General features: G+C 41.9%; 1 protein-coding gene, 1 long non-coding RNA gene and 1 other non-coding gene across 6 annotated transcripts; all 3 read left to right on the top strand.

The window, feature by feature from the left end:
- The first annotated feature begins 5,638 nt into the window (after positions 1-5,638).
- Positions 5,639-73,589, top strand: CHD7 (chromodomain helicase DNA binding protein 7). 4 transcript variants are annotated; one of them, XM_060200960.1, is made up of 32 exons: positions 5,642-6,149; positions 14,603-14,717; positions 18,068-18,151; positions 19,978-20,115; positions 20,218-20,339; positions 20,983-21,226; positions 23,130-23,306; positions 31,835-31,978; positions 34,366-34,621; positions 38,285-38,495; positions 39,066-39,261; positions 39,535-39,702; positions 40,051-40,230; positions 43,324-43,434; positions 43,524-43,729; positions 48,541-48,740; positions 48,932-49,091; positions 54,505-54,594; positions 55,056-55,159; positions 56,466-56,595; positions 56,966-57,038; positions 57,197-57,251; positions 58,505-58,733; positions 58,902-59,110; positions 59,242-59,910; positions 61,429-61,586; positions 64,143-64,370; positions 64,604-65,047; positions 68,167-68,388; positions 69,492-69,632; positions 69,932-70,036; positions 71,641-73,589. In XM_060200960.1, the coding sequence occupies exons 3-32, from the start codon at positions 18,116-18,118 to the stop codon at positions 72,547-72,549; spliced, it is 6,315 nt and encodes a 2,104-aa protein (XP_060056943.1). In that variant the 5' UTR covers positions 5,642-6,149; positions 14,603-14,717; positions 18,068-18,115; the 3' UTR covers positions 72,550-73,589. The 4 variants fall into 4 exon arrangements, with proteins under 4 accessions (XP_060056946.1, XP_060056943.1, XP_060056944.1 ...); XM_060200959.1 differs by having other exon boundaries at positions 5,643-6,149; positions 61,426-61,586; XM_060200961.1 differs by lacking the exon at positions 68,167-68,388 and having other exon boundaries at positions 61,426-61,586.
- Positions 73,590-84,078: 10,489 nt separating this feature from the next.
- Positions 84,079-87,306, top strand: LOC132542071 (uncharacterized). Its single transcript, XR_009553216.1, has 3 exons — positions 84,079-84,184; positions 85,444-85,538; positions 86,999-87,306. It is a non-coding gene; the product is annotated as an uncharacterized LOC132542071 (long non-coding RNA).
- Positions 87,307-121,635: 34,329 nt separating this feature from the next.
- Positions 121,636-121,743, top strand: LOC132542764 (U6 spliceosomal RNA). The gene has a single exon (XR_009553740.1). It is a non-coding gene; the product is annotated as a U6 spliceosomal RNA (small nuclear RNA).
- The last annotated feature ends 737 nt before the right edge of the window (positions 121,744-122,480 follow it).

Genomic DNA, 122,480 nt, shown 5'->3' with positions numbered 1-122,480 from the left:
CTTCAGCAGGCGTGCTCAGCAGGTTTGGGGGTTGGAAATTATAATTAGCGCTATTATTCAGAGCTACTTAGACTGTGTATTATGTAGGACATTCTTTTCCCCCACTATTGTGCTCACTTAAGGGCTTTTTTATTTTCCTTTACTTCACTACTCTTTAAATTTAGATAACTTTCCCACTGCAAAATAATAATAATAATAATAAAAAAGGCTACCATAGTTTACTAATAGACACTGTTATCATTTGTAGAGAACATGTCTTCTCATGGAGATTTAAAGTCACTGTAACTGTAGATGAGGGTGGAATGTTTGTTGAATTGAATGTTTTTAGGATAAGGAAAATGAATGGAAAATTCTCTGAAAGGAGAGTTGTACCTTGAGTAATTAGTTAAAATAAAGAAGGAATGTAGAGCTTATTAATTTATCGATGATTGGCACTTTGTATAGGTAATAAAAAATAGAATGTCATAAACATTAGCAGACACTAACTTTTTAAACTGCCAATAGAGTTCCCTAAATAGTTACTTTAGTTACCAGATTTAATAACATTGGAGAAAAGTGCAGCAAATAGAAACAAAAGGAAATTTGAGAATTTCTTGTGGATTCTAGCTGTGCCTGCTGTTCTGTTTTCTATTACAATGAATAATTGACAGCGTGACTGTGAGGAGGTACCTTTATCTCCTCCTGGAAGTATAATGGACACAGCTGTGAACTCTTGAAGTCTACCCTGCACATAGTGGGGATTCAATGAATAATTTCAGTGTCACCATAACCTCACAGTCGCCCTAGAAGATGGTACATTTTGATGGAGTTGTGTAAACTCAGAGCCTTCACACTTCAACACCTTATTTTAAGTAGGAATAGATGGTTTGGCCAGCAAAATGGATATAGTGTGCTGTTTTGTAAGGTGGAGCCTGGCCCCCACTATAATAATGAAGAACGTTTCTGTGGTCTCTCTCATTCTCCCTCCTCTTTGCCCCTGTCTCTACCAAATTATAATAAGGGTGGCTCAGGTGTTTGTCTTAATTCTTTCTATCTGAACTTAGTAAAAAAAAAAAAAAAAAAGTAGTATGTCCCATTCTCTTTGTTTAGTTAACTCTTGGTGTCTATCTCTTAGTAATTCTGTGATGCCGACACTGTGTTAGTGGTTGATTCTCCTCCCCTGACCTGTCTACTCTAAGTCTTGTTAGAGTAATAAGCTTACTCCCCCACTGAAGAGATAAAAAAGGAAGGAAGGAAAGAAAGGAAGAGAAAATGTATAAAGAAGGTGATAGACTTACCCCTTTTATAATGTCGCTGGGTAGTGGCGCACCTGGTTGAGCTCACATGTTACAATGAGCAAGGACCCAGATTCGAGTCCCCGGTCCACACCTGCAGGGGGAAAACTTCACGAGTGGAGAAGCAGGGCTGCAGGTGTCTCTCCCCCTCTCTATCCCACCCTACCCTCTCAATTTCTGACTGTTGCTATCCAATAAATAAATAAATAAATAAATAAATAAATAAATAAATATGATTTAAAAAATCTAAAAATATATAATTGTGTTACTTTCTACCTAAGTAAATTATAACTTGGTATCTGTGATACAGTGTGCAGTAGGTTGGACCAGATGTAAAAGCAATTCACAGCAACTGAACTGAGTAGCTGAATTTTCACTCCTTTATGCTCTGTCTAGACATAGCTATCTAGATGCTTTTCTGCTTTGGAAGAAAGTTTGTTCATTTTATTCAGGTGACGGGATTAGTAATTGGTGGATGACTGTTTTAGAATTCAGGTAACTGGAAGAGTTGATTTATTACCTGATCAAAGTCTCATTCATTTGAACAGTGGAATAATAGAACTTTACAAATTTGGAACTTGTGGTCCGGGAGGTGGCGCAGTGGATAAAGTATTGGATTCTCAAGCATGAGGTCCCGAGTTCGATCCCCGGCAGCACATGTACCGCAGTGATGTCTGGTTCTTTCTCTCCTTCTATCTTCATGAATAAATAAATAAATAAAATCTTGAAAAAAATTTTTTGGAACTTTATGTCAATCATATGAATATTAAGAATTTTGATAAGTTATTGTTGTAGCCTAATAAAAAGATAACTATGGGTCAGGTGGTACCGCACCTGGTTGAGTACACATCTTACCATGCTCAAAGACATGGGGTCAAGCCCTGGTCGTCACATGTAGGGGGAAAGCTTGAGGAGGTTAAGCAGTTCTCTCTTCCCCTCTCCCCTTTTCTCCTTTTTTTTCCTTCTCCTCCTTCCATATCCCCCTCCCCTCTCAATTTTTCCATCTAGCCAATAAATAATAAAAATGAAAATATTTTTAAAAGGGGGCCGGGCAGTTATGTAGCAGGCTAAGTGCACACGGTGTAAAACGCAAGGACTGGTGTAAGGATCCTGGTTCGACCCCCCGGCTCCCCACCTGTGGGGGAGGAGGTCACTTCATGGGCAGTGAAGCAGGTCTGCAGGTGTCTTTCTCGCCCTCTCTCTGTTTTCCCTTTTCTCTGGATTTCTCTCTGTCCTATCCAACATCAACAGCAATAACAACAACAACAGTGTTAAACTAGGGCAACAAAAGGGGAAATATATCCTCTAGGAGCAGGGGAATTGTAGTGCAGGCACCAAGCCCCAGCAATAGCCCAGGAGGCAAATATGTATGTAAAAGATGCATGTGTTTCTCAGAGTATTCTGTAGAATATATAAAATCAATTTAGAGAGCTCTCAAATCCAGTGCTAACCATCCAGTAAACTCTGCATGGATATTTTTCTATGCATAAACAGAGCACTCACTTTCATATTCGTTAGATATGCCCATTATGCAATAACTTCTGCAAATCCCAGTGAGTAGGAGGTGGGCTATTTTCTAACTATCAGTGGACGCTGGTCAAACTGACCTGCCGCTTAGTAGTTAGATGATGCTCCCAGGCATTTATGAATTCACACATCTATGTTACTTTTTCCTTAATAGAGGAGAGAGAGAGGCTTGTGTTATCATGCTTATAGGAGATGAAGGGAACAGAGCAGCTCTACTCTAGTTCTACCCAGATGTCCAGTATGTGTGGCAAGTTTAGCAGGGCACAGGCTTGAATTCGGACATCTAAGGAGATTTGTCATAGAATAGCATCGTGCTGGCTCCAGGTGCTTCAAAATAAATCTTGGAATCTAGTCACTTCCTCCCTGACAGCTCTAGACCTTGTTAGTTATCTCTACAGCAGGTCCCCAGTGGAATAACTGATGACAACCAGAAAATAGGCATTAATGAGAGTCAGGAACAGAGTAGTAATTGTACGAGTCCAAGTTTTCTGAAAATAGAAGTGAGGCCAAATGAAGAATGTCTTTCCTGTTCAAGAGTTCTCTGGGCCTGGGGTACTCGGTTAGATGCTATGGGATGGCGAGAACCTGTCGAATGAGATGGAAGGGTCAGCACAGCAGGAAATAGCAGCAATAAGGAAATAACAGAGCATCAAAACAATACAACTTGTCTTGTGATTAGAGAGCACAGTGTGCATTTCTTCCATGTGTGAGAATAAAGACTTGGTTCCTGTCACTGCCCATACTGGAATGGAACATCACTCTTTCCTCCCTCTCTCTCTCTCTCTCTCTCTCTCTCTAAATAACTCAACTTGAAAGAAAGATACTTGATTTTGAGAAAGTCTTTCAGAATTAGAACTAATATAGTATTATCAAAATTGAGTAAAATACAGTAAACTAGATATTTGAATTCCTTTCTAGGTTTGGCTTTCATGGTATTGCTATGAAAAACGTCAGCAGACACATACTCATCTTTGTGTCTGTTTTTGTTGATTATTTGCTATGTTAACTTTGGATTCTTGGAATCAAGAGATATTTTAATTTAATATATATATATATGTATATATGTGTGTGTATATATATATATATATATATATATATATTTGGTGATTTCTGTTCTAACATCCATATCTTTGATCCATCTGGAATTGACTTTTGGGCATGGTGATATGTGACCATCCTGTTTTATTCTTCTGCACACTTCCACCCAATTTTCCCAACACCACTTGTTGGAAAGGCTTGCTCCATTTAATGTTTTGGACCTCCTTATCAAAAATTAGTTATCCTTAGATGTGGGGAAAAAACAAAGCTATTGTATCTTGATATTACACTTGCTCTTCATTAAAAGACCAAGCAGAGGGGGTTGGGCGGTGGCGCAGTGGGTTAAGCGCACGTGGCGCAAAGCTCAAGGACCGGCCCTAAGGATCCCAGTTCAAGCCCCCGGCTCCCCACCTGCAGGGGAGTCGCTTCACAGGCGGTGAAGCAGGTCTGCCGGTGTCTATCTTTCTCTCCCCTCTCTGTCTTCCCCTCCTCTCTCCATTTCTCTCTGTCCTATCCAACAACGAACAGCATCAACAATGCTAATAATAATAACCACAACGAGGCTACAACAAGGGCAACAAAGGGGGGGGGATGGCCTCCAGGAGCAATGGATTCATGGTACAGGCACCGAGCCCAGCAATAACCCCAGAGGAAGAAGAATAAATAAATAAAGACCAAGCAGCAGTGGAACAGTGTATCTTGAAATGGCTGCTAATCTGTGGGAGCCCAAAGGAAGTAATATTGGGTCTAGAAGATCTGAGGTGGTTAGGTTCTGATTGAATCGTCACTGGGATTTATAATGTGTTTCAGGTCTGTGTTGCTGATTCCTGGAGTACTTGGCAAATACCTATTCTCATTTTGCACAACTGAAAGTGTAGACATAGTTTTCTGAATACAGTCTTTAAAAAAACCAAAAAACCCAAAACCGCATGATAGGGCCATTTGTAGATTGACTGGGAGCAGAGCCTGATAACAATGGGTTTGGCCAATGTCTTGAATACCCACCCCATCTACTAATTGGTGATGTCTAGGAAAAACTGCTTAAATTTTTAGGCTTAAATGATAGTGTTTCAAAGAAAGCCTAAGTTCATTGACCTTGATAACAGTTTGAAATGTAGGGACTGAGGAGAATAGCGGTCTCTTGGCACAGATCCCTTGCCAGCCTGCCATCCAGTAGAGGCTTTTGCTTCTTTGTCCTCTGCCATGTTCCTACTTGCTTCATTTTCTTTGCAGTCTCTCTTGAGTCCTCTTAGTACTTAAATCTGACCTGCAAGGCAGACTTGGGTGCTCTTTTAATAGTGTGAAAGCAATCTCAAACACCTGTGAGTGGTGTTTACATTTTACTTCCCTGATTTATCTGATCAAATGTTTCAGAAGAAAATCACATATTACAGCTTGTGTAACAGCCTGAAACCAAAAGAAAAAATATTGAAAGAGCTGCTTAAAATAGTCATTAGTGGTATCTTCTGCTAAAGTAGGTAGGGTCAAGGGAAATGGGATATGTTACCAGTGAATGTTACCAGTGAATCCTTGATTTGGCTAACATGTAACACCATGCTAACCTAACCTAAAGATAGTATTGGGAGTGTGGATTCTACTTGGTTGCTGTATGTGTGAGACATCTTGTCTCGAGAGGTTTCAATTGTACCATTGAGTAAAACTAAAACGGAGCAGTGAGGCACTGAAGTTGCAGCCCAAGACCAAATTTAGCTTTATATGGCTTCTTGTTTAGAGTTATTAACTCAATGGATGAATAAATGTCTCTTAAATATTTTAAAACATTACAAAACCCACAATGTAAAGTTGCCATGAGGCAGCCAAAAATAATACATATGGCATTCAGGAGAGCAGTTGCTAATTGGCTGCTGCCTGAGAAAATGGTGCACTTGGCGGCGGCTACTTAACACTGTGGGTTTGGCAGGAAGCCAGATTTGGGGTCAGGTTGTTGTGAATGAAGCTGCATGTGGTTAGGGAGGAGTTCAGATGATTCATGTCTCAGGAGCTGTGTCACTTCAAGTAACCTGTGTGGACCTAACCTTATTAGACTCTTATCTCCACGACCTCCCGGCTCAAAGGTGCTCCTCTTACAACAACATCCTACACTGCTTTTTAAAAATTTTTATTGTTTTTAATTATTTACTTCTTTTTTTTTTTAATTTCTATTTTGTGTTCATAGGGAAGTAAAACTTTTTTTTTTTTTTTCCTGGAAGTAGCTGGTTTTAAACTTTTTATCTGAAATTTTCTTTTATTGCAGAAGGAATCTGGAGAGGAGGTAGAAGTTGAAGAGTTCTATGTGAAATACAAAAACTTGTAAGTAGATTATTATTTTTTTAAAGGGGATTATGTGTTTACAATACTAAGCAGATCATTATAAACAATGGGGGAAACCTGGATATTGGGAATTGGTGAGGTGGATGGTGGTGGCTGGCTTTACTCAGTGCTGTGGAAAGTCATCGTTGTCATCCTCTGGTGTCTCTTCTATCTCATACATTTTTTCCCCTTGGAAAATATGTGACTGTGATTGTTGTGCCAATAACCAGTATTTTTTTTAAAAGAACAACAAAACCTCTACACCTCAAACAATAACAGACAAGTGACTATTTGCCCGTCCTCTGAGAATAGACTGTACTTTTTGTAGGGTCACTCTCTTCCTCTGAGTGAGATGCCAAGCACTACTGAGTAGAAGGTCGTAGAAAAAATCATGACATTGCTCTGGTTTTTAAATGTCATCACTGGCACTTTATCTGTTTTGTCTATGATTTTGTTCAGTGAATTAGAATTGCAAAGCTTAAGAGACTAAATTAAAAAAAATCACAGTCGCTGTTCTGCCTTGTTGATATAAGCAGCAGACTAGGTCCAAATGCACATTTTGATGAGCCAGCAGGGTTTTAAGACTCCATCGTTCATCCTGCAAAAAAGCTAGTGGACACTTTCTAACCTAAATGTAACAATCTGGTTAAGTGCATGTGGTGCAAAGTGCAAGGACCTCTGATTTGAGCCCTTGGCTCCCCACCTGCAGGGGAGTCGCTTAGCAAGCAGTGGAGCAGGTCTGCAGGTGTCTGTCTTTCTCTCCTCCTCTCTGTCTTCCTCTCCTCTCTCCATTTCTCTCTGTCCTATCCAACAATGAATGGCATCAACAATAACAATAATAATCACAACAAGGCTACAATCACAAGGGCAACAAAATAAATAAATAATAAAAAATTAACGTAGCAATGAGAGAATCAGGACAAACAACACTAATCGATAAGGTAAAATTTAAATTTACTCTTGACATTTTAAGTTCAAAGAACTTGTGTCGTGTTCATAAATTGTAGGGTTTAAAGAAGTTTTTGTGAAAGGTTGTCAAAACAGTCTAAGGAAAAATAGCCTATTCTAGAAAGCAAGCATCAGGCCCTTTGATTTGTATCACTGCCCCAGGTAATTGGCACCACACTGATAAAGTGGTAAACTTCTGAAGTTTTGTGAGGGGAAATGGGTAAAGTCTCTTATCTGTTGTTGTGGGAGTTAAATCAGATACAGAGTCTTTCAGTAAAAGTGCTCAGTATGTATTGCCATTGTCGTTTGAGACTCAAAGAATTTTTATGTTTATAGAGTTTATGCATGAGGAACTTGTGTTTGTTGGTGTTGTTATATGGCAGGTGGGAAGGACAGGTAAATAGAAGATAACCAAGCCAAGGGAGAAAGCTGTCTGTTGGCTTTATTAAATCAGATTCATAATAAAGGCGGAGTATCATTCTCTAAAGTGGCACCGTTAGATAGGTTCAACCCAAATCTGTGTGCTTTAGATTCCCGATTCATAGAAATCTTCCAAGCTGCCCTGTGCATGACCTTGGAAGAGAGCAGTGTTCATGACCTTGTACTGCTTTACCCACAACTTACGAAATCAGGCAAATAGGGTTCTACCAAAAAAAAAAAAAAAAGTCTTCTAGTCTGACATTAATGGAAATCTAAAGGAAATAAAGATTTCCACAAACAAATTTTGTTGACATTTTATTTGCAGAATTAGTACAAAGAGTCCGTGTTTCTCTTTTTGACAGTTAGAAAAATCTCACAGAAAGATACTGTGAGACTACTGAATATGGTGATGGTGTTAAATGGTAATTTAGCGACTCCATCATTTCTTCTATATTCATTGAATGGGTCTCTGCTGAGAGGAAGAGCTACACATGTGATGTCAAACGACATAGGATGTCACACATGTCTTCTTTCCTAGTAGCCAGGCGCCTTTACTCCCTTGAAGATGTGTGCAGCCCGGGTTTGAGCCCACCCCCACTGCGCTGACAGAAGCTTTGGTGCTGTGATCTCTTTCACCGTCTAACTGTCTCTGTCTCCATCTGTAAAAGAAAAGGGGGAGAGAAAGCCAGTGTTTTGCTATTGATTCTTCTCCAGGCTGCAGGTTTGAGCCTGTTCTTTTCCCAGTAATAATAAGTCCCTTCGTTCACCACGCGGAACCTTGCTTTTACTATTCTTGATCCATCTGCTTATTTGTCAGCCCAAGAATATGTAATGTAGCTTCAGAATTAATATACCATGTTTCTGAGGAAAAGTCTAATACTTTCTTTCTTGTATATATTTTCATCTTTATTTGTTTGAGATAGACAGCCAGAAATGGAGAGGAAGGGGAGAGGGAGAGGGAGAGAGACAGAGAGACACCTGCAGCCTTGCTTCACCACTTGTGAAGCTTCCTGCCATCAGGTAGGGATCTGGGGTTTGAACCCAGGTCCTTGCTCATGTCCGCTCAACCAGCTGTGCCACCACCGGCCCATAATTCATTTTTTTAAATTGAGGGGTTAATGCTTTACAGTGCAGTCATTGACGTAATACATACAATTTCATTATGTACCAGGCCCCCAAAGTTTGCTTCTTCTCCCCCCTCCCCGTCTCTTCCGAGAGTCCTTTGCTTTAATGCACCGCACCAGCTCCAGCCCATGTTTCACTTTGTGCTCTCCCTCCCTGCCCTACTTACTTACTTGCTTGCTTACCTTCCCTCCCCCCACTGCGGCTGTGCTAGTTATCTGAGACTCTGTTTGTTTGACCAGCTTGTTTGTACAATACTCCCCACCACCTCCGTGGTTTCATTTTTGCAGTTTCAGCTACCCCTGGTGAACCACAGTCCAGAAATAATACCTATAGGAAGATAATGTCGAGAGACAGATCCTGTTCACAGAACTCTTATTACAGTATATCGTTATAATTGTATTTCTAAATTAAACTTTATCATAGGCAAATATAGAGAGAGGATAACGCGGTGTATATATAGGGTTGTCATCGGTTTCGGATAATCTCTGGGAGTCTTAGAATTATGTGATTGATTTATTTTTTTTTAGTTGCCCCTCATTCTTAGTTTTATTTTTTGTGTGGCAGAAATATTCATATACTTAAGACCTTCCTTTCTATCCCACTCATAACCCTTTTATGAGTTTTAGACGTTTTCTTTCATGGAAGCACGGCCATTTGTATATGTGTTTGATTTCCCTTTCCTGTGCACAGAGGATGTCGTAGTGTCGTGTCAGTATGTCTGCACTTGGCTTTTTCATAGCACATATTCAGAGAATCACTTAACATCAGCTGATAGCTTCTTTCTCATTCTTATTAGAGCTGCACAGTGCTCCGTTTCCTAACTGTATAGCTTCTCCAGCCAGTTGCCTTTGTTTTTGTATATGGCCGTGTAAGTGGCTTCTGGTATCTTACAAATAACGCCCTATTTCTTGTGCATATGTAGTTGTGAATGTCGGAGACCGACCTAGCTTCAGGATGAAAAGGCACGCAAAAATGTACTTATGTTGGGTGCTGCCAGATTCCTTTCCATGAGGGTTGTGTCGATTGACGTTCTCACCAAAAATTCACAAGAGCACTTAATTCCCTACAACTTTACCAAGTTAGTGTAGTGTTTTACTTTTGCTTTTTGTGAGAAATCGTAGTTTAGTGTAGTTTTAATTTACATCTCTCTTTAAAAAATCTTTTTATTTGTTACCAATAGTTTGTTATAAGATCACAGTGTTGCGTTCTATATCCCCACCCTCCACCCTCCCCTCCTTTGCTTGCTTCTGTTTTGTTTGGATTTTTTTTTTTTTTTTTGGGTGGGCCAAGCTTGTGTAAATTAGATCTCTAGATTCCACGTATGATTGAAACCATCTGATAGTTGTCTGTCATCTCTTACTTCACTAAGCATTATCACCTCCACGTCCATCCATTTTTTTCCCAAAGGACACAGTATCTTTTTTTTTAAATATTTATTTATTATTTATTTCTTTTTGTTTCCCTTGTTTTTTATAGTTGTAGTTATGATTGATGTTGTTGTTGTTGGATAGGACAGAGAGAAATGGAGAGAGGAGGGGAAGACAGAGAGGGGGAGAGAAAGACAGACACCTGCAGACCTGCTTCACCGCCTGTGAAGTGACTCCCCTGCAGGTGGGGAGCCGGGGGCTTGAACCGGGATCGTTACGCCGGTCCTTGCGCTTTGCACCACCTGTGCTTAACCCGCTGCGCTACCGCCCGACTCGCAGGACACAGTATCTTTTTTGATTGCAGAGTATTACTCCATGGAATATATATCCCATTACTTCTTTAGCTCGTTGTCTGTTGATGGGCATTTAGGCTGCTTCCACTGTTTGGCTTGTTGTGAATAATGCAGCTATGAGCATATGTCTCTTCTAATTAGTATTTGAGTGTCCACTGGGTAAATGCCTAAGAGTGTTATTGCTGGATCATAAAGGTAATTCCATCTCTGTTTGTTTATGGGCTGTCTGTAGGGTCTTCCAAAGGGGCTGTATCAGTTTGCATTCTCACCAGCAGTGACACTGAATTAGTTCCCTTTTCTCTACCACCACTCCAACACCTGACACTGTCAGTCTCTTAGGTGTGAGATGGCATCACAGTGTAGTTTTAATTTGCATTTCTCTAATGCTAAGTGGAGCATTTCTTCATTTGTCTGTGGGCCACGTGTATCTCTTCTTTAGAAAACTGTCTGTGTCGGTCTTTGGCCCACTTTTTCATGAGGTTATTTTTCTTCCCTTATAGATCTGTACCAATTCTGTATAGATGTCTGATATCAGTCGTTTGTCTGATGTGTGATGTACAAATATCTCCTCCCGCTTAACTCGGTTGTCTGGTTACCCTTGTGTGGTTTGTTTTTGATGTGGAGATTTTTAATTTCACTTATTCCCATTTATTCTTGTTTTCATTTCCCATGCTCAGGTGCTTAATTAAGTCTCCAAATACATCTTTGATGTGAAGATCCTGCAAAGTTTCACCAACATTTTCTTCTATAAATTTTTGATTTGCTGGTGTAATATCTAGATCTTTAATGTATTTTGGTTTGACCGTGGTGTATGGTGTTAGGTGGTGGTCTAGATGTGGCTGTCCAATTTTCCCAGCACCATCTGCTGAAGAGACTTTCTGTACTCCATTGAGTGGCTTTTGGCCCCACTGTCATATATTTTGTGATTATAGATGTGTGGGCTCATTTCTGGGTTTTCAGTTCTGCTCCATTGATCCAAGTGTCCATTGTTATTCCATTATTATGATGTTTTAATTACTATTGCTTCATAGTATAAACTGAAGTTGGGGAGCATGATACCTCCATATTTTCCCTCTTTTCTCAGAAGTGCTTTGGCAATTCATGGCCTTTTGTGATTCCACACAACTTTTGGACAAGATGTTCAATTTGCTTAAAAAAAAAATGCCATTGGAATTTTGATAGGGATTGCATTGAAAATGTAGATTGCTTTTGGTAGAATGGACATTTTAATATTGTTTATTTTTCCAATCCAAGAACAAAGAATGTTCTTCCACTTCTGTATGTCCTTCTCTATTTCTTTTAGTAATGTCCTATAGTTTTCATTATAAAGGTTCTTCACCTCCTTTGTGAGATTCACCCCAAGGCATTTTGTCTTTTTTTTTTTTTTTTGCCTCCAGGGTTATTGCTGGGGCTCAGTGCCTGCACCACGAATACGATGCTCCTGGGGGCCATTTTTTTTCCTCCCCTTTTGTTGCCCTTGTTGTAGCCTTTTTGTGGTTATTGTTGTTATGGCATTCCTTGTTGGATAGGACAGAGAGAAATGGAGAAAGGAGGGGAAGAGAAAAATAGACACCTGCAGACCTGCTTCACCGCCTGTGAAGTGACTCCCCTGCAGGTGGGGAGCCGGGGGCTCGAACTGGGATCCTTACACGGGTCCTTGCTCTTTGTATCACATGCGCTTAACCCGCTGCGCTACCACCCGATCCCCAAATTTTATTTTTTTGTGCTCAATTGTAAATGGGATTGAGTCTTTTATTTCCTTTTCCTCTGATTGCTTATTTGTATAAGAAATGCCACTTATGTGTGTTGAATTTACATCTCTCTTATTGTGAATGAAACAAAGCGGCTTTTCATAAGCCCATTCATTAACCATTTTTACATCTTGTGTCATTTGTGTGTTCGCATCTTTTGTTGATTTTGTTATATTTTTTCAGTTTATTTTTATTTTTTTTATTATTACCTTTATTGGATAGAGACAGCCAAAATCAAGAGGGAAGGGAGTGGTAGAGAGGGAGAGAGACAAAGAGACCGCTATAACACTGCCTCGCCACTTGCAAAACTTTCTCCCTGCATGTAGGGACTGGGTCCTTGCACATCATAACATGCACTCAGAGCCTTTTAACTTCGGTGTAATAATACACCAGAGATTTTAGTACTTTTATTCATATGGTAAGAGAGATTTTTGTCTGACATATCATCTACATGATCATCGTGGGAATGAAGGCTTTTGAGATGTGTGTTCACTTTATACCCCATAATATCACTGAATAGTCTTTACTATTTGAATTTATTTTCCATTTGCATCGCTAGGGTTTTTCTGTTGTATAATTATATCACCTGAAAGTAGTGGCATTTATCTTCTTGTTGCTTAATGTTCCTAGTTTTCTCTTTACTGTTTAGCATTTATTAATATGAAAGACATGACACTATACTATAATGGACATACTGGGAATTCTTGATTTGCTTCTTAGTGAAAAATATCTGGGTTTTTAAAATGTTTTTATTTATTTATTTATTGTATAGAGAGTCAGGAATTGAGAGGCAAGGGAGAGATAGAGAGGAAGAGAGAAAAAGAGACACCTGCAGTCCTGCTTCACCACTTGCAAAGCTTTCCCCCTGCAGGTGGGAGCCAGGGGCTTGAACCTGGATCCTTGCAGTTTGTAACATGTGCGCTCAACCAGGTGCGCCACCACCTGACCTCCCAATATCTGTGGTTTTTCTCCACTTATTAGTGACTGATTGAAAATCCCACTCTAGTTAACATACAGCAGGAGTAGCGGAAGGTGAGATCTGCTGGACCCTGTAACTGTGTTCACTCGCGGCCGCCCCGTGGTGCTTTTAAGGGATGGGTGCACCTCTGCCAAAGCAGGGATTCTGTGCACACCCACGCTGATCTATCCGCCACGAAGGAAGCTAGAATTGGTTTTATATAACACATGCTCCTGGGATTAATATTATCATCATATATTTCAAGATACTAAAATTTGGAAAATAAGGTTGAAAATGGAAAATAAAATACTTGCTATCTTACTACCCGTAAGTCATCACTGCTGACATTTATGTGAACTTTCATACATTTTCATCTATTTCCTTTGTTTACAGGATTTATATTGGCTTACATTTCCTTAAGACATGTGTTTTAAAGTCTCCTTATCTCCTCAGTCAATTATGGAGGGCTCCAGGGGTGGGGTGGTAGCGCAGTGGGTTGAGCGGACATGGCGCAAAAGCGCAAGGACCTGAGTAAGGATCCCATTTCCAGCCCCCGGCTCCCCACCTGCAGGAGAGTCGCTTCACAGGCGGTGAAGCAGGTCTGCAGGTGTCTGTCTTTCTCTCCCCCTCTCTGTCTTCCCCTCCTCTCTCCATTTCTCTCTGTCCTGTCCAACCACAACAATAACCACAACAATGATAAAGAAAAAACTAGGGCAACAAAGGGGTGGGGGGAGCCTCCAGCAGCAGTGGATTAGTGGTGTGGCTGCATAATTTCTAAGAGTAGCAATGGTAGTAGAACCACCTCGGTTTTTAAAGAGGTAAGAGATTCAGGTAACTCATTTGTTTTTTATGTCATCAGGAAGAGAAATAAAAGATAATTGAGATTTTGGGGATGGAGTGACAGGGAGATGATGATTGTATAAAAAAAAAAACAACAACATCAACACTGAAATATCAAAGGCACCAGAAAGCATTAACTACATGTGCTTGTGAATCTCAGGCAAGATAAAGGGAGGTAGAGAATATTCAGTTTGGGTTTGATGAAGACCCAGCAAGTGTTCAGAGCAGGCAGACATGACTTTGAAGGGGACTGACCTTAACCAGTGAAATGGCTTGTAGATACTAGAGATTGAGAACCTCACAAGGGTCAAGGTACATTTACTTTTGTTATTTTAAGTCGGAATTCTTATAATTTTACTAAAATAAATCTTCTCAATGATAAAAGTCTCAAAACATAAAATCATAATGAAGGCCAACCTACAGTGCTAATTGTTTTCTATTAAAAGGTAATCCATTCACTACTGAAAATAACTTATTAGATTCTATATAATAGGAAGCCAATAGGAACTTGGGATAGAGATGAACTGTAGTCACTCATGTTGATTTTTCTCAAAATTGATTTTATTGGATGTTGTTCATAACAGTTTATGTGTAAATATGTTGTTAATTACCTGTTTAAGACTTGTTGAATAAAAGACATAAATTAAGTGTTAATTTCTACATGTTTCAAGTATATTTTATTCTCTTTTAGCTCTTATCTTCACTGTCAGTGGGCATCTGTAGAAGATCTGGAGAAAGATAAGAGAATCCAACAAAAGATTAAACGATTTAAAGCAAAGCAGGGCCAGAACAAATTTCTTTCCGAGGTATGAAATAGCTGACTAGCCTCCTTAACATATTTACTTTATTAAAATTTTCTGAACTTTGAATTGTGGTAAATTATTAAAAAAAATTAGTTTTCCCCATTGTATGCTATAACTTACATATTGGTAACTGGCTATTGCTTAAAAGTTTGTAAACAGGAAATTTCTCATTTTTCCTGTTGCTTAGTCTAGAAAATACTGAGTGCTTATGATATTATGTGGAAATAAGACGGTGTGATTAAAATCTTGTGATGAAAGTACAGTTAGTAAGCAGAAAAATGTAATTAGACAAAAATTCTATTGTGATTTCACAGGTTAAAAACTCTACAGAACATATTAAGTACAAGTTCTAGGATATAAAAGTTTAACTTCTATTGGGGAAGGTATGTGGCAAATTTCTTTTGTTCAAGTAAGTGCCTGATCACAGAGGGGTCACTCAACCCACTTTCACATTGATGTACTGTGGTATAGGTTTTGGTCTATCTTTCTCCCATTGTATTCTCCATTGCCAAGTAATGGTGGTAACCTAGAGCAGGAAAGAAATCTTGATTTTTAAAAATATTTCTGTTCATTTTATCAGCATTTATTATTATTATTATTATTATTATTATTATTACCACCACCACCAGGGCACTACTCAGATCTGGCTTATGACCGATTGTACTGGAGATTTATCCTGGGACATAGGGGCTTTAGGAATGGAAGGTTTTTTTTGTTTGTTTCTTTTTTTCCCATAACTGCTATGTTATCCCCCCAACCCAGAAGTCTGTATTTTTAATGAAATGTGGATTTCTGCTCCACCATAGTCAGTTATATGAAAAGCAAAACAAAATCACTTTTAGAAATCGCTTACTGGGTCCTCAACTCTTAACCAATTTGGTTTTAGTTAGTTGTACCCTTAAATTGAAGAGAAACCATCACATTGAAGAGTTAAACTTGTTGGTAGATTATTAATTTTCTTCACTATAAGAGACTTGCCAGATGTAAATTGTGAAGTGCGAAATAATGCCTGTGTCACTGTCTACTTGACCGCGTCCTTTCATCTTTTGGAGTTGAGGTGGGGTGAGAATAGAGATCAGCGTATTACCTTCCTGTGACAGAATTCTCAGTCTCGGCTCATAGGTGTGTGCTCTTCTGGAGTCTGATTTTTTCATATGCCCAACAGGGAAGTTGTAAAGTGTGTCAGACAGGAGATTGGGTTGTTGCTGTTTATCTGTATCAGCATCTCTGTTTTTGCTAGTATTTATAAGCTTTGTAGTGCAACAGTTAAAAATGAGGGGAATGAAAGCACTTAGACATGACTCACTCCTAATCTCTTACAGAATCTGTAGTTGATTTTTTTTTTAAAGGGTTGTTTGTAAGAATTCTGTGGTACTTATGCCTCTAATTTAAGTCTCTAATGACACTAATTCAAATATTTATGACATTGGCCAAGTTGAAATCAATAGCTTCTTTTCGCATAAAGAGTCTATATAGTCTACTGATCTTCTTTGGATTAGTAGTAGAGCAAAAAAGAGAGCACAGTGGAAACTCCTCACTCCTTACCTTCTGTCCTCAAATTTTGAACTCTTTGCAGGAGTCAGATTTACCTCAGGGACTTGTGTCTGACCTTATCTGTGTAGCCTATCTATTTAGACCTAGTCATTGGGATCTGTATTGGAAAACACCATCTTTCAGTCACTTGGCAACTCCAAATGCTATGTTCTGCTCTGAATGGAAGTAACATAACTTGAGTCTGAAAAGAATCTTAAGTGTTAGCAAAGGAAGTTCCTGTTTTCTCTTTCATGCGCTCCTGTTTGCTTTATCTGATAGATGGCCATGGCTTCAGATGCTCTGTGTTACTGCTACTTTGGCACCCTGCTCCCTTGTCTTATATTTTATGCTTCCCTATAAGTCTGTTGCCGCTAAGATCTCCATTGAAAAACATCAAGACTAGAAATCACATCACATACACGACAGCATAGCGTGTTCAAAGATTGAATGTTTTGAGGAATTTAGTTTAGCAATGAAAACTGCAATTTATTTTAAAAAGTTTTTGCCATTAAAGTGTAGTTCAGAAAAAGTTTTAGCACTCATGGTTAACAATATACATATCTTATGTCAACACCTATAGTCTTCACTTAGCCAGTGTGCCACTAATGCTAAAATTTTAAGTTAACTGGAAGTTGTTTCGCCTTAGTAGAATGCGGTCTATGTAAACGGTAGAGGCAGTTGAAATGGATTTTCGTATTTCTGAATTTTGTTTCACAGTTCAAAGCATTCATACTAGAAATTTGAAATGGGTACGGTAGCCTAGAGAATGTTTATCTGTGAGCCAACTGCACTCAAATAGCTCATCACTCTCTCCTGTAATTCAGTGGATAGGCTGATAAGCTGGGAGAGGAGATGATGTACTGACACCCATAGTCATGGGGAGATTAAAAAGCTAGAGACGTGTGATTACTGTCTTGGAAATCACCCCCACCCCCATAAAGTGATTTAATTTAAAAATATTTGTAGCATGTCTTTAAGAAACATTTTTGTACAGTTGTAATACTGATAATGTCATCTTTAAATGAATACTAATGTGTCTTTTGTTTTCTAACTTCTTATCCTGATTTTTTTTTTTTAAGTATAGTTTGACCTGTAACTTCCCTTGAGTCAGATTCTACTTTTTTTTATAGGTCATAGAGGTTTGCAAGCAAAACATTCCTTCTTACAAACATCTCTCTCACACTGACTAAACCATCTAGTCATTTAAACCTTGTTTCCTTATGCTTTAATATTTTCAGCTCAGGCTGTAGTACAAATGAATTTTATGTTAAGACAGCACTGTATTCAATTGAGGTATTAATGTTGATTGGCCAAAACCACCAAAATCATGCTAAAATATGGTTTTCAGTGTTTATCGCTTTTGTGTAACATTCTGTAAATGAAGCTAGATGACATCAAGCGACTCCAGTGGTGAGAAGACTCCGATAGCACTTGCTATGTGTGCATGGCTCTGATTCTTGATTGCGAGCTTTAGTTTCAAGAATGCTAAATGCATTGCGTGCCATAAGCCGTTTGGATTGCTCATTAGTGAATTGTAATTTCACACTTCATTTAAAATATTCTTAAACATTCTCTCACAGTAAAAAGGTTTCATACAGTAATTAAAAGACCCAGTTAACAAAGTCTGCGAAGTCTGATTTCCTCATGGGGAATGATTTTGCTAAATTGTAGCATTTCAGTTAATATAAGAGAATTTGCCAAATATAAACTTTGTATTGCTGTGACCCAAAATATTATTGCCTAGTGGAAAGGGAAATAGTGTTTACTCATAGGAATTAAACAGACATTTAAAGTTTCCCCCCCCCCCTCCTTTGGTACAGATTGAAGATGAGCTTTTTAATCCAGATTATGTGGAGGTTGACCGGATAATGGACTTTGCACATAGCACAGATGACCGGGGAGAGGTAATGGATCATTTGTATTAGGAACAGTGACCCAGACTGCTTATCTATGTGTGTGCGTAAGGACGCTAGTGGTAGAATCTTAGGCCCGTCTCTGGTCAGAGACTGGCATCAGGACCCCCTTGTTCTAAAATTAACTGAAAGTCATTGCCTTATTGTCAGTTTTATGACTTGCTGCTAGAACTGAGTCGGATGTTTAGTTGGAGAGCTTTTAACAGAAGTCAGTTTTCAGTAGCTAACAAATAATTGGCATTTTGACAATTCCAAAATATCACCCAGCATTTTAAGATAACTCTATTTATTATAGGGCATAAATTTTTTCCTTCTATAATTAAGAGTGCTCTAATAGCAGAATAGTGTTAAATGGATGTTATTTGACTTTTTTTTTTTTTTTAAGGCACTGGGTCATCCCACATTTACAGTTCTACCACTCCAGTGCCTGAGTTTTTACCATTCTTTCGATTTCAAACATAGAGAAAGAGAGGAAGAGAAAATGGAAGCCATGACAGCACTGCTACCCCATGCAGTGTTTGACCATCCTCAGTATTCCCTGGTGTTCTGGTATTCCCATGTGCTGCCTAGGTTCAAACCCAGGACCTTACACGTGGTAATGCACACACACCCTACTGTGTAAACTATCATCTGGTCCCAAATACTTAACATTGGACATCCTTAGTGAAGATGGTAAATTTTGTTTAGTAAAATATAATATAAAACATCTCTTTATGAGACCCCATTCTTGGAATTCTCGTGTTGCTTTGCAAAGTCTAGAGGCTACAAAGGACATCTGTTAGGGCAGGAAGAGCTTAGGCTAGGCTAGTGACTTGTTAGCACTGTCTCGGTAACAGGCGTTCCATTACTCCTGACTTCATGCAGATTATGCTTTATATATAAAATGTTTGAGTCGTGTTTGTTGAGTGGGACTCTGTAAAGAACCTTTCATTTTTCTCCAACCCCTATATCACAAAGTCATGATGATGTCTCAAAAGCCGTATCTACTGCAGTAAATCTTTTTAACATCACAAAAGTACCGTAGTTCCTAAATGAAAATCAAGGAACCCAAATATTTTCTGGGGGTGACAAAGGAAAGCCCATTGATCTGAATTACCCAAAATAATGTCCCTCCAGTCTTCTGCATTCTCTAGTGTGATTGAAGAGTGTGTCTCTCTTAAAGTAAAGGTCAGAGATTGTAATAAAATCAAGCCTGCTTCTAAGTTTTTCAAAGAAACCCGTGAACTATGTAAATATGCCGAGATGGTTTATTGTGTAACATTGAATCAAGCAACTGATGATTGATTTGTGTAGATAAAAATGAGACTCAAACCCAGTTCTGTTTTTTACTAGATACTTACTAGTGCTTTTTGGCTTTTGATCATTATTTACCAACAATATAACTTATTCTGATACTACTCAGTACACTTTCCAGTTGAGGTTTGAGAATTCTTTTAACTAGGAACTACTATTTGTCTTTATGGGGCTGCCGTCTTCTGCTTCTATGACTTTACTGCTACCAGGCTGAGTTTTTCATTGTTAGAGAAAGAGACACAGAGAGCACAGCACTAGAATTTTCCCCCTGTTGCTATGGCCGTCTCGTCTGGTGCTGGGCCTCAAACCTGGCTGCGCACGTAGCAAGCCACATGCCCCACCTGGTGAGCTCTCTCTTTGGCAGTGGAACTATTTTAATTTGAAAATGCAGACCAGTTCAGTTTTACTGTTGTGACAGTGTTTATTGATACCTGAAATAGAGTACGTTGTTTCTCTATGTAGATGCGTATGTATGTATTTTGGTCAAATTAATACAATTTTTGATTTATTTAAATCTGACCCAGCCTGTAACTCACTATCTGGTGAAGTGGTGCTCACTGCCTTATGAAGATAGCACTTGGGAGCTAAGGCAGGACATAGATCAAGCAAAAATTGAAGAGTTTGAAAGACTTATGTCCAGGGAGCCGGAAACAGAACGTGTGGTAAGAACTGGCTAATGGTAGAGAATTTATTTTGAAAGTAGCATGGTAGTATGGTCTTTGAGAGTCTCTCAACTATAATGGGACTTCCTATATTTGGAATAGGAGCGACCTCCTGCTGACGACTGGAAGAAATCGGAGAGTTCCAGGGAGTATAAAAACAATAACAAACTCAGGGAATACCAGTTGGAAGGAGTAAACTGGCTGCTTTTCAACTGGTACAACACGTATGTAAAGCATGCTTGTTTTCACTTTTAAAACCAGTTCACAGTTCTTTTCTTTGTTTTTTATTAAATACAGTAATGCCCCCCCCCCCTTATTTGACAGGGAATTGAGAGGGGAACATAGAGTGAGGAAGAGAGACACCTGTAGTACTTGCTCCCCACTCCCCCCTCCCCGGCGCCACCATGTAGGTGGGGAGCAGGGGCCCAAACCCAGGTCCTGGCAGCATGGTAACGTGCACCACTCACTGCCCAGCCCCCTTAATAGTGATGTAAATAAGGGGTTTCTTTGTTTTGTTTTGTTTTGTTTTTTACTGTGATAGAAATTACATAAGAAGGGAAACATTGGAAGTATGTTTAATCTTCATTTACTTATTTGACAAAATGAATACAGATTTGACAGCATGTAGAAATAATTTTATTTTGGGGAGTCGGGCGGTAGCGCAGCAGGTTAAGCGCACGCGGCGCAAAGCGCGAGGACCAACATAAGAAATAATTTTATTTTCTAGAGGACTTTGTTCGAAAATGTTTTTCATCGAATCTGACAGACCGTCTAAGATGTGTTTAGGGGTACAGTGTGGAAAGGAAGCAACGTCTAATATATCTATCTACTCATTAAATTTTCTTTTATTTGTTTTCCTTCCCAAAGGCGAAACTGCATTTTAGCAGATGAGATGGGTTTGGGAAAAACTATCCAGTCCATTACATTTCTCTATGAGATATATTTGAAAGGAATCCATGGCCCTTTTTTAGTCATTGCTCCATTGTCCACAATCCCCAACTGGGAAAGGGAATTCCGAACCTGGACAGAGTTGAATGTGGTTGTGTATCATGGGAGTCAAGCAAGTCGGCGAACCATTCAGTTGTATGAAATGTACTTCAAAGATCCTCAGGTAAGGCATCACAGGTGCTTGTCCCCTGTACATTTTAAGGAGTCTGGTTTAGGTAAAAAGTCTGGATTTTGCAAAATTGAGAAGCTTCCTTTAGCCTTTTTTTTTTTTAGAAATAATTTTATATTCATGAATTATTGTGCTTACACCTCTTTATTTCTACAGCTTTGTTCTTTTCTTTCTTTCTTTTTTTTAATTCCCTTTTGTTGCCCTTGTTGTTTTATTGTTGTAGTTATTATTGTTGATGTCATCATTGTTGGATAGGACAGAGAGAAATGGAGAGAGGAGGAGAAGACAGAGAGGAGGAGAGAAAGATACATCTGCAGACCTGCTTCACTGCCTGTGAAGTGACTCCCCTGCAGGTGGGGACTCGGGGGCTGGAACTGGGATCCTTAAGCTGGTCCTTGGCACTTTGTGCCACCTGTGCTTAACCCGCTGCACTACCACCCGACTCCCTGCTTTGTTCTTATAATTGGAATATAACAGTGTTTTGTTTTTTTTACTTTGGTCACTGAAAATGATTTAATAAACCCATATACTGCTAATTATTTTTACATCTCTTAAGAGAAAGTTTAAAAATGCTACCACTAATTGTGAATAGAATAGTTATCTAGACTGTTACTAGAAGTGAAAAATACAGGACCGGTAATTTTTTTTCTTTTTTTAATTTCTTTATTCGGGGACTAATGGTTTACAGTCAATAGTAAAATACAGTAGTTTGTACATGTGTAGCATTTCTCAGTTTTTCTGCATAATAATTCAATCCCCACTAGATCCTCCTCTGCCATCATGTTCCAGGACCTGAGCCCTCCCCGTCCTCCTCCCCGTAGAGTCTTTTACTTTGGTTCCGGTTCACCAGCTTCAGTCCAACTTCTGCTTTGTTATTTTCCCTTCCGTTCCTATTTTTCAACTTCTGTCTCGGAGTGAGATCATCCTGTATTAATCCTTCTCTTTCTGGCTGATCTCACTTAACATGATTCCTTCAAGCTCCATCCAAGATGGGGTGAAGAAGGTGAATTTACCATTTTTGATAGCTGAGTAGTATTCCATTGTGTACATACACCATAACTTACTCAGTCACTCATCTGCTGTTGGACACCTGAGTTGCTTCCAGCTTTTGGCTATTGGATAGGTAACGTTAAAAGATATGTTGAATGAACTAAGAAGAGCGAAATTTATATTTGCCTACTAGTAGAAATTGCTGGGGTTTTTCCCCCTCCACTTCTGGCTATATGCTTTGTTCTTTGATATTGACAATGAGTGTTCATTATAAATGACATGGTAAGGAAAAATATGTGTAACAGAAATATGCTAAAATAGCTTTAAGGCAAATTGTAAATAGAAATCATAACGGGCGATAGAAAGGTCCGTTTTACAGGCTTATGTTTATGTACTTTATGTGTAAGTTTGAGTACAACTAGATAATTGCAGGGAAAAGACATTGGCACCTTTTTTCTACTTTCAGAATCTGGAAATTATTGTATGCTTTATCTTAGGTAGTTTTTTAAAATCTAATTTATCATTTGAAAAGGAAAATCACAAGTTACGAAATTTCAAAGGCTTTAACAGTGAGCTTACTGTACCTTTGACCTCACAGACTTTGAGAGTTTATAGGATGTAAGTAGAACAGGCGCACCTTGTGCAGCTTGAGTGTGTGCCCCTGTAAGGAAGCTGGATTGAATGCTTACTGACAGTTTTCTAGCTTCCTTTCTAAAAAGAAAGACTTCAAAGTTGCTTTATATCATCATAATTTAGAATTTCCAAAATGCCATTCTTCTACCTATAAGTGTCACGTAAAAGAAAGCTGTCCCCAAAGGGATAAATATGCATGTTTTACTATTTCTTCATCCTCAAAATTACCGATGTGATTTTACTGTTAAATAATAACTCAGAATTATTCCTGTAGGGTCGAGTGATAAAGGGGTCCTACAAGTTTCATGCCATCATCACTACATTTGAGATGATTTTGACTGACTGTCCTGAGCTGCGAAATATCCCATGGCGCTGTGTAGTCATCGATGAAGCCCACAGGCTGAAGAATAGGAACTGCAAGCTATTGGAAGGACTCAAGATGATGGATTTGGTCAGTGATTATGTTGGTGACTCTATTAGACCTGAATAGAATCGTTACTGATTCAGTATTCCCACTGTTCAGAATTTGACTGATAATTCTGAAGGCTGTGTGTTGAAAAGCCTGTCAAATATTATCATAGACCCTCCTGAGCTTTCAGCAATTGAAAGTTGCTGCTGTTTTCCTGATTCTGACATCACTTTGCATTGTAATAACACAACACAGTACTGTCATTATATACTTTTTCTGCACTGCAAAAAGTTTCAATTACTTGCTTTCATCCTTTTGTTTAAAAAATCCTGCCATTTCATAAGTTATAAATTTGGGGACATGGGGCCTAATTGGACTTGTAGATGTTGTTCTCAGGAAACTGATTTGAGATCTGGAATTGGTCTAGTTTGCACCAGGACTTGGAAATTTGGGGGCATTTCGGGACCTTGAATTTGGTTTTGAGTTTCATACCATACTCTGCCAGCTGGTCAAGAAATGCCCAGGTCTTCCTGATTAGACGTGTCTCACTGCTTTTGTTTGTTTGCTTTGTAGGAAAGTCATAGGACATAGCTTATCATAGAAGCATTAGATTGATTTTTCCCTTCCATAGTGCTGTGTATATGATTTTCTAGTAAAACTTGCTTTATGACCCCAGTCATCCTTAGGCTTTTTTCTTTAAAAAAAAAAAAAAAAAAAAGAAAATTAAACATTGACTTGTATGGATTAATTTGATCTCTTGCTATTGAGAGTATGAGAAAAGAAGGAATAGTCCATATATTTGTGACTATAAAGATTTTGTTGAAGGCCGGGACTACCAAAAGTATATTAAAATCATTCTGTTGAAGCAGATTCTTTGACGTTATGTGCTCCTGGAGGCCATTTTCCCCCTTTTGTTACCCTTGTTGTTGTAGCCTTGTCATGGTTATTATTGTTTTATTATTGTTGTTGTTGATGTCGTTGTTGTTGGATGGGTCAGAGAGAAATGGAGAGAGGAGGGGAAGACAGAGGGGGGGAGAGAAAGATAGACACCTGCAGACCTGCTTCACCGCCTGTGAAGCGACTCCCCTGCAGGTGGGGAGCCAGGGACTTGAACCGGGATCCCTACGTAGGTCCTTGTGCTTTTGCACCACATGCGCTTAACCCGCTGCGCTACTGCCCGACCCCCTGAAGTAATGCTTTTATTGCTAAATTAAGGGATCTGAATTAGTCATCTATCCTTTTAATTATGAACAAGCAGATTCTAGTTTTGTTTGATATAAAAATGTCTTGCTGGATTATACTATTTAGGGTGGGAGTTCCCAGTTTCTTTCCCTAATGAATTACTGCTAAATCTATGCTAGGATTTTCTTTCAGTGCAATTTAAATCAAATGATGGTTAATTCACAAGTTAGAATTTTTAGAGACAGTGAGTATTACTGAAGACATGGTTAAGCCTATATGAAAGAAACCCTCTGTTTGTAGGTGAACACTACTGCTTGTGAAATAACTATCTTGTAAGAAGAGATTATCTTCACAGTAGTCCACACTATAGACAGTTACAACACTATCTCTAAAGATCCAAGTAGTCCATCTGACATATATTTAAATTGTTTTCTATTGTTGCTTCATGTATTCCCAAGTAGTAGATTGTTACCGAAAAACAGCTTTTCATTAGTGAGCACAGATCAGTTTGACTTGAAAACATCAAGCCATCTTACTGTAACTGGGAGACTTCAAAGGATTTTTGAGTACTTTTAGCAGTATTTAGTTGATTGCAGTCTGCTGTCCAGATAAGTTTTCTGTTATATGTTGCAGTTCTCCCTAACTTTTTTTTTTTTTAATAATGGCACATGGAGAAGAGGGTATTTAATATTTATTCCCTTTTGTTACACTTGTTTTTTTAAAAAAAATTTATTTATTAATGAGAATGATAGGAGGATTGAGAGAAAGAACCAGACATCACACTGGTACATGTGCTGCCGGGGCTTGAACTCGGGACCTCATGCTTGAGAGTTCAGTGCTTTATCCATTGTGCCACCTCCCAGATCACCACTTGTTGTTTTTTATTGTTGTAGTTATTATTGTTGATGTCATCATTGTTGGATAGGACAGAGAGAAATGGAGAGAGGAGGGGAAGACAGAGAGGGGGAGAGAAAGACACCTGCAGACCTGCTTCACCACTTGTGAAGCAACTCTGTGTAGGTGGGAAGCTGGGGCCTCGAACCAGGATCCTTACACCGGTCTTGAGAAGGTGGTATTTATATGCAGGTCATCCTGGGTTAAAACAGGAGTCCAGCACTGTATAAGAACAAAAGGGAAAAAATGATATTGGTGCTAAGAGTGATGGAGTTGTTGAGCAGGCAGTGAGCTCCAGTAGCAATCATGGTGGCAATTAATTTTTGTTTAATAAAAATATAAGGATTTACACACTTGCCAGTTTTCATCTTTCCTGTAATAAGTCATGGTGGAAATAGCATAGAGTAACTATCTCCAGCTAAGAGCAGGTCAGAAGGAATTACCATTTGCACTAGACTCGATTATGATGAAATGTCTTGTGAGGATTATGTCCTTCTTGATGCTCAGAAAGGAAGGAGCAGTGTCTCCAGCACTGCCATCACAAAGGAAATGCTTGTGAAGATGGTAGTGAGGGTCATTTACGACATTCACTGTCGCCCACTGGAACTGCGGAAAGCAAACCAAACTCCTTATAGTTTCCTGGCTGACAGGAGGGGATGCCTTGAGAATGGCAATAGCTCTTCACTGGATCTACTCTATCATCTTTCACTGTCAGGAGGCCTCACCCAGTCCAGTGACCTGAGAGGAAATTAGATGAACAGCTCTCCATCGGTGTTAATAAGAGCGGCGGTGTTGTCAAGCTAAAAGGATTGGCTTGTCAGAGAAGTCACGACACTCTTTTTGCACAGAACACTATGTGGTGATCTTTCCAAAACCCACTGTTACCTGCTGATGCAGTTGGGCTTGGAGGTTATGACTTTGATAGCCCGATTTTTTTTTTTTCACTCAAAGATTTATTTTTATGAGTCAGACAGACACCACTCGACTTGATCCTACTTCTCAGGCAGCTTTCCAAAAGGGTCATATTTAATAGCATACTAGACTTTGATGCCTGAAGCCACAGAGATCTTAGGTTCAATCCTCCCCTATACCACCACAAGCTCTGACAAGTGTTCCGGTGTTTCTCATGAAAATAATCGTAAAAGAGATGAAATAAAAGGGCCATATGTGTGACCATTTGGTATCATCCCCTCTGGGGAGTAGCTCAAAAAGGCACTTCTCTCCTATTTTCAAATAAATTTATGTGTAATCCATAATTTTTTTTCCTGAAGTATTATTTGGTTAGATGTTCAAGATCTAGGGTTGGTACTAAAAGACGGAATAAGCTAGGAAGCATTCTTTTGTAGCGGTAGAGCTCTTCCGTTGCAATAACTTCCTGGTAGCGATAATGTCTTTAAACATCACCAGATTGAAATCAGGACTTGAGTATGTCAGAGGTTGTGGCCCTGTCACTCACTAGTATAGTCACACATTTGAAAAATCTCAGTTTGAGGGCCCGGGTGGTGGTGCACCTGGTTGAGCGTGCATGTTGCCGTCCACAAAGACCCGGGTTTGAGCCCCCGGTCCCCACCTGCAGGGGGAAAGCTTTGTGAGTGATAAAACAGTGCTGCAGGTGTCTCTCTGTCTCTCTTCCTCTGTCTCCTCCTACTCTCTCAGTAGTTTCTGGCTGTCTCTGTCCAATAAATAAATATAATAAAATTAAAAAATATATTTATTTATTCCTCTTTGTTGCCCTTGTTGTTTTATTGTTATAGTTATCGTTGTTGTTATTGATGTCGTTGTTGTTGAATAGGACAGAGAGAAATGGAGAGAGGAGGGAAAGGCAGAGAGGGGGAAAGAAAGATAGACACCTGCAGACCTGCTTCACCGCTTGGGAAGTGACTCCCCTGCAGGTGGGGAGCCGGGGGGCTTGAACCGGGATCCTTGAGCCGCTCCTTGTACTTTACGCCACATGCGCTTAATCCGCTGTGCTACCGTCCAACTCCCTGATAATAAAAAATTACAAAAAAAGAACGTCTCAACTTGATTTCCAAAGTCCTTTTTTTTTTTTTTTAATTAATTGGAGGGTTAATGGTTTGCAGTGCCATTGTGGACATGTGAGGATTTACTCATCTCCCCGTGTATCATGCCTCAAGCCGCCCCCCCCCCTCCTGCCCCCTCCTCTCCCAGAGTTCTTTGCTTTGGTGCAATAAACCACACCCAGTCCAGCTTGCACTTTGTGATTTCCCTCTCTGTCCTCATTTCTAAAGTTCCACCTACAAGTGAGATAATTTGCTATGCGTTGTTCTCTTGTTGGCTTGTTTCACGTAACATGATGCGGAAGATAAAAAAAAAGAACATATGGAAGTCATCTTGGATAAAGAAATTCCAGTGTTTTGCTTGTCCTTCAGTCTTTAAAGGCATGAAGTGGAAGAGATTCATGTCAGGGTTGCTGCCCTTGCTCTAGAATTGCAGGAAAGCTTGGCCCTCACCCTGTGCCTGTAGCTCTCGAAGTCCCTTTGCCTTTATTGGCTGATCTTTCAGGTCAGAGCTGGGAGGTGGATACGGAGGAGGAAAATCTTCCTCATCGAACTCCCCTCTTGTAGGTGGAGCAGATGGTATTTTTAGGCGTTGCTCTTTAGGTGAGGGCATTTCTAGACTATGTTGATAAAGGAGCAAGTACAGTTCTTTTAAGGCCTTATTATGAGGAGCACTGAGGCTTTTCCTGGCTCTCCTATCATATGATTATTTTTTATTTTTATTAGTAATGTAATATTGATTTACAGAATTATAATGGGTATAGTTCCACACCCTTCCCACCACCAGAGTTCTGTGTCCCCATTCTCTTTATTGGAAACTGCGGTCATTTTCCCAAGGTCACAGATATGGGTTAACTAGTATTCCTATAAATGTGTATCCTTTTTGCTTTGCTCTCACCTTCTCTGCCTGAGTCACACCTACACCTATTACAATATCCAAGTGTCTTCTCTTTTTTTCCTCTTCTCTCTCAGGGTCCTGCTGGAGTAGGAGCTCTGTGCCCTCTGATCATCTTCCTCTAACATCTCCCCCTCTGGGAGTATGGACCAAAAATTCTAAACCATACCTTTATTTTTTAATGTATACCCCCACTCAGTTCCCAACCACTCTCACTAGAGTTCCACACTCAGGAAACCTGGGCAGTGTGTGTTCTTACTGTTTGCAGAGTGATTCAAAGAACTGTTTTTCTTTTTATTCTGTATGAAGCTGCTCTGAGCAGACTCTTGAATATGTTGACATATACACGCTGCCCTTAGTTAAAAATTGACCCATTGTGGGTCACAAGAAAATTCCCCTTGTTCAGCATCTGAAGGCGTTGGTAGTTAGGTCAAGCAGCTGCTGTGTTTCCACTGCCTTTAAAGCAGATCGTAGAGAATCAGTCCAGACAGCCCCACTCTAGGCTTGCTGATTTCTTGTCGATGTTAGTTTCAGTCTTGACTCACGTCATGGATCTTCACATGAGGTCACCACTTGTCTTGCTGGGTTCTGGCCAGCAGAAGTCATGCTGGTGGTGAAATGATTCCCTGAGACGGATAGAGAATGGGAAAAGCAGGGAGGTGAACGGTGGAGAGAGAAACAAGCACTCGGACCTTAGTTGTTGACCCATACTTATTTGAGTCAAAATCTTAAGAGTCAACATTTTTTTACAGTTACTATTACATTATTCCAAGATGTGTTTTGCGATTACACTTGTTATATCTAAGAGATGTTCTGTACTACTATTACTTGTTAAACAATATTCTCTCTAGCTAGCTGTTTCCTAGCAGTTACTATTTAAGCAAAGAAAACTGTTTTTCTGCTGTCTGCCGCAGAGGAAAGCAATTTTTTTTTCTATTTAGGTAGTCTTCTGCCCGACAATAGCTAAACAAATACTATGATTTCTTTATCCAAGAGGATTTCCTTATGTTTGTACTTATCATACATGACGTCTTCAAGTTCCTTCAAGATGAGGCAAAGTGCATGGTTTCATCATTTTTAACAGATGAGTAGTATTCCACTGCACAGTTTTCTTACCTACTCATCTGTCATTGGACATCCAGGTTGCTTCCAACTATTAAAAATCATGTGAACATAGCTATACATAGTCTCTAACAGGAGTTTTGTTTCCTTTGAGTTAAGTACCAGAAGCGAAAGTATCGGGTCAGAGGCTAGGTCTTTGTATTCTGAGAAATCTCCAGACTACTTTCCACAAGGGTTGGACCAAATTACATTTCCACCAACAGTGCAGAAGTGTCTCTCCCCCTTCCCCCTCATTCACCTTCTCCAGTCTCTGCTGTTTCTGCCCTTTCTGATGTATGACAGTCTCAGAAGTGTAAAGTTGTATCTCATTCTGGCCTTTATTTGCCTTTCTCCGATAAGCAGTACTGAGCACATGTCCTCGCCTCATTTTCTGTGTGTGTGTGTGTGTGTGTGTGTGTGTGTGTGTGTGTCTTTTACCAAGTTATTTCTGTATTTTGGTTATTAGTCCTTTTTCTGAAGTATGTTGTATAAAGATCTGTTCTTTAGAACCCATTTCTGTTTGGATGATGGTAGCATTTGCTGTGCAGAAGCTTTTCAGTTTGATGGAATCCCATTGGTTTACTTTTATTTTTGTTTTCTTTGCTGTTAGACTTGAGTCTTCCAAGACATTTCTGAAGCAGTGATTGTGAAGTGTTCTGCCAGTGCCAAACTCCTCCTTACTCTTATGTTACGAATAAAATGAGTCTGAACCTGATGGTGTTCCATTCACCTTCCTGTATCCGGGACCTCTAATAAAAGCGAATTGAATTGTTTCACCGACTTTCTTTTTACTTCGTTTTCCTTTCCTTTTCTTTTCTTTTCTTTTGTCTCACTTTCAAAATGCTTAAATGACAGATTAACACATAAGATAGTGAAAAAAATTAGCATGGCCTTAGTATCATCATTCACCTGGCATTTTCTAAGCATATACTCTCTCCTTAGCAAAGAGTTTTCTCAGAGTTCAGATAAAGTCTGAATAGCATTTGAAAACCTGGTCAATTTTTTTTCTAAATAATTTTATGAGTTACACTATGTCAAATGGCCACAGTAGAAAGTAATCAGACCCTTAAGAGTAATAAACTTATTGTTATTAAGACTGGTTATTGCCAAAAAAAAAAAAGCTTCTTTGTACTGGATATATAAAAATTGGAAGGCAAGCTTTTAAATATAAAAGGGAAATTGGAGAATTTATAAGCAGGAACTGTTTTAAAGAAACAGTTTACCTGGTTTAAAGGGAAAAAACTAGAAATAGCACCTTATTTATTTTTTTTTAAATTATTGTGGCATTTAAAACCAAACTGACCTCTTTGCTAGTTTGAAGTTTTTGCAGAACAAATAGTTTTTCATATGCTATTGCTCGTTGAGCTTCTTTTGCCTCTGAGGTGAGTCATCCAGCAAGCAGAAGGGGAGACCAGAGCACTGTTGATACAGAGAATAGGAAGAAGTATTTCAGCTTTATTTGAGTCTTAAGAATTTCAGGAAACGGGCTGGGTGGCGGTGTACGTGGTTGATGAGGACCTGGGATCAAGCCATCAGTCCACACCTACAAGGGGGAAGCTCTGTAAGTGGTGAAGCAGTGTTGTAGGTCTCTCTCTCTCTCTCCCCTTCCCTCTCCTTCTTCCTCTCTCTTCTCTTTCTCTCCCCTTTTTTTTTTAATATTTATTTTATTTATTTATTCCCTTTTGTTGCCCTTGTTGTTTTATTGTTGTAGTTATTATTGTTGGATAGGATAGAGAGAAATGGAGAGAGAAGGGGAAGACAGAGAGGAGGAGAGAAAGATAGACACCTGAAGACCTGCTTTCACCGCCTGTGAAGCGACTCCCCTGCAGGTGGGGAGCCGGGATTCGAACCGGGATCCTTATGCCGGTCCTTGTGCTTTGCGCCACCTGTGCTTAACCTGCTGTGCTACAGCCCGACTCCCTTTCTCTCCCTTTCTATGTCTACCTTCCCTCTCAACTTTTCTTGGTCTCTATCTAAAATAAAAGTTGTTCCTCTCTCCATTTCTCTCTGTCCTATCCAACAATGACATCAACAACAATAAGAACTACAACAATAAAACAATAAGGGTAACAAAAGGAAATAAATAAATATTTAAAAAATTTTTTTAAAAAGTTGTGTCTGAGAGAGAGAGTCAGAGAGAGAGAGAGAGAGAGAAATTTAGAAAAAGTTTGACGTGAGGGGAGCATTGTGCTTTAGAGAACATACACAGCATAACACTAAAATGTTGACCATTGAATCTAGCAAGAACACAAAGCAAGCACAGCTGCGTGGTCTGCTGAGTCCTGAAGGGCCCCCTCCATGTGCCTTCCTGAAGCAAGAAAAATGCTTTTCTCTCACATGCCTCCCTCTGTGCTCCATTCTTATACTGGAGTGGAGTAACGTTATCAAGAAGTAGAAACGTTGGTATTGAGGTAGAGACGTCGGTTTTAATAAGTTGGTTTTGTTACAGTGCGATCAGCTGCATTTCTTGAATCCCCTAGGAACACAAAGTGCTGCTGACAGGGACCCCACTGCAGAACACTGTGGAGGAGCTCTTTAGCTTGCTTCATTTCTTGGAACCGAGTCGCTTCCCTTCAGAAACCACCTTTATGCAAGAATTTGGTGATCTGAAAACAGAGGAACAGGTACTTGCCACATCTAGTTTGTATCTTAGTGATTTGGTAGAAAACTAACCCACAAAACGGCAAAGCATTCAGTCTTAAGATGTAAGTCTCCTGTGTTTTCCGTACTTAACACAAGCATTGACCTGGATACTGTTTCCGGGCCATTGTTACAGCGGTTCCCCTCTCCCCGCCCCACTCACGTTCACCTACATGAAGACCTACTGAGGTTTAAAGAGAGCTTGTATGCCTGTTCGTGTAATTTTCACACGCTGCCGTGCTGTTCCAGGTGGTGGCTTTGCTAGATACACTTTTGCAGGTAATGTCAGATTATAGAATGATTTGCCTTCTGGAGTTTTGATATTCAAATTTTATTTCTTCTCTCTCCCTCTCTCTCTTCCTTTATTGGGGGAGGATTAAGGGTTTATAGCCAACAGTAAAATTCAGTAGTTTGTTCATGCACAACATGTCTCAGTTTTCCACATAACAATTCTTGGTCCTCCTCCACCATCATGTCCTAGGACCTGAACCCTCCTCCCCCCAGCACCAGAGTCTCACTTTGGTCTAATACACCAGTCCCAGTCCAAGTTCTGCTTTGTGTTTTCTTATTCTTCAATCAAGTTTTATTTCTTACTCTATTCTTGATTGTATTGTTGACTTTCCTGAGTCTACATACTTCATTTGGAAATACAGTTGGACTATTCCACAACATTTCTGTGAGAGGTAAATGGAATATTGCCTGTGAAATATGGCTGATTATTCTGCACACCACAAGAGCACACATCGTGAGAACTATGTGTGTCCTCATGATTAATACTTTATTTTATAGGACAGAGAAAAATGGAAAGGGGGAGGGGTGATGGGCGAAAGAGAGACACTGGAAGCACTGCTTCACCCCTTGGCTCATGACACTTCACTCTTGCTGTTGGGGGTTGGGGGATTGAACCCAATCCTTGCACATGGTAACAGGCGTGCTCAGCTGGGTGTGCCACTGCCAGCCAAGAGTGTGTCGTTATTCTGCTGTATCTGAAATGTATGTGAGGTTTGCTAGAAATCTTGCTTTTTAACTATCCCTTTCCCTAACTCAGTCTTCAGCTTCTTAAATTTAGCTCAGAGTGAAATCTCTTTTGTTTGGATTTTCTTTACTTTTCTTTTAACCTTTATTAATTTATTTATTGGGGGATTAATAGTTTACTGTCAACAGTTAAATACAATAATACATGCATAGCATTTCCCAGTTTTCCACATAACAATTCAACCCCCACTAGGTCCCCCTCTGCCATCATGTTCCAGGACCTGAACCCTCCCTACCCCACCCCCACCCTCACCCCCACCCCCCGAGTCTTTTACTTTGGTGCAATACACCAACTCCAGCGCAAGTTATGCTTAGTGACTTCCCTTCTGATCTTGTTTTTCAACTTCTGCCTATGAATGAGATCATCCCATATTTATCCTTTAAAGAAAAAATATGAACAAAAGGCTTTCTGGCGTGGGGTATCCTATTAACTATCAACCGAAAAGAGAACCAGAGTGAGCTCTGCTTTTTCACTGATGTAAGAATTAGCTCATTTTATGCTTTCTAGAAAGAGAAAACTGCATCATTGTACTTCTATGACATTGCCACTTTTCTTTCCTCGTCAATCACGTGACTTAAGATAAACAGAAGAGAAAGTTGAATGAGTAGATTGTGTTCACTTATTATACAGTTATTTATTGCCACCAGCATTATTGCTAGGTCTCGGTGCTGGCACTGTGAATCCACTACTTCTGGAGATCATTTGTCCTCTTTTCTATTTTAATTCATAGGATAGAGAAAAATTGAGAAGGGAGGAAGCGAGAAAGATAAATACTTGCAGACCTGCTTCACTACTCCTGAAGTGTCTTACTGCAGGTGGGGAGCAGGGGCTCGAATCCAGGTCCCTGCATATAGTAATGTATGTGTTCAACCAGGTGCATTACCACCCCCATCCCCTTTCTCCCCCTAAGATTTTATTTTAATGAGAGAGATACCAGAATACTCAGGTATGGCTTTCTGGTGGTGCTGGGGCTTGAACCTGGAACCTCAGAGCCTCAGGCATACTAACCCTATGCTTAAACACACAGGGATGTTTCCCCAGGAATTCATTTTTGCTGTGTACTTTCCAAGCCTTTTTGCCTGTTCAAGACTCCTGGATAAGTGAAATAGGCCATTTGGAATGTAGTCGTTCAAATATCATGCACTTGTGTGTTGGGAAAACTGAATGATGAGTGGTTTGTTTTTGTTTGTTTGTTTGTTTTTTTACCTTTACTGGGCTTTGACAAATGAGAATGGATGACAAATAAGAAAGAGCAATCTTGACTTTATATTAGAGTGCATTTTAGCCTGCAAGCAAATCTTGATGCCAACATTTATTGAAGGTAAACTTTTTTAGGTGCAAAAACTCCAGGCTATTCTAAAGCCAATGATGTTGAGACGTCTCAAGGAGGATGTAGAAAAGAACTTGGCCCCAAAGGAAGAAACTATTATTGAAGTTGAGCTAACAAACATTCAGAAGAAATATTACCGAGCCATCCTTGAGAAGAATTTTACATTTCTTTCCAAAGGTGGTGGTCAAGCTAACGTACCTAACCTTTTAAACACCATGATGGAATTACGGAAGTGCTGCAATCATCCGTACCTTATCAACGGTAAGCCTGCCCTCTAGTAAGTCTGTTTCCGTGACTGTCAAAGTGTGAGAATTCCTTTACTTCCTCCAGACTGAGGCGCTTATGGCTCACGGTCATCACCGTATCGTGTCATCTCCCTATGAATCTTAACCCCCTTCCTGTTTATGGTAACGCCTCCTTTTGTGGGGACCAAAGACGAAGCACCAAGCCTCTCTGGTGCAAGCCTCTACTTCACCTTCTCCTGCTTTCCAACTTCCTTGTCTTATTCTGGAAGACCAGCTAAAGTGCATCTAAAACTTCATAATTACACTGGCTGGCAAGGCAACTGGGAGGGGTGGATAACAAAGTCTGGTTTTTGCTTTTATCATAACACAAAATTCCAAGGACAGTTAACTTAATTAAACCAAAATTCAGTTCACCGTTCTGTAATTAGAAGAAATAAGAAATAACTTGCATAAGTTGAGAGTAATGTAAGCAAGACATGTTAGAATTGATTATAGAATACAAACTGTATGAAAGAAGGTGAATCACACATTTGGAATATTTATTTATTTATTTATTTACTTATTTATTCTTGAGCCGAGTGCTACTCAACCCGGTCTGCTGGTGCTGCTGGGCATGGAGCCTGGGATCTGTCACATCCAAATCCTATGTGCTACCACTGTGTAGTTTTCCCCAGCCAGAGAGCTTTTCTGCTAAAGCTTAGCGATTATTTTGTTCTTCATCATTTAAAAACCCCAACTTTATTATTTTATTTTTTTCCCACTTAAAAACCCCAAGTATTAGTCTTTCATTTCAATGAGAATTGAATAAGAGACCAGCTCCACAGAGTTGACATCTTCTGCCAGTCCCCCCCCCCCCCCCGTTCTTTGCAGAAGGCCTTGTTGCTTGCTAGAGATATTATGTGACTTTACAGTGATCTCAGTCAGACTCTTTGTTGATTGATAAGTTATAAGCGGGGGGGAGGGGGTCAGGCGGTGACACTCCTGGCTAAACGCACATGTTAACATGCCCAAGGACCTAGGTGAAGAAAGGACTATAGGTGTCTTTCTGTCTCTCTTCCTCTCTGTCTCCCTCTCCCCTCTCAGTTTCTGTCTGTCCTATCAAATAAAGGAGGAAAAGAAAGAAAGAGAGAAAGAAAGAAAGAGAAATCATAAGCTGTATTTCTCCTTATTACTGTGTCCTGGCTTAATTTCCACAAGTGTACTTTAAACATAACACTTTTTTGTTACATCTTTTACTGCTTGCAGATGAACTCTCCAAGTGGCTGTCTTAACTTGTTTATTAACATATTTAAGCCATTTTGAGGCATAAATATCTTGAGGCTGTGTATCTTCATCTTGTGTCTGGCTAGTTCACATTATTAAAACCATGGTAGAAATGATAGAAAGGTATCATGGGAGGGGATGGGATACAGAGATCTGGTGGTGGGAATTGTGTGGAGTTGTATCCCTCTTATCCTATGGTTTTGTTAATGTCTCCTTTTTTAAATAAATTTTTTAAAAAATGATAGAAGCTTTTGGTATGGTTTAAGGCTGAGGACTGATTCCATTAAATGAATTTGTTGTTTTTTACTTTCTGAAAAACAGGTGACTATTACCACCCCCAATCCTTCGAGAGAGGTGCTGAGCACAGCAGCCATGTCCTGACTGACCTAAGAGACTGAGGGAGGTCAGACCCACGTTGCGTAATTCTAGTTAAGCCACCTAAGCTGTTGAAGGAAGCTTAGTCTGCTGCTTCCTGAATAAGTTTGGATCTGGGGGAAGGGAAGGAAGGAGAAAGGACCTCACATTCATTAGGAAAGAGGCCTTTCTCTCAATTTCTCTCTAATGTCCTCAAATATTTAAATAAGCAGAAATTTATGTGGACATATAAGGAAAAATATTTAGGCATAAATGTCTTATGGAGATCACTTACTTAGTGGTGGTAGTGGTGATCTCTTTCTTTCTTCCTTTTTTTATTTTGTAAAATGGAGATATTGACAAGACCATAGGAGAAGAGGGGTACAACTCCACACAGTTCCCACCACCAGAACTCCCTATCCCATCTCCTGTCCCCCCGAAAGCGTTACTATTCTTTATCCCTCTGGCAGTATGGACCCAGGGTCATTATGGGATGCAGAAGGTGGAAGGTCTGGCTTCTGTAATTGCGTCCCCGCAGAACATGAGTGTTGGCAGGTGGACCCATACTCCCAGCCTGTCTCTCTTTCCCTATTGGGACAAGGATCTGGGGAGGCGGGGCTCCAGGACACATTGGTGGGGTCACCTGCTCAGGGAAGTCAGGTTGGCATCATGGTAGTATATGGAATCTGGTGGCTGAAAGAGAGTTAAGATATAAAGCAGAACAAATTGTTTTCTAATCATGAACCTGAAGGCTGTTTTCTAATCATGAACCTGTTGCAGATGAAGATTTGGGGTCTCTGTTTTGGAAAAATCTAGTAGGCTGTTTTAGATATATTCCAAGGGGCCCATGACTTTACTAGTCTTTGCTAAGTCTGACAGCTAACATGCAGGTGGACCAAAGTTATGTGGGGAGGTGGTGTCTTAGTTGGAAAAAGGACTAGAAAGCTGGATCAGGCAAGAGAGTAGCTCCCAAATATAGGAAAAGTGTATAAATAGTGTCGACTGTAAACCCCATCGATTTGATCTGGGTCCCAGATGGTGGTGGTCTTTTTTTTTTTTTTTTTTTTTTTTTAAGCTTTTAAAGCTCGAGATAGATTTTTTTTTTTAATTTTATTTTATCGTATTTATTGGATATAGAAATAGAAATTGAGAGAGAAGGAGGAGATAAGAGGAGGACAGAGAGACACCTGCAGACTTGCTTTACCTTTTAGGATTTTTTCCTGCCAGTGGGGGCTGAGGATTTAAACCGTGGTTCTTATGCATTGTATAGCATGTGAGCTCAACCAGGTGCGCCACTCCCCAGGCCGTCAAGATAGATTTTCTCCTATCCAATTACTAACCAGGCCCGACCCTGCTTAGTTTCCGAGATCAGGCGTGTTCAAGGTGGTACGGCCATAGACAAGATAGATTTTCTTTCTTTTTTTTTTAAGACGTTGTCAGATTGGCCTGAATGTGGAAGAAGATTCAGAGATTTTGATGTGCTCATGTATCCTGTAAAAATAAAGATTGTCCTGAGACGTGAAATGTCTTTCATTGCCTACCTCTTGGCTGTATTAACATGCCGCTTCATATGTCAAGTACTGCTTTTACACTCTGATTGTTAGAACTGTCTCCCATGTTTCTTAGTCTCAAAACATATTTTGTTGTTTGTTTTGATATTGTATTAGTAAACAGTTCATTTCTTCAGCGATTTAGGCTCCAAATTTTCTGTAGGTGTCTGGCCCTTGGCTTATTTTTACCACTTCTGGCTTGACAGTCTGTTGCTGAAATTCAATTTTTACAAACAGCAAACATTTGTTTTGTTGGAAAACGTGCGCCCTCCCCCCCAAAAAAACAGCCAAACTGTGCTGTGTTTAAAACTTTGCTCCCTTTTATATCTCATGTTTTTGTGTAGACTTGACTTAAAATATGTGGATGGATTTATGCTCACAAGCATGATCGTGGCATTCCGGTTTGTACACTTTACAGTGAGTTTCCGAAAGCAGACACATTGTTTTTAGTAATTAAAAAAAAAAAAAAAAACCTTTTACAGCGCTCACATTATGCTATCCAATCTCTGCAGGTGCTGAAGAGAAAATTTTGGAAGAGTTTAAAGAGACACACAATGCAGACTCTCCAGATTTTCAGCTCCAGGCGATGATCCAGGCTGCTGGCAAGCTAGTGCTGATTGACAAGCTGCTGCCAAAACTGAAGGCTGGCGGCCACAGGGTGCTTATCTTTTCCCAGATGGTGCGCTGCTTGGACATCCTGGAAGACTACCTCATCCAGAGACGGTGAGGGCCTGTGCCGGGAGACTAGAAAGGAAGTTTAACCAACGACCTTTCCCCAAGCCCTGAGAGGGTTTTTTCCCTTCATGTGACATTCACGATAAAGGAGGGCCGGAGTGGGAAAAGCATGCCCTCTGCTTTAGAGGCTATTGACGAACACGGTAGTTGGGTTTACGTGGTGGCTGCAGGAAGACTCTTCATACTTAGGAGCAACTTGTTGCCCAGTTGACTAGGGGGAGATAGTTCTCACCTCAAGTTGTTATTTTACTAGTAGAGAGAGGTCAGCTAGTCTTGGAGTTGTAGAACTTCACTGAAGAGGACGCCAAATAAAATGTAGTCTTTCGGTATTCAAGCAGTGTGTGTGTGTGTGTGTGTGTGTGTGTGTGTGTGTGTGTGTGTGTGTGTGTGTGTAAAAACTGCAGCCAAATCTGTATGTTCTGGAGTCATTTCTGACGAGTGGTATCATGCTGTCAATGTGCATCTCAGATTGTGTTATTTTCATGAAAATCAAAGCAGGCACGGGTGTGCCACACGAGTCCTTGGTCAGCGCTCCTCAACACCTCTGCCGTTCTATAGGTACCCATATGAAAGGATCGATGGCCGAGTGAGAGGCAACCTTCGTCAGGCAGCTATCGACAGATTCTCCAAACCTGATTCTGATAGGTTTGTTTTCCTCCTGTGTACGAGGGCAGGAGGGCTAGGCATTAATCTTACTGCTGCTGATACCTGCATCATCTTTGATTCTGACTGGAATCCCCAAAATGATCTCCAGGTAAACACGCAAAAGAAACCTTTCTGATGCCTTGTAGTCATTCAGCTGTAATGGAGAACTTCCTAGTCAAGCCGTGTAGTTGCTTAGGCGCTCTCTGGCCGTTGGGGCTGATGAAGTGACCAGTAATCAACTTAGTAATAATAGAGAAGTAACTTGCTATGCTGGCCCTCTTCTAAACGGCACCTCGGCGCACTGGTACATGTGCTATATAGCCTGCTACTAGGTGTTTCTTTTCTTTGGCAAAAGTGTTAATTAATTGTTCTCTTCTTCTAGGCTCAGGCTAGATGTCATAGAATAGGGCAGAGCAAGTCGGTGAAAATCTACAGGCTGATTACAAGAAATTCCTACGAAAGGGAAATGTTTGACAAGGCTAGCTTGAAGCTTGGTCTGGATAAAGCCGTGCTGCAGTCCATGAGCGGAAGGGAGAATGCCACCAATGGGGTAAGCGGCGCTTGCCCACCCATTCCCGGCCTCTTGCTTTATCTAGTAGTAAGAAATCGTTGATTGTCGGATCCTTCTTCTCTTTCCAAGACTTGTTTTCATGTGAGAGAGACAGCTTAGCACTGTTCAGCTCTTCCCCGCGTCAGAGTCCTATGTTCTAACAGGTAGAGTACTGTCTGGACCCCAAAGGTTCAGATGATTTTTCTACTCAATAGTTGGATGTTTTTTTTAGTCACCTTTTCCTTTTGTATAATTCAGGTCTGTCCTCTTTGAGAAAAGGGAAACACACATTTAGCTGACAAACTTTCCAGTTGCTAGTGCCGTATCTGAAATACGTGTTTGGAACAGGTACAACAGCTTTCCAAGAAAGAGATAGAAGACCTTCTACGCAAAGGGGCTTATGGAGCTCTCATGGATGAGGAGGACGAAGGGTCAAAGTTCTGTGAGGAGGACATTGATCAGATCCTTCTGCGGCGAACCCACACCATCACCATTGAGTCGGAAGGGAAAGGCTCCACATTCGCCAAGGTACAAGCCACTCTGAATAGGCAGGCGTCCTTGAGAAGGAAGCCATGACTTGTGCGTGGTGCTGCAAAGGGTGCATGCTTGCTTTACGTTATAGATCAGTAAAGCCACTTCCTGTGAAGCTCTCATGCGTAAAATTTTTTTTGACTGTTTGTTTGTAGTGTGTGTGTGTGTGTGTGTGTGTGTGTGTGTGTGTGTGTGTCTGTTGGGCTTTCTCCTGTGTAGTCACCCTCATCTTGCTGTCATATCTGCTTTCTGGCCCCCCAGGCTGACCCTTTCCCTGTGTTCATGCCCCATCCTCTCCAAGTCTCGGAGGCCCACGTTCCTGGCAGTCTGTAAGAATCGTCAAGTCACTCTTATTTTTTAAAAAAAGTCTCTCATCTGTTTGCCACTCTAGCTCCAACTCCATAACTCTTCTTTTATAGCTAAAATCCACATCAGCATAATTGGCACCAGCTGCCTCTCCTGCACTTTGCCCTGCCTTCTTCCCCCGTCAGACAGCACCGCGAAATCCACCCTTGAGTTCCGGCCCTTAGACCTGTGCAGCCTTCGGAGGCTTCGTCGGCATGAGTTTTCACTCACAAGAGCCAGGCTTACATTTGCACTTCCGCTTTCAACACCTTTATTTCAGTGCGGTGTCCATAGCATTAAGTTGACCCGATGTAAGTGTGCAGTCCAATTCCTTTGCCACGTGATCATTCTTGAGTAACTGTCGCCATGGTCCATTTTGAGAACTTTTCTGTCACCCTAAAAAATCATGTTCATTAATACTCAGCTTGCCCCCACCACACCCCTAACTTCCAGCCTGTCCCCAAGAACCGCTAGTGGTTGTCTATTGAACGTTCTGTCATATGTGACTGACACTGTTCACTTGGCATAATTCTTTCCATTTTATTGGTGAGCAATAGTCCATCATGTAACTGGACCTCCCTTACCATTGGCTAGTTGATAATGTTATTTGGGTTATTTCTAGTTTTGAGTTACTATGAATGATTGTTGTGAACATTTGTATACAAGTTTTTGTGTAGAGATGTTTTCGTTTTTCTCAGATATATTCCAGGAATGGGATTTCTGGGTGGTCATATAAGCTCTGCATTTAACCCTTTGAGAGACTGTCGAACTGTTCTAATGCATACTATCTTCCCTTCCCAATAGTCAGGTCTAAAGAATTCGTCCAAGTTTTTCCAAATCCTTACCAATACTTTGTCTGGATGTTTGTTTGTTTTTTAGAGAGATTAGTTTTTAAATGTCTAAGAAAGAGACCAGAATACTGCTTAATTTTGGCACTTGTGGTGTCCTGGATAGAATCTGGAACTTAAAATGGTTTTTGTTTTTTTCATATGAATGTTCATATAAATGAAGCCAATTTACCTTTTTTTTTTTCCTTTCATTATCTGTGCTTTTGGTATATCATTTAGCCTTTGTCTACAGATTCACCCACGCGTTTACTTCTGAGAATGTGATAGTTTTCACTCTTACATTTTGACCCATAATCCTTTCTGAGTCAGTCTGTGTGCGTGATGTGAGGTAGGAGTCCACTTCCCTCCTCTTTAGTATGGGCACTCAGATGTCCCAACTGCTTATCTTTTTTTTTTTTTTTTTTTCTTTTTTCCCTTCTAACTGCTTATCTTGAAAGGCTCTGCCCTGCGGGGCTCTGTGACTCAGAACTTTTTTTTTTTTCCATCAGGGTTAACACTGGGGCTTGATGCCTGCCTACATGATGAATCCACCACTCCCAGTGGCCATCATCATCATCTTCTTCTTCTCCTCCTCCCCCTCCTCCTCCTCCTCCTTCTTCTTCTCCTTCTTCCTCCTCCTCTTTTCCTCCTTCTCCTCCTCCTCCTTCTCCTCCTCCTCCTTCTCCTTCTTCTCCTTCTCCTCCTTCTCCTCCTCCTCCTCCTCCTTCTCCTTCTCTTCCTCCTCCTCCTTCTCTTCCTCCTTCACTTCCTTCTTCACCCTCCTCCTTTATCCTCATTCTCCTCCCCTTCCTCGTCTTCTTCATTTCTTTCTTTAATTTGATAGGACAGAAGAACTGAGAGGGGAGGGTTGAAATGGAAGAGAGAAAGTAGCCTGCAGGGCTGCTTTACTGCTTATGAAACTTACCCCTTCCCATAGGGACTGGGCACTGACATCCAGGTGCTTGTGCTTGCTAACGTGTCCACTCTACCAGTTGTGTCAACACCTGGCCCAGCATCACTTTTCTCCCTCTTTTCAGGTTCTTTTCTCATTCCTTACAGACACTGCCAACACCAAATCCTTCATCCCTGTCCCTCCATTCACTGCACCTTTATAATTCACTCACTCGCTCGCTCGCTCGCTCACTCACTCATTCTGCCTGAGTAACATTGTTCAAATTCAAGGCTGAACACTGCTTTTTCCCAGTTTCCTCCACCGCCCCCACGTACCTTTTCCACGCTCTAGCCACTCGGAGTTTAACTATATTAGTTTTTCCTTTTAAGGAATGTCCTTTCAAAGGATCTCCTTTTCTCTGTATCTGCTGTAGTTCTTTTGGTCTTCATTATTTCCTCTCTAAGCTTTAGTGACCCGTCCTACTCTGTTGTGCATCTCATACTCTGAGACATCAGCATGATCTTACCAGGTGACTGGCTGTGTGATGCCCCTCTTAGATGGCTCTGACTTGCAGAGCCCACTCCTACCTCCACGTAGCTAACAGGATTGCAAAGCCTTCCTCGCTCCTCTCCTCTTCCCCTTCACACACAAGCTGACGTGAACATCCTGGCATGCTTTTTCACCTGATGAGCTTCCAACAGTTAGTTCCAGGCCTTATCTTCTGGAGAGCTGATACTTCTTGCCACCTAGAATAACCTACCTGTGCACGCACTCCATCTACATCTGGTTAGCACCTTTCCTCTGAACATACTTTCTGATTCTTTGACTTCTCACTCGTGACACTGCCTTGTCATTGTATGTCTCCTGGTATGTCTTAGCCTCTGGACATCAAGGTTTCATCAACCCCACTGATTGTAGCATCTGGCTCACAGTGGAGGAATGAATCGTACTTGAGTGAATAGATAACTGAAAGTTAATTTCTATTATCTGAGATTGAAATAATGCTTATTCTCCCCCCTCCCTTAGGCAAGTTTCGTTGCATCTGGAAATAGGACAGATATTTCCTTAGATGATCCAAATTTCTGGCAGAAGTGGGCTAAGAAGGCCGAGCTGGACATTGATGCCTTAAATGGGAGGGTGAGTGAGAGGTCCCGTTCAAACCCTGTCTGATCTAAATCAGAAATGCCTTTTTCAGAAGTTTCAAGTGTATCTGCTGTCCTTTTTAGAACAACCTGGTTATTGATACTCCAAGAGTAAGGAAGCAGACCAGACTCTACAGTGCAGTGAAGGAAGATGAGCTGATGGAATTTTCAGACTTGGAAAGTGATTCTGAAGAGAAGCCTTGCACAAAGCCCCGTCGACCCCAGGACAGGTCCCAGGGCTATGCAAGGAGTGAGTGCTTTCGCGTTGAGAAGAATCTGCTTGTCTATGGGTAAGTCAGATTGATGAAAAATGGAACACTAGTGTAAAAGTAATTGTATTTCCAGTTGGCATAGAACAACTGTGTTTTTGTTGTTTGGTTTTTTGCTGTTGTTTGCTTGCTTGTTTGTTTTTTAACTGTGCTGTCATATGAGCTGTCTGTAGCAGTGCTGATGGGAGGAACAGATCATTTGGTTAGTGCTCAAAGCTGTCACAGTTTTGAAGGGCCGCCTGAAGTTAAGAGCATGGATTTTCCCTTTAAGGACTGAAGACAGAAACAACAAGTAAATCAGCACTTTGTTGGTTACTAGTAGATTGGAGTCTCCAAAATGGCCTGCTTTGCCTTCATTTAAAAGATAGGAGTCTTCAGGAGTTTGTGTTTTTCTTCTTATTCTTCTCTTCCTGCTAAGGCTTCACACCTGCACGACCCCACCGGTCCGGTCTGGTCCCAGTGCACTATTTTTATTTTTATTTGTCTAGATTGAGGATGGGAGGTAAGGAGGGAGTTGTAGGCAGAAGCGAGGAGAGACACCTCAGCATTGCTGCACCCACCACTCATGAAGCTTCACCGTTGTGTCGTGCTCTGATGTGGTGAGTGGAGGCTCGACCCTGAGTTCTCGCTCGGTAAAGTCTGCATTCTACGGGGTAACTCCTAGCCGCAGAGATGGGAGTATTTTTAACAAAAACATCTTAAATGCAATAATTTCTATTGTAAAATTTTAAAATTCATGCGAAATATAAAATGATGAATGCTTTGCATTTTTCCTGCTGAATCACAGCACACGTAATTCATTTCCAAGTCTCCCTAGCGTCTCCTCACAGTGCTTTGAATGGCAAAGTGTTCAGTCAATATCTGAATGCATAAACAGAACTCTCAGACATGCTGTAGGACTAACAAAATAAGAACTTAAATGCTACCAAAGCAGTATGTCTGCACTACTACCAGCTGATAAGATCTTTGATTATTTCTGCCAGTTAATCGTCACTAGTTGCAGAGCACAAAGTTTCTGTTACCACAGCATATAAGAATTGTGTCTGGAGAGTCAGGCGGTGACGCAGTGGGTTAAACACACGTAGCGCAAAGCACAAGGACCAGTGTAAGGATCCTGGTTTGAGCCCCCGGCTCCCTACCTGCAGGGGTGTCGTTTCATAGGTGGTAAAGCAGGTCTGCAGGTGTCTATCTTTCTCTCCCCCTCTGTCTTCCCCTCTCTCCATTTCTCTCTGTCCTGTCTAACAACGAAGACATCAATAACAACAATAATAACTACAACAACAATAAACAATAAGGGCAACAAAAAGGGAAATCAAATAAATAATAAATTTTAAAAAAAGAATCGTGTCTGACTTTTGACTGTCTCTCCCACTTGTCTGGCTTGGACAGTCTTAAGTGTGTTGAGACAGGGCTTCATTTCCTTCATTCCCCTCCACCACCTAGAGCACACTCCCCATCCCCTGTCCCGAGGTTCGATCTGTCCCACAGCTCCTGTACTTGGCATCCAGTGGAGGCATCATCACCTTAAGACCTGTCTGGGTCTGGTCTGCGCTTTCCGTCACCTCATATTGCCTTATGTCTTTGGCTCGTTGGCCTCTCCTACTAGGTCCCTGCCAGCTCTTTCAAAATTGGGACTCTGGGAGTTGGGCAGTAGGTAGCGCAGCGGGGTTAAGCGCACATGGCGCAAAGCGCAGGGACCGGCGGAAGGATCCTGGTTGGAGCCTCCAGCTCCCCACCTGCAGGGGAGTCGCTTCATAGGCGGTGAAGCAGGTCTGCAGGTGTCTTTCTCTCCCCCTCTCTGTCTTCTCCTCCTCTCTCCATTTCTCTCTGTCCTATCCAACAACAATGATATCAATAACAACAATAATAACTACAACAATAAAAAAAACAAGGGCAACAAAGGGAATAAATCTTTTAAAAAATTTTTAAAAAAAAAGAAAATTGGGGCTTTTTCTTTCTACGAGGCAGAGTGGTACCAGAAAACATAGAATGTGTGCAGAATCAAGGATTTTTTTCTAGAGTAAAAAAGTTCTGCTGAGGGGAGTCGGGCGGTAGTGCGGTGGGTTAAGTGCCATGTGGCGCGAAGCGCAAGTACATAAGGAACCTGGTGCACAGGCGGTGAAGCAGGTCTGCAGGTGTCTGTCTCTCTTTCTCTCCCCATTTCTGTCTTTCGCATCTCCATTTCTCTCTGTCCTGCCCAACAACAGTGACATCAAAAACAACAGTAATAACTACAACAACCATAAAAAACAAGGGCAACAAAAGGGAAAATAAATAAATATTTAAAAATACAAGTAAAAAGCTCTTCCCGTCTGAGTAGCTGTGTCACCTCTACTAATCACTCGCAAGCTGGGCGGGCTCCCCGTCCTTTCTTCATGGCAGACAGCTTCATTGTCAAACCTTTTGCTGCTTACACCTTCTTCCCCGTCTCCACCTGATAATCCCAGCTTCAAAAGCAGGCTAGTCACTTCAGGACTGGAATACGCCGGCGATCCCTGGATCTGGTAACTGTGCTTAAGACATTTTTATTTTCTATTTAAAAACGTTATTCCGGCTGGATGACGGTGTACTCGGTTAAGCTCACACATCACCGTGCACAAGGAGCTGAGTTCAGGATCCTGCTTCCCAACTGGAGAGGGGGGAGGGGACCCTCCATGAGTGGTAAAGCAGCTTTGCAGGTGTCTGTCCTTCTTTCTTCCTGTCTCCCTCTCCCCTCTCAATTTCTCTCTGTTCTGCCAAGTGTAATGGGGGAGGGGTGGCCACCGGGAGCAGTATATTCGTAATGTAGGCACTGAGCCCCAGCAATAACTTTGGTGGCGATTCAAAAATATATATATATTTTTTTGTGGCCTGGGAGCTGGCATAGTAGACAAAGTGGACTCTTAGGGGGTCTTGAGTTCACTCCCTAACGTTACATATGCCAGAGAGGTGCTCTGGCTCTCACTCTCTTCTCTTTCTCATTAATAACCTTTAAAAATAAAAATAAAAAAAAAGAAAATTTTATCTATTTATTAGTGAGAAAGAACCACAAAACCACTCTGGCACATGTGATTCCAGACATTGAAGTTGGACCCTCAAGCTTAAGACACTCAACACTTGACCCACTGATAGCTCACACTCCCCCCTCCCCAAGTCCTTACTACATATTGAGAACTTGTCTACTGGGTGCTAGCCCATGATTCTCAGATACCAAAATACAACTACGCGGGGCAGTCGCAGCCTCACCTCAAGGAAAGCAGATGTGCATGTAGGAATTCCTATATACCTTCTTAACATGTGTGTGGAATTGAAGCATAGAAATGTTTCCTGTTGGGGAGTTGGGCTGTAGCAGGGGAGTTGGGCTGTAGCGCAGCGGGTTAAGCGCAGGTGGCACAAAGCACAAGGACCGGCATAAGGACCCCGGTTCAAACCCCGGCTCCCCACCTGCAGGGGAGTCGCTTCACAGGCGGTGAAGCAGGTCTGCAGGTGTCTTATCTTTCTCTCCCCCTCTCTGTCTTCCCCTCCTCTCTCCGTTTCTCTCTGTCCTATCCAACAATGACAACAATAATAACTACAACAATAAAACAACAAGGGCAACAAAAGGGAATAAATAAATAAAATAAAATAAAAAGAAATGTTTCCTGTCCTTTGAAAGTCAGCTCGGGTGCAATTCCCATACTGCTTGAACTATAAGAAATGAGATGGATTGCACAGAAGTTGGATGACCTGTCCTATGTGTGACTCAAAGGATGCCATGAAGTAGCTGGAATACTAAGAGGGAGTACTGAAACTTGGTCAGTCAGGATAGGAGAGTCCCTGTAGCGAGAACAATGACATCCACAGACATGGAGATGAGGGCTAGCCCTGACATTTACAGAACTGAGAGAAGTTCTGTGGGAGTCAAAGAGAACAGATCAGGCCAAAATCTTTTGGAACGTGCACTGTGTCTCCTTAGTAGAGGCCAAGTCTGCTTCACTGTCCACAGTTTTCAGCTGTTATAAGCAGTAAAGGAACTCCCTCACTGTCCTCTTGAAAAACACTTTGGTGACTCAGTCAGCTACAGCCTGAGGAAGACAGAGATCCAGTTCTGATGCCTCTGCTTATTCGCTATATGTTCTCACTGCACAGCATCCAGCCCGCAGAGGAAAACACTGTACGTGACCTGAGTTATAGCCTCAGATAGATGACTCAGGTTCAACAGTTCTCTCTCTCTCTCTCTATTTCTCTCTCTATTTCCTCCACCCCACTCTCAATTTTTATCTAGGATCCCCTTTCCCAGTCATTTTGCATGAAAACCTAAAGAGTTGACTGAGTATGTTTTTGAGTGTCCTTAAATTCAAAGATGAACACTCCCTATTTCACAAGGAAACACAGCTTTTCCCAGGCATTCCCTAATCGCCATGGCACCCCTTTAAGGTGGACGATGAAACCCTCCTCAGTGTTGCTTCCTTGACTTGGGAATGGTCAACACCCAGCTGAGTCACACCTCTCCTCACAAATGGTTCTTCTGCATCAAGCCACACAAACCAAAGCGAAGGGAAGCACAGTGCAACCTGGACTCTCCAGGCCCCAGCTCATATTAGTGTCCGGTAAACAGTTGCTGCTGTCTGCATCTGACTAGGGAAACCCTGTTATTTCTGTGACAGGTCTACTTCCACCTTAAGGAACAGGTGCCTTTGTAGCCTACACTGAACAGCTGTTTTCAAGTCTTGTGCATTTATCATTGGTTTCACCTCATGTACAATGCTACTAGCTTTGACCAGTATTTCCTAACTCTGTGGCATAACTGCGAAAGCAAAGCCCCGAATCTACACCCAAAGACCTCATTTACGTCCTGAATATCTGCTTTGCAGTTGGGGACGCTGGACAGACATCCTTTCCCATGGACGCTACAAACGTCAGCTCACTGAACAGGATGTGGAAACCATCTGCAGAACCATCCTTGTGTATTGTCTCAATCATTACAAGGGAGATGAGAATATTAAAAGCTTCATTTGGGATCTGATCACTCCCACAGCCGATGGCCAGACTCGAGCCCTGGTCAACCATTCCGGTAGGTCTACCTCACGCGTTCTGTGCTGCGTAGTCATAGGCGCTGGGGCCCCTGGGACACACTGCTGATGAGACAGAGCCTCGACCTTGTGTTTTCCTGTCTCATTCACTAAGATACCGGACTCTGACAGTAGTAGTAGCTTAAAGGGCACCATGCTTTTTTAAAAAAGATCACTGTCACTGTGATTCCAGGTTTATCCGCCCCAGTGCCAAGAGGCAGGAAGGGAAAGAAAGTGAAAGCCCAGAGTGCACACCCCATGGTGCAGGATGCTGACTGGCTGGCTGGCTGCAACCCAGATGCCCTGTTCCAGGAAGACAGCTATAAGAAGCATCTGAAACACCACTGCAACAAGTATGTTCTGTCTTCACAGCCTTTACAAAAAGCTGTCTGACCATTTGTAAGTGTACGATTCATTGTCACTAACTAACTGCCTTAACAGCGCTGCCCACCCACCATTGCTATCTGTGGCCAAATCCTTTGCATCATTTTTTTTTTATTTATTTAAGAAAGGATTAATTAACAAAACCATAGGGTAGGAGGGGTACAACTCCACACAATTCCCACCGCCCAATCTCCATATCCCACCCCTTCCCCCGATAGCTTTCCCATTCTCTATCCCTCTGGGAGCATGGACCCAGGGTCATTGAGAGTTGCAGAAGGTAGAAGGTCTGGCTTCTGTAATTGCTTCCTCGCTGAACATGGGCGTTGACTGGTCGGTCCATACTCCCAGTCTGCCTCTCTCTTTCCCTAGTAGGATGGGTCTCTGGGGAAGCTGAGCTCCAGGACACATTGGTGGTGTCTTCAATCCAGGGAAATCTGGCCGGCATCCTGATGACACCTGGAACCTGGTGACTGAAAAGAGAGTTAACATACAAAGCCAAACAAATTGTTGAGCAATCATGGACCCAAAGCTTGGAAAAGTGGAGAGGAAGTATTAGGGAGGTACTCACTGCAAACTCTAGTATACTTCTGCTTTCTTACTTTGGTGCCATACTCCAAACTTAGTCAATTTCTGCTTTGCGTTTCTACTTCTTTTTTTTTCTACTTTTTTTTTTTTACATGCATAACATTCCCCAGATTCCCATTTAGCAATACAACCCCCACTATTTCATTCATCTTTTACTTTGGTGTAATACTCCAATTCCATTTCAGGTTCGACTTGTGTTTTCTTTTCTAATCTTGTTTTTCAACTTCGGCCTGAGAGTTTTTGCATCATTTTAAACCATAAATTTCCCTTCTCTCCCATCCCCACCCTCTGGCTGCCACCATTTCCTCTTCTGTCTCAATGAATTAGTTTATTCTAGGCACCTCAAAAGTCAAGCCATGCATTTGTCTTTTCTGTGTCAGGCTTAATTTACTTAGCATGGCACTTCTAAAGCTTACCCACATCACAGGATATATAAGAATCTAGTTCCCTTTTTATGGCCCAGTAGTAGTCCATGGTGTGAGTACACTTGTGCTGGTGGACACTTTTTTGGTTATTGTGAATAATGCTGCTATGAGTGTTGTAGGTGTGAGTTGTAATCAGTCCATGTTAAAGAACTACTGTTAGCTTTGTGTGAGCCCCTTTTGGCTGCACTGGAGTCCAGGGAGTTTACATGGAATTTTTTGTTACTAGTATTTCTGTTGATGGGTCTCTTTTTTTTTTTTTTTTCCCTATGAGTTTTGATTTTCCTTACCTATAATTCCAATACCTGGCTATATGTAATGGAGGAATTTCAAATCTAAACTTATCTCATTGCTTGAAGTTCTGTTAATGGCTTAGTAAGCTAACATCTACTTATGTTGGTTCTCTTCATTGCTGTGAGTGTAGATTTTTCAGTATTTAGCATCTAGGCAGTGCCTTTGGAGTTGCTCTCCCACACCTAACTCAGTCCTCGCTCCCCTAATTGGTGGAACTAGAATCCTGCAATAAGCCCTCAGCAGTATGAGACAAAAATCCTGATAAATATATTTATATATCTTCTTTAAAAAGTAGCCACTTGAATGTCCTGGTACCTCATGTTGGAAGTGTGCCAGAGCTTCATGTAGCTTACTTGAGTTAGCTAAGATAAAGGGTCCCGTTTATCCCCATTTACCTGATAGAGAAACTGAAACTCAGATTAAGAAAAAGCATTGAGAGTCTCTCAGCTTGTTGAGGGGAAGAGCCAGTCTGGAAAGCCAGGTCATGGGGGCTGGGCAATAACCCACACAAGGATCCTGGTTCAAGTCCCCGGCTCCCCACCTGCAAGACAGTTGCTTCATGAGTAATGAAGCAACTCTGCAGGTGTCCATCTTTGTCTCCCCTTCTCCTCCTCCTCTATCTCCCCCCTCCTCTCTCAGCTTCTCTCTGTCCTATTCAATTAAAAAAAAAATAATAGGAAAAATGGCCTCCGGGAGCAGTGGATTCATAGTGCCGGCACTGAACCCCAGAGATAACCCCGAGGCAAAAAAAAAAAAAAAAAAAGGGAAAATGAAAGAAAGGAAGCCAGGTCAGTGAGGATAGCCCCCACCCACCTGGAAAGTCTCCCTGCTCAGGGTTTTCCAGACCCTACATGCTTACATGAACTAAGGTACAGAAAATCCACCTGTTATCCCCAAGTTACAGTAAGGGCTGTCACTTATCTCAGCGGGCCTTTGTGATATCTTCCATTGATATCCTTACGTTTTGACTGACCTTATTTCTTTCTTTTTGAGTCTTTGAAACCTTAAGCTCACCATTTGGATGCTATATAGACCTGTAATTATTATGACATAGTTTCCTTTAAACCCTGTCCTGTTTGTAGCTATATAAGAAGTCCTGTTTATAGTTTGAATGAAATCTGGACCAATTGTATTCTGAGTTCTAGACAGTAAGTAAACTAGAAGTGAAGGGGGACGGGCAGTGGCATACATGGTTAATTAAGCACACATTACTAACTGCAAGGACTCGGGTTCGAGTCCCCATTCCCCACCTGCAAGGGAGACTCTTCACAAGCGTCGAAGCAGGTCTACAGTTGTGTCTCTGTCTTTTCCCCTCTCTAGCTCTCCCTCCTCTTTCAATTTCTCTCTGTCCCCTCTAATAAAAAATAGGAAAAAAGAAAATTAAAAAAATGGCTGCTGGGAGCAATGGGCTCATAGTGCTAGCACCAAGCTCTGACAATAACCATGGCGGCAATAAAAATAAGTGGAAATGAAGTGGTTTAATGCTGAATAGCAGTGCTTTTTCTATCACCTCTGGGTCAGGCTAGCAGTCAGTAGGTCTTCTTGGTAGGTCATACTCTGTGACTCTTGGGATCCAAAATGTAGAAATGTCTATGACTGGGAAATTAGAAGATGAAGCCCAAACTGAGATACGTCCTAGAAAGTAGCTGGTTTGGGCCAGGGAGATAGCTAAATGATCATGCAAAGAGACCCTCATGCTTGAAACTCCAAAGTCTCAGGTTCATTCCCATTACCACCATAAGCCAGAGCTGAATAGTGCTGGTTAAAAAAAAAAGAGAGAGAGATAAGAGGGAGGTAGCGCAGTGGGTAAAGCGCAAGGACTGGCATAAGGATACTGGTTCAAGCCCCCGGCTCCCCACCTGCAGGGAAGTTGCTTCACAAATGATGAAGCAGGTCTGCAGGTGTCTATCTTTCTCTCCCCCTCTCTGTCTTCCCCTCCTCTCTCCATTTCTCTCTGTCCTAGCCAACAGTGATGACGGCATCAACAACAATAGTAATAACTACAACAACAATTAAAAAAGGCAACAAAAGGGAATAAGTAAAAATTTTAAAAAGAGAGGAATAGAGGTAGCAGATTAGTTCTCCCAAAAGTGTCAGATCACAGGAGGCAGAGAGGAACTGTCGGGGGTTAAAGGAAATAAAGAGAAAGGACAGATCATTGTCACTTATGACATTGGACTATATGCTGATCCAGAAAACTGCCACTGGTGAGTTAGTCAGCAGAATGTGAATGAAGTCCAGGGAGTCATTAGTAGTCACTGTCTGTCTGTCTGTCTGACTTATTGAGTACACACTCTTTAGGGTCAGAAGCCTTGTCCCATTGACCTTGTTATCTTGCCTGTCCCTACTGTGTGTTCTGCGTTGGTACTGAGTTTGCTAGTTGCACTGGTCTAGAAGGAAGGTGACATTCACAATTAGTTCATAGAAGCCACCACATAATTAAAATTCCTCCCAAAGTAGGAAACTTTGTCTTATGCCAAAACAGAGAGAAACCTCTAGGATCGCTGCCACCACGCTAAGTTTTGCTGTTCACAAAAGAGAATCCAGTCACAGCTGCGCAGTATTTCCTTTGAAGCCACCATTTCTGAGCATCCTCTGTAAAGAGATCTTGGCTGCAAGTTCTCTAGCAAGAGAAGAAAGTGCCAGCCACAGAAGCCCATACTTCGCTTTTCTTTTGTTGCTTCAATGTAGTGCACTCAATTTTTCATCTTACAAAAGAAATCTAAAAGGTTAAATATTATGTCTCCAAATTGATTGCATACCTTGTGGATTCTGATATTTATAGCCTTAGATTTGGCCTGTCTAGAACACTTGCAGACCGTAAACAGATTCCTAGTAGAGGGGGAGGGGTTCGTGTATGATCAGGAATCATCTCCTTTGGTGACTGTGTCCCTACCTGTCATTTTGATGGCAGGATAATCGCCGCACCCTGCAGAGACAGGTGTGACTCTGCGGAGTTAGATTTGATGCCAAATGATTGTGGATATGTCAGAGTTCTTCTGTTGCCCTGTTTTTATATTTGTACAGAGAGGCACTACAAAATGTTCCACTGCATCATAGAGTTATTGTGAAGGTCAAACGAGCTAATGTATGTTGGTCTTCTGTATGCGTAATGTCTAAGGATATAGTACCTGGCATTGGTATATGCTAGAAAGAGGAAACAGTTTTCGAATATCAACATTGAATGTTCTGCACCAGGGGCTGTCCAGCAGGAGATGTAAACTTGAAGGTACACATAGGCTTGTGAGATTTAGCAGGCGGACTTGATTGAAAGTACAGTGTTTTAACCTATGGGAAATCCAAGTGAGACTGAAGATGATGTTGCCAGAAATCCAAGCGTTGTTTAAAATGATTACTTGAAAAGACTAAATGTGCTCGTGAATTGGACACAATCCACATTGTGTTGTTTTATTATTATTATTTTTAAGCTACAGTGTAGACTTTCAGAACTAGAGGGAATTAAAAAAATATATATGTGCAGTACCTTAAGGAGAGGAGTGGGGACCCACCCCAAACCCACCCACATCACCACCCTCCTTGCTCAGAAGCAGAGTTGTATAATCTGAAAAACCTGACATTCCATATTGAGAGTTTATTGTAAGGTAGTAAAACCAGATTTTATATCTTGTTTATTCCTACAACTTCTGATGTGCTTCCAAAAATGGTATTAAGGCAGCAGCTGAGGAAATTTTATGAGATAATGAAGCAGAACAGTTACTGAAAGCCATCTGCTCAGTTGTTTACAAACTTGCTTCAATACTTCAGAGGCAATAGGAGGGTACGTGTCTAAACTTCACAAGCTGCACTAGGTAGAACTAAATGAAGTGCGCCCGGGCTGGGCTGAGATCGGTCCCTCTTCTGTGCAGCGTGAGTGGTTGCCAGGCAGGCCTGTTGGAGGCCAGCAGAAAGCACCACACAGAGGTGATTATGTGCCACCATCTGTCACGCTTCAAGCCTACCATACAGCATGGCTAATCAGCCTTGGCAGGATGATGGATGAACAGCAGCAGCTGCCAAAAGCCACTGTTGGCAAACAGTCCTGAAGTTAAGAACTTCTTCCCCCCTCTGTCTTACTCTCCAGGGTCCTGCTGCGTGTCCGCATGCTGTACTACCTAAGACAAGAAGTTATAGGAGACCAGGCAGATAAGATCCTAGAGGGTGCTGACTCAAGGTTAGTACAAATGGCTGTTTGTTCTGTACCTCCCGGTGATAATCTGGGGAGTTGGAAAGTGTCACAGATTGTATTTTTCGAAACCTCAATAAACCATTAGTGGCCCATCTCCCTTTTTGCATATTGAGCTCAGTGTCCTGTGAGCTGGGGCGTGTGATGGGAATCGGGAAAAATCCTGTTAGTATGTATGGTCCTCAAATAGAAAAGTATGGATTCAATTGCTTGCGTTCTGAGATGGCCTTTACAATGGGTCGTTGTGTGAGAAAGTTCATCTCTGAACGTGGTGGAAAAGTGACCTACACCCTCTTTTTGAACCTTTGCTCGTTCTTACCCAGCTGCGCAGGTAGTTATTATGAGGAAGGAAGCACATAGACATGTGGGCCATGCTTCTTGCTTGCAGCTCTTTTCAAGTAACAGTGCTTATTCGAAATGTTCATGTGGACTGCTTGCTGCCTTTTCAGTGAAGCTGATGTGTGGATACCCGAACCCTTCCATGCAGAAGTCCCGACAGATTGGTGGGATAAGGAAGCAGATAAATCCCTCCTAATTGGAGTGTTCAAACATGGTGAGTGATGTTTCTGTTTGACCACATCTTGACTGTGTGGCTTTGTTTTTATTTAGAGCTATTCGTCTGCTCTTTTCCAAAGTCATAATAGTAGTGAGGATAGTTCCAAAGGACTCTTGGCGGCTGCCATTTCTCTGTACTAGAAATCTTAATATGAGCTGTAAATATCAGATGCTGTTTTTGAATGTTTGTTGAGTATTTGAGAAGAAAACATTTCTTTCTTGGCTGTAAATAGAACCAAAAGCATATTTGTTTTAATAATAGCCAAGTTGTCCTATAGCTCTCTCTAAACTTTGCTTGTAGCAAGGCTCTCCTCGCTAGCTCTGCCAGCCCATGTCAAAGTGGACGGTGGGCTTAACCTCTGCTATTAATCTGTACAAGTGCCTCCTGGGCTTTGTTCCAAGCAATATTTCACAAATGTCAGTGCTGAGAACTCGTGGCTCCCCTGAGTGGGATGCAGCCTTGTTAACTTTGAAAGGCTGGGGATGCAGAACTGGCATGATATACACAGTGAGCGATTCCTGATTATAATCCCAATTCTCTGGAGGCCACGGGTATTCTCAGCAGCCCAGGCTGACTAAAGGGGAGAATGATGGCTTATAAAACCTTTTGTGATTGCAGTTTGGCTTGCGGCTCTACAGCAGTTAGGAGTGGTGTGTTGTAGCACACATCCTAATTGAATTGTGCTGTTCTGCCTATGTACGGCAGCCGCGTTTGGTGAGCTCAGCCTAAAACTCATTTTCCCGCAGTGCACTGCTGGGATCTGCCATTTTCCATCGAGTCAGCTCGGGCAGTCAAAAAACAAATTGCAGTTTGAAAACCATAGAGGGAACAGTGTCATCTTCCTGACATGCCTTATCCTAAACCTAATCAGACAAGTTCGCTGGCCTTGCGTACACAGGGATTCTTCAGTCCGTGGTGTGAGTTCCTGCAGGAGGGGTTCACTCTTTTCACAAGGAGAGTAGGGTGGGCTCAGAGTGCCACTACAGAGGTCATAAAGGGACCCTTCAAAGCCTTTTACATGTCATGCAAAATTAAGCCAGATAGGAACTAGGGTCAGCAAATCTGCCTAGTCACCTTTCAGTCATTCTGAATTCTGTTAGCACTCGTGTTCGTTCTGATAATCTCCCTGAAGTATAATTTGACCTCCAGAAGCTGCTCTGGAATGAGCATACTACCTAGGATACTGTACTAAACTAGCACTGAGAAAGGAACTTCACACTGTGGCAGTGCTGTGGACTTAGTCATTGACAGACCTTTCATTGTTCGTGTGTGTGTCCTCTGCGGGCTGACGGGGATGGTACAGGCTACGAGAAGTACAATTCCATGAGAGCTGACCCTGCACTGTGCTTCCTGGAACGAGTCGGTATGCCGGATGCCAAAGCCGTGGCTGCTGAGCAGAGAGGAGCAGACATGCTAGCAGATGGTGGTGATGGGTAAGAAGGACGTTTTAAAATTTTAATAAACTTTACATCACTATCACATCGACTGGCAGGTCCGACCCCTTAAACTGCACTGTGCCCTATAGTGCATTTGATGTGAAGTTAAATGATGTTTAATGAGTATCATCTGCTTATCATAATGACTAAGCACAATATACTACGTAGGCAATCTAAAACTCGCCTTTTCCAGAGATGACAGCCCCTCATATCCTCCCCCTCCCCCCCATACTTGTACATTCTAATGTCATTGTTGATCTCAAATTCGTTAAAAGTAATATCAGGCAGTTTGCTTCTGTTTTTCCAACCACCTTAGACCTCTTGTTTATCTGTATGACTTAACCATTTTTTAATGGTTATTATACAGGGGAGAATTTGACAGAGAAGATGAAGACCCAGAATATAAACCAACCAGAACACCATTCAAGGATGAAATAGATGTAAGAACTTGAGTTTATCGACTTTTACAGCTCCATTAAGCCATTACATGCCCATATAAGACTTGTTAAACTTTATAGATAAAGGCCTTTTCTGTAAAGAGATAGAGCAAAATAAAACCCCAAATCAGAATACTCCTGTTTCTTTCTTTGCTCTCAAGGAATTTGCCAATTCTCCAGAAGATAAGGAAGAGTCTATGGAAATGCGTGCCACAGGTAAGGAAGGCTCCGTACAAACTCATGCTGCGTGGTGAGGTCAAGTATGTCACGGTTCATTCGAAGCACTTAACTACCATCACTTCCACCTCATCTCTTTCTAATAAAGAAGTTTAAATTTTGCACTCCTTGGGGCGGGTGTGTGTGTGTGTGTGTGTGTGTGTGTGTGTGTGTGTGTGTGTGTGTACAAAGCAAGGATGTGCGGGTACTACTATGTCAGGGACCTTTGTTTCTTTTAGTCGTTATTTTCAATGAGAAACATAGGAGGAGAGAAAAAGAGCCAGACATCACTCTGGTACATGTGCTGCCGGGGATTTTCAAATGCTGTTTCTTTCACATAGACTCATCTCTTTTGTGAATACTTTGAATCCTTGTCTGTTGTTTTTTGTTACATGGAATTTCTTTGATGAAATAGCCACTTTCATTAAGATAAATTATTTGTGGGGTATTTATTTGTGGGGGGTCGGACGGTAGCGCAGTGGGTTAAGCACATGTGGCACAAAGTGCAAGGACCGGCGTAGGGATCCCGGTTCAAATCCCCGGCTCCCCACCTGCAGGGGAGTTGCTTCACAGGCAGTGGAGCAGGTCTGCAGGTGTCTGTCTTTCTCTCCCCCTCTCTGTCTTCCCCTTCTCTCTCTATTTCTCTCTGTCCTGTCCAACAAGGAATGACATCAACAACAACAATAATAACCACAACAAGGCTACAACAATAAGGGCAAAAAAAGGGGAGAAAAATGGCCTTCAGGAGCAATGGATTTATGGTGCAGGCCCAACAATAACTTTAGAGGCAAAAAAAAAAAAAAAAAAGTTTTTATGACTTAGACCAGCTAGTGGAAACTAGAAATATGTATTTTGAGAATAGGGTATTTTCTAAGTATCTAAAATATAGTTGGTTTAAATAGAATACTAATATAAAATTACTAGCTAACTACTATACATATGTTATGTTTAACACCATTCTGAGTAAAGTATAAGAGAGTTCCTCTATATTGTAGCTCATAGTACAAAGTATATTTCTTTGATATGGAATTGAGAAATAAGCTCATCCCCTCTCACAGAAGTTCCTGCACTTTTATATTAATATTTTTCCATATATATATATATAAATGTAAATATTTTTTAATGAGGACACTAAAATGCCCTTTCCCACTCTGTCATCTGAATGTTAATGAGTCATCTTGTTTTGATGGAAAACGCTGTGTATTTCAAGATTGCAGCTACACATTTCAAAAATACTTTTTCCACTTCCCCAGGCAAACATAGTGAGAGTAATGCTGAGTTAGGCCAACTTTACTGGCCTAACACTTCAACCCTGACCACCCGTCTGCGCCGGCTCATTACTGCCTATCAGCGTAGCTATAAAAGGCAACAAATGAGGCAAGAGGCTCTAATGAAGACTGACCGGCGGAGACGGCGGCCCCGGGAGGAAGTGAGAGCACTAGAAGCGGAAAGGGAAGCTATCATATCAGAGAAACGACAAAAGTGAGTTTCTTCAGAGGGCTTACTCAATTCCTGGGGTGGTCCTTTCTTCTTAGCTCTTTTGGGTCAGCTACAGGTAACAAGTACCATGCATTGAGGTTAGAGGAAAAGAATCAAGCTTTAAGCTCCCCCACCCAAGTACGATTCAAATTAATGTCTTCTTTATAATAGGTGGACACGGAGAGAAGAGGCTGATTTTTACCGTGTGGTATCCACCTTTGGAGTAATTTTTGATCCCATGAAACAGCAGTTTGACTGGAACCAGTTCCGAGCCTTTGCCAGACTTGACAAAAAGTCTGATGAGAGTTTGGAGAAATACTTCAGTTGTTTTGTGGCCATGTGCCGGCGAGTGTGTCGGATGCCTGCTAAACCAGATGATGGTAGGTTAGCGTGACACGTTCTATACTAAAATTCCAATAAAGTAAAAAAAAAAAAAAAACCTGAGGAATGAAGAATTTAAAGCATACCTAGCTTTCCCCCCAAATAAACATATTTTGTCTCTGAATTACAGAACCACCTGACCTCTCTTCCATAATCGAGCCAATCACAGAAGAGCGTGCCTCCAGAACTCTCTATCGCATCGAACTACTGCGGAAAATCCGGGAGCAGGTTCTCCACCACCCTCAGCTGGGAGAGAGGCTGAAACTCTGCCAACCGAGTCTGGATCTACCAGAGTGGTGGGAATGTGGGAGGCATGACCGAGACTTGCTGGTGGGTGCTGCTAAGCACGGGGTTAGTCGGACGGATTATCACATCCTTAATGACCCTGAGTTATCCTTCCTGGAGGCACACAAAAACTTTGCTCAGAACAGAGGGGCAGGTGGTATTTCCGCCTTGAACCCACTGACCATTGGATTTGGCCAGACTGCCGCTGTCATTTCCACACATGTCCCGGATGAAAAGGTGGTGGGCCAAACTGAAAGCAAAGTGGAGGGCTCAGAAAATGTAACCACACCAGAGAAAGCAGACATAAAAGAAGAGGAAGAAGAAGCTGACGGTGGGGAAAAGGACAGTAAACAAGAATGTGAGACAGAGGCCAGCTCTGTGAAAAATGGACTGAAAGGTGCGGAAGTCAGTGCAGATACAGGGCCCAAGTCTATTTCAGAAAAAGGATCAGAAGAGGATGAAGAAGAGAAACTGGAGGACGATGATAAGTCAGAAGAGTCTTCCCAAGCTGAGGGTAAGGCCTTAGTATTCAAGCCTCTCTCCTGACTCCACTGCCGCCACGGGATGCGAATGTTTCATGCCATGCGACTAAGTGCTGCTTCTTTTTCTTTTCTTTTTTTTGGGGGGGCGGGGTTAACTATTGTCCGTTTCCTTTTTTGAAGGGATAATGTCAGGTTATGCTTAGCTGTGTATTTTCTGCCCTGATACAATGTGAAAGCAACTTGAACTCACCCAACAAACGTCAGGCAGCTTAAACTCAGAATTTTATAGACATATACGCTTGGCAAATTAAAGATTCTATGTGATTTAAGTTTAGACAATTCAGTTAGAGGGGGGAAGAGTCATTTACTGAGTCTTTAAAACAAATGATGCCTAATTTATTTTATTTTAATTGTGAAGTAAATTGTAGGACAAGATTTTGAAAGAAACTAATTTTCTTTCCAGGTTACAAGTTGCTATGTCTGACTTAAGGTGAAATAAGATGCCTTATTTACTTGTTTACTGTACTAACACTTCAGCATTTTTTTTAAACTTTATTTCTTTATTGGGGAATTAATGCTTTACATTCAACAGTAAATACAATAGTTTGTACATGCATAACATTCCCCAGTTTCCCATTTAACAATACAACCCCCACTATGTCATTTATCATCCTTCATGGACCTGTATTCTCCGCACCCACCCACCCCAGAGTCTTTTACTTGGGTGCAATACGCCAATTCCATTTCAGGTTCTACTTGTGTTTTCTTTTCTGATCTTGTTTTTCAACTTCTGCCTGAGAGTGAGATCATCCCATATTCATCCTTCTGTTTCTGACTTATTTCACTCAACATGATTTTTTCAAGGTCCATCCAAGACACTTGAGCATTTTTTTCCCTGAGAGAATATAGTCCTTTTTGCCTCAGAGACTTGGTTTTCATTCACCTTCCTCTGCAATTCACTTGCAGAGTGTCAGAATTTAACTTCCTTAAGCCTTTAGTTCTTTTTTTCTTTCTTTCTTTCTTTTTGGTTAGTGATTTCACATTGACTTACAAGATTGTAAGATAATAAAGGTGCAATCCTGTATAATTCTCACCACCAGAATCCTGTGTCCCATCCCCTCCATTGGAAACTTTCCTATTCTTTATCCTTCTGAGAGTGTGGACCAAAGATCTCTATGGGGTGCGAAGGTGGAAGGTCTGGCTTCTGTAATGGCTTCCCCGCTGGACATGGACAATGACAGGTTGATCCACACCCCCAGCCTGTTTCCCTGCTTCCCTAGTGGGGTGGAGCTCTGAGGACGTGAGGTTTCAGGAAGGCGTTGGTGAGTCGTCTGTCCAGGGAAGTCAGCCTTTACTTTGCCATCTATACCACTGTGAACCTCACATGACAGGATTTGCAAAATGCCTACCACCATTCTGGCCATACAGTAGGTATTCAGTTAGATGAAACTGACTGATGTTCACATTATTTTAATCATGTTCTTTCCGAGCCTCTTTTTTTCAGTGATATTCTGGTCGTGAGTAATACACATGAATTCATTTCTCAGCAGGAGCTGTCTCTAGAGGGAAGAATTTTGACGAAGAAAGCAATGCTTCTATGAGCACCGCGAGGGATGAGACCCGCGATGGGTTCTACATGGAGGATGGAGACCCTTCAGTGGCTCAGCTTCTCCATGAAAGAACATTTGCCTTCTCATTTTGGCCTAAGGTCGGTAGATCTCTCTGTTATTTTATTGTTGTTGATTGAGGAATTGTGAGGTGAGGAAATTCCTTCCTGCCTTGATGCTTCAACTAATTCCAAGATAAGCTTTCACAGTATGTGAAGATAGTTTTTCTCATGTTTTTAAAGGATGATTTGGAAAAGTCTAATATAGAGCCCTTTTGCAATATGAGGGAAAGTTGGCCTGAAGAATATAAGAAGTAGAACTGTCCACGTGAATCTCTAAGTCTTGAAGCATTTTATTTTAGTAATCACATCATCTAGTCTATAAATGATTGTTCCGACAGACTTAGCCATTAGCAAGTTATGATATATAGACTTCAGCTTTTTCTTTTTTTCTTTTTTTTTTTTTGCAAGAAAAAGCATGCAACATGAAACTTAGGATCTTTAGCATGTTGAAGTGCATAGTCCAGTGCATTCATGGTGTTGGGAACCAAAATTTCCAGAACATTTTGATCTGGCTTGATTACAGCTGTATACCTGTTACACACTTCCCTTTTTCCTGTTCGCAACTGGCTTTTCCCCTGACAAGCACCACTTTACTTTCTGATTCTAAGAGTTTGATGACTCTGTATGCCTCCCAGAGATGGAATCATACAATATTTGTTCTGCTGTGACTGATTTATCTTGCTTAGCATAACGGGGTCTTCAGGTTTCATGCATGGTGTATGTTCAAATGTCCTTCCTTTTTAATACTGACAGGTGTTTCATTATACATCTATACTATTTCTTTACTCATCTACCCATCAATGGAACACTTGGGTTTCTTCTACTCTTAGCTTAGACATTATAGTTCTGCTAGGAACACGAGTGTAACAAGTATCTCTTTAAAGGGGGAACCAGCCAGTAGAGGTGTAATTGGCTAAGCGCATACATTACAGTGTGTAAGGACCCAAGTTCCGGCCCTCGGTCCCTACCTACAGAGGGCAAACTTCATGAACAGTGAGGCAGTGCTGCAGGGTCTTTCCTTCTCTCTCCCCTCCCTCTCCTTAGAACTCCTTTTCCGCTCAAGTTCTTTCTCTTTCCCTCTATTATAAATAAATACATAAAAATATATTATTTAAAAAGTATCTCTTTGAGACCCTTCTTTTTTTCAGTTCCAGAAGTAAAACTGCCGGGTGACATCTTCTTAGGTTTGTTTTTTTTTTTTTGAGGAGTATTGATTTCCATAATGACTACAACATTTTACACTCCTACCAGCTGTGCACAAATTAAAATTTGTGGACTTTGTTCTTTAATTTTTATATTAATTAACTATTTTTTTTATTACTGGAGAAATTGAGAAGGGAGGGGGAAACAGAGAGAAACCCGAAGCCCTGCTTCACCACTCATGAAGCCTCCCCCCTGCATCTGTGTGTGTGGGGGGGTCGGTCGGGCTTGAACCTGGGTCCTTGTGCACTGTAACTTGTACACTTAATCGGGTACATTAGCACCTGGCTCCCAAATTTGTGGATTTTCAAAACTGTATTTTAATTCTTTTTAAATCTGAAGGATTTTTAGTAGTAAAGCAACTTCATATAGTTGGAAACATTCTTAACTTAGTAGTGGGCGGACTGTTGACCCATTTGCCATGGTGTATTCTGAAATAATCCCAGATGTTGTTATCTGTAACCAAAAACAAAGCAGACATTACCTTTTTTTTTTTTTTTTAGCTATCATATTTCCATCATGTATTTTATGTCCCTCTCTAGTTTGGGTGTGTTTTTCATCCTGCTTACCCTAACAGGGCATCCTGGTTTAAAACAACTCAGAAATGGTTTCCGTTCCCTCATCCCCTACTGTAGAGGAAGCTGTGTAAAATGTCTGACTGAGACGTGTGCTAGCCAACATCTCCTTTCATTCTACAGCTCCTTAGTCCCTCCATTATGCTAATCTTCCGCACTGAGAACAGAAGGGAATTTTCCCAGTCCAAAGGTCTGTAGTAGCAAGCACTTTAATCTACGGAAACCGGGTCTAAGAGCTGTAATTAGAAATTTTTAATGTACACGCTTCAATGAGATTTGAAGTGATAATAGGTGGAGAATGCAAATTGACATTCATTAGGTGTTCCTAGGTTGGTGCCCATTTTGCAATGCTGAACTTTATTAATAGTGACGCTAATGATGTCCCACTTCCTAGAACAGGCTTATCCCGCCTGTGGCTTCGAAGCACCAGAGCGTCAAGAAGCTACACATTAGTTCTGTTGTTTTTTGCTGCCATTCACCACCGTCTCTTTAGCTTGAATAAAGATGTTTTTTTTTTAAAGATATATTTTCAAAGTGGTGGTCATGTAATGTTTCTAGCTTGTAAGATTCATTGTTGATAATCGAAAACTACCATCTTCTGTGTGAGGACTTTGCTAGACCTCACGTCAGAGCGAAGCAGCCCAGCAGGTTGTGTTGACTTGCTTAGTAGCTTTTGTTTTGTTCTGCTTTGTTTACTTTTTTGCTCATTGTTGGACTTGGAAGCCCTTTATGCTCTTCAGCATCTTGATGGGACACTTAGCTATAGCAATTTTTACCAGGTCTTTGTTACAATTTTGTGTGACTTTCCTTTTCCCTACAGGATCGAGTAATGATAAACCGATTAGACAACATCTGCGAAGCAGTGTTGAAAGGCAAATGGCCGGTAAATAGGCGCCAGATGTTTGATTTCCAGGGTCTCCTCCCTGGCTACACGCCACCCACTGTGGACAGTCCCCTGCAGAAGAGGAGCTTCACTGAGCTCTCCATGGTTGGTCAGGCGAGCATTAGCGGGAGTGAGGACCTCACAGCTTCTCCTCAGTTGTCCAAAGTAAGTTAAAGCCATTTGCTTTTGAAGCTTAAAGGTTAGCCTCTAAATTAGAACTCAGTCTGAAGCTCGCGGTTTACTGGTCTCACTTAGAAGTAAGACGGCTGCTGCTCCCTCAGCGCTGCTCTCCAGTCATGGATGCTTCAGTCCTTAAGCTCCTTGTTCTTTATTTCTGAGAGCCAGCTCAGATAGCAGGTACAGTGTTGGCTCATTGTTTTGTTGGAATTTTTCAATAGGAAGATGCCCTCAACCTCTCTGTCCCTCGCCAGCGGAGGAGGAGGAGGAGGAAAATTGAAATCGAGGCTGAAAGAGCTGCCAAGAGGCGAAACCTCATGGAGATGGTGGCCCAACTGCGGGAGTCTCAGGTGGTCTCAGAAAACGGACAAGAAAAAGTTGTAGATTTATCAAAGGCCTCACAAGAGGCGGCAAGCTCTACCTCAAATTTTTCATCTCTTACTTCAAAATTTATCTTGCCTAATGTCTCAACACCAGCGTCTGATGCCTTTAAGACTCAAATGGAACTGCTCCAGGCAGGCCTGTCCCGCACACCCACAAGGCATCTGCTAAATGGCTCCCTAGTGGATGGAGAGCCTCCCATGAAGAGGAGGCGGGGAAGGAGGAAAAACGTAGAAGGCCTTGATCTGCTTTTCATGAGCCACAAACGGACGTCATTGAGTTCAGTAAGTTCAGGAACTCACTTCCATTGTGTGTGCCCACATTGACAGGCAGGGTCCCTGCACTGCTGACGACGCTGGTCTCTGTCGCTCTCACTGATGCGGTATTAAAGCTGGCTTCTTCCACTAAAGAAATAGAATTGCCATGAACAGAGTCACGGTTCTGAGCTGGAAAATTGTGCTGAACACTGATACAGATCACTTGTCCTGAACCAAATGTAGCTTAAGGATTTATTCTTCCCAAGATTCTGATATATTGATTATTCTCGGAAGACTAGCCCCAAACAATAACATGTTCTTCTGAGCCCATAATTGTCACACCTGAATTCTTAAGGTGGAAAAGCTTCTGCTCTTAGAATCATTGATGTGTCGCAGGCCTAGCATTTATTAGATTAGTATGAATGTTTTGTTTCATATTTAAGATTTATGTTGGCATGACAATTAAAACTTCTACTACCGCTATAACTAAATATTTTAAAGCAAATTCAGGTGAAAAAAATCTTTACTAGTTTAATTTGAACTGAACGTGCATGCCAATGAATTTTGACTTTTTCAATGCAAAGGAAATGAGTGCAGTGTAATCAAAACCTCTCTAATCTACTTCAAACACCACCACTAAACGCGTGTTAGTGACAAGGGTTTTAACTCTGAAAACACCTATTCCAGCACCCGCCTTTAAAGATGTTGTCAGTACTAGATATCTTAGGCCTGTTTAGAAGTACGTGATTTAATTGTGCTGGAGTTCATTGTACATAAGGAGCTGGTATTTTAGAGGTAGCAGGACACTGTGTAGGAGAACATCGAAAATGAAGAAAGCTGAGAGGAAACAGTTGTTCCATTATGTTTTCTTACTCCTTCCCTAATGTTATTTGTCCATTTTCTTTATCTTGCACTTAGAGAGGCCTAAGTGCAAGTGTAGAAAGAGATATGGTTGAATTAAAGCCTAGAAATGACAAAACAGTACTGAAGTTTATTTGCCCCCTAGCGGGGTCTGATTAAAGCAGAAACACTCAGGTCATTAAAATTTGATTTTCATAACAGGTTACCATGCACTGGTTGTAAAAATGACACATTTTTGACTGTGTCATGATTTTTAAAGTCTTGTAAGAATACACCTTGTAGAAGGTCATACCGTGACTGGTCATTACATAAATTGCAGTCCTGATTCTAGCTGCGGTCTCTCAGATTGCGTCACCGATGATTAGCCTTCATGCTTGAAGCTACCCCAACATTTTGACAGTTTTTGTTTACAAAAAGTTCTTTCTCCCTAAAGGTAAACAAGTTGGGGAGTTTATATAGCTCACACATCTTTTCATTTAGTTAGTATTATGATTAATATTTGAGTCTTTGGCACATGGTTATCAGTCAGTTGACTGTGAGTGAGTAGTCATTGCAGCCCAGATGCCATTTTCATATTCCCAGTGTGCATACAGCATATATAAAACTTAAGGGCAGACTGTTCATTTCACGTATTTCAAGCCATCACGGAGAATGTATTGATATTTTCTTCTTTCAAAGTCACTTGAGCTACCTAGTCAGTCTGAGAAAAGTCTGACTAGGTATTGGAAAACGTAATTTTCACTGTTTTGTTTGCTTGCCATCATGTCGGAATTTCAGGGTTCCTCATTTGCCATTCCAGAGGACTTTGTTAATGAAATGCAAGGAAAATGAAACAAGACAGGTCATAAAATTGTGTATTATCTGAGCACTCAAACTGGAGACTGTTTTGTGTTACCTTTAAAAGTAAGAGTACATTCACCACCTCATATCCTCAGCGCCATTGTGCTCAGCCCTCCTACTCTGCTTGTCACTGGGGTGTGCAGAATAAAGGCCTAACAGATGCTTACACAAGAAAATTCAGCGCTAGATGAACTGAAAGATAAATAATCTATTATAGTTGTGGTGCATGCCCAGGGTACTTTGTAAGCCCAAAGGAAGATGGGGTGGGGGGGGGTGGGGGGAAAGCTGTCTGGAGAAACAGGTAAGTCTGGGGAGTTAGCATAATCATTACGCAAAAAGATTGTAATACCTGGGGTGCTGAGACCCTGGTTCAGTCCTCGGCACCACTGTAAACCAGAGCAGGGAGGAAGGAAGGAAGGAAGGAAGGAAGGAAGGAAGGAAGGAAGGAAGGAAGGAAGGAAGGAAGGAAGGACGCTGCTTAGACATTATTATACTTTGGTTTACTTTTGAAGATTGTATAGGAGCTAGTCACTTGAAAAGGAGAAAGAAGAAAATGTTTCAAGGGATGGGAACTAGAGAGCCTGTCATTTTGGTGAACTGAAGGTTACTGCTGTGGAATTTGATGATGAGATGAAGTTCAGCAGAGATGAGCTTGCAGACAGGATAGGATGCAAATTGCGGAGAGCCAAGGTCGCTATACTGAAGCACCTGGATTTTACACGGAAGGTGGTGGGGCGTCACTCGTGTGGGTAATTCAAATAGAGGAGTGTGGCATAACAAAAGTCTCGGACTTCAAAGAGCCCACTTGCATAAACTGACTGCAGGTTAGAAGAACTAGAATCAGAAAGCCCACTTCATAATATTGTAGTAGCGTTGGTGAGCTGTGATGAAGACCCGCATCAAAATAGAAGCAGTGGGAACATACACGGATGCTGACATTGACTTTTCCTGGAGGGCGAAAGAACACTTGCTATACCAGTGGCCAGACAGTCGTGCGGTCTAAATTTTTGTTAGAACTGATCTTTTCCATGTTGCTTCACATAGCTAAAACAGAATATTACATTACCAAGAGCCCAGAATCCTGTAAAAGCTACCAGTAAGATTTGGTGGATAGAACATCCCTTTAAATAAAATGTCCGTTAGTGGTTTTATCCGGAAATTCCTAAGGGAAGTTGAGAGACCTCCTGTCTTGCGTCTCAAGCTCAGACACGGCACAGTGATGGACTGTGAATTTTCTGCCTAAATACTCTTTCTCCAGGCTGCTACTGTTAAAGTTCCATCTTCTCATTAAATAGCTGTTCCAAAACTGACATTGTTTTAAGTAACCGTTTACCCCCTTTTGACCAAAGATCCAATCTGCTAGGATAGCACTTGTCTTGGGTTAAGACACTGTCGGGAATCTCCCTCTTTGTGTAAGAATTCAGACCAGTGTCAACTTTCTACAGGAGGATGCTGAGGTGACCAAAGCTTTCGAAGAAGATATAGAGACTCCACCAACAAGAAACATTCCTTCTCCTGGACAGCTGGACCCTGACACACGGATCCCTGTTATGAATCTTGAAGATGGGACTAGGCTAGTAGGGGAAGATGCTCCTAGAAACAAGGATCTAGCTGAATGGCTGAAGCTGCATCCTACTTACACTGTTGATACGCCAAGTTACGTACCAGTGAGTATTTCAGAGTTTCGACGTGGGAGGGATCTTGCTTAGGACAGTACTTTTCCTTTCTCCCATACATCTTGGGGCTCTCTGGTCACTCTGGATTTTGTTCGAGTGTCTCCTTGCCGAAAAGATCTCCCAGTTTTCGTCATTCTTGATCAGAGAAAGCAGCTGGAGTTTTGCCTTAGATGAAGGGCAGCCTTGTAGACATCTGATGCTGCCTGCTATGTGGTTTCTCACTTATTCTGCCATCAAACAGACGTGAGATGGTCTATTATTCTCCTCATAGTGTGGTTTCCAAGAAGTCTCATTATTGGGATAACACTCATGAGTACACTTGAATGGCTCTCCAAATAAGGTCTCACCAGCACAGAATATGATGAAGCCGCTAACTCGCAAAGATCTACCATGAAGCTTTTACCTGTGAAGAATTTGATCCGCAGCTGTAGCCTATGGCTTTTCTGAACTTCTCTTAAGCAAGGGCATCTGTCACATCAAACACCAAACAGTGTCTCCAGATGATCAGCCACATGAACTACTTAGCAACACAAATCTTGTTTATTTCCTGTACCTATGTGAACGGTTTTGTAAAACTTAAACATGGGATTTTTGTTTGATCTTACTAAGGTCAGCCCGACTTGGATCTTTGCCTCTCAGAACGGCCCCTCTTACAAAGCCTCTCACCCTCCATTGAGCTCTCCCTGGTGTGCAGTCTTGTGTCTGTAGATGCGATGCCTTCTCTATATTTGAGTCACTAGCTAGACATTAGCCAGGGTGCTAGAGATTTTTTTTTTCTTTAAGAATGCGATGTTTGGTCAACCAAAGAAAGACTTTAATCAGGTTTATTGCTAGGCAATAAGAAAAACACATTTTAAACTTAGAGATTCATTTAGTTCTCTAATGTTCAGAGGAAGAAAAAAGTCCCCTTTTAAAGAAAAGTATGGTTTCAGATAATTACAGTAATTCTTGGAACTTTCATAGTAATTGGAAATGACATATATGTATATATATATATATATATATATATATATATATATATATATATATATATATATATATTTCTAGGGAAGCTCTAAATAATTTTTTACTAAATAAATTTTTTTCTCTTGCAGAAGAATGCAGATGTGCTGTTTTCCTCATTTCAGAAACCGAAACAGAAACGACACAGATGTCGAAACCCTAATAAGTTGGATATAAACACTTTGACAGGAGAAGAGAGGGTACCTGTTGTCAATAAGCGAAATGGGAAGAAGGTAAACACTGGGAAAGGAAATTGATCTCAGTACGATTTCTTAGCCCAGAAAGAAGTGTTTTATCGTGGCATCTCTTAAAACAAAAAAAGAACAGTGTTGCTTCCAGAATGTGTGTGTGTTCGTGTGTGTGTGTGTGTGTGTGTGTGTGTGTGTGTGTGTGTGTGTGTGTGTGTGTGTGTACACCTATACCTATATGAAGGGAGATGAGGAAAGCAGCTATAGGAGAGGAATGAATTTGAGGTTTGGTTTTATTTTTTATTTTTTTAACTTATTTTCCAAATCCTTCCCCCCTCCCCCAGATGGGTGGAGCTATGGCGCCTCCAATGAAGGATCTACCTAGGTGGCTAGAAGAAAACCCTGAATTTGCAGTTGCTCCAGACTGGACTGAGATAGTGAAGCAGTCTGTAAGTATACATCCTGTGCTCTATTAAGAAAGATGTCTCTGTAAAATTGTTTTCCTATGTGCTGGCCCCTAGTTATTCAGTTGCAATAACTATTCAATTCCAATAGTTAATTCAGTTAAAGTAATTGAATTAACACATCATTTCTTGGATCAGTCTGCCATTAATCTGAGTTGATTGATTTGGCTTTGAAAAGCATAAAGTACTAGGGGCCAGGCGGCCAGGCGGCGGCGCAGCCAGCTGAGTGCACAGGCTTTGACTGTACAAAGACCCAGGTTCAATCCCCCAGCCCCCCGCAGGGGGAAAGCTTTGCGAGTGGTGCAGTCGTACTGCAGGAGTCTCTCTGTCTTTCTCCTCTCTTTCTCCCCTTACCCTCTCAATTTCAGTAAAATAAAAGATAATTTTTAAAAACAAGTATAAAATACTGATTTTAAAGTATCTCTTTAAAATAATCCACATTCATAATCTGGGAGGTAGACGTACTGCCAAGTCTATTGCCTCAGACAAACCTAGTTAGCACTTATTCTATGGGATAGAATTCATAGAGGCTTAGATCATTAAGGTTACTAGCTGATTTCTGGTTTACTAGTTCTTGACTCCTTTGGTTTAAACTGTATGGTAAAATTCCTTATTTTCCTTTTAGTGTATACTTCAGTTGATCTTAGCATGTGTAGTTTCACAGACTGGCACCTTGGTCAGACTATAGACAGACCCTCCCCTCAAGGTCCTTGTATTACCTTAATGCCCCTTCTCCCGCCTCTGGCAAACAGTGAGCTATTCTGTACCCCAAAGTTTATCTCTCTTAGTGTCATATAAACAGAAATATTAAATATATATCATGTTTTTGAGGTAACTTATTTCATCCTGTTCTGGTCCATCACCATGGCTGTACATATAAAAAGTGTGTTCGCAATCATTTCTGAGCAATACTCCCATCGTGTGGAAGTGTCCCTGTCATGTGGTGGCCCGTAACCCACAGAAGTATGTCTAAACTTCCACTGCACATTTTGGCAGTTATGAATAGAACTGCCAGAAAGAGCTTTCATGCACAGGCTTTGATGTAAACAAGGCTTTCCTTTTCTAGGGTAGAAACTAAAACGTAATTTTCTAAAATTTTATTTATTTTATTTTTGAGAGAGATTCAGAGAGAGAGAGAGAGAGAGGAATACCAGAGCACTGCTCAGCTCTGGCTTATAGTGGTGCAGGGGACTGAACCTGGAACTTTTGGAGCTTCAGGCATGAGAGTCTGTTTGCATAACAGACTGTCTCCCCTGCCCCCACTAAAATGTAATTTTAACCAATAAAAACTCTCGGGTGTGTTCTTCAGTTATTCAGTTAGTTGTAGATGGATATAACTTGACATTTGATAACTGATAACTGATGACTAGCTTGTAGCAATCTTTTTTTCCAGTTAAGCATGACTCATCAAACTAATACCAGTGCCCAGAAAGATTCGTTTATTTGTTTGTTTGTTTTCTTAAGTTTTCTCATTGAGCTTTTAGGCTGAAAGTGATGCTTGTGTGTTTCTAGTCAGCATGTCAATTGTAAGTTCCTCACAAAGATCCTTTTATAGCGACTTTATGCTGCTGTCTGCCGGTCTCCTGCAGGGTTTTGTTCCTGAGTCCATGTTTGACCGGCTCCTCACTGGACCTGTGGTGAGAGGAGAAGGAGCAAGCCGAAGAGGCAGAAGGCCCAAAAGTGAGATTGCCAGGGCTGCAGCAGGCATGGCCTCCACATCAGGAATCAACCCTTTGTTGGTGAACAGCTTGTTTGCCGGGATGGATCTGACGAGCCTTCAGAATCTCCAGAGCCTCCAGTCTCTCCAGCTGGCAGGCCTCATGGGTTTCCCTCCAGGACTGGCTGCCGCTGCGACAGCTGGAGGCGACACTAAGAACCCTGCAGCTGTGCTGCCCCTTGTGCTGCCGGGCATGGCGGGCCTGCCCAGCGTGTTCGGACTGGGCGGACTGTTGAACAACCCTCTATCCGCTGCTACTGGAAACACCACTACTGCTTCTAGTCAAGGAGAGCCGGAAGACAGCACTTCAAAAGTAGAGGAGAAAGGAAATGAGAACGAAGAAGAGAACAAAGACTCGGAGAAAAGCACAGATGCTGTTTCGGCCTCTGACCCTGCAAATGGATCTGTTGGTGCTGCTACTGCCCCGGCTGGATTGCCCTCCAACCCACTGGCCTTCAACCCTTTCCTCCTGTCCACCATGGCTCCAGGCCTCTTTTACCCGTCCATGTTTCTACCTCCGGGACTGGGAGGATTGACACTACCTGGGTTCCCAGCGTTAGCAGGACTTCAGAATGCCGTGGGAGCCGGTGAGGACAAGGCTCCCGACAAGGTCGAGGGCAGCGCCTTTCAGGAGGAAGAGAACCTAGAAGGCAGTGATGCCGAGGAGAACCTGGATAAGACTGCGGAGTCCTCCATCTTAGAAGATGAAATAGCACAGGGGGAAGAGCTCGACTCGCTCGACGGGGGGGAGGAAATAGAAAACCATGGAAACGATGAGTAACCCTGTGCCAGTTCCAGTTAAAGTGTTTCAAACTTTTTGACAAGTGGTAGTCCTACTGTTTACACTCACAGTTAATGTTCATACCTAGTTTTATAAGCTGTTCTGTAACATAGTGTAGCAAAAAAAAAAAAAAGAAAGAAAAAGAAAAAAGAAAAGAAAAAGGAAAAAAAAAAAAAGTCCAAGTCATGTTATACAGGTATGTCAAAAGGTATCTTGGTCATGGAGTATTGTGCAGTGCATTATTTATTATCCCTAGGAGAGATGAAATTTGAGAGGTGATCATGTCTTTTTTAAGGAAACTTACATAATGCTCTGCTTTTTTATTTTTTTTTTTCCCCTTTCCTTTTGGTACCATCGGTATTATAATAAAGAGCGATTTTTAACTGGAGTGGCACTAATGGAAGGAAGTGCCGCTCAAAGGAAATATGAAGTTATATATTTAATTTTTTTATCTGAATTCTTTTGCTGTGAAGGTCAAGATGAAATTTACCACGCATATCATACCTGTCCATTGGTCTCCCTGTTTAACTGTATGGCGGGTCCCCTTCCCCCCGTGCAGCCACACACATCCACACTCTGACAATCTCCACATCGGTGTGAACGCCTCTGACCCGAGGTGCAGCAATAATAAGGCAGCTGTTGAATGTGAAGGATCCCTTTGGAAACTTACCTACTGGGAGGGTTCTTGCCGGATAGAACTACAGTTCCATTGTCTCGTGGTCTTGTAATGCACTGGTATAAGCAAAATAAATAGATGAATAAATAAAGCGTGAGAGAAGAGAGAATCAGGTACCTTTTTTTTAAATTAAAGGACTTTGTTACTTTAGCCACAAAGCTAAAACAGCATTACCTCAGCTCGAAACTAGCCTTGAAGTTTACAGACATGACTTTGTAAATGTATTGTTTTTCTTTGTTGTGATGTCCTTTTATTTTTTTTCCCCCCTTTGGAAACTGCTATCATGTAAGATAAGATGTAAATTGCTGCCAACTGTAGTAATGATGCTTTTAATAAAAGTGACCCATGATATGCAGAGATGTCATGACACAGTGTAGTAGTATGTAGGGAGCTGGTGTTCACTCTGTTTTCTGTATTCGCAGTAGATGCAAGTCCAGCATTCTGGCCTCTGTATAGTTTCTTGATAGATCCCTTAAACTAGAGTAGCAGTTACTAATATGCAAAACCCATTGTCTTCATACTAGACAGGAAGAAGAACCTTAAATTATCTTCACATCATCCCAGTCCAGGTATCTCAACAGAACCACACTCACTCCCTTGAAAGGGCATCTGAGACTGAGAATACTTGAACTGTGTGCAGTGTCAGATAATGTGGTACATTAAGGAACGAAAGGCAATAGAAAACTGAGGCTTTTAATAAGTATGCTATCTAGGTCACTTATCCTTGGTTAATGGGTAGAAAGAAAAAAAAAAAAGCTGTAGTGTCAGCCAGGGACACAAAGGCACTCTGATGTCCTGCAGACCAGTGCTTAATGCCAGAAACTGGGTGGGAAACCCACGTGGAATTAAAAGGAACCCACTTAAGCGAGTGCATGTGTGTGCGTGTGCGTGTGTGTGTGTGTCTGCACACGTGCAGGGTCTTAAGAGTTCACTGGTTTGTGCACCTCCTTTGTGAGCATTTCGTGTAATTTGAGACGTCCAGTTCTCACTAGCTTATGTCACCTGACCAAAAAGCAAAACCCTGTTTCTGTTCAGTTCAAAAGGAGAGGAAGAGTTGTGGACAGAGGTTGTGTCTTGCATGCATTCCCCCTCTACCCGGCTCCTTGATGTATTGTTACACACAGTCTGTCCCACACCAAATTGAGTTCCATCTGATGAATGCATTTTAGGCGTGAGAGCTGGTTCCATCATATCCCAAGATGAAGATGATGTATAGCCATTATGACTGAAAAAGGGACAGACACCTTGAGGCCTGCACCTGCAAACTTTACCGTTGTTCTTAACCCACCCTCATGACTGTTTTTCCTGAATGTTGACAAATGGGTCATGTTCACTGGAGGAAGGTGCCTTCAAGAAGACTGATTTTCCGAAGTCAAAATCTTTGAACATGAAACTAACGACTAGATCTACACGAGTATAGGGAAGTCAAATATTTAACTCATTCTTAAGCCTTAAAAAGGACTTTATTAATTTCATTAAATATCTTAATATGTTTAATAATCATGTATCATGTCTATTTCTAAAAGTTAGTGTAGTATTAGAAAATTTTTCTATGATTGTCTATAAATGGAGCATACCATGCGACGTACTTTGTTGCTGTTAGAAGTTAATGCTAAAAGCAGACATGATCTTCAGAGCCCAGCGTCAGTTGTTGAGGGTAAGAAGGTACTCTGAGGGACAGGTCAGCACCTGCTTGCAGTGCTTGGGGTTCACCATATAATATAGTTTTAAAGCTACTTAAATTACTGTATTGGAAAATTGCATTTTGTTTCTTTTCAAATTTCTTGATATTAGGTCTTGAATTTACTTCAGAAATACTTTCAGTTCAGTCAGATGCTCGATAACTTGTTGGTCGTGCTTGTAAGCAAAGCACTGAGTTGTTAAGTGCTTTCCATTGCATTGTTACTCAGTCGTTACTTGATTTGTTTCCACTAGGAAATAGATTCAGAGAGTTTAAGTAACTGGATGCATTCTCCCTAAATATATATATATATATATATGTTTACATATAGGAACTAGATTTGAACCCACACAGTCAAATATCAGAGGTTCTTTAGTCTCCTAAAGTCAATGTGCTCTTAAGTCTCTGAAGGTTATTTTATAATGTTAAATATAATGGCCATGTGAAGTGTTTGTTGCTTCCGTGGTTTTGCATTTTTGTTTACTTGCTTGTTTTTGTTTTTCTTCTCATCTCCATGAGGGAAATCTTACACTTAAGATTAGGAATCAAGGGGAAATCTATGGGAAATAAGAGTGAGGCTAAGTAAACTTGAGCCTCATTTAAATATGAATTTCATCTTAACCTATGATATATAGCAATGAAAACAAACAGCAAAAAAAAAAAAAAAAGAAAGAAACCAGTTCCTTGCTGTCGTGTAGCTTGAATTTTGAAGGGACGGGTGATAAACAGATTACAAATAAAATATTTATTGATAACGAAAAAGTGACAGAGACTGGGTTCTCTGTAAAAGAGGAGGTTCTGCTTACACAGATCTGACTAGAAGTAGTGGCTGATGACCTGGTTGGGTACAGAATTTGGAAAAGGGGTAGGGAGGAAGCGGGGGGGGGGGCATCTGTTTAGCTTTGGGAGGCAAAAATCAGATCAAATAGGACCTGTATGACCCTGGTGGAGGATTCAGGTTTTCTTTTCTTTTTATTTATTTTAATTTCTTTATTGGGGAATTAATGTTTTACATTCCACAGTAAATACAATAGTTTGTACATGCATAACATTTCCCAGTTTTCCATATAACAATACAACCCCCACTGTCATCCTTGGATCTATATTCTCCCTCATCCCCTACCCCAGAGTCTTTTACTTTGGTGCAATACGCCAATTCCAGTTCAGGTTCTACTTGTGTTTTCTTTTCTGATCGTGTTTTTCAACTTCTGCCTGAGAGTGAGATCATCCCATACTCGTCCTTCTGTTTCTGATTTATTTCACTTAACATGAATCTTTCCCATGTGCGTCCCTCCCGAAGCTGTGCACTTGGTCGAAGAGGACAGCCTTCCCCGAATAGAGACTGACCGATCGGTCAAGGGTATACGAGTAGCTGTGCTCCCCTGCTAGAACATGAAATTTTCAAGGTCCATCTAAGATCGGCTGAAAACAGTGAAGTCACCATTTTTTATAGCTGAGTAGTATTCTATGTGTATATAGACCACAACTTGCTCAGCCACTCATCTGTTGTTGGACACCTGCGTTGCTTCCAGGTTTTGGCTATTACAAATTGTGCTGCTAAGAACATATGTGTACACAGATCTTTCTGGATGGATGTGTTGGGTTCCTTAGGATATATCCCCAGGAGAGGAATAGCAGAATCATAGGGTAGGTCCATTTCTAGCCTTCTGAGAGTTCTCCAGACTGTTCTCCACAGAGGTTGGACCAATTGACATTCCCACCAGCAGTGCAGGAGGGTTCCTTTGACCCCACAACCTCTCCAGCATTTGCTGCTGTTACCTTTTGTGATGTGTGACATTCTCACAGGAGTGAAGTGGTATCCCATTGTCTTGATTTGCATTTCTCTCACAATAAATGACTTGCAGCATTTTTTCATGTGTTTCTCAGCCTTTTGGATCTTTTCTGTGGTGAATATTCTGTCCATGTCCTCCCCCCATATTTGGGTGGGGTTATTTGTTGTCTTGTTGAGATTTGCAAATTCTTTATATATTCTGGTTTTTAGCCTTTTGTCTGATGTATGGCATGTAAAGATCTCCCATTCTGCGAGGGGTCTCTTGGTTTGGGTAGTAGTTTCTTTAGCTGTGCAGAAGCTTTTTAATTTGATGTAGTCCCATAGGTTTATGCTTGCCTTAGTCTTCTTAGTAATTGGATTCATTTCATTGAAGATGTCTTTAAATTTTTTACGGAAAAGAGTTCTGCCAATATTTTCCTCTAAGTATCTGATACTGGTCTAATATCCAAGTCCTTGATCCACTTGGAATTTACTTTTGTATTTGGTGAAATAATAGTGGTTCAGTTTCATTCTTCTGCATGTTTCAACCCATTTTTTCCAATACTGTTTGTTGAAGAGACTCTGCTTTCCCCATTTAATAGTCTGGGCACCTTTGTCAAAGATTAGATGTTCGGGTTTTCTTTTAAGCAGCAATTTGGGTAGGAAAAGCGGCAGTTTATAGGGTTCCTGGAAGCTGCAGTAGCAGCTTGACATTCAGGCATTAGGGCCAATAAAATTATGTTTCACTGAGTATAGATGAAATTGTTCGTTCTCCAGCAGCTTCCCAAGAAACTTTTTTTCCAAGCGAGCAGCTTCCTAAGAACATGCATTCATTCCCAGATGGGCAGAACTCCCCAGAATGTGGATTCCAAAAAGAGCTCTGCTTCAGCAAATTGCCACTTAAATAGCTTCCAGATCTCGTGTTAGAATCTCTTCCACTCATCCTGATAGTAAAATGTCTACTAATTGACATGAAAGTAGCCCCACCTTTCTCAATGTTTGCGCTGTTTTTTTTTCTATCTATGATTAATAGTAGGTTACAAGATTGTAAGATTACAGTGTGTAGCTCCACACCACACCCACCACCTGAGTTCCTTATGACCACACTCCCACCTCCCAAAGATGGATGATAGTTCTCAAGTCTTGGTAAGTATTGGCTTCTGTTCCTCCCCCCATGTTCATATGTATTAGATCTCGAGATTCCACATAGGAGTAAGGCCATCCAGTAGTTGTCTTCCATCCCTTTAACTATTTCACTAAGTATAATCACCTCTAGTTCTTTCTGCTTTGTCTCGATACCATCGTTTTTGATTGCAGAAGAGTGTTCCATGGAATATATATCCCATAACTTCTCGAGCCTGTCATCTGTTGGTGGACATTTAGGCTGCTTCCAGTCTTTGGCTATTGTGAATCAAGCAGCTATGAATGTAGGGGTGCTTATGTCCTTTTGAATTATTTGAGTGTCTTTTGGATAAATGCCTGTATGTTATTGCTGGACCATAAGGTACTTTCATTTTTATTTGTTTAAAGTCTCCCAAAGGTCTGCATTCCTCTGTTTATTGGCTCTGACAAGTAGCACGGGGTAATGAATCATGTGTCTCAACATATGCTACAAAGCAACATAGCCATACTCATGGATTTTTTTTTTCCTTGACGTAGGACTTCTTTTCTGCATGATCCCATTGCTCCCAGTGGGAAGAGAGAGGAGACACACCACAACACTGCTCAGTGGCTCATGAAGCTTTTCCTTTGCTTGTTGTTTCCATGTGGTGGCTAGGGGCTTAAATCTAGGTTCTTGCATGTGGTAAAGCTCACTTTATCAGCTCAGCCATCTCCCAGTCCCACTGTTCATGCATTTTGACATAAGTAAACAACTACTATGACAAGCACTGTGAAACAGTGACTTATGAAGAAAAGGAAGAGGGACTAGGACTCAATTGACAGCATACCCTTTACCATGAGAAAGGATACAGACTTGAGCATCCGGCCAAACATGGGAGCGCCGCCCAGAGGGAAAACGAGCAGTTGACAGGTGCTGTGGTATCTCCTCTCTTTCTCTTCCTCCCTGATGTCTCAGCGTCCGTGTCTCAGCGTCCACTGAGAGTGATGAAATCATTCATGCATAACCCCCCCAATAGATCCCTAGAGAAAAAAAGGGGGGAAGGAAGGAAAGAGAATTCTAGTTGCAAAGCTGCTGCTACAGCAACTTTTGGATCAAGATAGTGAGCTGAGTTACTGATGAGGATGGAAAGCAGTGGATGGACTAGGGATTTAAAGAAGTAGGGTCTCCAGTTTAAATTATGGGAAGATTTTTTTTTTTTTTTTTAACGAGAACACACAGATTTTTTTATTGGTGACCTAATATTGATTTATAAAATTATAAGACAAGGGGTATAATTCCAGACCATTCCCACCACCAGAGTTCTGAGTCCCTCCAATGGAAACTGCAATTCTCCCAAGATCACAGATATGGGTTAACTATTATTCCTGTAACTATGTATTATATGTGTATAATATATACATGTTACATATGCCTATTTTTTCTATGGTCCTGTCTTCTCTCCCTAAATCACACCTGCACATGTTACACCTTTCCTCTGCTCTCTCAGGGCGCTGATAGAATTGGGGTTCACAACCGTCTGTTCATCTTCCCCTAACATCCCTCTGAGAGGTGAACTAAAATTCCTTATGGGGAGCAGAAGATGGGAATTCTGGCTTCTATAATTGCTTCTCTGCTGGACATGGATGTTTGACAGATCGATTCATACCCCCAGCCCATTTCTATTTTTCCCTAGTGGGATAGGGCTCTGGAGAGGTGGGGTTCCAGGACACATTGGTGAGGTAGTGTGCCCAGGGGAGTCAGGATGGAATCATAGTAGCATCTGCAACTTGGTGGCTGAAGGGCAGTAAGAGATTTAAGCAGGACATAATGTTTAATAAACAGGAACCAAAAAAGTAGGAGTAGAATAGATAAAGGGTGGAAAGAAGCTTAGGAGGTCTATTTTAGGTATATTCCTAGGGGTTCGTGACTGGTAATTTTTGCTGGAGCCTGATAGCTCACAGCATGCAGGTGGACTAAAAATATCGTCTGGGAAGATGGTAGCAGAGTTGAGAATAGAGCTAGATAGTTGGATTAGGGCAGAGAGTAGCTCTCAAACTTGAAGCAAACCTATAAATACAATTAGCTGTTTACCCCATTGATCTGAACCAGGGCTCACGTATCTGCAGCTTTAGCACAGAGCCTGTATAACCTGAGTCCCTGTCAGTCTGCGCTCACAGCCTATACTCAGCTATGAACATTCTAGGCTGCCACTCTCTTCAGGACCACTCTTTCTTGAGCAGCGGAGTAGGCTAACCCAGCCTTCCTATGGAAAAATGGGGCAGTTTCTACCGTTGCTACTTTATAGTGAAGGCAAGGCCCCAGAAATGGCTTGTAAGATGGCTTATAATGATATTCCTGATAGAAGTGACCAGTGATGGTAGAGAGGGCCCTATTAAAGGTCTAGACCCATCATATCTAGGGAGGAATCCAAGGATTCTCTGACTAGGTCCTCAGATGGGGTGGCCTGGTACTGACCAAAAAGGCCATCATTAAGTGAACCAGTCTTTTGTCCTTTTTTTTTTTTAATTTTTTTAAATATTTTTTATTTATTTATTCCCTTTTGTTGCCCTTGTTGTTTTATTGTTGTAGTTATTATTGTTGTCATTGTTAGATAGGACAGAGAGAAATGGAAAGAGGAGGGGAAGACAGAGAGGAGGAGAGAAAGATAGACACCTGCAGACCTGCTTCACCACCTGTGAAGCGACTCCCCTGCACGTGGGGAGCCGGGGTTCGAACCGGGATCCTTACACCGGTCCTTGTGCTTTGCGCCACCTGCGATTAACCCGCTGTGCTACAGCCCGACTCCCTCTTTTGTCCTTTTTATGGGAAAAATTGTAACCAGTTTTTCAGAGTTTCAACTGAAAGTACTGATGGTAAATCCAACAGATGATGTGCTTCTCTCTCTCTCGTTCCTCTCTCTCTCTTAATGAAGAATTCCATGATTATAAGATAATAAGTAGAGAAAGTTTTTCTTAAATGGTCTAATGTGAAATTAGTTTTTTCAGTTCAGTGAAAATTGCTAAATATCTTTGAGAGGAGTTTTTCAAAATTATTTGTGGATTGATGATGTGGTCTGTATATAGTGCACAACACTGTGTCTCTTGAACTGTAAATTCATTTAAATTAGGAAATGACGTCCACTAACAAGCATGTACAAGTTGGATGTATCTTAGACATTCAACTTGACTCTCTAATAAGCAATTATATATATTTTCTTAGCATATATATATGCTTTGCCATAGCTTTATAGTTTACAGTAAATTACATTTGGCAAAAAGTAATTTTTCTTTGAGAATACTTCATGTAAGATTCCTTCAGTGAAAAGTATTTCATCATTAATTTTTGTTGGAAGAATCACCCAATTTACAAATTTTTCTGGTATATGTTTAGGACAATTTAAGTCTTTTGTATATGCAAGGTCTATGCTCAACTTTATTACAATCTTATTCTTGAGTTTTATTCCAGTTCTTTTAAAAAAATTTTTATTTATAAAAAGGAAACACTGATGAAAACCATAGGATAAGAGGGGTACAACTCCACATAATTCCCACCACCAGAACTCCGTTTCCCATCCCCTTCCCTGATAGCTTTCCTATTCTTTACTATTATTATTATTATTTATTCCCTTTTATCGCCCTTGTTGTTTTATTGTTGTAGTTATTATTGTTGTTGTTATTGATGCCATCACTGTTGGACAAGACAGAGAGAAATGGAGAGAGGAGTGGAAGACAGGGGGGGAGAGAAAGATAGACACCTGAAGACCTGCTTAACCACCTGTGAAGTGACTCCCCTGCAGATGGGGAGCCTGGGACTCGAACCAGGATCCTTAGGCTGGTCCTTGTGCTTCGCACCACATGTGCTTAACCTGCTTCACTACCGGCCAACCCCCAGCTTTTCTATTCTTTATCCTTCTAGGAGAATGGACCCAGGGTCATTATGGGGTGCAGAAGGTGGAAAGTCTGGCTTCTGTAATTGCTTCCCTGCTGAACATGGGTGTTGGCAGGTCGATCCATACTCCCAGCCTGCCTCTCTCTTTCCTTAGTGGGGCAGGGCTCTGGGGAAGTGGGGCTCCAGGACACATTGGTGGGGTTGTCTGCCCAGGGAAGTCCAGTTGGCATCATAGTGGCATCTGGAACCTCATGGCTGAAAGAAGAGTTAACATATAAAGCCAAACAAATTGTTGACTAACCATGAACCTAAAGGCTGGGATAGTGCAGATGAAAATTTGGGGGTCTCTGTTTTGTAGATAGCTGGTAGGCCTATTTTAGTTATATTACAGAGGGCCCATGACTATACTAGTTTGTTTTCTTTTTTCCTGAGCCTGACATCTGATATGCAGGTGTGTTGGTCATTACGCCAGGCCCCCTGCATTGCTTAAGCTGTGGTCTATTTACATAATCATTGTTTTGCCTGAGACCCGCCCTGCCTGCAGGGCATTGTTTTAATCTCCACTGGTTAGAACATTAGCCGTAGCTGGAGACCCGGCCCTGCCTGCAGGGCATTGGTTTAATCCCCGTTGGTTAGATGGAAGCTGGCTACTTTTGTTCTCTTTTTTTCTCTCCACCCCCTATCCTACCCATTTCCTTTTCCAACCTGCCACTTCCACTTCAGAAGATATAAAGGCATTTTTCTCTAATCAATAAAAACATTGCATTACATTCCCCCTCAGCCACGAGAGTCCCTGGTTCCTCTCCTGTGTCTCCGAGTGAGCAGCAGCCTAGGTTGGCTCCGGTCAGTTCTCTCCATGCCCGGGAAGAAACACCTCAGGCTAGCCCGGCACAGGTGGATCCTGGTTATTGTCTGGGGAGATGATGTCATGGCTGGAAAAAGGGCTAGGAAGCTGGATCAGGGAAGAGAGTAGCTCTAAAATATGGGAAAGGTGTATAAATATTGTTGACTGTAAACCCTACCAATTTGATCTGGAGCCCATATTCAGCTTAGGAGCCTATGTGACCTTTGCATCCCTGCAGATCTGAGCTCACATTCTATGGTCATGAGTAGGAACATTCCAAGCTGCCCCAATCTCAGGACCGACACCATCTTCCTCAGGTGGTAGATAGAGTATGTTGTCCAGCCTCCCTTTGGAAGAGGGAACATTCTCTTATCGTTGTTGATCCATGTTGAGGGCAAGGTCCTGTGGGGGCCCACAAAGGGGTCTATTGTATTGTTCCTGATGGAGATGACCGGTAACAATGGAGAGAGGGATCTATTCCAGGTCTAGGCCCATCATGTCTGTTTGGGAATCTCTGGCCTCCCCGACTAGGTCCCTAGATGATGGGGTGACCTGATAGTGACTAAAGAGTCATCATCAAAGTATGCCAGTCTCTTGCCCTTGTTCAGCTTTTGCCGTCCTTATTTTGTTAAGGTTAGCTTCGGAGTGACTGAGGGAAGTCTAATAGGAAGTAGGTGAGGAGGCTATCTAAATCTAAGTAGAAACTCTATTTCACTGGGCACTTTATGGTGTCTTTTTAGGTCTTTCTACTTGCTTGCTCACTACAGAATATTGTGCACTTTTGCTTTCAGGTATATATTTTGCCCTAATTTATGGATACATGTGTACATATGCCCTATTTCATGGGACTTGATCTATCTCTAGGTTTTGGGACTTTATTAGAAAGTGAACCACCTGAAATGGAATTAGAGAATCCCATGAGAAAGGAAAGGTATCACCCAAGTAATGAGGCTGAAGGGTTGACATTCCGCGCCTGACATCTCTGGATACAGTCCGAAGTGAGACATGCCGAGGTGGTACTCACTGCATTCATTGATTAGGTTGGGATTAGCAGATGCAGTATCATTTGGTATGAATTGAGAGAAGCATGAAGAGAAATGCAAAAGACAAAAACAGTGAGATACGACCTCACCCCTGTGAGAATGGCATACATCAAAAATGACAGCAGCAACAGATGCTGGAGAGGTTGTGGGGACAAAGGAACCCTTTGCACTGCTGGTGGGAATGTAAATCGGTCCTGTGGAGAGCAGTCTGGAGGACCCTCAAAAGGCTAGACTTGGACCTTTCATACAACCCAGTAATTCCTCTCCTAGGGATACACCCCAAGGACTCCATAACACCCAGCCATAAAGATACGTGTTCACCTAGGTTCATGGAGGCACAATTCACAATAGCTAAAACCTGGAAGCAAACCAAGTGCCCAACAACAGATGAGTGGCTGAGAAAGCTGTGGTATATTTACACAATGGCATACATACACAGCTATTAAGAACAATGAACCCACCTTCTCTGACCCATCTTGGATGGAGCTAGAAGGAATTATGTTAAATGAGCTGAGTCAGAAAGACAAAGATGAGTATGGGATGACCCCACTCATAAACAGAAGCTGAGAAAGAAGATCAGAAGGGGAAACTCAAAGCAAGATCTGACTGAATTTGGACTATGGCACCAAAGTAAAAATCTCTGGGTGGAGGGTGACAGTAGATGTTCAACTTCACTGTGTGTGTGTGTGGGGGGGGGGGGGGGGGGGGGCGGGAGGGTCATCCCCACAGTCCTTTGGTGGTGGGAATGGTGTTGATGTACACTCCTATTGTAGTCTTATAAATCACTATTCAATTGATATGATAGGGAAAAAACTGATTGAATGTCTAAAATTTTAATGCACAGACCATAAGCTGAACATATATATATTCCTTCAATCTAAGCACTTAAGGCTTCAAAGGTGTAATAATGTGATTATAGCAATAACTACCAATTGCCTTCTTAAACCCTAAGACAGCAGGAAATTCCCACTTCCTCTATAGAGCCTATATTTCCCCCAGTCCTGGAACCTCTAGGGTGGGGCTCACTTTCCAATTCTTATTCTTGAGTCTCTAAGCCAAAACAAAAAACATGTGATTTGTCACTGTGACTCCATTCTCCTTAAGGGTATTTAATTTTTTTTTATTGGGGAGATTAGTGGTTTACAGTCAGTAGTAAAATACAGTAGTTAGTACATATGTAATATTTTTCAGTTTTTCACATAACATTCTAACCCCCCACCTAGGTCCTCCTCCACCATCATGTTCCAGGACCCAAACACTCCTCCCCACCCCAAAGTCTTTTACTTTGGTGCAATACACCAACTCCAGTCCAAGTTCTGCTTTCCGTTTTTCCATCTGTTCTTGTTTTTCAACTTCTGTCTGTGAGTGGGGTCCCCATCTTCATCCTTCTTTTTCTGGATTATCTCACTTAATATGTTCCTTCAGGCTCCATCCATGATGAGGTGAAGAAGGTGAAGTCACCACTTTTAATAGCTGAGTAGTATTCCTTTGTGTATATAACCACAACTTTCTCAGCCACTCATCTGTTGTTGGACACTGGAGTTGCTTCCAGGTTTTGGCTATTACAAATTGTGCTGCTGTGAACATAGGTATACACAGATCTTTTTGGATGGGTTTGTTTGGTTCCTTAGGATATATCCCCAGGAGAGGAATTGCAGGGTCATAGAATAGGTCCATTTATAGCCTTCTGAGAGTTCTCCAGACTGTTCTATTAAGGGTATTTTGGATCTACCAATGTAGAGATGAATTCTAATTTGCAACTCCTTGGTCAATGAGTACTTACCATAAAAATCCAAAGTGGAATTGAAGGGTGGTATAGTAACAAAATTTCAAGTACTCTTTCATCTGGTTTCTTTATCTTCAGAATGACTAGCTTTTTTAATTTTCAGTTTCTAGTCTCATTGAAATTTTCATTGATAGAAGAAAAAAGATGGCAGAATCCATCTCCAAATTTTTACAACTGTTTTAAGTCTGGTGTTTCTTGGTAAGGTCTTTTTTGTGTAAGTCTTCTATCAGTTAAATCTGTCCTGGTGAATTTTGAGCTATAACTCCAGGACAACACAGCAGATTTTAATGTATAATGAAGATAAACTCTGAGTCAAAATATTGGTAAGGAATCACTCCACTTAGGTGGCTACCGCCATTGTTCCTTGCCCTGCTCTGCATTTTGATCTGAAAGCTCGATTTCAAAATTACAAATGAGAGAAACCTGACTCCTGGGACTGGAGCCAGGTGAACAGTGGCTTCACGTTCATTGCAACCCAAACCCATCTCATTGTCAGTCTCAGTTCAAGGGACTCCAATGTGGATGGAGGCTGAATGGCTGTAACCTAAGCAGGCTGTAAAGATAGGCGTCTGGGGGAGTCCACACCACATTTTAGCAAAGAAAATCCATCCTGTTCAACATGTTTCCCCAGGTTTCCTTAGGAGTCAGGAAGCTCTTAACATTTTAGAATTCAGCAATTCTGTTCATTAATAGGCACAAGTGAGTTTATCCACACCACACCCCAGTGAGTTAGGTCAGCGTTCTTGCCACCACCCCTCTTCCCTGGTGAGGCAGGGTCACTTGCTCAAGGTCAAGTAATAAAACAGGTGTGGTTCAAGAAACTAACAGAACTCAGGCTTCCTGACTGTCTATTGGTGGGGTATCTGGCACAAGTATAAAGTTATGTTAATTCAGGTCTACAGTTCAACAGAAACGGAAAATGAAAACAATAAGTTTTTAGTGGTGAATGATGCTATGATCTGAAGAGTGAGCCAGATGGTTTCAGAATCTCATGCTGGAAGAGAAAAGTACTAATGAAAGATGACAGAATGATACTTGAGTTGAAAAAATCGTTTAAACAATTACATGTTACATTCATACTTTCATATTAATTTTTTTTATTCAGCCAGTGCAACTGATAATCTAAATACCTTTGTACATTTGGGCACGTCTTAGAGGATCTAAGTGTGTGGGAATGATTTTAACAGGCAGCCTCAACCAACCCCAGAATCTAAGGTTTTGCAACAGTGGAAAACAGCCCTTTAGTCTCCAGCTATAGGACTCCCCTGGACAGTTGGATTTGCATATCTGTAGCTGCAGGCCCAGTGTTTGCTCACTGGACTGGGGGCCCTGGGAGAGGACTCCAGGATCTTTTCCATATTATTGTAAGAGCTCCTGGAACATGAGAGGCTGCCATTGTGTCTGACTCCAAGGCATTGTTTTTCCCCAGATGAAGCTGACCTGTGTCACAGCTTCTGGGTTTCTGCTTCTTCAGCCTGGCTGGCTTCGGAGAGCAGCTGGGCTAACTCAGAATAGCCGGCAGGATGACGGGAGAAACTATTCAAAAAAATCTTTGCCCCTCTTAATGTTCAAAGTGTAAGACTTCAAAACTCCCAGGTCCCTTCTTTACCCTACAGTCCCTCTACCCCACTTTTTTTTTTTTTTTTTCTCTTTAACAGAACCTGTGTGTCCTGAGTGAGTGAAAAGCAATCCAGAACAGCAATGACATCTCAAGACAAGGTGCTTGGCTCTGGCCTTCAGCCCACTTAAGAAAAGAATTCCAGGGGCCATCAGAAAACATGATAGTGAGAGCTGGGGAAGTCCAATTAATGCAGAAACTGTTCTTTTGTATTTGAATTAAAAAAAAAAAAACTTAATAGGAGATATAGATGTATCTATTGTTTGGGACAGTTCAAATCTTCCTGTTGGGGCTAGTAACTAGTAACCGTAAAAACCTGATTGCGATTTATAATATCAGCAAAACAAACCTTTTGTGTCTTTCTAGGTTTTGGTTTTACTTTTTGATGTAGTGGGGGTAAGCGAATGAACAAGCTCAGTGCTGACCTGTCGAAGGTAGAAGCAGGGGGTCAGGAGAACAAGGTGTAATAGGAGAACACTACTTTTTGCAAAGCTAGGCCTTTGCATGTGTGTGAATTCCGTGCTCTCAAACTGACTTTCTCATTCAGCCAGAGACTGAAAGAAGAAGCAGCACCACTGACTAGAGCTTCCTCTCGTGCCATGGTACTTCTGTGTGGTGCCAGGGTTCAGACAGGGGTCACATGCATGACAAGGCTTGCATCCTTCCTGGTGAATTATCTCTCTGCTTTCAACTCCCAGCCCCAGAAAAAAAACAAAACAAAGAAACCCTAACTTTTGTTTCTCCTCAGTTGGAGTAACTCAAGTGATTAAATGCTCCCAAATTCATTTCCAGTTGACATGTTTAAACGTTTGCACTTATGTCTCAATGTATGTCTGTGCCAGAAAGCTTAAAGTCTTTTTTTTTATTAGTGATTTAATAATGATCGACAAGATCATAGGATAAGAGGGGTATGATTCCACACAGTTACCACCACCAGAGTTCCATATCCCATCCCCTCCACTGGAAGCTTTCCTATTCTTTATCCCTCTGGGAGTATGGACCAAAATTCTTTACGGGGTGCAGAAGGTGGAAGGTCTGGCTTCTGTAATTGCTTCCCCGCAGAACATGGGCATTGGCATGTGGATCCATACTCCCAGCCTGTCTCTCTCTTTCCCTAGTGGGGGAGGACTCTGGGGAGGTGGAGTTCTAGGACACATTGGTGAGGTCTTCTGCCCAAGGAAGTCAGGATGGAATCATAGTAGCCTCTGCAAGTTGGTGGCTAAAAAGCAGTAGGACATAATGTAGAACAAAATTGTTTCTGTAGCATGATGTGGCATAAAGCACAGAGGGAAAGGGTCCGCGGGAGAGAGTATTGATGACACTGTCGTGCTGCAGGACAATTGCCCAAGATCTGAAACACAGGCCGATGTGACGCACCCATTCACATGATGACACAGAGTGTATTGCCTCTACCTCCCCTTAAGGAGAGGCTGAAATCCACCATAACTTGAGAGTTTGGGCAGCCTTTCCATTTGACTAGCTCCTACAGGTACTAAGTCAAACTGCTGTCTTGTCAGTTGTGTCCAGATGTACTGAATAATTTAGAAGCACCTGATCCAGTAGACAGATCCTGGGGGAGGGCAGATGACATGGCCGATTGTTCTGGGCTCCTTGTAATCTGAGCTCCCTGCACCTGACAACCTCATTCAGAGGCCAACCTCTAAAACTAATCTGGTTTTACCTTGAGGATAGGCGTCTAAGCTTCCAAATGACTTCTTACACCCTTAAATTAGAGCCTTTAGTTGGTGACTCCCATACTGACCTCTTTTATAAGAACACATTCCTGATGCCACTCTTCTTGAAGGCGCCACCAACAGTGACCTAAAAACAGTGCCAATGGTTGAGGAACAGACTTCCTCCTGCTGAGCTCCAGCAACTGATGTCCATCTGGGCTTGGATTCTCTGATGAGTTAAAGGCAGTGGTTTTGCGCTTTAGGGCTTCCTCCATGAAGCCTCCTCTCTCTCAAGGACAAATGGTATGAGTCTTTTGTGCTCTGAGGACACTTGATTTTTGAGCTCCCTAGACAAAGGGAACAATAGGCATCATTCGCCCTAAAGTAGGAATCGGTTGGCAAATATTTAACACTCAGCTGGAGAGTGTCATGGGGGGATGGGCTTGAGGGACAGAGAGTGCAGTCAGGGTCCTTGGTTTCCAGGCCCTTCCCATACTGCTGAGGTAGTTTCTATAAATCACACACACCTGCCTGTCAGGCATACATCTCCAGGCTCTCATCCGGCATTATCACAAGTGATAATACATCTTTGAGACAGGCAGGTGAGCTGTGACCTTAGAGATGAATGATATTAAGGTTCAGCTAGTCAAGGTTTGCAAGTACCTTAGATGGGAGATCCAAGGTAGGCCTTCAGACTCTAAACTCTGAAGTCTTGCTGCCACATTATGACACCAACCAGGCACCTCCAGCACCTGGTGGGGTGACCCTGTGCAGAACGAGCGTGGATTGACTCTCCTCTGAGCCTCACCTTCCTCACCTGTTACTTGGAATAATGACCGGTAACACTAATACCAGTCCCGACAATGCCTCCCTCACAGTGCTGTGGGAGGCTTAGGAAACATGGCTATACTTTAGTCTTTGGCATCTAGTGCTGAGTGGACACTCAAGAAACCAGTGGTTCCCACACTGTCTCTCTAATGAGTGCAAGGGACAGAACCACAAGAGAGTGATCCCTAACAATAGTTGACGCTTGACAAGATAGCTCACTGGGGTGACATGCTGCTTTGCCGTGTGCATAACCTGGGTTTGAGCCTGAAGTTTCAGTCATTTATTCTCAGCTTCTCTGTTGAGAAAGAGAGAGGGAGAGAGAGAGAGAGAGAGCAAAACAAAAACTGGGCAGTAGCGCAGTGGGTTAAGCGCACACGGCGAAAAGCGCAAGGACTGGTGTAAGAATCCCGGTTTGAGACCCCAGGCTCCGCATCTGCAAGGCAGTTGCTTCACAGGTGGTGAAGCAGGCCTGCAGGTGTCTATATTTTTTTCCCCCTCTCTATCTTCCCCTCCTCTCTCCATTTCTCCCCATCCTATCCAACGACAACATCAATAACAACAATAATAACTACAACAATAAAACAAGGGCAACAGAAGGGAATAAATAAATAAATAAATATTTTTAAAAAACAAAAAACTGAAGAAGTCGTGAGGTGTCTGGTCTGTAAGGACTGTTCTGTAAACATGAGGTTAGGGCTGGCAAAGTAGCTCACTTGATAGTGCGCCTGCTTTGCTATCAGTGCAGCCCGGCTTCAGAGGAAGACTGGATGCCGTGGTGTGTTTCCCTTTGTTTCTGTCACTCTCTTCTTATCTGAAAAAGTTGGCCCTGAGGAGTGAAACCTGGGAAGACAAAAATCAGTTAATTAGGTCATTAAGGAATGAGGTTGGTGCCAGTCCTGAAAACAGAAGCAGCTGGTTGAAGAGAATGGAGCAGGGCCTGGAGGAGGGCACTGGGGCAAGTAAGGGCTCGCCTCTTAGTAAAAAAAAGGGGGGGTATCACACAGGACATGTGCAAGGATCCCGGTTCGAGCCTCTGGCTCCCCACCTACAGAAGGATGGCTTCACAAGCAGTGAAGCAGGTCTGCCCGTGTCTATCTTTCTCTCTCCCCCTTTCTGTCTTCCCTCCTCCCTCAATCTCTCTCTGTCCTATCCTATAAAATAAATGAAAAAGATGGCCTGCAGGGGCAGTGGATTCATAGTGCTGGCATTGAGCCTCAGCAGTAATCCTGGAGGCAGATGGAGAGGGAGAGGGGGAGGGGGAGGGAGAGGGAGAGGGCAGGGGGAGAGGGGGAGAGAGGGAGAGGGAAAGGGAGAGGGAGAGGGAGAGGGAGAGGGAGAGGGGGAGAGAGGGAGAGGGAAAGGGAGAGGGGGAGGGGGAGAAAGGGGGGTAGAGAGGGAGAGGGAGAGAGAGAGGGAGGGGGAGGGGAGGGGGAGAGAGGGGGGAGAGAGGGAGAGAGAGAGGGAGAGGGAGAGGGAGAGGACAGGGGGAGAGGGGGAGAGAGGGGGAGAGAGGGAGAGGGAAAGGGAGAGGGGGAGGGGAGGGGGAGAAAGGGGGGTAGAGAGGGAGAGGGAGAGAGAGGGGGGGAGGGGGAGGGGAGGGGAGAGAGAGGGGGAGAGAGGGAGAGAGAGAGGGAGAGGGAGAGGGAGAGGGAGAGTCAGCTTTTAACACCAGTGAGAAATCCAGTTAGTACTGGCACCTGCAGTGCCCACATCTGGATAAGAAATACTTTTCAAAACTTGATGAATCTGCCATACTCTTACTCCCTCTCATACAGTTTGATCTTTGTTTTTTTTCATATATATGATCTTTTCTATTGTGGATTCTTGTCTCTATCTTATCACACATTTCCCTTTCTCCCTCCCCTTTCTCCTACACAAAGTGAAGATAGGAATGACAACTGTCATGTAGGCCTGTTCTGAAAACAGGATGAGATAACACGTGAAGATCTGCTGGGCAGAATTGACTCATTGGCAAGCACTTGCACAATCCAACTATTGTGTATGCTGTCCCTGCACGGCTGTGGTACCACAGAGACAGTCAGCCCATTGTATCTGCTCAGCGTGTGCGTGTGTGTGTGTGTGTGTGTGTGTGTGCACTATGATTTGTGAAAGGAATTAGTTTCCTTATTCATTAACACTAAGGTCTACAGAAATTCAAGGCAATCACCTATACCTCTAGGCCTCTTCCCTCAGTCCTCACACAAGCTAGGAGATAGAAAGGAGCTGTTCTCTCCCAGTTTGGCTTCCACAAGTGGCCCTGGGATCAGATTGGCTGCCCGTCCCAGATAACTCAGCTTCTCAGCTTCCCAGGGGCATGCCCATCTCTGCCAGATGGGACAGACCCTCACTCTTTTTCTTCATCCAGGCACATGCAGGACCTGCACTTGTGTCTCTACTCACGTGTGCGTGCATGCGTGTGTGTGTGTGTGTGTGTGTGTGTGTATGAAAAGCAAAACTCAACAGGCCCTGGAGAATTGCCCTCAGCTTTTGGTCTTTATGAAGAAGAAGCCAAGGTGAAATAGAAAAGATCTTTCTGCACAAGTTGCTTGCCTCTGGGGGAGTCTGGGTTTCTACCTCTTTGTTAAAGAGCCTCACTGGAGTGTCTGCCGCCTAGCTGCTCAGTCATGCCTGCTGCTCCTACTCCCCCCACACACACAACAGTGAAATGCAGTCAAGATGCCCTCTGCCTGCCAAGAACCAGCTCTACTTTTCCAAAGCTTGCTTGAGGAGGACACAAAAATCCAACAATTTCCCAGAGATTTATTCACCTACAAGAACTGGGCTTAATGAGTTTGTATTTCTCTTTTCTAAGGATTTTGATGTGGGTGTTTTTAGGTGTTGATTTTCCTTTGAATACAGACTTACTGTTGTTAAAGGTTGAATTGTGTCTGCCTCCCTTCTCCACCCTCAACCAAATTCATGTTGAAGCATTAATTCCCCCAGCACCCCATAAAGTGACCATTTGGAAAAGGCACCTTTAAAGAGGTCATTACAATACAATGAGATCATATAGGTAGGTCCTAATCCAATCAGACTGGTTATAAGAGGAGATTGATGGGAGTTGGGCAGTAGCGCAGCAGGTTAAGCACACGTGGTGCGAAGCGCAAGGACGGGTGTAAGGATCCTGGTTCGAGCCCCCGGCTCCCCACCTGCAAAGGAGTCACTTCACAGGCAGTGAAGCATGTCTGCAGGTGTTTATCTTTCTCTCTCCCTCTCTGTCTTCCCCTTCCTCTATTTCTCTCCATTTCCTAACAGTGATGACATCAATAACAACAATAACTACAACAACAATAAAAAACAAGGGCAACACAAGGGAAAAGAAATAAACAAAATAAAGTAAAATAAAGAAGAGGAGATTGAGACACAGGCATGCACCGAACAAGAGAGGATCACGGGAAAGCACAGGAAGAAGCTGGACAACAAGAGAGGACTTGGAAGGAACTGACCCTTCTGGCACCTTGATCTTGGACAGACAACCTTGAAAACTGTGACGGAATAAACTTCTGATTGTTTTAAGTTACCCTGAGTGTAGCACTTTGCTGTAGCAAGCCTGGCAAACTAATCTCCTGTGGGGAATGTATATAGAATCCATATAGGAACGGTTCGCAAGTCTGGTCAGCCACATCAGAAAAGGAAAAGATAAGACAATGTCACATGGAGGCGGTGAAATACAGTACAAGGTCACCCAGGCCTGTTCAGCCATTTGCAAGCTGTATGCTCATGCCAAGCTACTATGGCCAGTTTCTTTCAGAGCAAAGTGGAACTACCTGTCCAATGATGACCATGATAATGATGGTGGCAATTGTAGTCGCGACAGTCACTTTGCTCACTACAGGAATCTGTAGAAGATATTCAACAGGCTAACAGGCATTTAGTCCTGTAGCCACACCTAGAAAGTGCTATCCAAGAGATCGGTTTTTTTTTTTTTTTCGACTTGTGGCTTGCATTTACATTTCAGGTAAGAACTGCTACACACATCCAATGAATGAATTACATAATCAATTTCAAACCCCTTGTTGCCAGGGAGAGCACAGGGTTGCTTGCCTAAGGCCAGCCTTCCATTCCTTGCACTGCATATGCTAGAGAGACGATGTGGTTCATAGTCTCTTGCTGTTTCTACCTGCCATAAAATCATCTGTTTGGACATAGGAACTTTATAAAAATAACTAAGGTGAAGCCAGTGGGCCCTAGTCCAGGACAACTGTTGTCTTTTTAAAAAAAAATTTATTTCTTTATTGGGGAATTAATGTTTTACATTCAACAGTAAATACAATAGTTTGTACATGCATAACATTCCCCAGTTTCCCATTTAACAATACAACCCCCACTATGTCATTTATCATCCTTCATGGACCTGTATTCTCCCCACCCACCCACCCCAGGGTTTGTTCCTTTTTTAAAAACATTTATTTATTTATTCCCTTTTGTTGCCCTTGTTGTTTTATTGTTGTAGTTATTATTATTGTTGTTATTGATGTCACTGTTGCTAGATAGGACAGAGAGAAATAGAGGAGGGGAAGACAGAGAGGGGGAGACAAAGATAGACACCTGCAGACTTGCTTCACCACCTGTGAAGCGACTCCCCTGCAGGTGGGAAGCTGGTGGGCGCGAACCGAGATCCTTACACTGGTCCTTTTTCTTTGCGCCACCTGCTCTTAACCCGCTGCACTACCGCCCGACTCCCTAGTTTGTTCTTATTACAAACTTGAAACATAATTTCCAATCTGGAACTTCCTCCTTTGCAGATGTATGACCTTGAAGAAGCCATTATCCCCCCTCCCCCCGGGAGGGGGGCTGTTTTTCAGTTGCACAGTGGAAAAACCAGGTGGTACCTGAGGACCCTCTCAGCTCAGACCACTTATTATTCCAATGAACATTGACATGAAGCATTGGGCAAGGAGCAGTGGAACATCTTGGTGACTTGTGAAAAACATCAAACTTTGTGTGTGTGTGTGGTTCTGTACTTGATGTGTTCATGGCTGACAAGCCCAAATAAATGAGGCTACCTTTAAGGATTGACCTCCCAAGTGATTCCATTTTTTAAAAAAAGTCTGTACCCTTGGATTCTGTAAGTAGTGATACAAGAGAGAAAGCGAGGACAAACTTCTACTTTTTTTTTTTAATTTTATTTATTTTATTTTTGAGAGAAATGCAGACAGAGACACAGAGAGGAACACTGCTCAGCTCTGGCTTATGGTGGTGCGGGGGATTGAACCAAACTTCTACTTTTAAGCAGTGCAAAGTGACTGCAGTAAATCTGTTTAGCTATCATCGTGTTTGACTTTAAGAGAATGGCTGAGCTATGGGCAAGGTAATTCAAGAAGATATAAATGACTGCATTATAATAAGCAGACACCTATTTTAAGCATGATCTATGTTTTTGAGAAAATTCATTACAATGAGTCTTAACAATACCAAGCTCTTCAATGAATTTTTCATGTCTGCATACCAAGATATATATAAAACGATCGTAATCATATACCTTTGGGGCAACACTGAGCGCCAGCTGTTTCAGGAATGATTTATAGGTTGCCACGCTCAAGGTTAATCATCAGGAGAAACAGGTTACAGTATGCAATGTATTTATGTCAGGTTAGAAGTTCAGTTCGTAGAGATAGCATGTTATAAGAGCGCACACATTTTTAATTATTTTCTAACCACCCCACCCACATGTCCCTGCAATAAACTAAACCTAAATGATGTTTTACGTAGGAAAACATCTCTGCCAAGCATATCTTCTGGTTACTGTTGGCTTTATTTAAAGGGAAATCACAGATATAAACTGTTGGCCATACATATGAAAACACAGCTTGAAGGTATTTAAACATCTGTGCAATGGGCCTACATACAGGTGATAATGGAGTTTTGAAAACACTGAAGTTATTATGCTCTTCTTGGATGGAGATATATTGCTGCTAGCAGGAATTTCAGAGCTGTGGCCCATAAAGCCACAAGTCAATGTTCAAAAGCATTAAGATAACACCTGTCTCCCTTCAGAAACAATTATTGCATTTCATTCAAAATATATGTGTTTCATTAAAAAAAATAGAAGTATTTCCTTTTAAAATTGAGATAAAAATTTTGTCCTAGAAAACTTTTAAAATAAATACTAATGAGAATTGTCTTTCGGTGAACAGCTGTGTTCGTCCCTCTTCATCCTTGGTCTATACAAGCGCTCTCCCTCATTCCCCTTCTGCCTTATTTAAATTTCCTGAAGTCTCACCCACACAGATGTTGACTTTTGAATATGTTTATTACATATAGGCATATTTATTTTTACTTACAATTTTTTAAATGTGTGCATATACTTACACATATTTAATTATGTAGATGGCATTTAGTTGTCTCTCGTTTTTTTTTTTAAACTTTTGTGGCTTTTCATTATTATCTTTATTATTATTGCCTCCAGGGTTATTGCTGGGGCTCAGTGCCTGCACTATGAATCCACTGCTCCTGGCTGCCATCTTTTTTTTTTTTTTTCCCATTGTTGTGGTTATTGCTGCTATTGTTATAGGACGGAGAGAAATGGAGAGAAGAGAAGACAGAGAGGGGGAGAGAAAGATAGACACCTGCAGACCTGCTTCTCTACTTGTGAAGTGACCCCCCCGCAGGTAGGGAGCTGGGGGGGGCTGAACGGGATTTCTCGCTCTGTGCACCATGTGTGCTTAACCCAGTGTGCTACCACCTGGCCTCCGCTTTTCCTTTTAATAATAAATTATTTTGTCTTTGCTGCCAATTATTGGTTAATGAAAATTGTATATAAAAATACTAACATCTGATTCCAGCACAAATAGAAAAGGGCAGGGTGGAGCTGTTTTTTTATTTTGTTTTTCTTTTTTAATTTTTATTTATAAAGTGAAAATATTGACAAGACTATAGGATAAGAATGCCACAATTGCCACCCCCAGAACTCTGTATCCCATCCCCTCCCCTGATAGCTTTCCTATTCTTTATCCCTCTGGGAGCATGGGCCCAGGATCATTATGGGCTGCAAAAGGTGGAAGGTCTGGCTTCTGTAATTGCTTCCCCACTAAACATGGGAGTTGGCAGGTCGATCCATGCTTCCAGCCTGTCTCTCTCCCTAGTGGGGCAGGGATTTGGGGAGGCTGGACTCTGAGATTACTATTTTTTAAGCCTCTTTTTAAAAAAATTTATAACATGGAAATATTGATAAGACTATAGGATAAGAGGTACAATTCCACAAAATTCCCACCACCAGAACTCACTGTTCCAACTCCTCCCTTGAAATCTTTCCTATTCTTTATCCCTCTGGGAGTATGGACCCAGGATCGTTAAGGAGTGCAGAAGGTGGAAGGTCTGGCTTCTGTAGTTGCTTCCCCGCTGACCATGGGCTCTGGCAGGTCGATCCACACACCCAGCATGCCTCTCTCTCCCTACACCCTCCTCTTCAGGTAACTGCCACTCAGCATTCTATGACTTTGTGTTAAAGTTTTTTGAGAATTTTGCGGTGATGAGATTACAGAGTTGATACTCTCCTTTTGTTTGGCTTCTTTATCAAAATGTAGTTATTTTGAGGTTCCTTCATGTTGTCCATATGACTAGTTCACTTCAATTCGTGGTACTTTGGGGTTATCGCTGGGGCTTGGTTTTGGCACTAGGAATCTACTGCTCCTGACAGCCATTTTTTTCCATTTTATTGGCTAGGACAGAGAGAAATCGAAATGGAAGGGGGAGATAGAGAGGGAAAGAGAAAGATAGACACCTGCAGACATGCTTCACTGCTTGTGAAGTGACCCCCCCCACCGTGTGGGGAGCATGTGGGGAGCCGGGGGCTTGAACAGAAATCCTTACATGGGTTCTTGCTTCGTAATATCTCATTGCGTGTATACCCCAGTTAATTTATTCACTCACCTGCTGATGGGCGTTTGGGTTACTTCCAGTTTCTAGCCAATATAAATCAAGAGATTATAAACAGTCATATACCAGATTTTTATTTGATCATTATTTGTGGGTCTAATGTGTGTTTCAGCATGGGTGGTTGACCCCCCACTGGGAGCTCGTCCGTCAGTCTCCCCTTGGCATGCCAGCCTTGTGGTGGGGCGAGATATGGCCAGAGTACACGGGGGAATTCCAACCAGCCTATCAGCCTGGCCGCATCACCCCACTCCTCCTCTGGCGGACTTCGCCTTCTTTAAATTTCTATTTCCCCGTTCCTACATCACCATCCATACCTTCTCATTGCCTTGCTCTCTTTTTCCTTATAAGGAGATATTGGTCTCACTGGCCAGTCTGGCTACTTTCCCTGCACAGCTACCCCTTTATAAACTTGTAACTGAAACAATACAGCGTTCCGTCCACCACCACGGTGTCCTGAGGCGGTTTGTGATACCATCTGCTGCCACAGTATGCTAGAAGACTGCTCAGAGAGCCTGCCGCTGCTGGCCACTGCTGGCCCGAGATTCCCTGCTCTCCATCTGTCTCTGGTGGCCAACAGGCCAGACAGTGAAGTGGGAGCCAGGTTGGCTCAATCCCCCCAAGGAACCCGACAATTATTTTAAAATGTTTATTTTTATGTTATTATTATTATTGTTAATTGCCACCTGGGTTATTGTTGGGACTGGGTGCCTACATAATAAATCCACTGCTCCAGGTGGCCTTTTTTCTTTTCTTCTTATTTATTTATTTATTTTTGATAAAGACAGAACTTGAGAGGGAAGGGGGACCTAGAAAGGGAGAGAGAAAGAGAGATATCTGCAATACCCCTTTACCACTAGGGGCTTGGACACTTTGTAATGGTATGTACTCTACCAGGTGTGTCAAGACCTACTCACACCAGCTCTTTAAATAGATATATGCTTTTTTCTTTTTTAAAAAAGATTTATTTATTCCCTTTATTGTTTTATTGTTGTAGCTATTATTGTTGTTGTTATTGATGTTGTTGTTGCTGGATAGGACCGAGAGAAATGAGGGAGAAGAGGAAGACAGAGAGGGGGAGGGAAAGATAGACACCTGCAGACCTGCTTAACCGCCTGTGAAGCAACTCCTCTGCAGGTGGGGAGTTGGGGGCTTGAACTGGGATCCTTGTGCTGGTCCTTGCACTTTGCACCACATGTGCTTAATTGGCTGCACTACCATACCAACAGAAGTATGGGAATACTTCTGTTTCTTTAGGACAAATGTACAGGAATGAAAAATCTAGAATAAGAAATAGGTGTATGCTGGATTTTTAAAAAATTAATTTATTTATTTTCCCTTTTTGTTGCCCTTGTTGTAGCTATTATTGTTGTTGTTATTTGTTGGTCTGCTTCTAAATTCTGCTTCTAAGACCCCTTCTGTTTCATTGGTTTAATCCCCCCTGCTTAACACTGTATTCTATTTACATAACCACTGTGAACTAAACACTGTCCTGCCTCCAGGGCATTGGTTTAATCCTCATTATTTTGCACGCTTTTTCCTTCTCCCCACCCCCTATCCTACATACATCCTCTTTGGACCTGACTCTTCCGCCTCAGGATATATAAGGACAGGATTGTGATTAGAGATAGCTTAGATTGTGCTGCATTCCACATGAATAAAGATTGAATTGCGTACCACTCAGCCATGAGTCCCTGGTCGTCTCTCTCTCCCGCCCGCGAAGCTAGCCTGGCAGTTATTGATGTTGTCGTTGTTGGATACGATAGAGAGAAATGGAGAGAGGAAGGGAAAACAGAGAGAGGCAGAGAATGATAGACACCTGCAGACCTGCTTTACCACCTGCTTCTCCCCTGCAAGTGAGAAGCCAGGGACTGGAACCCGTATCTTTATGCCGGTCCTTGCGCTTCGTACCAGGTGGGCTTAACCCACTGTGCTACTGCCTGACTCTCAACTTTTAAACTTTTTTTTTCCTGCCCCAGAGTTATTGCTGGTGCTCAGTGCCTACATTATGAACCCACTGCTCCTGGCAGGCATCTTTTCTTCCATTATTGTTGTGTATGTTGAACTTTTTATAAAACTGCGAAACCATTCCCAAAGTAGTTGCATAATTTTATTTCTCTACCCAAAGTGTTGGAATGTTCTACTTCTTCCACATACTCATCAACACTTCCTTTTTAATTTTAGACATTGTAATAGGCACATGGTGGTATTTCATTAGGTTCTTTGTGTTTCCCTAATGACTAATGAAGTTGAAGATCGTGTGTGTGTGTGTGTGTGTGTGTGTGTGTGTGTGCTATTCTCCATTTGTATATCTACTTTGGTCAAAATAGACTGTTCAAATCTGCCTCTTTGTGAAGGAGGGTTCTGATTCTCTTATTACAGTATTTTGAGGGTTGTTAGTGTAACATGGATATAAGTGCTTCACTAGATACATGATTTATAAGTTGCCTCCTATTCTTTTTGTTTTCTCTTATATCTCTCATCAAAATCTTTTTTTTATTAGTGATTTAATAAGGACTGACAAGATTGTGGGATAAGAGGGGTACAACTCCACATAATTCCCACCACTAGAGTTCCACACCCTATCCCCTCCGTTGGAAGCTTCCCTATTCTTTACCCTTCTAGGAGTATGGACCAAATATCTTTATGCGGTGCAGAAGGTGGGAGTTCTGGCTTCTGTAATTACTTCTCTGCTGAACATGGGTGTTGACAGCTCGATCCATACCCCTAGCCTGTTTCTATCTTTCCCTAGTGAGGTAGAGTTCTGGGGAGGTGGGGTTCCAGGACTTATTGGTGAGGTTGTCTACCCAGGGAAGTCAGGTTGGTGTTAAGGTAGCATCTGCAAAGTACTGGCTGAAAAGTATTAAGACATAAAGCAGAACAAATTGTTTACTAATCGGGACCCTATAAAGGTAAGAATAGAGCAGATGAGATTTGGGGTCTTCAAGTTGGAAGAAGCCTAGAAGTCTATTTTAGGTATATTCCAATGAGCCCATGACTTTATTAATTTTTGCCTGAATCTGACAGCTAACACACAGGTGGGATGAAATTATTGTCTAGCAAGATGATGTCAGAGTCAGAAGTAGGACTAGAAAACTGGATCAGGGCAGAAAGTAACTTCCAAATATGGGAAAAGTATATAAATACTGCTAACTGTAAACCCCACTGAGCTGACCTAGGACCCAAGTCTATACATGCTTAGTACAGTAGCCTGTGCAACCTCTGCATCCCCGCCGGTCTGAATTCTCATTCCATGGTCATGGAACATTCTAGGCTGCGCTCATTTCAGGACCAGTCTTCCTCAAGTGGCAGAGTAAAGTGACCCAGCCTCCCTTCAGAGAGAGGAGCAGTTTCTACCATTGTTGTTCTACATTGAGGGCAAGGTCCTGTAGAGACCCATAAGAGGGTTTACAATGTTGTTCCTGATGGAGATGACCAGTAATGGTAGAGAGAAGGATCTGTTAGAGGTCTAGGCCCATTGTATCTATGTGGGAATCCCAGGATTTCCTGACTAGGGCCCCAGATGATGGGGTGGCCTGGTAGTGACCAAACGAGCCATCATTAGAGTGTAGTGGTCTCTTGCCCGTATCCAACTTTTGCAGTTCTTACTTTGACAAGGCTAGGTATGAGTGACTGAAGGAAGTGAAATAGGAAGTAGGTTGGGAGGGTATCTAGAGCCAAGTAGAAACTATTTGATGAAGACTTTGTGTCTTTTAAAAATCTTTCTACTTGTTTGCTGCACTTATTGAGTCACTGTAGACTGCTGTGTACTTTTCCTTTAAGGTGTATATTTTCCCCTGACTTATGGACACATGTGCACATGTGCCCTGTCTCATGGGTTCTGGTCTGCATCTAGGTTCCACAACTCTTCCAGGAGGTGTGTCACCTGAAGTGGAACTTATGAGTCTTATGGGCTAGGAAAGGTCTCACCTGAGTAGTGGAGCTGGAGGATGGACATCCCAGGCCTGGTGTCTCTGGACACAATCTGAAGTGCAACATGTCGAGGCTGTCCTGGTTGCACTGAATTGAGATCAGCGGATGTGGTATCAAATGGTATGGATCAAAAGAAGCATGAAGGAAAATGAGCAAAACCTCAGAGGTTCCATACAAGAAAGACCTTACCATGATTTATGTCATTTAATGCTACTTACCAGTAACTATATCTTATATACGGACAAGACTGGTTGCTTCTGGTCTCTGTGGTCTAAGATTATAGGTGATTTAATATTTTTTTAAAAAATAAAAATTTATTATTAAAAATGCATTAACAATTTGAGCCCTGTGTTGAAATTCAGTTTACTCATTTGAAACCTTAAGTGTTTAGATTGAAGGGATATATACTCAGAACTGAAGTCTCTATGCATTAAAAAGCTCGAGCTATTCAATCTATTTTCCCCCTTATACTGATTAAATAATGGTTTATAAGACTATAACTTAATAGGATTATATGTTAACACCATTACTGCCACGTAGGGTCTGCGTCCCTAGTCCCCCTCTACAATGGAGCTCCCCCCCACACCCAATCAAACTTTGGTCTTGTACATGGACTCTCTATTCTGGTCCACTGATTTTTCTGTCTGGATGTCAAAACCAGACTGTCTTGATTATTAGAGTTCTACAATAAGTCTTGGAATCAAGTAATGTAAGTAAGTCCTCAAACTTTATTCCTTTTTTTTGTTTTTTTCAAAGTTGTCCTAGCTTTTTGAGTTCCTTTTATTTCCACCCAAATTTTAGAATCAATTTGTCTATTTCCACAAAATTAAGTCTTCTGGGAGTTTAATTGGGGTTTCATTGACTATGTGACTTTACGCAGAATGAAAATTTATTTTATTTTTAAAAATATGTTATTTGTGTTTTTATGAGAGAGAGAGGGGAGGAGTAAAGAGAGAGAACAAAACATCACTTTAGCAAATCCAATGGCAGGAAACAAACTCAGGACCTCAGTCTTGAAGGCCCAACGCCTTACCCACTGTGCCAACTGCTGGGATGTGTGACACTTTAATAATATTGAGTCTGATCCATGAATATACTTTTAAAATCCTTTTACTGTTAACACTAAAACATTTTAAAATTAATTTATGTTGTTCTGCATATATTTACTGCATTTTTTTCCTTCTTGCACAGTCCCTTTGTGTACGAGTTTTCCATTACTACTGTAACAAATTACCACACATTTAATGACTTAAAACAACACAGATGTATTCTCTTACTGTTCTGGAGGTCGTAAGTCTGAAGTCAGCTGCACAGGGTTAAAGTATGGAAAGTTTGAGGGGAGAATTCATTCATTTGGTACTGAAAAGCAAGTGCGTCTGTGTTCTCTGATGTGGCCCTTTCTTGTCTTCAGAACACCCCACTTCAACTTTGAAAACACCCATCTGACCCTTTGCCTCCCTCCCATGAGGAGAGTTGTGAACAAAACAGGTTCATCCCGGTAGCACAGGATAATGTCAAGATGTTGTGTGACTTCAGCAAGGCTCTTTTTGCCTTGTATAGTAATAGTCATGGGCTCTAGGAGTCGGGCAGGGACACACCTAAGATCCATTACTCCCAGTATGCACCAGCCACATTTCCAGTGATGGGCATCAAGTTGACGTCTGCTCCCCAACACGACAAACGCTACTGCAAAGAATATCTTCGTGCCTGTCTTCTTCTGAGCTTGTGCAGGAATCTCCCGCACAGAGTGCAGCCAGTGACTGGTGCTTGCAATTACTGAAGCTGCCCTTTCACCTACCTGCCACCAGCCATGAATGAAAGGACGTTCTTCTGTCCTCATATCCTCATCAACATCTGCCATTGTCTTTTCTTTCACATGGTCACCATATATATAAAGTTATGTCCTTTGGTTTTACTTTTGTTTCTCTAATTACTAATTAACTTGAAAATGTCTTTCTTTTCTTTCTTTCTCTCTCTCTCTCTCTCTCTTTCTCTCTCCCTTTCTTTCTTTCTTTCTTTCTTTCTTTCTTTCTTTCTTTCTTTCTCGTCTCTCTCTCTTTCTTTGCCTTCAGGGTTATCCCTGAGGCTCAATGACAGCACTATGAATCCACAGCTCCCAACAATCTTTTTTTTTTCCTTTTTTTGCCTCCAGTTTTATTGCTGGGACTTGGTGCCTGCGCTATGAATCCACTGCTTCTGGAAGCCATTTATCCCCTATTTTGTTGTCCTTGTTGTCATTATTGTTATTGTTGCCATTAATGTTGATGTTGTTATTGGATAGGACAGAGAGAAATGGAGAAGAGGGGAAGATAGAGAGGGGAAGAGAAAGATAGACACCTGCAGACCTGCTTCACCGCTTGTGAAGAGACCCCCTGCAGGTGGGGAGCCGGGGGCTCGAACCGGGATCCTTGAGCTGGTCTTTGTGCTTGGCACCATGTGCACTTCACCTGCTGCGCTACCGCCCGATCCCCCATTTTTCCCTTTTTATTGGATTGGACAGAGAGAAATTGAGAGAGGAGGGTAAAATAGAGAGGGAGAGAGAAAGATAGACACCGGTAGATATGCTTCACCACCTGTAAAGCATGGGTCACACACAGCAAGGAAGCTCATGATACCAATGAGATTTTCCACTGGTCCTTGCGTTGAGCTTTTTATCTGGATGCCATCTTTGTGTGTGCTATCATTCTGATGATGTTTCTGTTCCCTAAATCATTCACCAGTACCAGCTATTCAGAATTCCATCATTTCACTATTGGTTGGCTGACAGTGTAACGGTTTGTCATATGATACATCCCTGTGTGTATAATATCCCGTCAACTTCTTTGCTTTTTCTCTGTTTGTACAAATGTCACACTTCTTTATGGTATACTTTGGTTTCTCATGTGGAAAATTCTCTTTCTACAATTTCCAAGCTGGATTTAGATAGTTTATGTTTCTATGTTCATCTTTTTTTTTTGTTTAGTTCAAATTTCTTTTTTTTTTTTTTTAATTTACTTGTTTATAGAATGGAAATAGTGACAAGACCGTAGGATAAGAGGAGTGCAATTCCATGCAGTTCCCACCACCAGAACTCCATATCCAGTCCCCTCCCTTGATAGCTTTCCTATTCTTTATCCCTCTGCGAGTATGGATCATTGGTGGGGTACAGAAGGTTTGGCTTCTGTAATTGCTTCCCCACTGAACATGGGCATTGGCAGGTCACTCCATACTCCTAGCCTGTCTCTCTCTTTCCCTAGTGGGGAAGGGATCTGGGGAGGTGGGGCTCCAGGACACATTGGTGGGGTTGTCTGCCCAGTGAAGTTAGGTTGACATCATGGTAGCATATGAAAAAAGAATTAAGATATAAAACAGAACAAATTGTTGACTAGCCATGAACCTAAAAGCAAGAATATTGCAGGTAAAGATTTTGGGGGGGGGTCTCCGTTTTGGAAAAAGCTAGTAAGTCTATTTGAGGTATATTCCAGAGGGCCCATGACTTTACTAGTTTTTGCCTGAGCCTGAGGCTTTGACTTCAAACCAATAAACTTGCATTTGGAAGCACCGATGTGTTGAAACTATTAATATGAGAGTGTGGACTAATCCCTGTTTTCAAGTCACTGTCTATATTATTTATCAAATTTAATTTTCTTTTTAAAAATTTTTATTTATTTATTTGTTATCAACTTTAATTTTCTCCATAGACAGCTTCAGGATTCTTGGTCATTTCATAGATACTTTATAGACTTTGTTGCTATTATAAATGAAAGATTTTCTTTTCTGTTAAAATTCATAGTTTGGTTCATGTCTAGTGTAAAAATCCCTGTTGATTTTGATATGATGATCATACAGTCAACATTGCTAAACATACTTCTTTCTAGTGGTTTCTTATGAATTCCCCCATTATCATGTTATCTGCAAACAATGCCAGTTTACTGCTTTAGAAAAAAAAATTCTCTGCAGAATCTTATGAAAGAAGCATCAATCTGTAAATTAGGGAATCATTCCTTCATGACATCTGTACTTTTCTTATGAAGTATGATGACATTTTAAATGTACTTAACAATGTCTCCCGTACTGTCACTTTAGTGTAGTTGTGGGGAAGATAAGAAGAGATGTAATTTACAAGGATGTAATACTTCAAATTGTTAAATATAAACTCCTTCCTGGGGATTTCTCTTTATAGTCCTTTGTTTAGTCAATACTTAAAGATTAGTTAGGAAATCTAATAAGACATAAAATGCTAAAACATTTCTATTAATGATATCTTGTCCCCAGTAACTATCCCTCTTTCAACATTCTGGGGATTACCAAACCTTTACCTTTCTCCTCACACTATTTGCTTAATACAGTCAGAAGACTACTCAGATCTAGCCAGTTCTATAAAGATTGGATCATTTATTCCAAGTCAATTCCACATCTTAATTTTCTTACTTTATTTTATTTTTTTATTTTATTTTATTTTTTATTTTATTTTTTCCCTTTTGTTGCCCTTATTGTTTATCGTCTTCATTGTTATTATTATTATTGTTACTGCTGTCATTGTTGTTGGATAGGACAGAGAGAAATGGAGAGAGGAGCAGAAGACAGAGAGGGAGAGAGAAAGATAGTCACCTGCAGACCTGCTTCATCGCTTGTGAAGTGAATCCCCTGCAGGTGGGGAGCCAGGGGCTTGAACCAGGATGCTTTACACTGGTCCTTGCACTTCATGTAATGTGTGCTTAACCTGCTGCACCACCGCTCAGCTCCCCATCTGCAGGGGAGTCGCTTCACAGGCGGTGAAGCAGGTCTGCAGGTGTCTGTCTTTCTCTCCCCCTCTGTCTTCCCCTCCATTTCTCCATTTCTCTCTGTCCTATCTAACAATGACGACATCAATTACAACAACAATAATTACAACAATAAAAAAAAGGGCAACAAGAGGGAATAAATAAATATTTAAAAAATTTTTTTAAAAAGAATGGTAGAATAACACAAGAAAGGCATAGTTATAGATAGGACAGAGAGAAGTTGAGAGGAAAGGGGGAAAGAGAAAGAGAGACACCTGTAGATCTGCTTCTCCATTTGTGAAACATCCCCTTGCAGGTAGAGACTGGGAACTTGAACCTGGATCCTTGTGCATAGTCATGTGTGCACTCAAAAAGATGTGCCAATGCGCAGACCCCTTGAAGTCTCAGCTTTAGCAATGAGATAAGACGGAAAAAATGATCCTCTTTAAGTGAACCAGATGGTATCTATCATTTGTATGCAACCATTTTTGATCTACAGAATTACTATTCAACCTAACAGTTTGGGGTTTAAAAATATACTTAACCAGCACACAAAATGTGATGTTTTTAACACCTATGAACAGAGAGGGCATGGCAGTGATCTCAGGATCACTTGCAACTATTTTGTTGTCTGACCCCAGGGTTCTGGACTTTGTTTAGAGCTCTTAATAAAGAAGGAAAGAATGCCTCCTTCAGGTGGGTCCCCGTTGTATTTCAAGCTGAGACTAACAGCTGGACATTCCATTACCTTCCTACCACTGAAAGAGGAGGGAAAAAGTAGCATTGTGTCTTGGAGGCAGCCTGGGGATGTGTGTTATGGATTTGGGCTGAAGTAACTGACCTGAATCACAAAAAGATAAGAGAGTTGTTGCTCCACACGGGAGCACAAGGAAGTATGGAAACAATCCAGAAAAGTTCTTGCAGGTGTCTCCTAGGACTCCAGTAATATTATTAATATTACTAATGTCGTTGTTGTTGGATAGGACAGAGAGAAATGGAGAGAGGAGGGGAAGACAGAGAGGGGGAAAGATAGATACCTGCAGACCTTCTTCACCGCTTGTGAAGAGATCCCCTGCAGGTGGGGAGCCAAGGGCTCGAACCGGGATCCTTAGGCCGGTCCTTGTGCTTTGCGCCACATGTGCTTAACCCGCTGCGCTACCGCCCGACTTCCTATTCCACCATTCTATAAAGTCGATTACTTCTGAGAAATGGGTGGGCTATAGAATGGGTGGGTAAAATTAGTGAGTCTCTTGGACATCTATCTTCCCATTGTCTTTTCACTCAAAAATAAGTGATTTGGCGAGAAGTAATCTTATGTGACAATATCCTTATGACTACTACTCATTCCTTAAGAACATAAGGGTTATATAGGAAGAAGCATGTTAGGAAGGAAAGCAGATGTAATTCAAGTGCAGAATCAGTATTTATTCCAGTGAGGACACAACACTAGTGCTTCAATCATGAAAGGATGAAAGGGATCGGATATGATTAGTCAGTTACCAGGATGTTGGCTGCTCCCTCAGGGCCTGGCACCATGTTGCTTCAGACAAGGTGGATGTTCAAACAGCTGAGGGCATGCCCATGCTCTGAGTCCCTGAATAGCTTCTTTTTCACCCCCTATGCCACTTACGCCATGAGTCTGTCGAGTAGCAGGTTAGAGAGAGCAGTTGGCTATCACTCATGCACAGTGAGTGAGTCTCCTTCACTAAGAGAAACTTATGGTGAGTATTTAAGTATTTTCTTTAAAGACAAAAAAATCTTTAAAAAAACATTTATTTGCTGGGTAGAGAAATTGATAGGGAAGAGGAAATGAGGAAAGACTGCAACACTACTTTGCAGCTGGTGAAGCTGCCTTCTTCCTACCCCCCCCCGCCCCCCCCCCCCCCCCCCCCCGTAGGTAGGTGGGGGTTGGGCTGGGGCTTGCACTGACATCCTTACACATGGTAATACTGAGGGACAAGGGACAAGGTACCACCCAGAAAATAGGAGTGGTTATAGGTGTGGCTTGGAAAGGTGGAGGCAGGACTTTGAGAACTTAAGGCCACAATCACCCAAAATCTAGCAATTTTGAGAACTGGTGCATATAGGAAAGTCATCTTGCATTTTAAAAGTTTCTCAAAAACAGAAAAGCCATGCTTATCCCTGGCAATGGAACAAGAATAAGCACATGGTTACAGTGGAGATTGATTTAAGAGAAAAGTTTAAAATACCTGAATCTCAACTCCTGGTTCTGGCTCGCCAAATGTTTTTGGGGAAAGGTAGGCTGGCATTAATGTACCCCCATTATTTAAAAGTTTGTCACACAAAGAATTGAGGATAGAACATGATTTTCAGGAATTTTAAATTTTATTCGAGAAAACTGAGACCATTCACATGTTAGAACATGAGAGAGACAGAGAGAGAGAGAGAGACAGAGAGAGAGAGAGAAACAGAGGGAGAGAAAGAGAGAAACAGAGTTGACACAGATTTGTGGTGCAGGCACTGAGCCCCAGCAATAACCCTGGAGGCAAAAAAAAAAAGAATAAAATAAAACTTAACCCTCCCAAGTTACACTAACTGGGAATATGTGTTTCTTTATTGTCTTTCAAGGCCACCCCTGAGTTGGGTATAATTGTTCAGGTTTCTGGCTGACACCAGTGTGTTGGGCACAACTGTGCATGCACACATCGTTTCTCTTTTCATTCCGATCAGAAGGATTCTTCAGATCAGAAGGAGACCCAGGTGTGGGCTGAGGAAGGGGTCATATTATAGGAAATGCAGACTGCGAGTAGGAGCCGTCTGCTCACATAATTTTCTTGTGCCTTCAGGATCTGCTCAGCCTGAATGATGGGTGCTTATGGGAATACCTGAATTTATGGCCAGGAGTGTGAGAGAAAACCCACTTTGTGATGTGCAGTTCAGGCTCACCTGGTGTTCTATGATTAGATTTTCAACATCCATCAGTCTAATAGCAACGGCTGTTTCTCAGAAGAAAAATAATTCTTGCCAAGAAGTTGTGGCTTTGCTTCTACAACTAAGGGGGGTCTGTGTGAAACTATACTGGAACCTGGTAGAGATTCCATCTGTAACAGATTCCCACCTGTTACAGGCACCTTGGAACCACTGGGTCTGCTGGCAAAGGGATCCAGTGGAAGAATTATTGCTACTGTAGAGACTCCTCTGATTAGTGATGAGAAGGGCTTTCCTCGACCTCACCTGTGTATCCTAGAACCTCGCCTCTCCAGAGCTCTGGTCCACTAGGGAAAAACAGAAATGGGGGGGGGGTATGGATTAATTTGCCAATGCCCACACCCAGCAGAGAAACTATTATAGAAGCCAGAACTCCTACCTTCTTCTGCTCCCCAAAAATATCCTTGATCCATACTCCCAAGTGGGGGAGAAACGGTAGGAGGAAAAGGATAAGAGGGCTCTGAACTCTAGCTTGATCAGAACCTAGAGAGAGAGAGGAGGAAAAAGAGAGGGGCATTTGGAGGTAGTAATGTTGTCATGAGTGGCTTGGAGGGGAAAAGAGGATTGGATCAGCAAGAAAAAGGGGCGATTATGTATAAATGTAGACAGATAGTTGTAGAGATGGTGGTTGGCCCATGTCTACAACCTTAGGGGAACTGTGATGGCTTGCAGTGAGGAGACTGAAGATTCAGAACCTTGGTGGTGGGAATGGAGTGGATTCACATCCCTGTTGACATGTAATTTTGTAGATCAACATTAAATCACTAATGAAAATTTTTTTAAAAAGGAAGGTCTTCTTTGAAGATTGTAGGTTTTCCAACTACCTGGTACGTGGACACGAGTCACATTTACTGTCGCAAATGCCAAAGGTGTTTACAACGCATTGTGCCTTTTCCTTAGAGGACTACAAAGATGCAAGGACTAGTCCTTCAGTTTGGAGAAGACGTTTCTTTGTGGTCCCATAAAGCTCCCCCAAAGTTTACTGATGTGGCCTTTATTCTTGTAGAATCTATGTGACACCTTTGACTTACATGTATTTTTGCTATTGTTGCTGTCACAAAGGCTTCCCCAGTCTGGGTAGACTTCTTCAGAGAGAGAGAGAGAGAGAGAGAGAGAGAGAGAGATTATAGCAAACTTCCTCCAGTAGTGGATTTGAACCTAGATCATATACGTGGCAAACTAGGCACAATACCAAGATGAACTATCTTGCTGGCGTGGCATATAGATCTCCAAAACATCTATACTCCCTGCTATTTCCTGTTTTCCAAGTTTTTTTTTTTTTTTTTTTGCCTAATTATAAACTTTTATTCATTCCACTAACAAATCATATGCATAGGGTTTAGAATTGCCTCGTATGCTTGGTGAATCCTGTATAATTTTTCTTTTTTTTTATTGTTGTAGTTATTTTTTTAATTTATTTTTTTATTTAAGAAAGGATAAATTAACAAAACCATAGGGTAGGAGGGGTACAACTCCACACAATTCCCACCACCCAATCTCCATATCTGTTTTCCAAGTTCTATAGTTATTATGTCAGCAGACGCTCGCCCTGTATGGACCAGGGTGACAATGCAGTTCAGCTTACCAGACAGCATTAGGTTCAGGCCGCAGCACCACCAGATGCCAGAGTTGAGCAGTGCTCTGGTATCGCTCATGAAAATAAATAAACACAATCTTTAAAAGGTATATATCAAGGTGGTATCTCTTGGGAAAGAGATGGCTAGAAGAAGAAGTTAACCCTTAGACAAAAGCTTGGGAGACGATGAAGGACTTCAATCCAAGTAGGCAAGAAGAAACTTCTGATACTCTGCTTAGTGGGTTACAGATGACTGGAGCATTTTTTTTTTTTAACTTTTAACATTTCTTGTACCTGAAAAGAAAGTTTCAGGGACTGCTGTTTTATTTCAGTGGAGAGTGACAGCTTTTAAATGAGTGGTTTAGCAGTTAGAATAGCCATTTTATAAACATTATGCTAATTCACTATCATTTATTTTCTGAAACTCATCTATTCTCTGGGTCACCATGATGGTGGCCACTGCCTGTGAATTAGTTGTTGCAATTCCTTTAGCAGGAAGGATTCTTAGTCAGAAGCAACAGGAACTGATTCTGGCTGATGGTGATATATCTACTGCACAACCCCTATGTCTTTGGTGAAAGAACTTATCTCTGCAATTCCCCAAGAGACAAAGCAAGGCTTTCCTTTATTATTTGCTGGGGTAGTCAATAGACTTCAGGAAGTTTCTTACAGTTCTTTGACCAGAGTAGCCTTTACTCTACTTTTTTTTTTTAAAAAAAAAAATTTTTATTCTTATTTATTTATTTATTTATTCTTTTTTGCCTTCAGGGTTATTTCTGGGGCTCGGTGCCTGCACTATGAATCCACTGCTCCTGGAGGCCATTTTTTCTCTTTTGTTACCCTTGTTGTTTGTTCATCGTTGTTGTTATTATTATTGTTGTTGCCATTGCTGTCATTGTTGTTGGATAGGACAGAGAGAAATCGAGAGAGGAGGGGAAGACAGAGAGCAGGAAAGAAAGATAGACGGAAGACAGAGAGCAGGAAAGAAAGATAGACACCTGCAGACCTGCTTCACTGCCTGTGAAGCGACCCCCTGCAGGTGGGGAGCCAGGGCTTGAACTGGGATCCTTATGCCGGTCCTTGTGCTTTGCACCATATGCACTTAACCTGCTGCGCTACCGGCCAGCCCCGCCCCTTTACTCTACTTCTAAGGGAGTGCTGAAGTGAGGATTCTACCAACAATGGAGATGGCAAACTTAGTAATTGAGGAAAGGTTTAAGATTTCATTTTAAGAGTCCCCAGGAGAGTACTTCAGTCAAAACTTTTTAATATTATTTTTTTAGTGATTTAATATTGATTTACAAAATTATGAGATGAGAGAGGTATACTTCCACACTGTTCCTACCACCATAGTTCTGTGTCCCCGTTCTCTCCATTGGAAACTACAGTTTTTTTCCTTTTCTCTCTTTGGGTCTTGATGGAAATGCATTCCAGAGCCCTCTGGTTATCTTCCCCTAACATTTCTCTACCTCTGGGAGTATGGACCAAAATTCTTTATGTGGTGCACAAGGTGGGAGTTCCGGCTTCTGTAATTGCTTCTCCTTTGGACATCAGCACTGACAGGTCAAGCCATACGTCCATCCTGGATCAAAACTTTTTTCCCCTCAAAAAGTTTACTCCTTCAAAAGTTCTTCCTCTAACTAGAGGACAGCGGTACTCCAGCCACTAGGAGTAGGTACTTTCTGAGAACACCAGCTGCTCAGCCTATAGAAAATGGCAACCTAGTACCTTCCAAAAGTACTGGTCTTTGCTTCATCGTTGCATTTCTCAATGAACAGAACACTTTTGTTGGGGTCCTCTTTGGAACACTACAAGGTTTGAAGAAATGTGCTTCACTTATTCACATGCACTAAATCTGCTCCCAAGGTTCCTCTCCCACCAAACTCCAAGACTTAAATTTTTTAATTTTATTTAAATGAGAGAGAGAGAGAGGTTGAGAGAGAGAGAGAGAGAGGAATCAGAACACTGCGCAGTTCTGTTTTATGGAGCTGCTGCAGATTGAACCTGGGACCTCGGAGCCATAGGCATGAAGGTCTTTTGCACAACCATGTTGCTGTCTCCTCAGCACCAAGAGTTTGTTTTGTTTTGCATTTTTATCATCAGGTTTCTTGCTAGGGCTCAGTGCCTACACAACTCCTGGCAAAATTGTTCCTGGCAGCCATTTTCTAAAATTTTTTCTTTGTTTTTGAGAGAGAGTGAGAAGCATAGAGAGAAAAAGAGAATGAGAGAGAGAGAGAGAGAAGCAAAGACACCAGTAGCACTGATCTACTTACTCCTGAAGCTTCTGTTCATAGGTGGGGACCATGAGTTAGAACCTGGGTCTTGTGCATGGTAATTTGTGTGCACCATCTGGGCTCAACTCATTTCTGGCTCCAGATGACCCAACAGGGTCTATCAATGAGGTATGGACTTCAGTCGACTAAACAAACAACTAAAGTTGTTCTCAGCTGCCTGGATTAGTTCAGTGAATCCAGACTCTCTGGCCACACCTCTATATCAATTAAATTCTGGTCACTTAATAAATGATACTCTTCCCTCTTTGGTTTGACTTCAGGATAGATTGCATGTGTCCTTGCCAAATTTATGCTGAAATGGCTTTCCTGTCTTGGTACAGAAGATTTTTTTTTTTTTTTTTTTGCTCAGGTTTGGTAAAATACTGTCCAGCACATCAGGGAACCTGACTTGAGTTATAGAAAAAAGTAAAGGTCTAAACCTGTTGGCTGTTCAGAGCACAGGACAACTTTTGCTCAGGTGGAGTAGTTGGGGTTCTTCCATGAAAGGGAAAGAGAACAGAGAGGGAGGATGGACCACTGCAACCTTTGTGGAAGGCTGAGGGTGGTGGTTCTGGGGAAACAGAGGATCCTAATGCTCAGAGCACATCAGAACTCCCCAAAACTCCATTCTAAAATGCCTTCACTTTTACTCTTTCCTGATGAGTGCCTTGAATTTTTCATTTTTCTTTCTTTTCTTTTTTCTTTCTGTTTTTTTTTTTTTCTTCCAGGGTTATCACTGGGGCTTGGTGCTTGCACTATGAATCCACTGCTCCTGGCGGCCTTTTCTTTTCTATCTTTTATTATTATTATTATTATTATTATTGGATAGGACAGAAGGAGAAATTGAGAGAGGAGGGGAGATAAGAGAAGGAGAGAAACAGAAATACCTGTGGATCTGCTTTGCCACTTGTGAAGCAGCTTCCTGCAGGTAGGGAGCTGGGGACTTGAGCCAGGATCTTTGCGCATGTCCTTGCACTTCCCTTCGTACTATGTGCGCTTAGTCCAGTGCGCCATCACCAGCCCCCCCCAGTTCTCTCCCTTTCTCTCTCTCTCTTCTTCCTCTTCCTCCTGCTCTTCCTTCTCCTCTCTCTCTCTCTCTCTTTTTTAACACAGAGAGACAGAAATACAGAGAGGGTGAAAGAGACCACAGCACTGAAACTTCTTCTGAGGCAGTGGGGGCGGGTTCCGACCTGGAGTATGCACGCGGCACACTAGCCAAGTGAATTATTTTGCTGGCCCTAACTTATTTTTTTCTCTAACACTCTCTTTTTAAGTTTTATTTTTTTTATTAATGGATTAGTGTTTACTTACAATATTTACAATATTGTAAATAATGGGATAATTCCACACAGTTCCCACCACCAGAGTTCTATGTCCCATCCCCTCCATTAGAAACTTCCCTGTTCTTTATCCTTGTGGGAGTATGGACCAAAATTCTTTTTTTTTTTAATAACAAGGATTTTATTTATTAATGATAAAGATAGGAAAGAGAGAGAGAGAAAGACAGAAAGAATCAGATACCACTGTGGTACTGCTGGGGACTGAACTTGGTACCATATGCTTGAGAATCCAGCATTTTATCCACTGTGCCACCTTCTGGACCACCGAAAATTCCTTTTAGGGTACAGAAGGTGGGAGTTCTGGGTTCTGTAATTGCTTCCCCACTGGACATGGGCATGGAAGGTCAGTTCACACCCCCAAGCCTGTTTCTATCTTTTCTTAGTGAGGTAGGGCTCTGGAAAGCTGAGGTTTTGGGACACATTGGTGACATAGTCCACCCAGGAAAGTCAGGATAGTGTTGTGGTAGCATCTGAAATTTGGTCTGGCCTTGAATTTTTATATACACCAGGTAAAGCTGTGACTTCAGCTGGCACCATGGTTCATTAGCTTGCAGAGTCTGACTTGATTCTGAATACTGTCTTCCTTGGGCTCACGGCTGCAAATAAAAAGTTTACTCGAACAGCCGTATAAGGCCTAGGTTTTCTGACTGTGCCTTGAATGAGAAGTTTAAATATTTGAGCTTTCTTTTACTGCCAGTCCCTTCTAGTGATACCCATCCCCTCCTGAGATCGTTACTTCTTTGTGGTCTTCCACACACCACCATTTGGCATCAGCCAGAGTTCTGTCAACCTTCCATGAATGGACACTTTATTTGGAGGACAGCAGGTCATGATAAACCATTTTGTCACCATGCCACAGAGCCTGACAGAATCACAACCTTACTAGTGTGCTTTTTTTTTTTTCCCCTGCCATCTGCCCCAACTAGGCCTGATAATCAATCCCAGATTTCCCTCATTACCTTGAGGTCTGTTTCCTATAAGCACCTCTGGTTCCAATTTCTCCATCTGTGAGTGTTCTTAGCTATAAGCAGCAAAAGCTTAACTGTGGTTGGTTTCAGCAGAAAAGAAATCCATGTTGAAAGGCATTGGGAATCTTGGAGACTTCCTAGGAGGAAGAATGGAGAAGGAATAATAAATTACATGGCAAGGAAGACTCATGCTTACTGTTTCCCAGAACTAACTCTTGAGGCTCCCACTCCTGACCCAACTGGCCACAGCCCTGATGGAAGAAGAACTCCACTCACTCTGCTTTCTCAGAAACTTGACTTCACAGTTCAGAGAGAACTTCTGTATCTCCTGATATGATGCACTGTGAAGGATACACAGCCTCCATGGTATCATTTCCACTTGTGCTTGACCTCAGCCTAATCATGCAAAAACACCAGGCAAAGGCAAACTGAGGAACAGTCTACAAGATAACTGCCCAGTGCTCTTGAAAAGCGTCAAGGTCATGAAAGACAAGGAAAGGCAAGGACAGTCATGGAGTGAAGCAGAAAAGGAAACATAGCAACTAATTGCACTGTGGAAGGTTGTATTGGGTCCTGGGACAGGAAAAGGACACTTATGAGAAAACACACACACACACACACACACAAACAAAACCCTGAAATCTGAAGCAAATTTGCAGTTATACTAATGGCAATTTCTTAGTTTTGATCACTATGTTAAGTTTATGTAAGATACCAATACAGGAAGTCTCTGCATATTCATTATTATTTTTTTAATTTTATTTATTTATTTTCCCTTTTGTTGCCCTTGTTGTCTTTTTATTGATGTCATTGTTGGATAGGACAGAGAGAAATGGAGAGAGGAGGGGAAGACAGAGAAGGAGAGAGAAAGATAGACACCCACCTGTGAAGTGACTCCCCTGCAGGTGGGGAGCCAGGGGCTCGAACTGGGATCCTTACGCTGGTCCTTGCTCTTTGCGCCACGAGCAGTTAACCCACTGCGCTACCGCCTGACTCCCTCATTAGTGTTTTTATGGTCCTGCCTTGTTTTTCCCTCTCTAAGTTACACCTACTACTTCTGAGTGCTCCCCGCATTTTTTCCCCCTTCTTCTCTCTTCAGGTCCTGATAAAATTGGAGTTTAGAACCCTCTGGTCATCTTCCCCTAACCCCTCTGGAAGTATGAACTTTTTGGCGTGCAGATGGTGGGAGGTCTGGCTTCTGTAATTGCTTCTCCACAGGACATGGGTGTTGGTAGGTGGGTCTGTACCCCCAGCCTGTTTCTATCTTTCCCTAGTTGGGTAGGGCTCTGGGGAGGTGGGGTTCCAGGAAGCATCGGTGAGGTTGCTTGCCCAGGGAAGGATGGAATCGTGGTAACATGGTGTCTGCAACTTGGTGGCTGAACGGCAGGAAGATAGAGAGCAGGAAGTCACCCCTGTGGATATTATTTTGGCAATGCATCTGTGCATTCAAAACTATTGCGGTGAAAAGTTAATGACGAAACATAAGCAATTCCTTTAGTTGATGACATGCTTGAATGAAGGGAAAATGCTACATTTTTCTCCTATCCAACTGCTCCTGAGTTATTATATGAAGTTCCTAGATGCCAGTGATCAGCAGAGAGAGGAGGGAGCTGACAAGGGAAGGAGAGAGAAGTCAGCAAAACTAGGTGAGGAAACCCCATGGCAAGCCTGTGGGGAAGTACTTCTGTTTTTGCTCTTCTTTTCTCTTCCCTTTCCTCTCCTCTCCTCTCCTCTCCTCTCCTCTCCTCTCCTCTCCTCTCCTCTCCTCTCCTCTCCTCTCCTCTCCTCTCCTCTCCTCTCCTCTCCTCTCCTCTCCTCTCCTCTCCTCTCTCCTCCCCTCCCCTCCCCTCCCCTCCCCTCCCCTCCCCTCTCCTCTCCTCTCCTCACCTCTCCTCCCTTCTCTTCTCCTCTCCTTTCCTCTTCTTTTATAGTAGAGATAGAGAGAAATTGAGAGGGAAAGGAGAGACAGAGAGGGACAGAAAGAGAGATAGACACCCGCAGCACCGCTTCACTGCTCATGAAACTTCTCCCTTGTGGGTGGAAACTGGGGACTTGTGGGTGTTCATGTATGGTAACATGTTCATTGGGAGTGCAACTGCCTAGCCTCTGAAGGTGATTCTATTTCATTTTATTTTTGTCACAAAGGTTATTGCTGGTGTCTAGGGCCTATACAACACCACTATTACCTGCAACCATATTATTTGCTTTCCTCTAGCTGAAGAGTAAGAGACAGAGAGATACTGCACCACCACGGAGTTTCCCCTGTGGATATTCACTCCCATGTTGTAGCCTGGGACTTGAACCTAGATCCTTACACATCGTAACCTGTGTGCTCTACTGGGTAAGTTATATGCTGCCCCCCCCCCCAAGACATTTTTAGACAGGCCTTTGGGATATTTTATATGTTGCCTAAAAAAAATAGCTATTTGCTTATGGAACTGACTTTAGAGATCACGATTTATCAATCTGAGATTAGGCCGACAGACGAAGAAAAAATACCCCCTGGCAGAGTAGCTAGCTAGGCCCTGAGTTTGTCTTGTCTTTGGAAGCAACTTTCCTTATAATTATAGTGTTGTTCAATAGAAATTTCTGTGATGGTGATGAAATTCTATATCTGCATTTCCTGTGTGGTTGCTACTGGTTATATGTGGCCATGGGACACTTGAAATGTGACTTAGATGATGGAAAAAAACAATTTATATTATAAATAGACACATGTGATTAACCATGCCTTATTGAATGATGTGGTGCTAACATCTAGCATAAGTTTTCTGTTAATCATACTGTGGTTTAGTGGAGACAAAGCTATATGATTTTACAGATGTGCATGTATGTATGAATTAACTGTACAGCCCCCAACACATGTCAAGATGAGGAATAGTTTAATGACTAGTTTCAAAGTTGATAAATTGTAGGAGTTCCTAGGTGGAAGGGAATTTAGGGGCTATCTGTTCCAATTCCTTGGCTTATTGGTGAGAAAGTTGAAGGGCTCAGGGAACAGGTGACCAAGGGCAAGAGCAGGACAGAGGCAGAACTAGAACCAGGTCTCCCCTGGAACCAGTGACTATGCTTAGTGTCCCATTGACACTAGGCCTGCACACACACCAATGAGCTGGGACAAAGCATTCTTTCACTGCTTTCTACTAACTCACCTCACCCAGTCCCTACTCTCTCTCTCCCCCTCTCTTTCTCTCTCTCTCTCTCTCTCTCTCTCTCTCATTCTCTCTCTCTCTCTCTCTCTCTCTCTCGTGATTTAATAATGATTAACAAGATTGTAAGATAACAGGGGTACAGTTCCCACCACCAGAGTTCTGTGTTTCATCCCCTCTATTGAAAAATTTCCTATTCTTTATCCCTCTGGGAATATGGACTAAAATTCTTTATGGAGAGCAGAATGTGGGAGATCTGTCTTCTGTATTGCTTCTCTGCTGAACATGGACATTGGCAAACCTGCAATCCATACTCCCAGCCTGTTTCTATCTTTCCCTAGTGGGGCATGGCTCTGGGAAGGCTGGGTTGAAGGACACATTGGTGAGGTCGTCTATCCAGAGAGGTCAGGATGGTGTCATAGTAGCATCTGCAACTTGGTGGCTGAAAGTTGGTAAGATATAAAGTAGGACAAATTTTTTAATAAACAGGAACCCAAAGGTAGGAATAAAGCAGATTAAATTAGGGGTCTTTTTATGGGAAGAAGCTAGGAAGTCTATTTTAGGTATGTTCCAAGGGGCCATGACTTTAGTAAGTTTTGCCTTAACCTGATATCTAACATGCAGGTATACTAAAAAATAATGTCTTTAAAAAAATTTTTTTTAATTTATTTTAAAAAATGAGACATTAATAAAACCGTAGGATAAGAGGGGTACAACTCCACTCAGTTCCCACCACCAGATCTCTGTATCCCATCCCCTCCCCTGATAGCTTTCCTATTCTTTATCCCTCTGGGAATATGGACCCAAGGTCATTATGGGGTGCAGAAGGTGGAAGGTCTGGCTTCTGTAATTGCTTCCCTGCTGAACATGGGTGTTGACTGGTCCATCCATACTCCCAGCCTGCCTCTCTCTTTCCCTAGTAGGTTGGGACTCTGGGGAAGCAGAGCTCCAGGACACATCTGTCCAGGGAAGTCTGGTTGGCATCATGTTAGCATCTGGAACCTGGTTGAAAACAGAGTCAACATACAAAGCCAAACAAATTGTTGAGCAAAACTAATGTCTTGGAAGATGTTGTTAGAGTTGAGAATAGAACTAGAAAGCTGGATTAGGGCAGAGAGTACCTCCCACACATGAGGATAGCATATATGTACCATTAGCTATTTACCCCATCAATCTAAACCAGGACCCATATCTATTCATATTTAGCACAAGAACCTGTATAACTTCTGCATCCCTGTCAATCTAAGCTTGCAGTCCATGATCACAACTGGGAACATTGTAGGCTGCACTCATTTCAGCACCAGTCTTCCCCGAATGACAGAGTAGGCTGACCCAGCCTCCCTTTGGAGAGTGGGGCAGTCCCTGCCATTGCTGCTCTAAAGTGAGTGAAGGTCCTGGAGAGACCCACAGGAGGGCTTCTGCTGACATTCCTGATGGGAGTGACCAGTGATGGCGGAGAGAGGGATCTGTTAGAGGACTAGGCTCATCTATGAGCCTATCTATGTGGGGATCCCAGGATTCTTTGAATAGAGCCCCAGAAGATAAGACTTTGCCCCCAACTCAAACCTTGTTAAAATATCTCTAATGTGATGTTCGGAGAACAATTCCTTTTAAACAGCAAGTAACAGAGCCACTGTCTTTTGGCCACATGGCTTGTCTTCTGGTCCCAGGTCCCAAGAGAAATGAACTGAAATAATAAATCCTCTAGAGGCTACAGAATCAAGGGCACCAGAGAGCTTTCCCATAAATTGCCTCTCCATTACCATTTGAGTGTATTCACTATGAGACTGCTAAATAACATGAGGGAGAGGCCATTCCTTTTATAAACATCGCTTTCAGTTTCTTTGTGTACCTGGGCCACAAAGTTAATTATGATTGTGATAGAATGGAAGGGCAAAAAAGGTCATTTAGAATTGTAATGCATATTAATTAGCAGGGCCACTTTCTTCACCTGTTTATTTCCTAAAGATAAGTAGACAATTTCACGAGTCTAAATCTGTTTTTGAGATGGCAAACTACAATTAAGTGAGTCAGTTAGCAGGAAATACGTGTCTTTTTGTTCTTTTAAAAGAAGCAACATGGTTTAAATCCTTCAATGGGGTTAACATTTGGAAAACTTACTCTCCAACAAAAATATGAGATTGCAAAGATAAGTCAAATTTTCAACAGCCTGTGTGTGTGAAGAAGCCTGTTAGGGAGGTATTCCAGATATTTTCTTTCTAGTATGAATCTGGGACCCTACACAGGGCCCATTGTTTACAACTTCTGTCCTGGGATAGGAAGACCAAAGCTGTGCTGACCATGTGCTGGTCAAGGGAAGCTTGACCACATTTTATGCTACTTCACTTGGGGTAGATTCATATTCCTATATTGATGTTGAATGCTTGTTTCTTGGTTTTTTTTTTTTTTTTTTTTTTTTCATTTGCTCAAGGTCTTTCCTCAGAAGGACCCTGAAGCCTATGGTAACTGATGAATCTAGTATCTGAACTAACTTCTGCTGACTGTAGATACACACAAGATGAAAGTGGCCTCCTAAGCATTCTCTCCAGCCCCCGGATGCCCAGAGGAGAGTGGTGTTTTGTCAGTACCCCATACACACATCTGTTATCACAGGCACTGCGTGAGTCATGAAGTGGGGGGTGGGGGGGGAGGGGAGAAAATACCATAGCATAGCAACTGCTATCTACTGATACCTGCTGTATGTTTTCTACATCCCAGGCACTTTTCACCCATTGTCTGCCATAACTGTGAGATGGGTAGTAGCAGTCTTATCTTCCTTGGTGGTAGACATTGAGAGAAAGTAAAACAACTTGCCCCAGAGCTTACAACTATTAGGTAAGAGTCAAAATTTGAATCTAGATTTATTTATTTATTGACTCATACTCTAAAAGCTTAACCAGGATTTTAGTCTATCTCCCTCTCTTTTCTTTGTCATCACCAGGGCCTCCCTGCTTCTCTATCTGAAGCCCCCCCCCCCCCCACACACACACACACACACAGGTGGAGACCAAAGGCCTGAACCTGAGTCTCTGTGCATGGTAACATGTGCACTCAACCACTGCTCAGCCCAAAGATTAATTTGTTTTATAAGACAGAGCAGTAGGGATAGAAACAGAGAGAGAGGGGCCAGGCGGTGATACGCCTGATTAAGCGCACACGTTACAGTGCACAAGGACCCAGGTTCAAGCCCCTAGTCCCCACTTGTAGGGGGAAAGCTTTGCAAGTGGTGAAGCAGGGGGTGCAGGTGTCTCTCTGTCTCTCTCCCTCTTTATCTCTCCTCATCTCTCAATTTCTCTCTGTCTCTATCCAATAATAACAATAAATTTAAAAAAACTGATAAAAAAGAAGAAAGAAATAGAGATAGGAAGGGAATGCTCGCTTTGGCAGCACAGACACAAAAATTGGAATGATACGGAAAAGACTGGCATGGCCCCCTGTGCAAGGATGACATACAAATCTGCAAAGTGTTCCATATTTTTTGTTGAACTGTCAAATATATATATATATATGGACAGAGAGAGACCAGGGCACCACTAGGGGTCATGGGGTACTGGATATTGAACCTGGACTTATAAGTCCTGCCTTTTACTTGCTACACTACTTTCTAAGCTGCAGCCCATGCCTCTGATTGATTGTCTTTCTCTTGCTTTGTTGTTGCTAGATACTTACCAGTTTGGACTAAGTTTTTCAGGAAGAGAAACAAAGACAAAGCAGGGGAAGATAACATAGCACTGAGGCTTCCCCCAGTGCAGTGGGGGGCTGGATTCAAGCCTGGGTTACCTGTACAGCAAAGTAGACACCCTCCCAGATGAGCTATCTTGCTGTCCCTGCTAGATTATTTCTAATCTTTCAAGAGTACTGTTAGGGCTTCCACTGCACCTTGTTCCTTAGTTCACCAAAGGCAGCTGGTGTGCCTTCTAAAAGTTGACAGAATGTTGGTTTTCATGACTTTCCCTTCATGTTCCATCCTTGTTTCTTCACCCTGTACCCGACTCCCATCTTGTCTGCATTTTTCCAGGTTCTCCTCTGCCTTCTCAGATCATATCCAGTGTCTGACTCAAGCTTTTTCCTTGAACCACAGACCTTTTGAGGACACACTACCTCATCTTGATGGTGGGGATTTTCACTGCATTGCTTTTCTTTGGGCAGGACTCTCACAAAAGTGTCTACTATGTCTGATCAGTGACAGTCAAGGAGAAAATTCCACATGCTCGGG

The sequence above is a fragment of the Erinaceus europaeus genome, chromosome 1 (assembly GCF_950295315.1).
Source record: "Erinaceus europaeus chromosome 1, mEriEur2.1, whole genome shotgun sequence".
NCBI classification, from domain to species: domain Eukaryota; kingdom Metazoa; phylum Chordata; class Mammalia; order Eulipotyphla; family Erinaceidae; genus Erinaceus; species Erinaceus europaeus.
The sequence above is the reverse complement of the archived record's forward strand: the minus strand, read 5'-3'. Positions and strand labels throughout refer to the sequence as shown.

What these genes read in the sequence shown, in the direction of transcription:
- CHD7 (XM_060200959.1), top strand. Translation starts at nt 18,116, where the DNA reads ATGGACTTTGCACATAGCACAGATGACCGGGGAGAG. An exon ending in GCCTGCTAAACCAGATGATG is followed by an intron (nt 59,111 to 59,241) that starts GTAGGTTAGCGT and finishes TCTGAATTACAG; the next exon opens with AACCACCTGACCTCTCTTCC. An exon ending in AGAGTCTTCCCAAGCTGAGG is followed by an intron (nt 59,911 to 61,425) that starts GTAAGGCCTTAG and finishes TTCATTTCTCAG; the next exon opens with CAGGAGCTGTCTCTAGAGGG.